The sequence below is a fragment of the Pygocentrus nattereri genome, chromosome 8 (genome assembly GCF_015220715.1).
Source record: "Pygocentrus nattereri isolate fPygNat1 chromosome 8, fPygNat1.pri, whole genome shotgun sequence".
NCBI lineage: Eukaryota > Metazoa > Chordata > Actinopteri > Characiformes > Serrasalmidae > Pygocentrus > Pygocentrus nattereri.
The window spans coordinates 27,599,245-27,730,883 of NC_051218.1; the positions used below are offsets into that span (position 1 = coordinate 27,599,245).

Below are 131,639 nucleotides of genomic sequence, written 5' to 3' on the forward strand. Positions count from 1 at the left end.
GCCTGTATGTTGGGGTTTTCCCCGGTGGACGAGAGGGTAGCTTCCCTACGCCTTCAGGTTGGGGAACGGGTCCTGACTGTTGTCTGTGCTTATGCACCGAACAGCAGTTCAGAATACCCAGCCTTCATAGAGTCCTTGGAAGGGGTGCTTGAAAGTACTCCTCCTGGAGACTCGATTGTCCTACTGGGGGACTTCAACGCTCACGTGGGCAATGACAGTAAGACCTGGAGGGGTATGATTGGGAGGAATGGCCTCTCTGATCTGAACCCGAGTGGTGTTCAGTTTTTGGACTTCTGTGCAAACCACAGTTTGTCCATAACGAACACCATGTTTGAACACAAGGATGTCCATAAGTGCACATGGCACCAGGACACCCTAGGCCGCAGTTCAATGATTGACTTTGTTGTTGTGTCAGCGGACTTGCGGCCATGTGTACTGGACACTCGGGTAAAGAGAGGAGCTGAGCTGTCAACTGATCACCACCTGGTGGTGAGTTGGATCAGGTGGTGGGGGAAGACGCCAGTCAGACAAGGCAAACCCAAACGTATAGTGAGGGTTTGCTGGGAACGTCTGGCAGAAGAACCTGTCAGATTGATCTTCAACTCACACCTCCGTCAGAACTTCGACCAGATATGGGGGGAGGTGGGGGACATTGACTCAGAATGGGCTATGTTCCGCTCCTCCATTGTTGAAGCGGCTGACTGTAGCTGTGGTCGCAAGGTAGTTGGTGCCTGTCGGGGCGGTAATCCTCGAACCCGATGGTGGACACCCCAGGTGAGAGATTCCGTCAAGCTGAAGAAGGAGTCCTACCGGACATGGTTGGCCTGTGGGACACCAGAGGCAGCTGGCAGGTATCGACAGGCCAAGCGATCTGCGGCTTCAGTCGTTGCCAAGGCAAAAACCCGGGTGTGGGAAGAGTTCGGTGAGGCCTTGGAAAGCGACTTTAAGTCGGCTCCGAAAAGATTCTGGCAAACCGTCAGGTGACTCAGAAGGGGAAAGCAGTGTGCCACTAGCACTGTATATAGTGGAGATGGTGTGCTGCTGACTTCGACTGAAGACGTCATTGGGAGGTGGAAGGAATACTTTGAGGACCTTCTCAATCCCACCAACACATTCTCCAGTGAGGAGGCAAAGTCTGGGGACACGGGAATAGGCTTGTCCATTACTGAGGCCGAAGTCGCTAAGGTAGTTAAAAAGCTCCTTGGCGGCAGGGCTGCAGGGGTGGATGAGATCTGTACCGAGTTCCTCAAGGCTCTGGATGTTGTGGGGCTGTCTTGGCTGACACGCCTTTTCAACATTGCGTGGACATCAGGGGTGGTGCCACTGGATTGGCAGACTGGGGTGGTGGTGCCTCTTTTTAAAAAGGGGGACCGGAGGGTGTGTTCCAACTACAGGGGAATCACACTCCTCAGCCTCCCTGGTAAGGTCTATGCAAGGGTACTGGAGAAGAGAGTCCGGCTTATAGTCGAACCTCGGATTCAGGAAGAGCAGTGCGCGTTCCGCCCTGGTCGTGGAACACTGGACCAACTCTTTACCCTCTCCAGGATTCTGGAGGGTTCATGGGAGTTTGCCCAACCAGTCCACATGTGCTTTGTGGATTTGGAGAAGGCATTCGACTGTGTTCCCCGGGGTATTCTGTGGGAGGTGCTTCGGGAGTACGGGGTACATTGCTCTTTGCTACGAGCCATTCAGGCCCTGTACAAACGAAGCAGGAGTTTGGTTCGCATGGCCGGCAGTAAGTCAGACTTTTTCCCAGTGAGAGTTGGACTCCGTCAGGGCTGCCCTTTGTCACCGATTCTATTCATAATTTTTATGGATAGAATTTCTAGGCGCAGTCAGGGGATGGAGGGTGTCCGGTTTGGTGACCTCAGGGTCACATCTCTGCTGTTTGCAGATGATGTGGTCCTATTGGGGACATCAGGCCGTGAACTTCAGCTTTCACTGGATCGGTTTGCAGCCGAGTGTGAAGCGGCCGGGATGAGGATCAGTACCTCCAAATCCGAGGCCATGGTTCTCACGCGGGAAAGGGTGGAGAGCCCTCTCTGGGTCGGGGATGAGCTCTTGCCTCAAGTGGAGGAGTTTAAGTATCTTGGGGTCTTGTTCACGAGTGATGGTACAAGGGAGCGGGAGATTGACAGGCGGATTGGTGCTGGGTCAGCAGTGATGCGGGCTCTTTACCAGTCTGTTGTGGTAAAGAAAGAGCTGAGCCATAAGGCAAGGCTCTCGATTTACTGGTCGATCTACGTTCCCACCCTCACCTATGGTCATGAGCTTTGGGTAATGACCGAAAGAACGAGATCGCGAATACAAGCGGCCGAAATGAGTTTCCTCTGCAGGGTGGCTGGACTCTCCCTTAGAGATAGGGTGAGAAGTTCGGTCATCCGGGAGGGACTCGGAGTAGTGCTGCTGCTTCTTCACGTCGAGAGGAGCCAGTTGAGGTGGTTCGGGCATCTTGTTAGGATGCCTCCTGGACGCCTCCCTTGGGAGGTGTCACAGGCAAGTCCACTGGGGAGGAGACCCCGGGGAAGACCCAGGACACGCTGGCAGGACTATATCGCCCAGCTGGCCTGGGAGCGCCTCGGAATCCCTCCCAGGGAGCTAGTGGAAGTGGCTGGGGAAAGGGAGGTCTGGGCTTCATTGCTCAGGATGCTGCCCCCGCGACCCGAACCCCGGAGAAGCGGAAGATGATGGATGGATGGACACTCACACACACGCCGCTTCTCCTTCTGGGTCGCGGTGGGTGCTGGAGCCTATCCCAGCTGTCATTGGGTGAAAGGCAGGGTACACCCTGGACAGGTCGCCAGTCCATCGCAGACAGACAGACATACACATTCACTCACACATTCACACCTAGGGGTAATTTAGCATGTCCAATTGGTCTGACTGCATGTCTTTCTGACTGTGGGAGGAAACCGGAGAACCTGGAGGAAACCCACGCAGACACGGGGAGAACCCTGGTCACCCGACTGGGAAATCGAACCCAGGCCCTCGTTGCTGTGAGGTGACAGCGCTATATATAGATCATATATTCTCATATTTTTACTAAACAAAAATATTATAAATTTGGAAACAAACCAAGTAATCTTCTAACATATCAGCTAAAAACAATGCAAAATTAAAGATCTATTAAGGTTATAAAAATGTCATCTGGAGGAATGACCTATGACACCCTCTTGATCAAGAATACACTTAGATACTTTTATGAAAAAGCTTACTGACATTTTTCAATAAATAAATAAAATTACTTACCACGCATGTCTTTACCATAGACATATACTCTCTCGAGTAACAGGGAAGTCCTTGTGCAGTGATATACACCGATCAGGCATAACAATATGACCACTTCCTTGTTTCTATGCTCATTGTCCATTTTATCAGCTCCACTAGTGCTACAATTGCAGACTGTCGTCCATCTGTTTCTCCGCATACTTTGTCAGTCCCCTTTTACCCTGTTCTTCAGTGGTCAGGACCCCTGTGGACCCTTACAGAGCAGGTACTATTTGGTGTGTTAGTGTGTTTTGCGTTTGTCTGAGTGGATCAGACACAGCAGCGCTGTTGGAGTTTTCAAACACTGTCCACTCTATTAGACACTCCTGCATTGTCAGTCCACCTTGTAGATGTTTAGTCAGAGACGATAGCTCATCTGCTGTTGCACAGTTTGTATTGGTCATCCTCTAGGCCTTCATCAGTGGCCATAGGATGCTGCCCACAGGACACTTTTGGATGGATATTTTTGGTTGATGGACAGTTCTCAGTCCAGCAGTGACAATGAGGTGTTTTAAAAATTGTGTCTGATCCACTCAGACCAGCACAACGCACACTAACACACTGCCACCACGTCAATGTTACTGCAGTGCTGAGAATGACCCACCACCCAAATAGTACCTGCTCTGTAAGGGTCCATGGGGCCTTGACCCCTGAAGAACAGGGTAAAAGGGGGCTAATAAAGTACACAGAGAAAAAGATGTACTACATTCTGTAATTGTAGAACTACAAAGTACAACTATACAGTAAGTAGAGCTGGTAAAATGGACATTGAATGTAAAAACAAAGAGGAGGTCATAATATTATGCCAACATCAGAATCACTATACCATGGCAAAGAATGTCAAAAGTGCTTTTAAAGTGTGTTAATACATTTCTATTTGTGCATTTAAAGACTTAAAGAACATTACCGCATACTTTTGAAGTAATGTCATTACTTGAGGGTCACTTTAGCTTTCTGCTTCAATTAATTCAAAATGTCAATGACATAGAAAAAGTAACTGCAGATTTGAGCAGAGGGACTAATGCATTACTTTAGTTCAACATGGCTTATGTTTGCTCAGTGTGTTCCTTTGTAGCTTTGAAAAATGTAATTTTGGAAAAACTTATCTGCTACAGTTAAGTTGGAATCACTTGTAAGTTTATTATTTTTCCACAACATTTTTATAGTGTACTAGACAATAACCTCTCAAACAGAGCATGTTTTCTTTGTGTAGGTGTTTTCCTGGATACTTTCAACAAACAATAACAATAATAAAATGCTTACACGTTCACTAACAAAGGATCTCATTTCAGTTATTATACATTTACAACATAAGAATTCATTTCAGTGATTGAAGCAAATTTATTTTCAACTTAAATTAATTATTATCAATCAATTATCAGTGAACATATCAAATCACTTACATGATTAGTTGAAAGACGCGTATACATTTACGGCACTTGGCTGACGCTCTTATCCAGAGCGACTTACAATTTGATCATTTTACACAGGTAGGCCAAGGTGGTGTTAGGAGTCTTGCCCAAGGACCCTTATTGGTATAGTGTAGGGTGCTTGCCCTGGGATTGAACCCCAGTCTACAGCGTAGAAGGCAAAGGTGTTAACCACTACACTAACCAACCACACGTATAGTCACTGCATTAAGCTTATCATTAGAAATAACTTTATTCTGCTCCTAAATTTACCTCAAAACAGTGCGGAGAGAAATATATACATCCTACAGTGATTAAATCCTACTTTAAACATGGCACTCACATGACAGATAACTGCAAAGTGTGATTTGCTGGGTGATTCAGGTTGTGACAATCTAATACTGTAAACAGTTAAGTTCTTATCTGGACATTTGTTTGTGTCTGGAAATGAAGTACAATCCTGTTTAAAGTTCTCTTTAAAGAGAAGCAGAACAAAATGGTTAGAACAATATTTTATTCTGTGATAAGTATTTATGGAGGCCCATGTTATTAATGCAAACTAGTACACACATCAATAACTCATACATGTTCACACATACATGTATGCAAACTCAACAGCTGTGATCTGAAGTTTGTCCATTTGCATTTTATAGAAAGCTAGATCAAGTCTTGAGAGCATGGATTTACATGCTATACTGGACGAAGTTCACACAAGGCTTTTTGTTGTCTGTATGCACATTGCTAGTGATGCAGGAGTGGAAGTGATGACAGTGTGGACGTGAACAACGAAGGAGATCAGGGCCTAGATGCCTCTCTGTAAAGAGATGGAGGAGTGGAGGACATTAAAATCTCTCTCTGAAGAGAAGCATCTCCATGTAGTGTTGAAGGAGGACTGCACAGTCTTTAAGGTTGTCCATGGAGAGACAGAGGTTCTTGAAATCTGATAAAGAAAGGCTGAAGCGTTCGTGTGTAATTGACGGGAGTCCATCCTCTCAGCTTGTTTGTGATCCCACAATCTTGACAGCATTTTGAAGTTCTCCTTTGCTTTGACTGAGCTCTGTCCATGTCATCATGAAGTTTATGGTCCAGTTGTTCCCGTATCTTATCCACTTCAATGAGATTTGAATGTGGTGGGTTCCTGTTACACCATGTCATGGAAGATTTTCAGATCACTTATGAAATCTTGAAACACTTGAACAACACAGTCTCACAGTACACTGTGCCTGAAATGCATCTTTTTTTCCATTGAAAGGTTGGACTCGCTGCTTACCCTATGTTTATTGACCATTCACACATCCCATTTGGTCAGATTTTCTAAACTCTGGTCCTGGAGGCCCACTGCCCTGCACTTTTGTCCCATTAACAGCTCATCATTGGGTTATGTGCAGAGCAGTACCAGGCGCAAGAAACACTGCTTTAAATAAAATTACACAGCAGTTAGTTCCAGCCACGCAAGCTGACTGAGTGCTGTTATTTCATGCTGCGAAATAACAGCACTTTTTTTTCTCCACAAAACACTTGTCACTCCGCTGAGGCACCTTTGACAGCTGTAGGAGACACTCAAGCTATTTGAATGTTTTCACTTGTTACTTTGCCACAAACAGAAAATTGATCATTTTAAGATCACATTTGAAGGACAGCTGACTTGGTCAGACTCTGAAGGTGAAACTACTCAATTCCCAAACTGTCATCACCACTGTGAGCAAGCTTTTCAGTTGACAGAAGAAAACCTGTAATTACAATATACACACACACACACTGGCATACAGATATGCAAATGTAGCTCAGTTGAATTTGGTAAACAAAGCAAAAAGCTGTACAGTGACTACTGAGAACTGAACAAAAATAGCCAGATTACAAACTTCTCAAACTGCCATTGTTGGAAATGAGCTTCTTTCCAGAGTGTAAGACCTGATTCGTCTTACATGTTATGGTTAGACAGGTTATTATTTCACTGAAGCTGTGATGGCTTTGATTTCACAATATTTAACCCTTAAATTACCCCACTATGCATTCCTTAAACTTATGCATCAATTGAACCTGCCAACATGACAGCAGCCCATCTCGAAGGCTGAACTCATCATACCATAAAAAAAAATAACCATCCACAGTCTATAAACATCACTTACTGTTACAGGTTATTACTAACCCTTACAACCCATACATTACTAACCCTTTTTATAGGCTTAACTCTTTGCAACACTTAGCCAGCCAAATCTGGCAAAGACAGCACCTTGTAATTTGTGTCCCACTCAGAGGGAAGTTCAAACCCAGGACTCCTTATGTTTTCCAGGATAGGTCTTGAGAGAGAAAGAGAGGCGAGAGAAAAACCCTCTTAGTGGATCTCCCCTGATTAGGAGCAGCAATGCACCGCCCTCTTGTGGCCGTGTTTCATTGTGTCCCATACAAGGCATGTGTCGAATATAAGACTAGCAAATCTGCCTTTTTCAGCAAATTCTTAAATCATTAAAAAATTCAAGTATAACCAATTGCACACCAAGACGAGGCTTAATCCCTGTCGGCCCACATACTTTCTTTGGCGAGCCATTCAAGTTAAGGGAACAATGTGCTGAGTACTGCTGCCACCTTTCGGCAGAATGTGGAACTACATCCAAACAGTCTCTATAGGAATTATTAAGTACAGTTTATTATACTGTTTAGTATAGTTATGAAGTATTCCATACTTCATAAAACTCACTCTGCTCTCTCAGCAACAGTTTTTTTTTTTATCTCACTGAATCAACCTAAACCAAAGCAAATGTTTCTGGGTAGTTGGCAGGATGTTCCTTACAGGACAAGGAAAATATTAACACTTTTAACCCTGGACAGCAAAGGAAAAAAACTGATTCTTGACCAAACCAAGCCTCAACTCTTACTTAAAGCCCAGATAATCAAATTGAAGCTCTTAGTTTGGACATTTTATGCAAAGAATCAATTCACTGAAATTTGGAACAGTTAAAAAGAGGAAGAGGATGACCTGCAGCAAGACAGATGGACACAGTCATAGATGTCATGAACAATGTCATTAAGAAGTTTAAAAACACAACATTTTGGAGAAACACCTTTAATATGATCAATACACTGCAAAAATCGTATCTTGGCAAGTGAAATTATCTTAAATCTAGTCAATCTAATTTTCCTCATTTTGAGACCTTTTTATAAGGTTATTTAACTTCTTTCTAGACATTTTACTTGATTTAAATGATTTTATATTAGCAGGTATAATGTTGCTTGCTGTAAGAAATATGGGATTTAGGGAAAATTCTCTGGCAAGTACAAATGTCTAGGAATGAGTTAATCTCATAATAAGCTTACAACAGTAAGAGCATGAGGCGTATTAGATATATTGACTACACGTAAGACAATTTCACTTGCCAAGATTCCTTTCTTTTCATTGTAGTATCCAGAAGAGACTACATGGCACATGATAGGGAACTGAAATGAATGAATTGCTGTAGCCTGATCATTAATTCACACTGTACTGTTCAGTGTACAGACCACTTGATGGCACCCAAGACTCCCTTTTGCACTTCGTCCTTGCTCTGATTGGAGATCGTAGGGTGAGATTGGGTGGGATGGAAGGGGTTATTTTATTGTATAATAGAGGGATAAATGTTTTTTTGATGTAGGACAAATAACTTGACTTGGTTTGCTTACCTATCCAGCATAGTAAATGTTGTGCTCACCTCCACCATCTCCAGGAGAAAATGAAACAGCTACATGGGGTCAGTGTAACTGTACCCCAATATCAATAACCAGCTAATCCTGCTGCGACTAAGTCCCCCCCCGAGCTGATTTTGTCACAGCATTCCACTGCCTGTTAAACTAACACAGCGCTGAGCACCAATACAAATACACAAACCTCATCAATTGTTTTGTATTCAGATACCAAAGCCAGGAGAGAAATAGAAAATCATTCATTTATTACAAAAATATTATCATAATAACACTTACATAAGTACCAAAAATAAAATTGCAGCAAGCATGCAGCAGTACTTGCATTTATAGCCTTTAAAGGGGTCTTGTGCAATTTTTAGAATATGGCATGATCTGGGCAGGGAGACTGGTCCTGCCCTGCTGCTCTAGTATAATGTATATTAATATTACAATATTTAAACAAAGTCATCTCACCACTAGATTTTTAAAGTCTTATAAAATGTCTCCAATGCAAAACACATGTTGCAAATATTGCAAGTAAACAAATTGCATGGCTGTAAGTTATTCTCTGCATATTCCAGACAGGATACACTGTAGTAATACTGCAATTACCAGGGAGATAAACCAAATACATACAGTAAAATAGATCTGAATAATAATACAAATTCCAATAAAAATAGAGCCCTTTTATTTCCCCTTCTGTTTCTTCACCCAGCCAGTTATTTCCCTGACATGACTGATCCATTCTGGGTAAATTCTTCACAAATCACATTAAAAAACAAAAAAAGTAAATTACAAAAAAAAAAAAAATCACCACAGTATGTGTTTATGATACACTCATGTAAAAAATAGGAAAATGTTGTAAACAGAGTTTATCCCATTTGCATTATAATCACATATAATATTCAAATATTTAAAAATATCTGTACAGCACCTCTGTTATAATTGTTTTGTATGGAAATATGTGCAAAAGTCAAAGACTACCCTTCATTTAGTTATTATTTATTTTTCAGGTTCAGGGAAAAAGCAGACAGGCACGCATACACACACACACACACACACACACACATTACACAGATGCCTCAATGATTAAATATTATATATATTTATTTTCAGTGTTCAGTAAGTGACTCTCCACCTTTGTTCCCACTTCCATTCTTTTCAGGAGACTCACTTTCAGTTTCTCAAAGAAATCTGCACTCACCTCCACAGTTCAGTCTTAGAAGTTGGCTGATCATTTTCTGAAGTAATCCAAACACATCTGTCTCCTTTTCTCAGTGAGGCTTCTCGACAGCTACACATCCGTTCCGACCCATAGCACTGAGTCATCTTCTCACAGTGGAAGGATGAATAAAAACACCTGTGGATTTTTTCAGATCTGAAGCAGCTTGATTTTCTCATCTCTTTCAAAGATGATTATGGAGACAATTTGATGTCTACCAGATGTTGCAATGTTGTTAAACGTCCTAGTTTCTCTGTAGCTTTTAACTATTTTTATTATTTCTTATTTGTTAATAAGTGGATGACTTTATATCTGATATCCTCAGAAATATTACCTGAAAAATTAACAACTTGTTCTTAAAGGCCAGAAGGTAAATGAAGGACGGTCTCTGACTTTTGCACACAGTCATATGCTGAAGTTTGGGTGCACCTGTTCATATTACATACTTTGTTGATTTACCACATGTGAATAAGGGAAGGAAATACATAAAACTGAAATTCTTAAATGTTACAATTTATGTTTATAAGTTTAACATAAAATGGGCCATAACTTTGTATAGGTCATTTTTGATTTGTAATCATTTACTTATTTTTCTAAAGTGTTAAATTTGGCAAATATAAAGTATATTAACACATGTGCTCTCCCTAGAGGATGTGTTCACTTATTTACACTTCAAAATCAACAAAACATGCAATTTGATCAGCCCCATCCAAATTTCTGCATATGACTACATATATTTATTCTTCCTTTTTCAGTTTGTTATAGATTATAGAGTTTTGTCCATTTTAACACAAAACACATTCAGCTTTTGGTCCATGACAAATACACACAAGACTCTTCCCACCCTGAGAGTTTTTTAAAGTGAATGTGTTTCACCAGAACAGGTACATCATCTGCTTGTGGGTAATGTGGTTCACACTCAGCTTCCTGACCTACAGTATGTTTGTGGTCCTAAACAGAGGGCCCATTGCCCACATGAGGCAGGGCAGCAGCATTGGCTTAGCAAGGAAGGCGAACAGGTCAGCACTGGTAGTGGAAATGCTGGTGCACTTTTCCATCCACGTGTGCATGCGAGTGAGTGTGGGTGTGTGTGTGCGTGTCCGTATACACTTTGGAATAAATCTTTGGAGGGCCACTGAGGGCCGGAGCACCAATCCCTATGAATCTCTGTACAGGGAAATCGGAGCTTCCATTGCTTGGGGAGCTGGGGTCCTTGTCCGGGGCATGGTGGTCTCGGTGGGGTACGGGACGAGGTGGTAGGGAGCCTTGCCTCAACCGGCTGTGGCACAACCACAACACTATGGTGCCCATCATGAGGAGAGCAGCTGCTGGGATACCGATGATCAAAGGCCAGGGGAGACCTGAACTCAGATGGGCAGGAGGCACCGGCATCTCCACCTGAGGATCTGCACAAACATATACACTCAGAATAGTTCATCAGTGACACTCAGAGTCTTGTAAGTAGTAACTTTCTATTTCTATCACATTTATGCTAAGCCAGGGCTTCTTGACCTGGGGGTCAGGACATGGTCCCAAGGGGGGATCATGAGGGTGGTGTTTGGCGTCACCTAGAGGCCACAGAAGACAGGCTAACGTTGATTAAGCCTATAAGTGGGGGGACGGTCTTGAGTGACCACCAAACCAGGCTAAAGATTTGTCGTTTGTGGCAAAACATTTTAGGATGTTGGGCTGGAAGAAGGATCTTAAGGTAAATCATTCATATTTTATCAATGTCCTCACCCCAAGCAAGAGGCAGTTGATGGAATTAGTAAATTAGTGAACATGCAGACCTTCTAGATTTTTTATATTTGTTTCTAACTTTTGATTCTTCATTGAATTGTGCAGACCTGCCCTGTTTTTTGTTTTAGAAATAAATCAGAGCTTCTTTGTGAATGTACCTTTAGGACTCCTTTTTCATCACTGGCTAAACAACAACATGCAACTCAAATTTTTTGGTTTTTACTCATCTACGTCATTTGAACATGGCAATTGTCCTTTACATTGTGTGAAAATGTAATGATGCCTTAACCAATAGAAATGCTCCAAAATCTTTCAGTGTAGAGTCTATTTACATTACATTACACTTAAAGTTAAGAACGTATTTGCCTTTTCCTTTTAGTAAGTTAGTATTTTCCTTTTCCTTTTAGTAACTTAGTATTTTCCTTTTCCTATTAGTAAGATAGTATTTCCGAGATGATTTTCTTTGGACGGTGATGAGGCGTGTGTAAGCTCTGTTCTATTTGACTGATCTGTATTGTGTGTCATAAAAAAATACTATCTGGGCTGAACCACTCCTTACAGCTTCATTGTGCATAAGCAGGGCTAAACTGCTGTAGGCTGAATAGCTAATATGATTTGGTGACATTACAAAAATAAGGAATCTAAAATATTAAAAAGAGATCATATGGACTGTATGGACTAGTAGTGAAAGCTGACATAGTATATCAAACTCTTTTTACTTCAGACAGTGGTGCTGATATGTTGTAGGTGCAGCCACCCACCTGGAAGTACAGTGAGGTAGGCACTGCGGAAACTGTAGCCCATGGTATTCGCCCCCAGGCAGATGTACATGCCTGCATCCTCATCACGAGCCTTCACGATGGCCAACTTGTTGAGGTAGGAGCCATCAGGCCTGGACCACACATCCCCTGTGGGCAGCACCATGAAGTGCTGACCTCCGACCTCAAGTGTGGAGTTATAGCGATTCTCTGTGCCTGGTTCAACCCGCTTCAGCCACTGAATCACAGGCTTCACGTCACTGTGGACCTTACACTGGAACGAGGCTGTGCCTCCAAACTCCACTGTGGTGTTGACCGGGTGTGTGCCTGTCAGGATGGGCTTGGAGTTTGTGCGCTCTGACAAAAACAAAGTGGACATCAGGAACAAAAGTGTATCTGAAAACATGAATCAAATTAATCACTATGATCAGTTTTCAGCTCATTAGGCTTTTAAAAAAGACAATATCAGAGATATAAATATCATTAAATTTTTGACACAATTCTTTTTAATATTCTCTTTTTAAAATTCTTTTTAATATTCTCTTAGTGACTTGCTACATTTCCACTCAGAAGAACATCCAGTGACGTTTTAAGGGGCATTACTATACTGAATTAGCTGGAGTGAAGCTCCTTAGATGACCTCTTGGAGTGTCAAGAACACAATTAATTTTGACAATCATTTACCATCATTTCACTATTACTTAGAATAACACAGACTGTTTTATTCTGAAATGATGTCATCTGTTTATGTATTTATCCCTTACATAATGTTTTTGTTACTGTTTTTTAAGCAGATTCCTAAAGCAGTTTGGGATGAAACATTACTTATAAATTCCAAATGAGTTGGTGTGGTGAAACTGCCTTAGGCAGAAAAGGCAGATATATGCAAATGCACTGTTTTTTCATTACATGACCAAAACATCAAAACAGGCTATTTTTGTAGCTTTGTTTCTATATATAGAGACGGATCGATTGGAACGATTCTGAATAGATTCACAGATGTCACAAATTGATTTTCTACATTTTAATTTATAATGTAATGTTGACGGAAATGAAAGGAAGGAACTTGGAAATGGGTAATTGCTGCGCCTGGACAGTCTGTGGCTGACCGGCTCCCTCTGCATTAAAAGCAAGGGTAGGTCAGGAGTCACAACACAAATGGTAAGAAGAGCCATTTTGTCCTTTCAACAAAAATCAGACAACCTTCGGAGACACATTTAAAGCCCAGTATGTCTAGCGTGTGTTGATGTCCTAGTATAGACTAAAATATTATGAACGAAAACACAGACTTTGCTCTGGTTTAAGCTCAGCTATAATCACTTTCCTCCCATCTCCGCCAGAAAACTTTTCCTCAGAAGTAGAACAGCTTATTGTAAAATGCCTCTCATCATTTGGCTGTTACGAGGCTGAAGTCGCTTCTTATTCTCCAGCTTGTTGTTCGAATTTTTCCGTTCCACCTCAAATTCTGACTTAGGCGCCAAATGTAAATGCGGCACCATTTAAGGGGGAATGGGAAAATTCGAAAGAGAAGCGACTTTTGCTTCACAACTTTTTAGTGCTTGACAGTCTCTCATAGCAGATTTAACATTCCAGGAAACCAACTATGGTGCATATAAATGTGAATAAGTCTCCAAATGTTCATCTTAGCTAAATCTTTCTCTGCCTTGTTGTTCGCTAGGAGAGACTATGTTCCTAAGTGACCTGCACTACTGCACTACTGAGCTTTCGAACTGTGTTGCTCACTGTGACCAGAAGGTCGCCGGCTGTAACGTGTTGTGTGGACACCAATTATCACTGGATCTTAATTCACCATAACAGTGCATTGTGCATCTCATGTGCTCCAGACAAAAGCAGTGAATAAGAGTCTTCACTAACCACATAACTTCCATTTGGTTTATTAATAAAATCTATTGGAAGTAAAATCGTTATAGACTATTACAAATACTTTGCTTTAAAAGTACCAAGTCATCACACAGTGAGAAAAAAAAGATTCATCAAGATGCATCAATAATCTTTTTATAATCGCATCTGGGCTCTATGAATCGTAATCAAATCGAATTGAATCGTGAGGTGCCAAGAGATTCCCAATTTAAATGTCTTGTTTGTTACCTACCTGAAAAAAGTAGCAGGAGGATATGAGGTCATGGGTCACACATTTAAGGGTTACTTCATGTAAACAGTCACTAACAGGCAGATAAACTCACCAATAACATCAACCTTGTAGGTGTAGTTGATGTATCCAGCAGCATTGGACACGCGGCAGGTGTAGCGTCCGCTGTCCTGCGGCTGCAGGTTTTTCAGAGTGAGGGTCCACTGATACTGATTGCCCCGTGCCGGACCGGGCAGCTGCACCTGGTCCTTCCACCATGTGATAACTGGGTCAGGGGTCCCACTGGCTAAACATTTTAGCCGTACAGAGCTGCCCACCGGTTGCTCCCGAAACCGCCTGCGCATCTTCTCTGGCTTACTGAAACGAGGCTTCGCTGTGGATGCAGTTTAGTTCAACTTAGTGCCATTCAGTTTATGCATGCTCCTTTCAATTCAGTTCTATTGTCAAAAATATAGTACAATTAATATAATTTGTCTTTTTCTTGGTTTTGGTCTTAACTGCAGGCCAACAACGCAGGTGTTCAATCAGTGGTAACTAGGCTTCCATCTATATTAAAACATATGGCGTCAGAAGTGTTTTTTTTCTAATATAATGTATAGAGTTTTATGCTCTTGCACAGAGCTGATGGAAATGTGAACTCTCATGTTTGGCAACATTTCAGGTATTCACTTGATTTGAATTTAACAGCATGATGGAAACCTGACTAAATGCAAAGAAGCACTATTTGTTACAAACTTCATGAACTTTCCAAAGTTCATGACTCAGGCATAAAGAAGATTAGAAGGTACTATTGGCTTGTCCATGATGTGTCTGTTGAAATCACAAAGCTGAAATAATGCCATTTGATGGTATGGTATTTACATTTTGATTGATTGCATAACAAAGCATATTTCACAAAGCTGAGACGTTTGCAACTACTGTAGCCACAAGTGGCAGGGAGCACTTTGTCTCCCTCAAAACTAAATTTGGAAGGGAAAGTGGTAGTGAACATAGAACAATCAGAAAAGAGTAGTGGAACTTCATTTAACAGGAAGAAAACAGTAACGAGGTGGTGGTGAGGGGGGTGGTATGGTATTGGTATGGCATACAGAAAACATGCATGTATCTGTTTGACACTCTGGTACACCTTATAAATTCATAGACAAATATGCTTTCAAGGCGGTAGTAAATTTAGGCTCCTAAAGATGGCATTGCACAAGGATGATTGGGTTATATGTACCCGTGGGCTGTGCGACAGGATTCATAGATTGAGAAGAGGTGGTACAGTGCAGTGAATGTTTCCTTCAGTCTGGAAAATGGGTCGCTAAGCAGATCTAAAGGATTGGCAAAAAGGAGCTGCCCAGTTACAGTAGGTGAAGAGACACAAAAATTGGGTTGTTCTTGACTGAGAAAAATCTTGTTTATGCCTATATGTGAATCATTCTGGGAATTGTGTTCATCATAGACCTCAAGAAGCATTACAAGGGAGAAGCGCATACAAGGTGCGGTTCGAGCTGAAGGAGGCTCTGTGATGTTATTGGGGTGTTTTAATTATGCGGAAAGGGGTTCTTTGGTTGAGGTGACAGTAAATTTGAAGCCCACATACAATTCAACAGCAAAGAGGCACTGTCACTATTTTCCTTATTAATGTAATAAGTTGTAGTAATTTTTCAGTAATTCTAATATATTCCCCTATGACTTTAACTCATACACAAATCAACAAAACATGTAACATGGGCAGGGGATACATTTGGGGACTAGGCACCAAACACCAGCTTTTGTCTGTCATTGGTGAATTTATGATATGTTTGAATAGGGACTTGAGAACATCCTTCCTACTTAACCACAGCTAAAAGAAAGCCAATGCAATTGAAAAGTAGAAGAGCACTGGAAGAGGGTGTGTATCTTGTAGTAAAAATCTAAAGTGACAGTGGAGAAGCGTGTGTATGGTATGTTACCCAATGGTTGCCCTGTTGGATCATGTTGGGTGGGTTCAATAGTAGGTTCCTCAAGTGAAGGAGGCTTGTTTTCAGGCACTGTAGCGTCATCTGGAACACACAGACCAGAAAGACATACTTTGATAAATCTCCTGTTGTCTGTTATTGTGTGTGGGATAGCTGTGGGCGATATGTTGTTTCAGTAGAATAACCTTCCTAATATATACGTTAATTTGATGTCTGGCTATACTAAATGTCTGAACAGATACTACAACTACACTTCAAAACAAATTTTATCTTCCTTGTGCTAATTTGATTTGAACTGTTTGATAGAATTTTAACATCAAAAATAGATCTAACAGTGAAAAAAACATGCCATGTCAGTAGGATGTCAGGGTACCTATATCAAAGTTAATTCCTCTGTAATGTGTTGGTATTCAACATAATAGATTTTATATACCAACATTTATACACCATCAGTCAGTGCACAAGATATCCAGAATGCTCATCGAGCAGAGAAAATGTGCCCTGAGCTTTCCAGTTACTCCTAGACAGTTAAATTATTTAGCCAGTTACATGCAGGAAAATTTGGCTTGGCAGCTATGGTGACCAGTTCCCTAAACCAAACTATTTGTTTGTTGTCCTGATGTTCATTATTATCTAATTTTGCTACTTTTTCACCTTTAAAACAAATGGTTCAGTTTTATGCAATAGTTAAGTGTTTAGCACTTTGACAAGCTCCTTGAACACTTGGCTCCTGTGTCTTTTTCTCTTTTTCATTTCTCTTTCTACTGGCGTAGGGGCCTTTTTGTAGTGCTGTCTTTCGTAGAAAAAAAAAAAAACCTGATGAAACATAGACATGATTGTCCAGCACAGCGCCGGGATCAACCATGTCAGACATTTGAACACACTGAGCACGCTTTAACATTTGTCAGGGCTTCACTCCTTTGCAGAGCTTTCCTAGTTAAGAAACTGCTGACTGTGTTTTAACAATGTTGATGCTGATCATCAAACTACTTTTAATATTAGACAGTGATAACCCAAGTAGAAACAAAATGCTGTTTTGAAACGTTGATTTCATTTTTTGAAGGAACAACACTGTTCAGCCCTTACTAATTACCTTAGCTACTAATTCAACCAGTTAACCAAATTTAATTGGCTATTGGGTTCAGTTTCACTGACCACACCCAGACTACCAGACCACTACCAAACCTGCTGAATCTAATCATCACTTAAATAGAATGTGTCTGGCAATATGAAGCAGCAAGAAGATCTCAAACAGCACCACACGATGCCACGTTCTAAAGAAATTCAGATGTAAAGCAAAGTCATCTGCCAGTCTGGAAACGGTTACAAAGCCATTGCTGAGACCGGAGAACCACAGTGAGAGCCATTATCCTCAAATCGAGGAAACTTGGAAGAGTGGTGAAATTTCACAGGAGTGGCCAGCCTACCAAAATTTCACCACAGGCGTAACAATGACTCATACAGGAGGTCGCAAAAAACCCAGACAAATGTCTAAACAGCTGCAGGACTCACTTGCCTCAGTTAAGGTCAGTGTATGTGATTCCACACTGGGCATAAACTGCTGACGAAAAAGAACAAAAAGTCTTGTCAAAGATGGAGCTTTTTGGTTGACATGGCTTATGTTACATCTGGTGTAAGTCTAACACCACATTCCACCATAAGAACATCAACCCACAGTCAAACATGGTGGTGGTAGTGTGATGGTCTGGGACTGCTTTGCTTTTGCAGAACCTGGATGACTTGTCATGAAATGGGCAGTTTATGCAAAACCTCTAAACTAGCTGAATTAAAACAGTTCTGCAAAAAAGAGTTGGCCAAAAATCCCCCCACACCAATGTAAAAGACTCATTGCTAGTTATCGCAAAGGCGGCGTAACCACTTATTAGGTTTGCAATTACTTTTTCACAGGTTTTGAATAAATCTTTGTCTTCAATAAATGGAATGATCATTTGAAAGCTGCATTTTGGGTTTACTCAAGATGTCTTTATTTTATATTAAAATTAGTTGTATGATCTGAAATGTTTAAATGTGAAGTAACAAAAATAAAACAGGTGAGGGAGCAAATAGTTTTTAACAGCACTGTATTTTCAGTACACTTAAGTAGTGTTGAGAGATTGCATATATAGTACTGCATATATTGCTAATGTGTATTAGATGTAAAATACTTGTATATTAGAAGTACTTGCTAGTAAAAGGTTGGACCCCCTTTTGACTTCAGAACTACCTTAATTCTTCATGGCATACTTTCAACAAGGTGTTGGAAACATTCCTCAGAGATTTTCATTGGTTATTTCAGTTACTGATGCCTTTCTATCATCTTGAACCAGTCTGCCCATTCTCCTCTGACCTCAACAAGGCATTTTCGTCCACACAACTGCTGCTCACTTGATATGTTCTCTTTTTCGGCCCATTCTCTGTAAAGCCTAGAGATGGTTCCAGTAGATCAGCAGTTTCTAAAAATACTCAGACCAGCCCGTCTGGCACCAACAACCATGCCACGTTCAAAGTCACTTAAATCACCTTTCTTCCCCATTCTGATGCTCGGTTTGAACTTCAGCAAGTTGTCTTGACCACCTCTACATGCCTAAACGCATTGAATTGCGGCCATGTGATTGGCTGATTAGCTATTTGTGTTAACAAGCAACTGAACCTAATAAAGTGGCTGGTGAGTGTATATGGCAAGGTGTGCTAAGCATGTATTTCTGTACATCTTAGTAAATACTTACAGTACATACTTTAGTAAACTGAACTGGTAAATTGTACTGTGTTTAGAGTTAAACTAGTGTTAAACAAACTAAAAAAACTTGTCACGTCAACTTTCACGTCAAGCTTCCCTCCGGTCCCACTGTTACTACTTCCCAGCCTCTGAACTCCATTTCCAAGATCAGAAAGTCCACCTGATCACATAACCCCAGATCTACTTCACATGACTCTCCACTGTTCCACTTCATCTGATTACTGTTTCTGCTCACCTGTTAAGCTCACTATATAAACCCCCTGAGATTATTTAGACTTTATGAAGTATTAATTTTATTCACAGGGCATTGCTGTTAGTTTGGGTCTCGGTATAGAACCATTGCTTTGTTTGTTTTTGACCTTTTGTCCAGCCCTCTTAGTATTGTTAGTATTTCTGGATTGATTATTTTCTGGATTTTTTTGTTTTTGGACTTCCCTCATGGTTACTGTGTTCTTGATTTGGCTATTAACCTTGGACTGCTTGACCTTAATTTTGGATGCTCCTTTTTCTAATAAACCTATTTAGGAAACTTAGGAAGAACTGTGTGCTATTGGAGAAATGCATGGCTTTAGCATAAGCAATGTATTGAAAAAAATAAGGAATTATTGTCAAGAGTCCATTCTAACAAAAAATCTGATCATCCCAGTGTTCTACTCAATGCAAGATTCTGTAGACAGTCAACATTAATAGCAATGGCCCAGAGAAGAACGGGCTACTCTGAATTATTTATGGACAATTGAGTAGCAGACATTCAAACTGTTTGCACACACTTTACAGGCGTTGAACCATTGTGGATTAAATGCTAAATGACATATTTCATGTTTATAGCATGAACTGCAAAAAATCTTCATGTTTTATGCCCTGATAACCTACATGACAATTGAAAATAAAAAATGAAAAATTCAATGTTATCTGCCATTCCACAAGGTATTGTTTTGCTATTGCTCTATAAATCAGCGGTCAGATATTGTTCTAGCAACGTGAATTCTTTCATCCTTGCAGCTACTTTTTTTTAACCACCATGGATGGTGTCATGTAAATCATGCAGGAGGAGTGGGTCGATGCAAAGGCCAAACGCTCACTGAGATTTATTTATAGAGCTCTGAGAGCCAGCAGAAGCCCTCAGTGTGTGAAAATGAGTGATGCTGTTCAGAGAAGGGTCATCTGGGAGGTGTGTGCCGGGCTTGCACTGTTTTGTTTCAGGGCCTGTGAGCCCCAGCAGCTCTATGGGAACGCTAACCAGGCTAAGCTGCTGTATTATTCTAATGGGACTGGTGAGCCAGGGGTGAGCAAACACTGCCATATTGTTTCTCCTCTTCAGTTTCCACAGTGTCGAAAGCACAAGGGCTGTGTTGATATAACTCTGAGCAGGAAGCCAATTAACTGAGTTTAACCCAAACTGTGCGAACAGGCCTGAGAAAGCTGCTTTGTATGGGATGGCCTGTTCTGGCTCACTCAAACATACACACACCACCCCTTCAGGTTCTGATGTAGAGCTCAGTGGTGCTGGAACAAATTTAACTAGCTATAATAATGTGCACTCTCAGAAATAAAGGTGGGGTGGGATGCTGAAGGGTACATCTCAGTACCTTTAGTCAGGGTTAGTAAGTGTACCATGATATATTCAAATTATATTGTTTTAAATGCTGTAAACATTTAAAACATTAGATCATGAAAGGGCACAAATATGTACATTTTTTAAACTGGGAAAAGTTACCTAAGGTAATATATATTTTTCTGTTATTTAAAAATGTGCAAGCCACATTTCTTGCTTGTAGAATGGCTACTGAGTGACCTACAGAAAGAGGTTAATCAACAGCAAACAATTCCTCAAAAACCACCATTTAATGTTGCAGGTTTGTTATGACAGTAGCCATTGCTGTTTCACACATTTTATACACAACTTTGGGATTCAGAACATTCCTTGCCTTTAGAATGTGTCCATAGTGTATTAATCCAGTACAGTACTGATTGTCTGTAAAGGCAGGTAGTTAATTTACATACAAGAGAGTTAGAGCCTTGACTAAACTGTGTTCACCAAGCACACTCATATTGCAATGACGATAAATTAATTATTATTAATTCATTAATTGTGCAGCCCTACCACATACACATACACATACCTTCCCACATATGCTAATGCCCAATCATCAAACATACAAAGACACACATTCACTCATACAACTACCCACTCAGAGCTGCACCCCTACACATACAAACACCTATCCACATTTACATATACATATATACATACCCACACACAGAAATATAAACCACACATACCCTAAATAAACACATTATAACAACTTTGCACATACCAATGGCCTTTTTCTGGACCACTTCGAGTCAACAAACCCTGGGTCAACACTGCGGTAACACGACACATAAATGATTCTCTCATGCACAGGTGAGGGAGCCACCATACTAAATCTTTCTCAGATTCTTTCCACGTCTCTATTTATCTGTTCCAATGTGTGTTTGGTCTAGCCATGCAGGCCTACGGTCAGGGAATAAAATGGCCAAGCAAAGGCTGCATTCATCACATAGCCACTATCATGAAATGCAGCTGCAAATGGAGCATAATTTTGACAATATCATGTGGTAGCAGTTCATCATTGTCTACATCACAGTATACAGGGTTAACTAGAAGAGTTGAGCAGTGTTGAATACGTGCTGATCTGCAGTGCGTGTTGTTCTGAGACCGTGTGTGTGTGTGTGTGTAGCTTTCTGGGAATAAGCTAATCCTCTTGTGTTGTTCTCAGGGCACACCCTGCCTCTCAACACACACCTACACATGCACACTCAACTAAAAGCAAAACTTCCACCAGCCCCAGGCCATTTCGTTATGGTGGGCCCATGGTTATAGTCCATGGTTCCTTGAGCAAGGCACCTAATTGTTCCCCAGGTGCCGTGGATAGGGCTGCCCACCGCTCCAGGCAAGTGTGCTCACTGCCCCCAAGTGTGTATGTATGTGGGCTGTTTCACTGCACGGATGGGTTAAATGCAGAGGTCTAATTCCACAGTGTGCAAACACAGTTGGCTGATGGTTCTGAATAATAATAATAACGATTCATCACACCATTTAAAAGATCAAATTGTCTTGACTATGACTTGCTTCAAAAATGGCTAAGTTTTGTTTACATTACTGTAGACTGTAGGAGGGAAATATTATATAGTCTCACTTAATTTGTTTACCCCCCATAGATCATCTAGAGTTATCAACAGTGTTAGGGTTAGGGTTAGAACCAGGGTTAGAACCAATGCAACAATATTTAATAAAGGCTTTGCATTATCTGTTGTACTAAAGTTAAATAGTAATTAAAGACTAATTTTGCTCCCTTTAAACATGTAGTTGGCCAGTGTTCTACAAGTATTGATGATATACACAATATATTCAGAAAAGTATATTATATTGTAATGTGACATAATTTATCGCAATAATGATATATATCATCATATTGCCCTGCCCTACCAATAATATTTACCAACAGCATCATCATCTTCCCTTCCAACTAATTCTCAAGAGAAACTATCAAAGACCATCTCTGATACTGAATTGACAGTGGTGATTTGTTCTCTGAAGGAGTCAATCCATCTCACTGTGCCTGGCAGTGAGAGAGTTCAATGATTCAGTGCTTTTCTGTAGTCATGAAACTGTTTAACTTTAATTGTAATTTAACTCCTTTTCACCTCCTTTTCTACCTGTTTTGAAAGTCCCTCAGTTTTTCTTTTTCTTCATTAAAATTGATGGAATGTATTTTTAGGAAAAATGTGTAATAATCAATCCAGTCAATATTTATAAATTCTGTCAACATTTACACATTTTTTGATATCATGAAAGCTGCTGTTGTGCTGTCCATTTATCTCAGCTTTGACATCTTTATGGAGAGTTATGAATCATCTTCACCCTTCCCCTTTCATTCCACATTGCTCACTAGCAGTTCAACAGAGGTTTCACAGATAGTCAACAGTATACTAGGAGTCTGATAACAGAGATTTATTATATTTAGTCACTTTCCATTTTACCAGTGGGAAGGTCAGTGAGAGGACTGCAAAAAGAAGTTACGAATGTCTTTAGAAATAAAACCCCATTTCCAAAAAAGTTGGGATGCTGTGCAGAATGTAAATAAAAATAGGAGGCAATGATATGCAAATCAAGTAAACTGTATTTATAAAGGAAAATACCACAACATTGAACAGTTGAAACTGAGACATTTTAATGTTTTTTGAAAAATATATGCCCATTTTGAATTTAATGCCAACAACATGTTCCAAAAAAAGTTGTTGGCTTTTGAATTGTGCACTAATAACAAGCTTTACTTCTGAAAGACCCAGCCTCTCTGAGATGCTCTTTTTATACCCAATCCTGTTACTGACCTGTTGCCAATTAACCACCAGGTGTTTTTAGCATTACATAACTTGACTAGCTTTGTGTTGCCCCGTCCCAAATTTTTTGGAATGTGGCATAAACTGGGCATATACTTTTCAAAAACAATAAAAGTTCTCAGTTTTAACATTTAATATGTTGTCTTCGTACTATTTTCAATTAAATATAGGGTTTAAATGATTTGCACATCATTGCATTTTGTTTTTATTTACATTTTGCACAGTGTCCCAACTTTTTTTGGAAATGGGGCTGTAATTAATAAGTTTAGCGAAGTGTTGGCACAGACAAAACAAGTTGCCTTAGTAATTTCAAACATGGAATAATAGATAGCACTTGGCATGTTGAACCTAGCATCATTCACATGGCAGTTTTTCAGGACTTTTTATGGCCAAATGTTTCAGTGGTTTACCAAGAATGATTGCATTATAAGGATTTGGTGCAAGCAACATGACTCTGAACATCTGAGCAGCATTATTTATCTAAAGTTCAAGCTTATCCCTTTGTGGTTATTTCTCTCCACTAAAACAGGATAAAGGTCATGGAAGCTGCAGCCTTCTGGTTGCTAGTTCACCTCTCCAACCACTAGTTCCCCACCACATGGGATCCAGCATGTTGTAGGATCAATGCCCAGGTGAGTTCATGCTGTCCTAAAGGCCAAAGGGTTATCTAATAAACTGGCAACTGGGGATGAATGACATGCCCAATGGACCAGGAGAAACCTGTGTGTTGGACCATATTTCAGCGTGACAGCCTCTACTCTTTTCATTGCTGTGAGAGATTGACAGCAGTTCCTTCCCTCCAGCACTCCTCTCAGCAGCCTGGCTGAGGCCTTGGCTTTGCTTGCAGCTGGCTGTGAAAGGTGGTGGCTGCAGCGATCAGGGACAAGGGACAGGGGCCCCCTTTTCCTCAACTCTGGACCTGCTGAAACTGAGAGAGGTGTGTGTTAGAGAGGAGGGGTCACTGGAGACGGAGGGTCTGGAGCAGAGGGCAGAAGGGAGCCCCAAATGCCCCTTGTGTTTAGAATGCCCTTGTATTATTTTTTCCTACTGGGAGGAACTTGAAAGCACCACTCTCAAAAAGCCTCTTTCTCAATTCATGGCAGTGCACAAACATATACGGCCGGGACTCCATCACCCAGACCCTTGAGGCTGGAGCAGGCCCCAGTCAGACGAAAGCAAACGCAACATGAAAAACTTGTTGCAATTCCAGCTGTGATGTTCAACACCAAGGGCACACCTGAACGAAATAAAATATCAGTCATGACTTTTCTCTTCAAAGGTGTGGTGTAACATAATTCTGTTGGCTGATAGCAATGCTATATTTTTTTCGAGGCAACAAGCTACCGCTAACTCAAACCATGTACAGCATATTTGAATAAATCAAAGGAAAAAGCTGTCAGGGCCGCTGTGCGCTTTAATGGTGAAGTGATGAAAAAGGAATAGCTGGTACAAGTTTGGCTGTAGCATTAGTGAATAAAAATGTGATGCCATATTTTTAATGTTCTTGACAACAACGTTTCATAGGTCACAGACTTGCATTGATTCAACAGCACTGCCAAATGCCTGGAAATGGTTGAAGGCAAAAACAGGGAAAGAAACATCAGTGTGATATATATAATGTATGTAATCTTAAAATTGTATGTTATATTGTCAGATAAAGAATGACCCAAAAAACATAATTAATTTATCTCTAGAAGACATATGCTGGCAAGAGTCAAACTCTTTCGTTAATTCCTCTTCAGTTCCCAAGTGGATTGAGGAAAAAGAGGCAAATTAGAGAGAGTTTTGTGAATGCTCAGTCAGACACAGGAGAAAGGTTAATTAGAAGCCTGCCTGTGTCTTTTATAGAGCCGTTAGCGGTTAGCAGCAGCGGGCATACGGTTGCCTGGGAGGAAATTGGGTTCTTTTCTTGTATCTGCAGTGGGACAAGCTGGGCTGGTGAGACCTGTGGAGGGCCTGGGCCAGCTTCAGCCTCCTCTAATGACCAGGATCAAAGCTGCTTTAATGTGGCTCTCTGATGAAGGTGGGTAATTTGCATCCCCCCACCCCTCCTCAGCATAATTAAAACCTTTGCTTCTTAGCTTCTGAAGATACAGCCTAGACCAAATATGATACTGTAACATCTGTACAGTACCATCAGCATACTCACTGAATTGGTGGGATTTTAAAAGATTGAAGTTGACAAATCTCTTCTTTACTGAATATGGCTACAGACTCAGTATACACTACATACTTCCATTACATACATACATTATTCTGCACTTAGTTGTGATTACACAACTTAGGTTTAAGTTCAGATATACATATGATGCAACAAATGTTTGTAGTTGATGATTTCCACCAAAAATAAAAATGTTTTATAGTAAACAAATATTTACTGTTTAAAATCACTCCAATTAAATGTTACAGTTGCATAATAAATGGCACTGTGTTTAACCACGCTCTTTTGGTAGTCTCTTGTTTTTTCAGTGCTCTGAAGCTCACTTCCTTGTGCACTCACGCTTCTTTGCAATTGCAAAAACTCCATCTTTGTAGCTCTCAGTTCAGCTTAATTTCATGTGAGGCCTGAATGGTTTCAATTCCATCACACAGCCTTTCATCTTTGCCTTTTTTTTTCCAACAGCACTCTTTCTTCTGCTCCTCACAAGCATGAATTCATTTGTGTCCATATGTGCGCATGCTTTGAACTTTCCTCGGCTTCTTTCTCCGCAATGAGAGAAAAAAACAAACATGTTCTCGAAGGCTTTTTGCTGCAAAGCTCTCTGTGTCTCACTACCAGTTATCAGAATTAAGAACTACATTAAGGTCGCAATGCTGGACGTGTGATCAAAGGGGTCCTCCGCTGTAAGCGTGAGTTTCTGTCTTCTTAGCAGTTAACATGATGAGTCAGACGTCAACCAAATATACAGCCTGTCGTTAACTGCCTTTCTCCACCTCTGTATGCTATTGGCTCTAAATTCCTGGCCATTGGACGGTACAAATGGGCACTCTGAGAAAAAAACAAATTGAAGTGCACAGATCAGACTAAACATAAATACTGGCCTTGCCACCTACAGACTGATGTCAGCCAGCCATAGCTTTTGATTACTGCATGTCTTTTGGATTAGAGGACTGGCCAAGGTTGGGAGCATGCAATCTTTTAATAATACCAGCATTGTGACTCCTGTCACTCAATTCAACAGTCTTGCTCCATTCCTTTGTAGGTGGTAAAGCTCATAAGCTGCTCTAAAAACCTTCCCTGTGGTCCCAAGATTCAACCGATACCCTTTTTCCCTCCCACAGCAGCCACGGATTGCCTGGCAAATGTAATTCCGATACAATCATCCATTTAGGTGAGGAGGACATGGGTTAAACTGCAACATATGTAGCCCACGGCCTGTGAACAAAGAACAAAAGATGGCCACTGAGAACTTTCCACCATTGCCTGTGTAAAAGCTGCAGCCCGAGCAGTGGTCTGACCAGAAGCCACAGTGTCTCCCACTGCATCCACACAGAGAACAGACTTCCGCGCAATAGATGAGCAGCACGAGCAGAAGCTAAGGGAACAGGGCAATAGTTCCTACATTTAGATCTAACATTTACATCTACCTCAACATGTAGTGGAGACCATGGTAAAGTGTTAGATGCACAGATATATGCATAAAATTATGCCCTTATGCTAGTGGAAACAAAAAGGTTTTCTCAGAGCAACCACTTTTGTTTCTTTGAAAAACCTTTTAATGTATGGTTCTACATAGCCATTTTAGTCAGTGTCACAAAGAACACATAAAGAACTCAAAACCATGTGGAACCAAACATCTTGCTGTCAATTCATTCTCATACAAAATTAATATTTTGTATGTATGTGGTTGACAGTAAACTGGATATTGTGCCACTGCCAACAGTGAAGGTGACATACCACAGCAGTCAGTTCCATCAGCAGTTCAATTTTTTTAACTGTTGGAGCCTGTTTTCTATCACAGTCTAAAAGATGCACTAGGCTTCCTTTATTACTGGATGCACTGTGAGGGAATCTCATTTCGGGAGCACAGTTCAGATTGTTATTGTTTTGTCTAAAGTATTGAGAGATGGCATCTTACTTTTGTGCATTTTCTTGTTTAAAAAAGCAGTTTGTGACAAAAACTAATAATTTAATAACAATTGGCTTTGAAATAAGTGCAACACCAGTGCTGAAAAATCACTTGATTTATAAATAATACATTTTGTCAAACATGTGGTTGTGTCTTCAAAAAACGTCATACTGTTCCAGAGCTCCTGTTGATATCACTTCTGTATTAAGAAATTATGCACCACTGAGATAATCTACTCAGGCTGAAAAACTGTGCTGCAAAAGATGGGACACAATCTGCAATTGCAGACCTCAAAAAAGCACCTATATAGTTTAATAAACTGGCAAATTAGTGTAAACATAAATAAAAAGTATCAATCATGAAATTTAACATCCCTCAAATCCCTCAAAACCTATGGCAGAATAAAAGTCTTTTTTTTCATGTGTGAATGCCAGATCCAGACTGCATTGTTGCAGACCAGGTGTGCAAGGCCTGGGCTGACCTTAAAGGCATTAAAATGCAGGAATTGTGAGATTATATTTTGACAGTAGATGAAGTGAAACTGCATATTTCATTGTTTTCAGTGAAACAATGACAGAAGGACCACCAGCATCAACAGCAGCAATCAGCAGAAAGCAACTTCAATCTTTAAATTTTCCCAACTGGTATTAGCCAGTTCTTAGCAATAACATTCTTAACAGCATGTAGCAGGCCTTTAAAATAGCAGGGGACTGCAGCTCTGGGGGCAGTAAGGGTCCAGCATCAGTAGAGGACAGTACAGGAAGCAGTATGAGGCCCGGGTGTTGTTAGACATAAACGATGTGGTGACTGATTCATCCCTGTGCTCCATAGGAAGTTCAGAATGGATAGAGAGAAGATCAGCATGGTCCTAGAGGTCAAGCATTCCATTTTGAGCTGCTACCAGCTTCCATAACTATATTTTGCTAAGTACCACTTTTTTTTCACTGCACTGAGGGTAGAAATGGCATGTTCACCTAGGATCAACATCTGGAAGTGAAACAACAATGGTACTTACATATGCAACATTATTGGGCAAGTTAATTGCGTCGTTATAAAATTGAGCATGCAGCTGCAAAGCTAATGCCTACTTAGGTTTACATTAAATACCGTATGGGTTTTTTCCTCTCATGTATAATCATGGTGGGTTTGAGGGAAAAAAAGAAGAAGAAAAAAAAAAACGTTTCTGTTTACAACTGTGCACAGCCAGCAAATCACAAAGAAGTGAGCAAAGGATTAAGTTGCGGCCGTTACCTCACCCCAGTTCAGTGCCAAGAGACTACACCAAGCCAAGCTTGATAGGGGTGAAATATCTTCTAGAAGGTAGAGTTACACTTTTATTACAGATACACATATTTCCTGCTGCAGCAATCATTAAAGAGGAGGTAAGCAAATAAGAGCTCTGCCCATGCTTGCAGAGAGGCGGGGCTCTCGCAGCAGATTAGAGCTTGCGCCGATGACAAGAAGTGATATTGAATGTCACCAAATTCCTCTGTCCTGATTTAATCAGGTCTGCTTGGAGTTTCCCCTTCTGTGTTTCAGGTGCGACATAAATCTACATATAGTGTCAGTTTCAGAGGAAGACCACAGAAAGACCACCTGTTCAAAGCAAACTGTGACTTACATCAACTGAGATAGTCAGCATTTAAAGCGATGGAGAAGAAAATGGACATAGGCTTGGATAAAATTCAAGATTGAAGTTGGCTGCTAATACTGTTACTATAAGACACACAATACAGTGTAAATTTAGACAACCCTTCAGGAGACTCACTTTCAGTTTCTTAAAGAAATCTGCAGACACACCCCCAAAGTTCAGTCTTAGAAGTTGGTTGATCATTTTTTGAAGTGAACACATTCAGTGATGTTGAAGTCTGGACTCTGAAGTGGTCAGTCTATTGTTCAGCTTCTTTGTTTTATGTGTCCGTCTCCTTTTCTCAGTGAGGCTTCTTGACAGCCACATCTCCTTTCAGACCCATAGCACTGAGTTTTCTTCTCACAGAGGAAGGATAGACACAAACACCTGTGGGTGTTTCCAGATCTGAAGCAGTTTGATTTTCTCCTCTTTCTCAAAGATGAAATCCTTAAGTGCCAATTATCTGATGGGGCAGTTTTACTCCAGGTCTTGCCAGTGAAGTCCCAGTTTCTCTGTAGCTTCCATCATTTTTGATTCCCTATTCTTGAAGCTCCTGTATGTGTCATGTGGATTATCTTTTATCTACTGTCCTCATAAAAGAATGTCCTTAAAATTTAATAACTTGTATTTAATGGTTATAATCACTGGAAATCAAATAAATGAAGAGTGGTCTCTGACTTTTTTTGGCACGTAACTGCATTTTGTCTATTATATATGGTTCGTTGGTGTAGCGTAGTGGGTAACTCCCTTTGCCTTCTACGCTGGGGTTCAATCCCCCGCCTGGGCAGGCACCCTACACTATATTCAATAAGAGTCCTTGGGCAAGACTCCTAACACTACCTTCACCTACCTATGTAAAAAAAAAAAATCAAATTGTAAGTCACTCTGGATAAGAGTGTCTGCCAAATGCCGTAAACGTAAATATATAAAGTTCCATTACATGTTAATTACATTAGTTAGTTTGTAGCTCCAGTGCAGAACTAAATAAGCTAATTTTGAAGACCAATAATTTAATTTTTTAACGACTAATTTTGGACTGTTCCAAAATTTAACAAGATTACACCACACAGTCTTGGTTTCAATCAGACACAGGAAAAAAACAGCCCAGGATTGAACTATGGGTCATTACAATAGCCCTCAATTCAGCATCCTAACCTCTGGTCTGCAACCATCTGTAATGAAACTGCTCGTCCCTATAGCTTTGACTGATCACACACTGCGACCTTATCCTCTAATGGGCCTTTTGTCCAGAGTCTGTCAACCACTGCAGTTAATGACTTCAGTAAACCTGGAAAGTGTAATCCAAAGGGAGCCATGCACCATAACTCTGAGTTCCACAGTCCTCTTGGGGAGGGAACAGGAAAGCAGTGGGCTGCCATAGCTCCCCATACAGGAGGCCCAGAGCAAACAGTATGGGGGTGAGGATGTAGACCCACCAGTCCCAGCTAATTAAACAACTCCATTACTCAGCAGAGTAATCACCTCACAGGGCGCCTGGTTGCCTCTACAGCAAAGCGAGCTATATAGGAACAGGCTTGTGGGGGAGGAGGGGCACTGTGTCTTTTACAACCCCACAGACGTGAATGTGTTAAGTGAACAGAAGCAGATTAGCTGCAAGAACATAAGAAATCAATCTGTGCATCCTTTCCCTGCAAGAAGAACCCTGAATGAAATTCATGCTCTCTCCAGACAGATCAGAACATATTCTTACCTCTGCAAAAGACACTGTTACATAAGAATAGACACCACTTTGCAAAAGACAGAGATCATGATTCATTTAATAAACTTCCAGCTAAATTTATTTATGTTTCAGCATGGGAAAAAAAGAAAGCAAATCTTAATTAAAACTTTATGCATAATCCTCAACATCCATCCATCCATCCATTTTCTAAGCCGCTTCTCCGTCAGGGTCGCGGATAATCCTCAACAAGTATTTAAAAAAATCTTTTTGTCCAGTTCCTTGAATGGAATAAACAACATACTTAATGGCTGTTCTGAATGGTAATTCAATCCAAGAACTTTAGCCTCTCTGACTTTTGCACAGTACTGTATATTTATATTTTGGAATATATATATATATACAACAAGTTCCCATCATATAAGCCTCAAACCTCCCACCAAACACACTGTGTAAAAAGTTCCAAGAAACATACACTCCAAATAACCTCCAACCAATCATAGTCCCAACAACCTCTTACCAAATGCCCTCTACCTAACCCATGTTCCACAGAAACTTCCTCCAAACCATTATTTTAATGAGTGTTGAGCATGACAATTAAACCTTTAGTTCAGACGACTAAATTTTGAAAATCAAATGAGGAAAAACACCTCTAATGATAATGATCATTTCTCTTGTTGATATTCTCTCAGTATGTCAGCACTAAAAAAATGCAGTTCACGTGAACAATTTTGGCCATTCTAGATTTACAGGTCTTTTATATGATTACTATGTTTGCTCTGTGCTGTTTCTTTCAAAAAAAGGTTGAAAATGAGTTTTATACATTAACATAGATTTATTAAATAATTTAAACATTTTTATAGTTTTAAAATCATAATAAGCAATTTGTAATAGAATACCTTTTTTTCTTTTTTTTAATAAACAAATCTAACAATGCCAATACCCCCTTACCAAATACACCCCCAACAAGCTGCTACCTGGCACTTCTACAGTTCACTTTTTTGTTCTATTCAGGGAGAAGTGCAGTAATTTCTCAGTCTGTCAGCGTTGGTGAAAAACAATCCCCCTTTTGCTGAAGTAAACGGAGGAACAGCATATTGGGTTACAGACTTCATAAACAACGACAGATAACATGAGACGGAAGGCATGAGGTAAAGAAGTCCTCCTTTGTTCTCCAGTGGTGATAATGAATGGTGGCATCAGAACTACACACATCTTCAGCAGGTAGGCTTATAAACACAGTGTGCTCTTGCCCTATATCATTTAATGTTGCATAAATGACGCCATACACATTTAATAGGGCACCCCCTACGATTCATGTCAAATATAATTTTCTCCTCATTAAACATGAGGCCAGCTTGCTTCCTGTCTCACAATCAACCTTTTGTTAGAGTGACTGAAAATGGCTCTGCTGCTTTGGAACTGAGAACTCCAACTACATCTGGCTGCTGTGGATGCTGCGACTGACACAGTGCTGAAGACCACCTCTTATTTGACACACTGAAGAACGAGGAAGGTTTTGATTAAGCCTGAATGACTGCTACAGACGATGAACGCTTGTGAAAAACAAGACAGTGAAGGACTATGAATCAAGGGCTCACACACAGTCTCATTCACACTTATGTTCAAATGTTTAGAATTACTCATCATATTCAGAACTTTTGTAGTTTTAAGGCTTTATTCAGTATTTCAAGCTTTTTGGGGGGAACATGAGCCAGTTACTGAAAACTAAAGAATTGTAATTATCAAGTTATATTAATATCTGCCTCTGATTTGATCGTGTGAAGCATTCTGGGTATTCATTTTTATCATAACTTCTTTTTTGATGTTGAACAATGCTATGCTTACATTATGATGACTTGTTTACACTGGAGCAGTAAATATTTAAATATTTCACTTAGAACATCAACATTTGATCAGGAGTATGCAAACTGTTGCACACAACTGTATAATGGTATAATTTATACACAGAACTTTCAAACTGTAGTGCACACATTGTGGCTGCACTTACCAATGACACTGAGAGTGAAGTTGAGGGTGACACTTCCAAAACCGTTGATGGCGCGGCACACATATACTCCTGCGTCCTCCGCTTCCACCTCCTTTATCTTCAGACTGTGTGTTCCTCTGAGGACACGGAAGCGGCTCCAGCCTGGGCTCACTGTACGTCCGTCCTTCATCCAGTGCCACAGCGGTGGAGGGTCACCTTCAACGGGACACGGAAGACGCACGGTACGTCCCAGCTGTGCCGTCTGCCTCTCCTCCACCCCACGGGTCACCCACGGAGGACCTACGGCCAAAACATACCTGCTGTCACATTCAACCACGACAACATTGCTGTCCCTGCTGAGTTTGGAAAGTCAGAAATCGATATTGTCAATATTACAAAGCTAAATGATGCTAATAATATGTCACAGAATATAAACATGTCAATATATGGTGATCAAATCTCAAAACAGATGACAAGAAATTCAGACAGAAGGATATCATTTATGACTTTTTGTTGCTCCCAAAAATTAAGCACTTAGAAAAGGCAGTTTAATCAATTATCAAAGTTTGTTAATGATTATTAGTGATTATCTAGATTTAAATATTTATGAGTGCTACCATTTTAATTGTTAACCACTGACCATACAAAAATATTATTTATATATGCATAAATTGTTAATAACCACCTATAATACAGCAGCTTAATTGTAAAGTCTGCTAATACATATTGATTCATTTCATATGAAATTATCCATCCATCCATCCATCCATCCATTTTCCAAGCCGCTTCTCCAATTGTAATTTTAAGTGTTTACAATCCTTCAAACAATTCAGAATTATTATCAATAACTACTTACTAATGGTTTGTTATACCTTCCAAACACTGTAAATGCATTTTTCTAGTTATTTATGTATTTATTATGAATCCACTGTACAAACATAAAATAGAGCAAAGTAGCAAGTCGATAAAAAACTCGTTATTGACGTTTTTTATTTATCACTAAATGAATGGTAGCATTTATTACTGTATATGTAGGACTTACTAACAATCATTTACAATCATTTACTAATAAAAGTATTAGATAAGGACTTAGGAGTTATTTGTTCGTCACCCCTCAAATAAATATTCAATAAAAATAGCCTCCAGTTAAACATTCATAAAAAAAAGAACAACAAAAAACCAAAAACAAATAGGCAGTAATTCTAAACATTTGAATGGTTTATTTTGACCAAAACAAAGAGTGGACACTTGCTAAATGCTGGCCATATTGTCCTGTTTGTATTTCTGGCTGAACGAGTCTTTTATCCACAAATGAACATCAGCCTAAATGCACCCTGACCTTAATAGGTTAAAAGCACTTTTTATTCCTTGCATGATTTGTGTCTGCCTCCACAAGGAATGTCTGTGTGAGCTCAGAAACACGTCCACAGTCAAAAGACCTGCGTCTGCCTACTGAATAATCCCATTGTACGCACATTAGCCAAAGGCTGGGTTTAAAGCATGTTTCATATCACGGTGTCAGCAGACAAGATTTCTCTTTATTTATTTAAGGTCAGTTATTCAGTGTATGGCAAAAACGTGGAGGACAGTGAGGTTAAAGACTTCGGTGAGAGAAAAATGTGGAAAATGAAACAGTTTGAGGTCATAATGAGTGAAAACCACTGTGCTACTCATAGACCCAAAAGTTTCCTATTTGGAATGTCCTGAAGTGACTACAGCAACAGAGTAAGCTGGACACAACCCAACTATCACCATTGACAACAAATGAATGGAGTTATTTGATTTCTGCATAATTGAACATTTAAGATATAAACAAAGACATTCAATGTGGTTTAATGTGAAATGATCCACACTTACTGAGTCAGAGTTGTTCACAGTGGTGGTGATAGGAACCAGACATCTGAGATTAATGCCACTCTTATGCTATGCATTATGTATGTATATATGTATGCTATATACTGCTGCTGTCGGATGAAAACCTTGTTTTTGACATAATCTTGTTTTATAATGTGTTAGGCCATATGTATATAACACATTGGCCTAATGTATTTTAAAACTAGCATAATCATAAGAGTGGTGTGACTTAGACATCTGGTTCCTTTGGAGCTCTTCCCCAAGCAAATGTATTTGATTATGTATGACAATGCATTTTTTACAGATTTACCACTTGATTTGATTGTCATAACCTTTCCATATAAAAATCAGAACAAACGTGTAAGTTCACTGGCCATTTTGAATAGTTAATAAAATGGCCATAATTGTGCGCCCCCTGGTTACCATCTGAGTCAGTAAATTTCTCTCCAACCAACAATTTCATATCCAACTACTTTAAATGACTTCATTTACATCTCAACCATTGAATGATGCTGAAATTTTGAGATATCATTGGAATTATTCATATAATTAAGTGCCGTCAAGTCATTTCCGACTCCTAGCAACCACTAGAATGTGTGTTCTAGCATGTTTCTCCAGAATATTGTGTCATCTGTTTGGGGCTTCTGAATGGCTGCGTCATAGTTCCTCTGACTGTTACCATCCATCTTGTTGCTGCTCTTCTTCTTTTACCTTCAACTCTGCCAAGTACCCTGGCCTACCCACATGGTTTTCTCTGTAGTTTATCATTGCCTTCTTCTGCACAGTTGAATCGATATCTTTGCTGTTAGTATAGGTGGTTGGTTTAGTCTGCCACCTCTGCTAAGACCTTTTTGCTGTGTAAAGAAAGATGAAAGAAGTTCAAATTTCAGGCAGCACAGCTCAGTTCAGTCCATATCTAAATATAATTTGTTACTGCATGTATTAATAGATATTTTATTATTACAATTTCATTTTTTCCCATATTAAAATATCTATCAGAGCTGCATGAGTTGTGTTGTAATAAGTACATTTGAATATCATAGGAAACCGAAAGTAAACTCCTGCATTCTAAAGTTTAAACATAACTTGAAATGAAAAAGGCCAAATTTAGAGTTGATTTCATAACTTTCACACCAGCCACCTAGCCCCTACCCACTCCACCCCCTCCTGCCCAAAACTTTTTCGAAACTTTTCGGGGAATGTTTCTCTCAGCTCTTTCATAGTGCTTGTGTGAACAAGGTCCTTTTCATCCGCCTCATACTGCTCAGGGAGACTCCCATGAGGACTAGCTTTCCATTTCCTTTGGCCCACTCTGACCACCTCAGCAGCATAAGAGTGAGTGTGAGTGTGCGTTGGACGGCATCTCTCATTCATGCCCAGTACTGTCACATCCTGTTGCCTGCACCAGCAACTGCTCCAAGAACCACCAAAGATTATGGAAATTGAAAAATGAAACTGCACCCAAATTATTATTATTATGTTTTTTTTTTTCTTCAACTCCCCCTCACAATCTCTCTCTCGGAGTGAAGCGTTTTCACCTGGAGCTACTGGTCGCCATCCAGGAAAATGCCACGAGAGCTGAGAGAGGGAAAAGTAAGGGTTGTTTTGGTGCTGGAATTAAATTACAGTGCATTCCTCAAGGTTCCACTAAGAAGTCCTCGCTGAAAATATTGCTCTGTGCTCCTATAATGGCATCAAAATTTAACCCCCCAAATGGAGCAGAGAAAGATGGCAACAAAAAATAAATACTACTGTTAAGCTATAAAGATGCACATAAAAAGAAAGAGCATCTATACTTGCTTATACAGTGAGACTTTAAATCAAATTGCACTTTCACAAATGCTGACCGCTCAAAAGAAAACTTCACAATTCGGTCCAAAATTAAGATTATAGTCTAATTGCTACTTATCTTTATGACAACAATGCATTTAATTCATAATGAAGGAGTGCATGCCATTTGAGAATTACTTAACCCTTTAAAATTTCAGGCTTATTAGATACTAAGGCTTATTATTCAGTAACTACAGGGACTATAATGCAAATGGGTTGAGCTATTCTTATGTTATAGAAGCGTGTAATAAAACTTTGGGCCTACCAGCAGGCCCAATGCCATATAAGGGGTTCAGTGTCAGATGAACTGACAATGGCTCAGGTTGTGGCACAGAGGTCTGTGCCAGAGTGTTCATTTATTTATTATTTAATTTGTTTATGCTTATATTGTATCTAATATCATTGACCATTTTATCAGATTCATTTACCACATAGGAGCACTTGGTAGTTGTCAAAGTCCATCTGTGTCTCTTCATTTTATGCTTTGTTCATTAATAGATAGGATGGTGTCACAAAACCACCACAGAGCAGGTATAATTTGGATGGTGGATCAGTTGCAGCACTGCAGGAGTTTTTTAAACACCTCAGTGTCACTGCTGGACTGAGAAAAGTCCACCAACCAAAAAGCTCCAGCCAGCAGTGTCCGTTGGTCAGAAACTGAACAATGATAAAGAACCAGTAGGTTAATAACACAAACTGTGGAGCAGCAGATACACTTTCATCCCTAAATTTACATTTACAAGGTAGACCAAAGAGATACAAGTGTATAGTAGAGAGAACAGTGAGTGGATGCAGTGTTTAAAAACTCCAGCAGCACTGCTGTGTCTGATCCGCTCACACCAGTGCAACACACACTAATGCACCACCACCACGTCAGTGTCACTGCAGCACTGCAAATGACCTATCACCCAAATAATAACAGCTCTGTGAGGTTCCTGTGGGGGTCCTGACCTATGATGAGCAGGGTAAGTATGCAGAGAGTATTAAGTATTACAGTCTGGAATTGTAGAACTACAAAGTGCTCCTTTGTTCAGTGATGCTGATAAAATGGATCATGAGTGAAGATACATGTAGCTGATTTTATTGTTCTGGCTGATCTGTGTAAATAGTTGGTGTTTCTGATGAAAATGACCAATAAGTGCAGGTACAAGGTTGGTGTACCTAATAAAGTGACAATTGTTGTATGTATTTAGGGAAACAGGTGGGCCGATGCCACTTTTTCCATCTAATACCAAAACCTGAACCTCAAGTACCTTCTGATACTGAGTACTGATACAAAACCAAAACGTATCTGAACATACTACTTGATAGGTGGATTAAAATCCTGACTTATACTATTCTAAGCCGCTTCTCCATCAGGGTCGCAGGGGGGGCTGGAGCCTATCCCAGCAGTCTGCGGGCGAAAGGCAGGATACACCCTGGACAGGTCGCAAGCCCATCGCAGGGAGGACAGACAGACACAGACAGTCACTCACACCTAGGGGCAATTTAGCATGTCCAATTGGACTGTGGGAGGAAACCGGAGAATACCCACGCAGACACGGGGAGAACATGCAAGCTCCACACAGAGAGGATCCTGGCCGCCCGGCCGGGGAATCGAACCCAGGCCCTCCTCGCTGTGAGGCGACAGCGCTACCCACCACGCCACCGTGCCCCTGATTTATACCATTTTAATTAATTAATTAAGAGACCCTTATTAGTCACACAATGGGGAAATTTCACCTCCGCATTTAACCCATCCGTGAAGTGAAACATGGCATACACTCTAGTGAGCACACACACACTAGGGGGCAGTGAGCACACTTGCCCGGAAGCGGTGGGCAGCCCAATCTGCAGTGCACAGGGAGCAGTTGGGGGTTAGGTGTCTTACTCTAGGACACCTCAGTCATGTGCTGTTGGCTCTGGGGATCGAACCAGCGACCTTCCGGTCACATGGCTGGTTCCCTAACCTCCAGCCCATGACTGCCCCAATTATATTTAATTTAAATATTTATTTTAGTGAAAACAAAATAAAACACACTAAACATGAATGAATGACTTTTACCTTAAGATTTTAATGGGTTCAGAGATACAAAAAGTCACTGTGCTCAGTGACATGGTTTATCTTTAAATGCTTAAATAAAGTTGATTAGGCTCCAGCACCCCCCGCGACCCTGACGGAGAAGCGGCTTAGAAAATGGATGGATGGATGGATGGATGGATGGATGGATTTTGAAATCATTGCTCCCCTTGAAATGCTAGCAGATTGTTTGTGTTTGTGTGCAAGCAAGAAAACACCTAAATTGTAATATATGTGACACATCAGACTATATTTTTTTTCTTATTTTGAAGAAGCAAATCAATAATTAGCATTCCATTGTGATCAGAACTTGCTTTTCAGTGTGAGCACATACTCAATCAGAAACTATCGCAGTACATACGCCAATAAAAGTAGCATGGAGCTTCTTTTGTACAGTGATAGGAAACATGGTAGCTCAATGTTGCTAGCAATATGTTGGAGAAGAAATTTAATTCGACATTGCATTTACATTACAGTGAAGTCTCCCATTCATTTTTATGAATATGGGCAGAAGTCTTGCACGGAGAGTTGTAACAGCAGCAAAGGAGTCAAGCAGGTGAAGAGAGCAAAATAAAGTGGAGTATTACTGAGCTTTATGCAAATGACAGGCAAATTGCATCAACGGCCAGTCAGAATAAAATATTAATATGTCAAAATGTGGCAACCACACAGTCAAGCTCCACCCTGAAATCAGTGTTGAGAAGATTCAGTACTTAAATGCACAACGGGCTTGAGAGTACAATGGTTGAAAAAAAAAAAGATTATGGTACGATAACACTTCATACATCACATATACTGGCATTACTGAAAATGTCTTAGAGTCCTGACTGATGAATACAGTGTCAGAGAAATCAAAGGAAGGCGGCATCTCCCTCCATCATACATATTTTGTGTTTGTCACGCAAAGGCCTGTTAGATGACAGCAGAGCTTTGAAGAAGCAAACGGGAACAGGCATCATTCACTCGCTGGGCTGAAAGACAAATCACACCCACGGTGGGGTGGCGGGGAGGGGGAGGCTGAACACATGCCCAGTGGACCACAAGCACACAGTGATCCCCCTCGACAAGTAATCACTTACTGACACATACAAACAAACCAGGACTGCCAGCACATGATGGTCAGATGAGACATCAGAAGAGCAACTCCGTCTGAGCATAGAAAGACTTGACTGGGTGCTGAGAGCACTCAGTGAGAGATGTGATTATACCTAGATTATAGACTGGGGATGGGCAGGAGATAGGGGGATGTGGCTAAAGCAAGTTTCTGACCACACTGTAAACCAAATCTCCTGAATGAAAGAGTGAATCCTTTTCTCTTTAATAAGTCTCTCTCACTTGGCCAAGGTTGATTGGCCAATGTGTCTGATCCTGACCTTTCCTTTTGAGAATGGATCCTTATGTACAATTATTCTTTTTACTGTAAAAATGTCACCATAAAATGATTCCTTTTAACATTAAAGGGACACTCTGGCCCAAATGACCACATTTAAACATAGCCACATTTGTTGTAAGCATGCCTACTCTTGGCCTACATATCTGCTGCATAAATCTCCACTGTGAGCTTTTCTGGTTTAAAGACTGGGAAAACCCCTTCTGATGATGTAATTTGAAGGTGGGAAGGACTTTTTTTCAAAACCTTTTTCAGGGAGGATATTTTGGGAGCAAGTTATTTTAAATGTTTTTTGTTATCTGGTAAACAGAAATGGAAGCCAGATAGCTAACATTACTGCTAAAAAGCTGAATGTCTAATGTAGTCAAATAACTGTAGTACCATTATTCGTTGCCATCATTGAAATGGGGAGATTGGTGGAGCTCAAATGATGGAAATTACTTGTGAGATGAGGTCAGCAAAAAAAAGTAGAGTTAGCAAACTAGTTTTTATAGTTAGCAAACTTCAGTTTAGATCAGTTTGTGTGGATCACAATCTTGGTTGGTGACCAAAGTAGGAGTTACACTAATGCTTGCATTTAATAGCCTGTAGATAAGATGCTAGGCTGTCAAAACTGGTTGACACCACTGGGATTCCCAATAGCTGTATGTGCAAAGCACACAGAGTATAGTAAAGATGAACAAAAGCATGAAAATGATGAATAAGGCTGAAGAATATATCGCTGTGCTACTGAACATTACATAACACAACAAACAATGTATTAAACTCTAGTTGTAGGACACAATACCCCTTTAATCATGCAATGCTCTGCATATTTTATGCTCAAAAAATTATTGTTGCAAACAATTCTGCCCTGTTCTCCTGACCTCAAATTACCCTTCCATTCTAGTCATTCTCCTCCAAACTCATCCCACAACTAACCACTGACCATCATGCAAGATAGCATCTTGGTTTGTTACTGACTCATTGAGCTGAAAATGGTGTCAAGCTGTCATTGGGCAGAATCATTTTCACATGGTTTGTATTTCTCAAAAGTGTCTTAAGAGAAGGCTTTTATCTCCGTGTGCTGCCACAGTACTGTACTAAGACAGACAGAGAGGGAGGGAGAGGGACTCTATGAGCCTGGTGGAAGTCCTCTATCAGACCTCCCAGTGTCACAGCCCGCAACACCCCACTGGGAACACAACATCAATAGAGTTACACTCCCGTCGCTTCTGACACACTCTTTTAGCGGCAGAGCTGTAGAGTAGATAAAAAGGAGACATGCACTAGACTGAATTACCATAATTTTAACCCTTTAATTCTGAGGCAAAAAAAGCAGCTATTCTTGTCTTTTAATCTGCTCTCCTCCTGTAATAATGTGATTTCTCACTGCCTTCATCATGTTTATTTTAATATGGGAAGAAAAAGACAAAAAAAAAAACAAAACCTGGAGATCACTATTTGTGATCTGTGCGTTTCTTTTAGACTTGTTTTGATTAAACAAATTAGCATTTCCATTGTAATCGGAGTGAATATGAGCACATGCTCATTCAGAAACCATCACAGTACATCCACCAATAAAAGCAGCATGGAGCTTATTTTATGCAGTGACAGCAAACATGAAAGGACAATGTTGTTGGCAATATGTTGGAGAAGGTGGTTCATTTGGCACTGCATTCACATTGCAGTAAAGTTTCCTATTAATTTTTTTTGGAGATGGGCAGAAATTCTGCATGGAGAGTTATGAGAGTGGCAGCGGAGTCAAGTAGGTAAGGAGAACAAAAGAATAAGGAGAATTTCTGAACTTTATGCAAATGACAGGCAAATATCACCAACGGCCTGTCAGATTAACATATTAATCCGTCAAAGTGTGGCAACCACAGAGTCAAGCTCCATACTGAAATCAGTGTTGAGACGATTCATTATCTGAATGCACATGTATTGAACCAGAAATAAAAATGGTTGAAGAAAAAAAATAAATTAAAAACCCTCGAAAAACAGATAAATAAAAGGAATTTTAAAGGAACATTATGGTAACATAATTCTTTAATTGAACCTGCTTTATAACACTGACATAACCAGGACATAAATGTGTCATAGCAGAAGTCACATACTTTCATAAGTTGTTTCTAGTAGAGACTATAGTGTACTAATAGTGTTATTAATAAAGGCAAATGCTTCTGTCTACTCTTTTTAGCTGCCAAGACATGAAACATTATGACATCTGGCACAGTAATTAATTATAACAGTAAGATGACAATGTTATAATCTGTCATGACAGTAGCCATGACAGTGGCATGTTAATAGCATGATTGTTCCAATGTTATGTAAAAACCATTACCAAGATAATCAGCCTGATTTAACTTTTTAAGGATTAAAAATACACTCTAAATATAAAATGTTTGGGGGCCGCTGAGTATGCAGGACTTCAGCACCGTGAGTTCATAATTTTTTGATATAGACTATATGGCAAAAGGTATCTGACCATCTGACCATTTATAAGCTTGTTGGATATCCTGTTCCAAAACAATGGGCATTATTACAGAGTCGACCCCCATTTGAGACTGGAACAGCCTCTACAGGATTTTAGAGTGTCTGTGGGAATTTATTACCATTCAGTCTAAAGAGCATTTGTGAGGTCAGACACTGACGCTGGATGAGAAAGTCTGGCTCACAATCGACGTTCCAGTTCATCCCAAAGCTGTCCATTAAGGTTGAGGTCAGGGCTCCATAAGGGCCACTTAAGCTCTTCCACTCTAACCTGTTCAAATCATGTCTTTATGGAGCTTGCGTTGTGCACAGAGGCTCAGTCTTCCCCTAACTGTTGATACAAAGCTGGGAAATTGTAATTGTGTAAATGTCTTTGAATGCTGTAGTATTGACATCACCCTTCACTGGACCTAAGGAGCCTGAAAAACTGTTAACTCTCTTAGGCATGAGATCTTAGGCTCTTGTGCAGCTACTTGGACATGGAAACCCATTACATGAAGCTCCTGATGCACAGTTCTTGTGATGTTGCTTCCAGAAGCAGTTTTGAACTCTGTAGTTGATGTAAAAGAGGACATAACAATAATAATGATTATAGTTGTCCATGGCAGACCTAGCAGAGAACATAAATTCATTGATCTTTTCAGTATGACCCATTCTACTGTCAGTGCATGCCTTTGGAGATTTAAAGCTATGTACTTGATTTCATACACCTGTTAGCAATGGGTGTGGCTAAAACTATGGCCTCAAAAAATCTGAACTTGGGCATTTACATATTTTTGACTATATAATGTAATTATGATCATTTTTGTTGTTATTGTTCATGGTTAGCATGTTTGCTGGCTTATTAACTGCTCTAATCCTCCAGACTGGCCACAAACTGCAAAAGTCTAATGTGACTTAAAGTGTAGACTGGGCACATGCTTACTTCTTCTTTTTTGTGAGTATGTGTAGAGAAAGACAGACTTCCATATGGGCATGGGCATATGGACTACCAGAGATCACTTAAAAGCACGCCTGTCCCCCTTTGGCCCGCTTTGTTGTAGACATCTTGATATGGGTCTGTGATTTCTGGGCAGGATTTATGGACAGGAGGCCTCCCAAACTACAGTGCTGAAAGGGCTTTGAAGCCCAGGCAGCTTCAGCAGCTTCAGAAGCTCCACACTGGTGTCACAGGGCGAGCTTCAAACGGCCTGACAGCACACAGCTTGGATAAATGGAAATGATGGAGGAAGTGGCATGGCCATCAAATGCAGGCCGAGAAAGAGGAAGAGGGAGTGTATCAGAGAAAGAGAGAGAGAGGGGTGAAGGAAAGAAAGAACAGGAAGATAGAGAGAATGAGGAGGAAAGAACACATGAGGAACTGATGTGGATGGCTTGAACAAGCTGTGCAGAAAAGTCAACCTGCTGCATAAGTGCTATCAGAAGTCCAGACCATCCAGATGCACATGTTTCTGGCTGCTGGATAATGGAGAAGCTCAGCAGTAAATCTATGAAGCACCCACAAAAATCTGTGCTAAATGTAAACTTTAAGGGTCCACTCTTTGGTGGACAACACAGTGACCCTTGCCATAAAACTGGAAGAAGGGCTTAGAGACAAGTACCTAAGTTATAAAGTAATTTCAAGACCAGGCAAACAAGGGCAGAGTTGTCAGACTGCTTCTAAAGTTTCCAGATAAGAAATATTCAAAACACACCAAAAAGCATAAAAAACACTCAAAAAGTCATTTTAGCGTGAAATAATAAAGCATGAAATCAACAATAAGCTTCTGGGTACATTATCTGCTGATGTCTTACCTTGGAATATTTGCAGATAAGTATTTAAGATGTCACTAGATGACACTGTTGCTCTTTTAAACTAACAATAAAATTTCTCAGTTTCAACATCTGATATGTTGTCTTTGTACTATTTTCCTTTACAAATATGGTTTGCATGATTTGCACAGTATCCCAACTTTTTGGAAATGGAGTTGTAATTTAAAAGAAAAACTAAATGTGTATAAATATGTGTATATTATTTCCATAATTTGGATGTGATAAGATCCATACTCCAAGCAATCAGAATGTCAAATGAATATCAATAATATTCCTCATTCAAATAAACTTTCAAATATTTAAAATCACTAGTCATTTCCATTTACTGCTATGACTATGTACTACGATGATATATGTCAATCAACATTTTGACAGCTGACTGGACATGGAGAGAAGCTATTCAAATTTCAGCTGCATAAGAAAGTAATGCCATTTCATGACTTTGTATACTTTATATACCTGCCCAATCTGGTAAAACTCTGAACTTCGGGTAGACAATATAGCAAATACATAATATTGATATATTTCATGACATATTCATGAGCAAAACAGTTTGTTATTAAAAGTAGCTACAAAAAATGTAAATGCACTGTTTTTTTGAACAACATTTCATGTGCTGCTCATGACCACATCTAATACTGCAAAGAATCAGGATTCTAACTTGTCATTTACAGGCGATTGTGTGACAGCTTCACAACTTGGGAGCCTTTTCTAAACCTCATTTTAATGGAAAAAAAAATTGGACTGTATTCTATAATTCAAGAGTAGAAAAAAGTAACAAGCAAGAAAGTAAGAAAAAAGAATGAACATTCTATCAAATGTGCTCACTACTGACAGATTTGCATTAAATATAGATAATTTGTCTAATAAATTGTCACAATATCAGGTTTGGTTCAGCTTTTTCAATATTTGCATCTGAATGTTTTGTTCCAGCTAATCTAGCAAGCATTTCACAGCTCATCTTGTTTGCTGAATTGTATTCTGTTTCTGGCTAATTCTGCTAATTTAGATGTTCTGCCATCACAACTACTGACCAAAAGCTTGCTTAGGATCAGGTTTGGGATTTCATGAAGACCTGCAATCACATTTTTCTTCACTCTTCTGACCAAACAGGCTGCAGGTCAAATATTATCATACCAATCTATCCACTGTTTTGGTATAAGACAAATTACCATTACCTGATGGCACAGAACCTCCAGGTGGATTTTTTAACTTTTCATTTTCCCAGGTCAATAAAAATGTCTTTTTGTGGTAATTGTTTTTTCCATTTAAATTTCTGCCATTTTAATATGCACTAGCCACACTTTTCACTACAGGTTGAATAAAGAAATCACTTGCTTTATAAGGCCATTTTCTCACTGCACATTCAAAAGCAACTTAGCATAAACATATATATATATATATATATATATATATATATATATATATATATATATATATATATATATATATATATAAAAACTTAGCTTGTTCTAGTTCTAGGCCATTTCACTGCTCAAGAGACGGCTGGAACCATTGTAATAATCCACTTTTGGTCATTTTATTTCACCCTAAAGCATCTAATTTGGATAATTAACTAACTTTCCTGTCTGTTAGCTTACCTTACTGGCTGACATGCTACTATATACAGCATATACTTTTCTGCTCACACACTCAATCAAATGTGTGCTTGTAGAATCAAACAAAGTTTCTATTTTTCACAATGTCAGCTTATATTGAACTCTCCACAAAGTATTACTTCAAAAATAGCAGCCAACACATCAGCATACCATGATAACATGACAGTACCGTCAGCCAATCAGAGGACTGAGTTCCCCAGGTCATCTAGAGTTTGATCTCATGCCATCATGTGATTTAGATAGTAGCTTTACCCCCCTCCTCCTCCACCTCCACCCCTTGTGTACAGTAGGATCACATTTGCTTTCAGTGATATATCAGTTAGACCAAACAGTGGTCATGGTTGTGGAATGTGACTTCTTTATCTAGGTAGTGATAATTCCAAGGACTGATGTCTCCAGTTGTTTGCACTGATGCTTTGGTAAGACACACAGTGTAGGGGTGGGGGGGTGGCGGTGGGGGGGGGGTCGGGGGTGAGGATCAGTGAATAGATACCCCTCATTTTCTCTCAAAAGAAAAGAAAAATAAACCCTTTCACACGTGATACTCTGGTTTTCTGACCTCTGCTTGTTGCTTTCTTTTGAATGAACTTAATCAAATCTGCTTTTGGAGACAAGCTAACTCAATTAGCCTCTGCTGTCCTGATGTGCACTTTGTGTTTGTCACTCCAGCTTCTTCTTGTCTCCATAGGAGGGGGTTGGATTCCAGTCCTGAAGTTTAGTAATGTCTCTGCCAGAACATAAAATATTGGCCTGAACTCAGCAGGCCTTGATTGCTCGATTAACTGATCGAGATCCCAGTATTTGAATACTGAATACTGAAACCACTAATCTAGTATTTATTACATTTTATCACAGGAAGACAGGACAGCAAAACGTGACAGTTTTGCCAGTAACTATATTATACTTTACTACAATGACACACAACTGTAAGGACATGACAAGGATTTAACTAATTATAGGTAGGTCCAGAAACGTTGACCAAACGTATTTCTCTGACAAAGTAATATGTTGGCATATCATCCACTGAGAAGAAAAGACCTTGTGTAGAAGATGAGGTCAGCAGCCAATGTTGTACCAACTATGTTTACATTTACAGCATTTGGCAGACACTCTTATCCAGAGTGAGTTACAATTTGATAATTTTACACAGGTAGGTGAATTTAATGTTAGGAGTCTTACCCAAGGACCCTTACTGGTATAGTACAGTGTGATTGTCCAGGTAGGGGATTGGTAGTTTACAGTGTAGAAGGCAGAGGTGTTACCCACTTCACTATACCAACCAGTCAGCATTTGCTTACCCTGAGGATTCGACTTCCATTACTAATTCTGATTTCTTTTGGCTATATTTGAGTAATAACACTTGTTTTAAATTTTATCCTCGTAGTAAGCCTATAGTCATAGGTCTATTTTTCCCTGCAGTTTCCTAGATAGCCATTCATTAAATTTTATGAATACTCAGACATCAAAATGCATTGGAAAGCACATCCTTGGACCCCACTCCTTACGTTTAGGTGATGATGGGCCAAGTCAGGTCTATTTTGCACAGAACTTTCTTGAGCTTGGTTCAGTTTTGGACTCAGCATATTGGACTCAGCATATCAGACTCAAAACATCAGACTCAGCTGTATTTAGGTGCAGACCAAAACTCTGTGTTAAACTCTTTAACTGTGTTAAAGATTCCAGTCGAGTAGAGACGGCTTAATACAGTGGGTATAAGGAAACCACTCAAACCAAGCCATTTTTCAAAAGCATCACAGATCACCTAAACCAGGGGTACCCAAGTTTGGTTTATGAGTGTTACAGTCCAGTATTGTTTAAAGCAAGGTCATTACCAGAATATCACCAGACTTTGGATCCCCAGGATCAGAGCCGAGTATCCCTAAAGTAAACTGCTACTAGTTGGGTAGTCACTACAAACCCATAATCCTTTACTAATGACTAATTACGGAGATCGTCATGCATCAAATTCATATTAGATACCTCAAGTTCATGGAATTCTTGCTGCACTAGGTCATCCTTCATGCCTTGTTCACCCCTCTTTCAGATTATAAAACCTCACAGTGTCAATCACACATTCTTCCAACAGTGGGTAACAAAATTGGGCTGCATTGTAGGTTTGATCCCTATCCAGGCAGCACTTGTCTACCAGGGTAAATTGCTCTGGATTGGAGTGTCTATGCATAAATGCATAAAACAAACCATAAATGCATAAAAATGTAAAGTCTTTTATATTTTAATAAATATAAAAAATTATTTGCTGTGCTTTCAACAATTAATCAATGCTGTAAAAACAGAGTAAACATTGTTTCAACATTAAATGAACATCTGTACTGGCATTAAATCAACAGCAACTCAACCATCAGCAAATGCTGTAGAATAAAACATTTGATCAGTGTTGCCAAACATCAAATTAACACTGTATCAATCAAAGTTTTCTTTCTGAGGTAAATATCTTTCAGGACTGGGGTTAGAAGGCCCTTCTTTAAAGACCCTGCTCCTCATCTGCCCAAGTGTCCATGTCTCTAGCTATAGTGCAGCAGCTGTCTCCCATCCACTACCCCATTAATCAGCATGACAGCCCTGGTTCCATGGCCCTTTCTCTCTTTGGTGAGGTGGAGGCCAAGATGGCCCCTTTCAGGTGAAACAGTGATCTGTGAGTAGCCTGCCAGCCGTTCATTCCCAGCGTCTCCAGCTTCATTAACCCCTTCTCTTCTCTTGATCTGCCTCCCTGTCCTATCTATTGCATTTTAAAACCTGCAAGGAAGACTGACACAGTTGATTAGGCCATGAGAACTTGACAAAGTGCCTGTGTCTGTCATGACACTGTACTGCTAGCCTGCTTAACGCTGCCATATAAACTATTTTCTTGCCTGAGCTAAAAGCCCCTCACACAGATACTTGGAGACATTTTTGAGCTTTTCAGCAGCTGACACAAATAGAAAGACTGAAGAGACTCTTTATTGATCACATGTTCCTACTTGACTACAGCTCTTGTCCTGAGTGACCTTTCATGTGTAATGAAGTAATAGGCAGTTCAGTCTCTGTTAAAATTCCAGTTTCCATTCTGAGAAATCCAAAGGCTAAAGGAACATGCTTTGAACTTGTACATATTTGAAGGTTATATCTTTGGACACTTCTGTGTCAGGGCAGATAAGAATGATTTCCCTGCTAAAGCTGTTAGACCCTCTGTACAATGAACTCTCCAACTTCGGAATTGTGATACGTCTCTGAAACTAGAATCTCTTCAGAGATTCTTTCAATGTTGGCTGCTTTTGTTAGTGACTCACAGAGAGTTGAAGTGAGGCAGAGAACACACTGGACTGAATCACAGTGGCTCAGATAGCCTCTGCTTTGTTATTGTTCAGAATTATGGCCTGCTGCTGTGGAAGTATGAGTCTACAATCTCAAAGTCACCCAGTGCAGGACAGCACCCCGATATTTTCTCCTCCAGTGGACCACCAGTGGTTGGACCACAGGGAAAGGCCTAGCAGTGCGCCAAACCTGGCCTCATAAACACACCCACAACTTGGCTTGGTTTCATGCTAATGCTGGCTAACTTGGGCTCCTGCAGGGTAACGAGCACCTGCTTATAATGAGTGCTCTTTGTGTCAAAAGCTCGGCTGACAGTTATCACACGCAAGCTTTCAAATCCTGTTTCGCCTCACTTTGTTTTTCTCTCTTCTTCTATCCTTCACTGACTTGCTCTCTCTGTCTCTGCAGTTTTGAGTTTTGGCCTGCTGTCTTAGGTTTCATGTTCTCGTCAACATGACTTCATACATGTAGCAATAACAGCAGTTTTTCTTGCCAAGGGTGTCAGGTAACTAACCAGAGCTAGCCAGAGGAGCTAGTTTACCATTACAATAACAATCAAGTTTTACTATCTATGGTAAAAGACAACACAATAAAAATTGAAAGTGCTCATAAACCTTTTATTTTATTCACCTGGTAACAGTGATGATCTTCTAAGAACTTGAAAAGTAAATAAAAAAAGGTGCTACCCACTGATAGATAAATCAGCAGTATATGTTACTTTATATGGGTCTTTATAAAGCAATTACAATCAGTAATTCAGCAATCCAGCTTTGTTTATCTTCTGGATTGTTATCATTGGGTATACCTAAACTAACTACACTATGTAGTGAAGTCCGCAATAAACTTCTTACACTTACACGGCACTTTCATCTATTCTTCTTTTAAGTTGCAAATGTGTATAACAACATTTACTAATTTCTAACCTCCTTTATGTTTTTCAACACTTCATTACTCCTGTGTTTACCCATCCATTAGTTTCATTATGTACCTCGTTCATTCCTTAATTTCCCTTCATTCTCCTGATCTGACTCTTGTTCGGTTATTTAAGCATTAATTTACATGTTTGATCTAAATATATATATTGAAACTTACAACATATGATATCTATCTTTTGATTTCTGAATTACATGAGACTGCACCATCAGTAAGAGTGACTTTTCTCACGCGAGTTGTAGCCTTTTATGAGTAGGTAACACAATACAACTTTAATTTGATCTAGCATTAAACCTGTAGTCTAAACTGAGCAGGTGCTACATAGAATGCTATATCTGGCACTGTCATGACTAGCATTGGGTTAGAATTTTGTATCTGTTATTTTCCCTCATAAACATTCATATATAATGTTTTCACATATAGTCTCAGATTTACATTATAGCCACATTACTGTGTCAGCAATATTAGATATGGCCATGGTGGTGAGGTTTGCACTCACTCAATGTGATGACCAAGGGCAGTGATTACCAGCTATCTACATGTCTTCCCAGTTCCAGAGTGCCTGCATCATATTATTAACTCTTTCTTGAGCCAAGGGCAAGAAAAACACTCAAATATGGGCAGAGGTACACCAGGAGCAGGATTAGGGACTATATTGCAAGGTCGTGATGACCTTAAGGGGCCCGAAGGGAACTCAAGTGTGAGGTGCAGAACAAGTGACCTCGGAGACCTATAGTGATGACCCAGGTGACCTTTTTGCGGTGACCCAGGGCACCTGTTGCAATGACCCAAGGAAATACACACCCAAGCCAACACTTAGAGAGATGAGAACATGAGAGTTAAAGCCATTAAAAAGAGAGGCCCTGAACTGAACTGTGGGATCCCTGGAATTTCAGAGCTTTGAGAAAACACATCCGTTAGACAAACGTACGGGAGGCATTGTGGCAGAAAAATGCATGTCTTTCAGAGCTAAGCGGTCAATGCTGGTTGGGTTGGACAGCTGTAATCCTCCCTGTGAATCTCTGAGTAATCCCACTTGTGAAGGGGAAACAAAGGGAGGGCAACAGTGCCTCCCAGCAGCAGCGCTTCAGGACTCCCACACCCAGCTGAGCGTTTCAGGAGGCTTGCTCATGCACGAGCACACACTGCTCCAACAGGCTTGCACCATCAGAATGAGCAGAAAATGGATAGCGACGGTGAAGGCTCTTTCTTTCAGAAAACACTATCCTACTCCCACCTGTGCAAACACTCCACCCGGCCAGTCACGCAGGTAATGCGCACACACAGAGGATCACATGCAACAAACTCCTGGAGCCACACAACCTCTGAACGGTTTTGCTGAGCGCTGATAAAAACCAAGAGAAGTTCAAAGACTTGGCACTTGCCTTTGTGTTTTAATGCCTCCTCCATAAATACCAATACTTCTCGAATAGCTGCGTCGGAGGGATGGCGCACAAGAGCTCATTAAGCACCTTGTTTACATAAACCCGCTTTTTCACCCGAGATACTGTAGGTACAGCGCTGGCGGAGTGAGCACGTTTCAAGCAGATCAGAACTACAAAGGCAAGGGGCTGGGTCCATCAAAACAGAAACGGCAAGGAAGTGGGTGCTGGTTTTCATCTGCGATTTAAAATATGGGGTGAAATAGAATGTTAGGCTTGCCAGATCGAACTCTTGTAGACTTTTAAGGACTTGGTATTAACATACTTCATGCACACATGTGAGGACATATGTATGTGAACGCAAGCTTTGCCATCATGAACATCGTGTTCAAATTTAATAACAGCACTACTTCCCATTGAAACATGTTGGATAACTAGCTCAGCATTTATAGTGCCAAGGAACACACACACAGTCAGTTAGATCCTGCCAAACAATCCTTCCCTTTGCTAGAAATGTGAACTCTGTATGTAAACTTTTTCTTCTTGTTGCTGTTCACTTTTGGATGCAAGACTTTTTCTGTAACAGTGATCGTGCCTCAAGCAACATTTTAATTACTGCTCAAGCATGCGGCGCGCACACACACACACAAGCAGACGCACACAGATCTAAGACTTAGGCTGACAAGTTGACAAGAACAACATGATGTTCCTAATGAAATAGGACATCATTTGGGAGCCCCACTTACAATGCTTACCTTCTAACTATACTTACAAACAGTGGAAAATACCTGAGGGACACAAACATTCTCACACGCAGAGAGACAGAGTGACAGAGAGAACCATGGACAGGAGAAGCTCAAGTTTCACTTCCTGTTTGTGCCTTTAGGCCCTGGGACATCTGGACCAGGTAAACAACACTGCTCAGCGCAAGTTACGTAATGGGTAGATTCTACTATACTATCATAAAAAGGTGCATTCTGTCCCACACACACACAAAAAAAAAATATATATATATACAGGAAATATACCTTATTCCTTATACCTTAAGGAATAACATGGGCCTTGAGGTCTAATTTATTGTATCTATGAGGTGTAAAGTCACCCTATGTAAAGTTTCTGACCACAGGATCACTGCTGATCAGATGTTATTTGGGTGGTGGACAGCAGGGACCCTGATGGTCATGGTATCTGGCTCCACCTTGCCGGTGTACAGCTAGAGACTATTGATACTTAGCCATCCAGTAGCCATTTATTGGTGGTCAATATGTGACCTCTGAGCTGTTCTTGACTGGATGACACTCTAAACTTAGCAGTGACACTGATGTGTGTAAAAACTCCAGTAACAAAGCAGGGTCTGTATCAGTGTCCCTGCTGTGCTGAGTGGCCCATCATCCATATTATATCTGGTCAAAAGTGGTTCTATGGTGGTCTCTTCCCACTGTCGGATCTACCCACTGTGCACAGTGTGTGGTCAGCAATAAGGAATGCATGGAAAGTTGTTTGTTTAGATTAGTTAATACATGTCATGAATGTATGGCAAAATGGTCTGAAGTGAGAAGCTAGAGGAGGAGTTACAAAGTACTGATAAACACAACTTTGATGCAATAAATGTCTACAGTCCATGTGCATCATTCTGCCCAAAGTATCACTGAAGTACAAGGTCGTTCAACAAACTACATATAATGCTGAACACATGCATCAATGAAAGCAAGTATTCCTGCATTTTAAAATAACATAAAATTGAGTCTACTAGCAAATTCCATTTATATAACAGCACAGAACTGTCAAAGAAACTTAACTACCACATTTGACAAAGCTTTCTGGTTTGTGTGCAGTATTGCAGTGACGTCACACATCATTAATGTGGGAAGCATTGTTAGCTTGCATGCATAGCAATATTTTGTATTCAACAACTGGAGATCTAGTGATATTTGGAGAACAATATTAATATCCATATACCCACCTAGTCAGCCTTCTGCAGTTAAGCTCCGCCCTTTCATGCTGAAGTTATAAGGAGTCTTTCAGCCTGGACTGCTTTTTGAATGAGGCAGCCAGTCAGAACAAGCTTGTTTTTATGTATTAATCTAAAACAGTATAGTAACAAAAATACATGTTAATTCTAAGGAATAACAAGACTAAGCAGCAAAAACAGCTTGTTCTGAATGTAATGTTTCTGAGATGTCACGAAAACCAGCGAGTTTCAGCCTTGACTGTACAAACGTAGACATGCATTACTGATACATAGAACCACAAAAAAACAACATGAGAGGACTTCAGAAAGAAAAAGGAAGAAAGATTGACAATATGGGCCCTTTAATACACCCTTCCAGTCTCAGCTCACATACATTAAGGTTATCTAGTACAGCCTGGAGCTGGAGCTGGACCCTGGTGTTATTCCTCTACTGCAGTAGCAGATCACAAAGCCTGCACGGCTCCAGTGGAGCAGCTCCATTATCATGCCTTTGATAAGCACAGCTGCCTGCAGAGCCCCATTATCTGCCTAATGAACCGGAGGAGGCTGGCACCTGCAGAGAACAGAGACAGGCCAACAGAGGGGAGCACTCCAGGACCCCAGGCCTGTAAGCCCTGGCCCACATCCTTCTGATTCCCCACATTAAGATTCAAATATGAGGAGATTTTAAAGATAAGCTTAAATCACATGGAAATGGACTGGCATTAGCTTAGTCAATTATCATTCAAGCAAGCCTTTTTATATCTGAAGGCTAAAGCTATTTAGCTCCAATAAACCTGTTTATACCTTTAAAGGGTATCTGAAAGAAATGATCTGCAGGGGCAGATTTAGCCTTGTTTACAAGTCTTCAGAGTCTGGACCTGATTTAGGTCGGTAGAACGAAAAAAGTCAGACCTGCTGCTGCTGCAGCCTTCACTGATAAATCTGTCTGTAATATTTTGCCATCTCTAATTTACCTCAAAATTCTTTAAAGACCACGACACGTCTTTGATGCGTGCGCCTCTCCAAACATTTGGAAACGAGTGTGACTGTGTAAGGAAACACATTGTTTTTGTTAGAGCTCTGTAGCTGGTGGAGTATGTAAATCGGAGAGTGGCATTCATTAGCTTGGGCACGGCCGACGTTCGGCAGGATCTGAGCACGTTGCGTGGATGGCAGACTGCTGGACCTGGAGGCCAGGCTCAGGGCCATGAGGAGCTGTCACGTGTTCCTGGGCAAATAAAAAAAAACAAAGGCTTCATAGGTAGAAGCAGAAATCAGCGCGAAACAGGAAATAGCTGACCGCATGCGGGCAGGCGAGGAGTGAAAACATTCCCCAGAACTGCCTGTACAGGGACTTTATCTGAGCTGGCTGGCATGTGTGAGCACGTGTTTGTGTATGAAGGAGATAGATGGAGGGTGTCTGGAGCTGAGATTCATCCAATTCACTGGCGTTAGGACTGAGTCAGGATGAATAAGGATTACTGAGAACTGTACCGTGATTACTGGCATTTCAGAGCAAACAGAGCTCTTTTATAAAATTGCAGAAAAGTGACAAACAAGCATTGTGTCACATTAACATGCTCTCCAAGCAATTTGGTAAAACATCACTGGGGGCACTTGTAGCTTCCAGTGACTGTCCTGCCTCAAAATTCATTCATTTAATTTCCAATACAAGTTAATATTTTTTCAGCATCAAGATAAAAAACAGAAAGTATGTATTTAACAAAAAATGCACATACATCTCAACAATTAAACACACCATCCTTCAGTATTTGGTGTTCACCAGCTTATGTTTTTTTCTAGAGACTCACTTACACTTTTACAAAGAAATTCCAGAACATTTTTCATTACCTCCAAAGTTCAGTGTTAGACATTGTTTGTATTGTCTGATTGTCATGATGCTATGAATTATAAAACTTTTCTCCCATTTTACATTTTTTTTCTATTTTGCACATTAACATACATATTGTCGTTCTCCAAAGAAAAACACATAGCTTCAAAATTGGCTACCTTACAGAAGACAGCAAAGACATTCTTTACTTTCAATGTAAGATTTTACTTGAAGAAATGTTATCGTTTGATTCATCATTAAATTTTAACACAATATAAACACCACCTGATTTTCTCAAATTATTATTATATTAAGAAATGAGAAACAACTTGCTTTTTTTTTTTGGACAGTGAGGATATCCTTTCTGACCTGTAGTACTGAGTTGTCCTCTCACACTGGAAGGATGGACACAAATACCTATGAATTGTTTTAGATGTGAAGCAGCTTGATTTTCTCTTTTCCATTAAAGAGGAAAAATAATGTTTATTTGCTGGGGGTAGTTTTGAGGGTCTACCAGATCTCGTACTGTGAAATTCCCATTATCACTGCATCATTTTTAAACGCCAATTTTGGAAACTCCGACATTTCTTTTCTTTTAATTTCCTTTGACTTTCTGCTTCCTTAATCTCCTCAGAACTAACTCCTGAAAAATGATCTACTCAATGTTATTTAATGGCCATTTTCACCAGAATTGAAATAAATGAAAGATTGTCTTTGACTTTTCCACAGTCCTGTATAACTAGTGAGACATTTAGCCTCATAATAAATCCAGAACTTAAGTAAATGAGGCCACTTGTGATGACCCCACACAGCTCTTTCTTTCCAGACAAAACATCTACTCTTTCAGGTCAATAGAAAGCACTGTATATAAACATATAGCCTGCCGTTAAACAGTGTGTCCTGTATTCAGCACTAACCTTCATTCATGCTCACTTCATTGACCTTTGGTCCTAGTTCATCCCAACTCACTATTTACCAACAAACATGCTTATCCAGACCAAATGGCCCCTCATTAAACTCTCCAGCTAAACACCACCAAAACGATGGCCTCCCAGCATTCCAGTCAGGACTACAAGCAGGAAAACGGAAAAGAACAATCCAAGGACAACAAAGATTGTGTATGCTTCCCTCCTCCTACCAAGCGCGTCCCATGGACGCTTTTAGACACATGTGGGAGAGGCTCAGTCAGCAGATGGAGGGATAAATACAGAGGACAATACAATGTTTACTTCTGCCGAGGTAAATTTCAGACTGCATTCTTATCAGCTCATTGACCATCATGACGCCTACCTGTGCAAACGCTATTTAAGTTAACCATTCCAGGGTCATTGTGTAGGACCTAATGATGCTGAGGGATCTCAATGAAGCAAACAAACATTCAGTCCAGTGCTCTTGCAAGAGTGCATCAGGTCAGCCTCTCTTGTATGTTAGTTCTACACTCTTAAAAGTGTTGAAAACTCTTAAAAAAGATTACTAAATGGTTTATTTTTTGGACAAATGGATCTAGAAAAAGAGGATTCATATTTAAGCACAATCATATCATATTTAGAAGATCTTCAAAATCAAAACGTAATCAAAAACAATGATATAATTTCCACTACCCTGCCTATAATTGAGCAAGAATGCTCAGCTGGATCAGAGTTCCCCTGTAAAACCATATGTCACTCAAAAACACTTTACAGTCCTGAAGGAAAATCCTTTTTGATTCCCAATTCACGCTAACACCAAAAGCCTCTGTTAGCTACTGTAGGGAACCAAAGTAGCTCCTCTACAGCAGTGGTCAATAGCCCTCCTCCTGGTGATCTACTTTCTTGCAGAGTTTAATTCCAATCTTCTTCAACTGACCTTACCACTAACACATCTGATCAGCCAATAAGGTGCTTCTTAAGATGTTAGAATGTGATGAGAACTATACTCTACAGGAAGGTAGATTTCCAAGACCACGTCTGATCGCAATTATGCTTAAGAGAACATATGATGAATAGCATCCCTAACAAAATCTGACTATGGTTTCTATGTGTGTACATTTTGAGAACCCGAATCAAATATGCGCTATACCTAGTACTGCTACATCTAACCCAGCCAATGCAAGACTTCTGAAAAAGTTAATTAGCTGGAACATGTATGTCAGAATATTGACTGAACAGGAGGACAGATCTCCAGGGCCAGGGTTGGTGACCACTGCTCTGTGGCATTGCTCTAAAAACACTATGCCTCTTTGTGTTCTTGTATGTTTTTACTCAAATAGAAACCATGAGCAGAACTAGTTGAGGATGTTATTGTTGATGAATATGTTCTCTGAAAAACACCATAAATTGGACCAGACTGACAACATTTGTAAGGATAAATTGACCTTGACTTGGACTGACTGCACTTTTATCTGTTAAAGTCTTATTTAACTGATAAACAAATAAAAAGTCTTTATTTCCTGTAGGAGCCTTTAAAAGTGGCTCACAGGTTCTCTGCAGGGTGATGGTGAAGAAAGAGGAAGCAGAACTGTTCCCATGCACATTAAGTCCATGCTCTGCCCTCATATATGTAGGTTCCCACCAGCAGGTGTCATCATCCCCACTCTGATTTATCTTATGGGCTTTGCAGAAGCCACAAAGTTATGTACCTCCAAAAGTCCAGCCACAGTTCCAGGAACAGGGAGAAACTGATCCATTTCAGCCAGCCAAGACCGCCCAGCACAGATACACTTGCTTCAGTAGGGTCATTTCAGTGTCCGGCCCCTGTCCGTCTCTAAACTCTCTTGGGCACTTCCTGACGCTCTGAGACTCAGTCAACAAACAAATTGAGACCTTAAAGGGGCTTTTGTGGAGCCTGACCTCAGCGCAAACGTAACGACTGGCTCAGCGGCCAAGAGCAGTCTGTGGAATCGCTAGAAGACATTCCTCCAAATAAACTTCTGATTGAGGAGGGAGTTTCTAGGTGATGGTTCAAAAACAGCACTATAATTACATTAGTAAGTAAGAAACAGTGACACTAAATACCAAACCAAGATTTTAATACCCTGAAATAAACTTTCCTATTAGAGGATGGTAGATTTTTTTGAGCATGTGCATCATAGCTCCCACATGTGTGTAAACATTCCAGAGTTTCAACAGCTTTCCAAAATCAACCATTTATTTATTTTACATTTCTTCTCCACTGAGTGTCTATTTATGCTGTGAACGTCCATTAAAAACAGTCTTCTACACTGGAATGAAGACACTAGTCTCTGACCTCAGCCACTTACAAATCTTTTATTATTTTAAATCTACACCGACCAGTCCACCACCTTGTATCTACATTCATTGTCCATTTTATCAGATCCACTGACCATATAGGTGCACTTTGTAGTTCTACAGTTGCAGACTGTAGTCCATTTGTTTCTCTGCATACTTTGTTATCCCGTTCTACAACGGCCTGGAACCCCACACAGCAGGTATTATATGGGTGGTGGGTCCTTCTCAGCACTGCAGTAACACTGATGTGGTGGTGGTGTGTTAGTGTGTGTTGGGCTTGTGCAAGTGGATCAGGCACAGGCAGTGCTGCTGGAGGTTTTAAACACCTTAGTGTCCCTGTTGGACTGAGAACCAAAAACATGCAGCCAACAGCGTCCTGTGGGCAGCGTCCTCCGACCACCGATGAAGGACTAAGGGATGACCAACGCGAACAGTGCAGCAGCAGAAGAGCTATAATCTCTGACTTTACATCTACAAGGTGAACCAACAAAGTAGGAGTGTCTAATAGAGTGGGCAGTGAGCGGACACAACAGTATGTAACAGCAGAATTACAAAGGGCTCCTGTAAGGTTAGTGGAGTTGATAAAATGCACCATGAGTAAAGATGCAAGGAGGTGGACTTTGGGGGTTAGTGTAACTGAAAGTAAGCACTCAGCAGCATTAATGACACTGGCTTGGTCCATGACTGAAATCTTGACTTATTCCATTACAAATGATCAAGAGTATCACGATTTTAGTCAATACGTATCATTAATAAAGTCTGTTTATGTATATAAGTCTTGTTTATGTAGCTAAAACTTTCGACTCACATCTATTATTACTCCAAGAAATAATGAATAACAGCAAAGTAATCAGATGAAAACTTACCTCTAGCTTCACAAGATAACGCCATCATCAGTATCCCGGCGAGAATAAAGACCTTTTCTCTGTCAGGAATCATTCTAATGCAGCTGTGTGGAGGGACAGAAACACAGCACAGAGGAGAGAGATGACCAGCTGCTGCACATCTGCAGGAGTTTCACTCGAGCGGAGTTACAGCTACTTTTCTGTGGAGCGAGACACTGGCCGGACCGAGCGGCTCAACAAGCCGCAAGCCAATCAGAAGAGACCAGAGACTACGAGAGAGCTCCACCTGTTGGTGGAACCTGGAGCTGCAGCTCTTTACTCCACTGAGACGCTGTGTTACTTTCATTTGATGGTGACTGAGACTCCTACATGTGCTCAGATATTACTAATTAAAGAAACAGCCTTATTAAACAACTAATTAAACCATAGTTAGTTAATCACACAAGCTATCGAACCTTTGTTGTTGTTATTACTACTATTAAAGTTATTTGAATCATCACAATTATCTTCATTATCTTCATCGTCATGACTGCCATCATTATTATGTGTATCTTCATCACCACCATCAAAATATATCTTCATCATCATCGTAAGTTATTATAATATATTTTTAGAACTAAATTGTACCATGATCTTCATCATGGTCATCACCATCATCAATGTTATAGATATTTTTAGAGACAAAGACCACCATCATCATCAGTATCATCATCGTCGTCATCATCATCATCACTACCACCACGATCAGTATCTTCATTATCATCATCATCATCAAGCTGATTTATATATTTAAAAATTAAATATAATTTCTATTTTCATCATTAATCATTGTTGGCATCATCTTCATCAACCTCACCAACGTCATCATTGTCAGACTCTATTAGACCTAAATGCACAATCATTATCATCCTCCTCCTCTTTCTCCTCCTCCACCTCCTCATCATTATCTTACTCCTCTTCATCATCATCATCATCATCATCAATATCCTCCTCATCATCATCATCCACATCATCATTGTCATCATTATCTTTTTCCTCTTCTTCCTCCTCCTCCTCATTATCAATATCATCTTCATCATCATCACCTTCATCATCTTCATCATTATCATTGTCTTCATCATGAAGCTTTTAAAATTATTTAGAGATCAATTATATGTGGTTACAATAAATGAGTCACATTCAACCAACAACAATAAAGTACTGAAAAAAGTTATTTTTCAATCTTTGTGGGAAAAAAAAGATTAAACCAATCTTTTAAATATTTTATCTTTAAAAAGGGAGCTTTTAAAAGTTGTGCCACAGCACTCTAAGTTTAATGAATGTGGACTGTCAATAAATCACTGCCCCCTACTGGGCTAAATGACCATACAGCATGGAGAAAAAATCTAATAACTGTTAGATAAGAAAAATAAACATAACACAACTTGAGAGGTATTTTAAAATGAACAAATATCAATGAAAGAATAAAGTCTGTTAAAAAAAAAAACTAAAAAAAAGACCAAATGAATCTGGTGAATGATTTTTAGTTGAAATGGATGCACCTGAAACTCACCTAAACATTCAGTACTGAATTGAATCACTGGATCATTTATTTGTTGGGAAACTCTATTTGCCATTACAGTCACATTTGGAAGTTGAGTCAAGTGAGTAATAATCTCATATAAAATGACTGATGTGTTTTGTCTGGCAGTGAACCTATGAGAGCGCCATCTAAAAGATCTGAAAGCAGCTTTGAAGGCATCAAATGTAGTCTAAAAGAGAAGGTCATGTTCCTCTCTGCCTCAAGATGGAGCTGTAAGTCTGTGAATGGAGGCAGTTCTGTGAAGCCTATGGAGCTGAAAGTACAAAACACATCATTTAGAGCAACTTGTCATGCTGCATTACTGAGCACAGCATTCACAGGGGTTTGCCAATTTTTATATATATATATATATATATATATATATATATATATATATATATATATATATATATATATATATATATATAAAACATTACCACTTTTGGGGGCTCTGCACATTAACTAATGTCTTCACGAATCATAAAAAGAGAACAGAATTAGAGGAGACTAACACCCACTCACATTAATTAAACCAGACGTGAATTCTTCCCAACTGGCTCAGTTTGCATTATTTATACTCTGGATATTTCTGTCATCTCTCATCTGGACTGTCACCGCATGTGGCAGAGAAATCTGGTGTAGCCGCGCCTGCTAATAATGAGGTCTGTGAATGTAACGCTTTCACTGTGCTGTTGTTGTTGCTGTTACAGCTGCTATATTTTTACAGCTCTATCTCTCCACCCTTCCATCACCTCTGAATTTAGCCACACTCTCGATTCCCCCCATCCAAACTCCTCGCTAATCTGCCTGAGTTATGATCGTCTCCGCTTCCCTTTTCTTGGAGCCGCTGCAATGCTAAGTGACTGTGACTCCTCCAGGGAGGCAGAATGAAATTTCTCTTCATGGCGAGGCTCCCGCGGGGGCCAGGGTCTCATCTCTCTCCCTCCCACTCTATCGCCCCCCCCCCCCCTCCCTGTGGGCTCCCAAAGCCATTTGGCGAGGGATGAGAACCCTGTTTGCCCCCGCCTCCGCCCACACGGCCCCCCTCAGGGCACGCCGCTTTGGCCCGGTTCACGTACAGAAGGATGGAGATGTCCTCAGAGCACGCCTACTCTGCCGCTTGATGGTGGGAGGTGATTTAGGAGCATCTCACAGGCGAATGAGCAGCTCCCTCATTCCTTCTGAGCTCCTCTCTTGTTTTTTGCTGTAGCCATTACCCAAAATGTTGCCCTTGAGTTCAAAAGTTGTGAAAGTAAGGATTGCGAGTGTTGCCTTGAAGTTAATTGGGGGGCAGTGCTATCACTTGCTCACCCTTGAACATATGGCTAACGTAACATTGAATTGGCACATAAACAAAGAAGGTTAACATGCTAGCATCCACACTGCTAATTCTACATAGCCAGCATTACATGGCTAATGTTACCTGTTGCTCGCAGCAGTAATACTACATGGTTAGCATTGTTCTCAAGTCTCACGCTTTGAGCGTGTGACACACGCACCTCAGTGAGTTTACACGCTCACACGCCACACATGCTATTTCTCACTCTTGATGAATTCGCCCTGTCTACAAATGAGTCACATCCACTGGTCACAGTGCTTCTGTGCTCAGAGAAGTTACCCAGTTACCACACCCTTTTCAGCCAATCCATCGGTTGCATATTATAAAGTACTCTCGTTGAGTCAATCAGAATATAGATCGCTCTGTTGTTTGGCAGATCTAGTCAAAGAGGGTGGAGTTTCAGCCAGAGTGTCAGGCGCGAAGAACTGTCCGATTCGATACTGACTAACACACGTCGGTGAACAACTGAAGGAGAAATTTGATCAAATCAAACTTGTTCTCTTTTAAGTTGAACACACTTGGAGGGTCAATGGGCCGTTGGCTCGATGGGTGAACTACCCCGCCCCCCCCAAAAAAATCTCACTCCCACCAAACTTAAAAACTTGAGAGCCCTGATGGTTAGGGTTACTTAACTATGAAACTATGAAACTACAAACCACGAAAGTTCACTAGCTAGAGACACTAGCTGGTTATGGCTTGCCAGATTTCAGTCATGTCAAATCCACACAGCCCTTGTTGGCGGGTATGTGTTTTATCACGTTATTTCTGTCTTTTTTATTTTTGCCTGTTTCAAAACAGATTATTATATTATTTATTTAATTTGTTTAGTTTATCTTGGTACGGTAGAAAGGGAGAGTGTGTGAGAGAAAAAGAGACAGATTTGTGTAATGACAACACGAGAATGACACTCTATTGATTTCATTCAATGGAATACATCTAGATTGATACATTTTAACATCTTGTCACTGGACAATGGAGCTCTAAACCAGACTGTCCAGTCCAAAATCATGCTTAGCTTGTGTTTCTAATGTTACTCATTAGAACTGCACAAACAAAGAAGGTTCACCAGCTAGCTTTCACACTGGTAATGCTACATGGGCTAACAATACATAGCTAGCAACACCTACTTTTGTATTATGGAAACAACAACAAAAAAAAGACTAACTACACAAACCAAGAAAGAACCCACATTGGTAACATATCTTTGCTGTCCAGAAAGAAAAAAAAAAAACCCAAAAAAACATGCATCTCCATTTCTAAATCATTTGAACACTATCCTTTACATTGCGTGAAAAACTAACGATGAATGGACCGATATATCTTTTGAAGAATCAAAATGATTCTTTTTTGTTAACTCATATTAAAAGTTAAGAATGTTTTTGTCTCCTGTAAAGTTACTATTTCAGAGATACAGGTTTTTATTTGCACAGCAACAATATTTTGTGTTTTGGTGCTGCTGAGCTCTTCACACAAACAAAAGACGTTCACTATAGCTATAAGCCACACTGGTAACCCTACGAGCATTACATGGCCAACAGAGCATCCTTGACACACACACACACAAGCCGGAATATTCCCCTGCTGATAGTTTCTCTAAAGTTGTATAGGATTAAGCTGACAGCAATAGATAAGTAGATCGATCCCATGCAGTACACAAGGTTGCAAAGATACTCTCCTTCAAAAGAATAATCTTTTTTGGCTGACAACATCTACAACTGAAACTTTATTGCGGTGCAGCGTGCCACGAAGAGCTGAAAAAACACAGGGGTCAGAAAAAGTTCTTTACGTCGGCCATAACAAAATCATATCCGCTAGTCAGAAGGAACCATAAGACCTCAGCGTGGGATTATAGACCTTTCCAAACTGTCACAGCCTCAGCGGATCTAAACCAGGTTGGCGGCATGATCACCTAGCTATATCTTTTCTAAAGCAGCACTGTGTTCAGAGCAGATAAACACAGAGCAGCAGGGCTCTAGAGGAGGGCCTGGATAGGGCCAGTTTTCACTGACATGGAAAGAGAAATAGAAGAGCAGGGAGAGAGGGGAGAGGAGATGGTAGAAAGACCACGAGCATGATAGAGCAGGAAGAGTTTTTCAGAGACAGGGGCCTTTTAGGAAACCGCCAGGCCAGTGACTTCCCCAGTAAACCATTTTTAGACCCATACCTCAAAAGAAGTGACCTGTCCATGCTGCAACCCCAAATGATGTATTCACTATCACTAAGTTAGAGCACTGATAAATACAATGTATTTGTTAATATTCCCACATGTAGAGTGTGGTATTCATTTTGCATATATGTCAGTGTTCACACTACTAAGAAAAAGTTTTTTACGGTAACTTTACAAGAACCATTTTGTCTGCTCTTGTACGGTAAGTCTTATAAACTTTTTGGGGTGCCACGTCTAGGCTGGGGATTGCTGGTTCATGCTCGTCTGGTGCTGGCTTAGCTGGTCTCCCACCATGGTCATACTGGCTGACCAGCACACCAGTATGCAAAACACAACATATTGCTGCTGTCAGAAGCAAAACTTGTATCTCCAAAATGATACTTTTACAGGAGAAGGAAAAAAGTCAGTGGAAGGCAATGGAATTAGACTTCTTTTCAAATCATCTTGACCATTTCATTTGGTCCATTCATTAGAAAAATATGCACAATGTAAAGAGCAACAGGCCAAACACTGAAAAACACCAAAAATGGAGATGGAGGCAGCAGTTCTGGCAGCAGTGATATGCTAGTATTACTGGTGACCAGATGCACTGATACATGCTTCTTTTTCCTTTTTATTGGCTGTTTTTAGCCCAAGGTATAATGAAGTGGTGACTTGGCATACATTAGCTTTTTAATGCACTGGATCTGAAAACTTTAAAGTGTTAAAAATAACTTTAAGAAAAAATGTGAAAAGCCAACCGTGACCAGTGATATTTGTTTATATTGTCATGAATAACATGAATCACTCTATTATTGTGAGTGACAGTACATATGATGGCAGAAATGGTATACTTAGCTGATGTAGTAAAATAGTTACATTATCCTATGTTAATTATAACTGAGGCAGTATTAACATACTGATTGAAATTCTGAGTTGGCAGCTCTTGTGGTTGTTAGCATTAGGCTAATTTGTCTGGCTAATGTACTAGCAAAACATTAACAGCACAAATAAATCAAGCTTGTTTTAAACCAGAAGCACCCAGCACAACTGACAAAGTGGAAAAGTTCCATGAAGTAATATGAGTTAAAATACAATAAATACTCATAAACTTGTTTGAACATGAAATTAAATTCGAGTAGGTATCACAACATAACAGGCAGACACCTGACAGCTAAAGATTGGAGGTAGGCGAAGACTCAGTAGTCTTTATGAGTTTGAATCCAATTGCAAGTGAGCTTAGCTGCTAGCCACCCAAGCTAAAACATCAGCTGACTCTCTGCCCTTCTGCTCGTCCAGCTTGAGCATCTCTAGTCCCCAAAAATAGCCCAAAACCTTGATGTGCATAACTAAATTAGCCTGCATTTTCCAGGTTTCACACTTGGTGAGGTGAATGGAGGGATGTGTTCCAGTCTGCGACACAAACTTCAGCCTTTCTGGGTTTGGTTTGGTTTCCAATAGCTGTTCATGTAGAACTATAAACCAGTCTAATGTTTCAACCAAGAAGTGGATCTAAAATGTTTTATTGAAATCTAAGTTGTGCAGTAAGTAAGAAAGTGTTATCTTATGTTTAAACTGGCTGCTAACTGAATGCTGGCAGAATTTGGTGTCAGCCTGGACTTGTTTGTAGTTAAAATACCAACCTTATGTGTCAATGGTTGTGATTGAGTATGCCTAAAAACCTAAGCCAAACCTAAGTTTTGTTTTGGGTTGTGTTGTGGCTATAGATCAGTGTGGTTTCCTTTGTAGAATCTTATAGTATTCATTCAGTGCAGGTAATCTAAACAAAGCTGGGGTTTATATAAATTGGTGAGGCAATTTCAGTGCATGGTCATTATTAACAGTCGCAGTGCTGTCCCGAGGTTGCCTTGTGTTCATGACTTGTGTGATTTTTTAAAAGAATAGTGCAGATTGACTCTGTGCTGTTGAAACAACGTAATATAAAACTCCAATCACAGTAATTTGATCACTATAAATATATCTGGGCAACCCACAGTGGGTGAAAAGCTTGTCCGATAGAGATTTGTCCAATATAACAACAACATTCTGCATTCAAAGCACTGCATGTGCATCATGTGACACTTCATTTTCAGGTGTACATCCATTTATGTGACCTTTCAAAACTGATCTTTCACAGTTATGGTTCGTCACTGAAGCAAAGTCATTGAGACAGAGCTCACTATGGCCTTATCTCCTCTCATGCTGTCCTCACTAATTCTGTGCAAAGAGGGAGAAAAATCAGAGTAAATGTGTGGTCTTTGAGAAAGTTCTGGGCTCTATGATCATAATTCGTGTGTGAGAGCATGAGCAGAAGGCTGGCTTGCAGGGCTGTGAGTGTGAATCTGCCGGTGATGACATGCCAGAATGAGTGCTAATTGAGAAGAGGTGCTAAAAATGGCCAACCATCACATCTTTAGCCTGTGGTAAATTCTAAAGAAGAGGAGTTGGGGCCAGTTGAACATGGCCGCAGTGCAGAGGCCAGGCATTAAGGACAGAAACATACACCACGCAAGGATGCAAAAGCACAATCATTTTCAAGTCGTTATGTACTAAAATGTACCTCCTGAAAATTTGTAACCAACATGGACATTAATGCACACTAATTACTCAGAGGCAGATTTTAATGAGATAAAGGCAACCCAGGTACGACAACCCACAGTGATGAAGTTCCTAAGATTCATGATTATGATGAGAATTCTCAAGAGTGGAGGGCAAGATAATGCACCATCTCACCTGCATCCACGCTTGAAGTCCGCATCACCAGGATAGCTAGTTACTGATGTCTATGTCGTACCACGGCTACCGATGCAGATAAACTGGTGATTACTGGACACACAAATCCGATCTGATCACTTGCAGATAATAGAGCAGACAGTTGCCTCAAAAGACCTGATTTTAGAAACCTTTTACCAGTATTGTGGATGTGCTGTGTTGGCCTAAACAGCATGCAGAGCCCATGTCATTGCTTTAAGTGACATGGTTCCACTCGCTGGATTCTGTTGAAGTAAAGCAAAAGTGTGTCAAAAATAGATGACAGCCCTCAGTGAGTCAGCGGCCTTGTGGTTAACTCGTCTGGCCTGTGTTGAAGGTGTTCAGGTGTTCCTCAGGAGAGCGGTTGCTGTTGGTTTTCTGCCAACATCAAAACACAGTAGGACGCAGAGGAGAAGAAAAGGAATTACACACTTATAATCTACAGCAATCCACACACAACAAAGCTGGTGCCAGAGCGAGCGATAGGACACTGACTGTCCATCAGCGTGTGTGTAACACACTCCTTTCAGATGTTCTGAGCTCTGTTCAGTTTCACAGGTGAAGCTCTGTGTCTCGCTCAGAAAGAAAAAGCTCGGTGTGAAAAAGTGATAGTGCACCTTTAGAGAGCTACGCAGGGTTCCTCTCCAAGTACTTTGGTGTGTGTATTTTGGGCCGGCCCCCTTTAGCTGCTCTGCCTCTGTCCCGGCTGGCTGCCGTTTCTTCTGCTGATGCTGAAAGCCGCTACCTGCCAAGAGCCCCACTTCAGCCTTTCAACTTCTGAGCAATTTAGTTCCCTCAGATTTTCTGTCAAATGTGAGATCAGACAGCAACATTCAAACACTGTCCTTGACCCTGCTTTCTCTTCGTTCTGTACTTATCTGCTTCTCTCTATCTCTCTCTTTCTCTTATTTATTTCTACTTGTCTCTCTATCTTGTCTCTCTGTCTTTCTGTTTCTGTCTATTTATCTCTCACTTTAATTATTTCTTTTTCTTTTTTGGTCTTCTTTTCTCTGTTTTCTTTCTTCTGGTTGTCATGTATCAAGTTCAGTGCAGTAATAAGTTTAAAAGAGAGTATTTATTTATTTAATTTATGATGGTCTCTCTCAAAAATGTATGCATCTCTTCTGAAAGTTTCTCATTTATGTTCCTCCAAACAGAGTAAACTGGTTGCAGGAGGGGGTTGGGGTGTGCCTGGACCTTGGCCGAAATTCCGTATAATTTTGTGGAGTTGTGAATTTTTGGTGGCTATTTTGTTAGAGGACTGGCAGCCAAACCAGTCTGAGCCAAATCAATCGGTGTAGCTTATTTAATATATTTTAAACAGATAAAACAGTATATGAAAATGCATCTTGATCTCACAATTGACAATCATATCAAACCTGACAACATGTGTATTCAGATATATAGACATACACCATATTGACAAAAGTATTCGGGTGTCTCCCTTCACACGTAGATGAACTTGAGTGACATCCCATTAGTAATCCATAGGATTTAATATGATGTTGGCCCACTCTTTACAGCTATAACAGCTTCAAATCTTCTGGTAAAGCTTTCCACAAGGTTTAAGAGTGTGTTTTTGGGACTTTTTGACCATTCTTCCAGAAGTGCATTTGTGAGGTCAGTCACTGATGTTGGACGAGAAGGCCTGGCTCACAGTGTCCACTTCATCCCAAAGGTATTCTATTGGGTTGAGGTCAGGACTCAGCCAAGTTCTTCCACACCAAACTCATTCATCCATGTCTTTATGGACCTTTCTTTATGCACTGGCACACAGTCATGTTGGAACAGGAAGGGGCCATCCCCAAACTGTTCTCACAAAGTTGGGAGCATGAAATTGTCCAAAATCTCTTGGTCTGCTTAAGCATTAAGAGTTCCTTTCACTGGAACTAAGGGGCCGAGGCCACCTCCTGATAAACAACCCCATACCATAATCACCCCTCCACCAAATTTTACACAATGCAGTCAGACAAGTACCGTTCTCCTGGCAATCGCCAAACCCAGACTCACCTATTGGATTGCCAGATGGAGAAGTATGATTTGTCACTCCAGATGACATGTCTAAACTGCTCTAGAGTCCAGTGGCGGCTTTACACCACTGTATTCGACATTTGCATTGTGCTTGGTGATGTAAGGATTGGATGCAGCTGTTCGGCCATGGAAACCCATTCAATGCAACAGCTCGGCCATGGAAACCCTATCCATGAAGCTCTCTACACACTGCCCTTGGGCTATTCTGAAAGCCTCTGCGCACTATGCATCTCAGCATCCGCTGACTCCGCTTTGTCAATTTACGCGGCCGACCACTTAATGGCTGAGTTGCTGTCGTTTCCAATTGCTTCCACTTTGTTATAATACCACTGAGAGTTGACTGTGGAATATTTAGTAGTGAGGAAATTTCACGACTGTACAGATGGCATCCTATCATGATACATGGCGCTTGGTTTTGTACACCTGTGGTCATGGAAGTGATTGGAACACCTAAATTCAATGATTTGGATGGGTGACTGAACACTTTTATAGTGCAATATAGTGTAAGTATCCAGACACCCCTTACAATTAGTTAATCACTTTGTCCAATTTAGTCACATTAATGTGCCCCACTGTCCAGTTGTTCACACTGTCATGATTGGCCCCTCCCAGTCCTGTCCATGTGTTTTCTCTAGTCTCTTGCTGGTCTTTCTTTGTGTTGTTTGAAGTGTTTGAATTGTTGATTTGTTTGGTCTTTGTATGGTATTGTATTGTTTGGTGTAATATCTTCTAGCCTTATTTGTCCTAGTCTCTGTTTTTTGTGTTTAGCCTGTTTTCTTTGTTGCCATGTCTGTCCCTCCATCTATCTTTGTTGGCTCTCTGACCCTGGACCGTTCTGACCCTGACTATGGATTTGCCCTTAATAAATCTCGCTTCTCTCAGCGTGTGCATCTACCTCATCTTCGCTCCCCAATGTTACACACACAGAGTTTGTATAATCTTCATAGAAAAGCAGTGATCATTGGCAGCAGGATCTGGAGCAGCTGGACATTATCCTAAGATTTCCATGCCCAGAGCCAAGCATGAGCTAGAAGGGCATGAAGCCCCCGTAGCAATGGGCTGTGGAGCAGTGGAACTGCACTCTCTTGAGTGTTGGAGCTTCATCCAGTACCTTTGGGCTGAATTTTGGAGTGATCTAGAACTGACCATCCAACATCAGTACTTGACCTCACTAATGCTCAATCAAATCCTCATAGCAATGTTCCAACTTCTAGTGTAAAGCCTTCCAGAGTAGTGGACTTTAATGCAGCACAAACTCACTATTAACACCTTTATCTCGGAAGAAAGGTTGGAAGAGCAAGTGCTCAGAAACTTTAGACCATATGTTGTTTACTACCTGCCCTTTCACTTTATCAGATGAAGTCAATGTCCATGTGGTGGTATTTGGATATTTGTGCATTCGTTTTAATTAGACTATCAGCTTGTTGACAGTAGCTCCTGCTGAATCTGTATGAGGCTCTAACCTTGTCCAGCTCTGCTAGACCTGTAAGCATGCGTATGATATTGCTGACACGGCAGAAAAGCAGGCCTCATTTCCAGGCTTTGGCCATGAGCAAGAGATACTGGTGATCAGTTAAAACTTCCACACAGCAGAACCTCTACCAGCATATACACTCACCATGCTCCAGTAAAGTCAATTGCTGCAAGCTAACAAGGTCACAACAGTGTGCTGTTCACATATGTCTAACTCAGCCACCTGAGTTGTGGCTCAAAGGGTGAGTTATTGTTTTCTCTGCTGCTGAGGTGGGGGCCTGTGCTGGTGGGTGACCATGTTAACACTAAGATTTAACAATTCTGTGTTTGTTAATGTGGTCAGTATCTTTTAATTAGAAAACACTTCTTAAATAATATATATTAAAATGTCTAAGTCAGTTGGGTTTTTAGGTTTGACAAATTCAAAAGGTTAAATAAATTAGAATTCACGAGTTGCACAAACATGCATTTCTATTAATCTAACACAGAAATGTGGGTTATTCTAACATGCAGAGTTTAGTATCTTGAGTGCATTGAACTTAAACTTGTTGGTTTGTTCACCAATGCTTAATATATGTTTTAAGGGTAACTGGTTACCTAATTTTTTTTAAGCTATGTGAACTTATTTCAGCTTACAGTGCAAACTTTATGCCCAAGATTAGTTGTGCTTCACTTATTAGCATCAGATCCAAAAACAGGCCAATTAACACAACTTTCATGCTAGATGAAGATATTATGACAGACTGTTTATGCAGAAAGAAGCACTCTGATTTAATTGGTCTGCTTGGATCATTAGATTTCGGGCATAATAATGCTGTTTGTGATGTAAATTAAAAATAATAATCTTTGGCTGTGAAGGATAGGACCGTTAGAGAAAAAGAAAAAAATTTAAAAGAGGGAGAGGGTGTCTCGTGAGTATGCATGTGCTCTAGTGTATTCAATCAGTCAGCGCTGGACAATGTTACGAGAGAGAGAGAGAGAGAGAGAGAGAGAGAGAGAGAGAGATAGAGAGAGACTAGCTGGAGATTCTGCGTATAGTAAGCTAATTGTGTAGCAAACAAACCAAACAGAACTGACCGAAGAGCTGCAGCTGATAAGATTAGAATTAAAGTGGCCGGTTGGTGGCACTGTTGCTCTTTATTCAGGCGGAGGATGTAGAAAACAGGCCAATTCTCTCTCATGCACACACAGACACACACACATGGTGGCATGCACCCAAATGTGTATTCATGCCTTCACACACACACATCAGTGGACATTTCACTGCAGATTTTCAGGTAAAACATCAGCTTCAACACAGCCGCACAAATAGCCGCACCTCACAGAGCTCTGAATGGAAGTGCAACTCCTACACTTCTCCGTTTCTCTATCCGTCTTTCTTATTCATCTCTTTCTCTCTCTTGTTCTCTTTCTCTTTCTTTTTTATTTTCTCTCTGTTATTTTTTCTCTCTCTCTTTCTTATTCTCTCTTTCCAATTCTGTCTCTATCTATCTATCTATCTATCTATCTATCTATCTATCTATCTATCTATCTATCTATCTATATGTCAGCCTGTCTATTTATCATGTGAGAAAGAAATAAGAAACAAAAGGAACAAAAGGCTGACTGTGTAAACAGTCAATATGTCAGTGTTTGTAATTGGTTGAATATTTATTGGGTCTCTGAGCTCTGCACATCTACAGATGTAGTGTGTTAAAATCAATTAGAAGGGACACAAAAAGGTGAGGAACTGACAGCCCTGACACAGAAAAGGGGAGAATTAAACGTTAAGAAAGAACTGTAATTAGGTTAGAATCCTTTACTCTCCCAGAGTCAACTTCACAGCAGGATTCAGCTTAAGTCTATAGCACTCATACAGTCTCTCTCTCTCTCTCTCTCTCTCTCTCTCTCTCTCTCTCTGAGCTGTGTTCTGTTAAACAGTCCCCTGGCCGTGTAATGCTGTGTTTTGTTTACCAGCGTGTGTGTGTGTGTGTGTGTATATGTGTGTGTGTGTGTGTGTGATTGTGTGGTGTATGAAACAGCCAACAGGAAAGGAATCAGTGAAGTGTTTGTGTGCGTGTGTGTGTGTGTGATTGTGTGGTGTATGAAACAGCCAACAGGAAAGGAATCAATGAAGTGTTTGTGTGTGTGTGTGTGTGTGTGTGTGTGTGTGTGTGTGTGTGTGTGTGTGTGTGTGTGTGTGTGTGTGTGTGTGTGTGTGTAGGTACAGCGGTACCATGCATCAGTGCGTGTGTGAAACCCCAGGGAGTAAATTATCAGCAATGACACTGTCTCCCATCTCTCTCTCTCTTTCTTGCTGTCTCTGTTTCTCACTCACTTCACTGCAGAGGCCTTACACAATGCTATGCTCTCTGATTCTCTCACTTTAGCCCCCAAACAAAGTTGTCATAACTATGCAATAAGAAGGTAATAGTATTGTTACTGGATATCTATTATGACATGGACACTGTCCAGCCAAGGTTTGGGAACACCTTATTAGTAAAAGGAGCAGCACAACAGAGCTATGTCTGCAGATGTAGCAAAAAAGTTGGTGTGTGTTTTACAGTCTTACAGTCCAGTGTCTTCTCTACAAAACCCTTAAATTGTGGTACTAATTCAAGCTTTTTCTGTTCCACCATAAATGGTGCAGGAATTACATTGTGGCACCTCATTTAAAGTAGAAAAGGAAATTTTAGGTGGCTAGCTACTGATACATTAGCATACTACTAGTGATTTTAATGTTTGTTATAAAAAGCACCATATTTTTCATATTCATATTTTGAAGTGACATTAAAGTAACACAATGCAAAGTTTTTTGTATTTTTTAACTGAGAAATTCTCACATTTGTGGGTTTCTTTGGAGGGCTATGTAGCCCTAACACTTCACCCTCTATCTCAACAAGAATCCGGGCACCCTACCCTACGAGAAGACAAAAATCAGAGAGGTAGGGCTGAGTGGTAGGGGCGAGGGGTAAATGGGATTGGGCCTTGGTGTTTGAGGGCCAGTAACTCCAGATCCCCAGGGACTTTAGTGGAATTGGAAAGAGTTTTGAGCACTACACACTGTGCTCGCCTAAAGTTTGACATCACACATTCTGTCACGGATTAACTTACCTCCCAGTAAGTTGGCAAAGGAAAATCAAAGAAAACACCCCATCAACTGGAATTTCTACTCAGAGAGTCAGGAAGGTGTTTTCATCTCAGTTCAGCATTATGCATATAAACATGGCTGCTCTCACATCAACAGTGCTGGAGTCCTAACTGCTGTACTGGTAAATGAAATTTTATTAGCTGTTGCTTTAAACTAAATACACAGTAGTTTTATAGTGCAATCTGTAGCACTGACATAAAGTTTACTGTTTTGAGAAAGTATTCACTGAACGTTAAAGTTATCACTCATGTCATGAACATTAAATGGGTACCTTTTTGCTAACAATACTTGCTTTCATTATGTTTTTCCCCAGTTGGTAACTTGAACATGCAGATGTTTGTTTTAAGGGTTTAAGGTTTTGTTTTCAGTCCATCATCCAGTTCCAGGAGGATTGAGTTTTTCTCCCCTACGATCAGCCAAAAATGACTTTTGATGTTACTTATTACTTTTCTATCTTGTGTCAAAAATTTCACTTACAGCAGTAATATTGGCTTTGTGTATTTTCAGTAGATATGTGGTTTCTTAAAAAAGGGGTTCTTTGAAGTGTGGGCGTGAGCTGTGCTACTCCGCTTATAAGCCCATCTATGCCCAGACTATGCCACCCTCAATTAAGGGATGAGAGCAACCTACAAGTTAAAAATCATATAAAGATGGACTGTTATACACTAATACCAATTACTATTTTCCCCATGAGGTCTGTTTAAATAAATGTACATCAGATGGCAGATATACAATAAAACAACACTTTATTAAACAATTTAATAAAAAAAGAAACTAATAAAAACTGCAATCAGGTTCCATCATTGAAGCCTTAAACATACTTATATGGCTAATACAACCTTCAATAATTCCCAAGCAAGGATTAAAGGGTTTAAAGCAAAGCACTCCTCCTCAAGTGGCATAAACACATACACACACACACACACATACACACACACACAAACAAAATAAACAAGCAATAAATAAACCACAACAAAATAAACAATCAAATCCTCAATCCCTCAAGACTCACTCGATATACCAAAGGGTTCTAATTGTATCAACAAGAGAAAGGGTAGGTTTCAGTGTGGAAGACTTTATAATTTTATAATTTTAATTAAAAAAACAAAGTTAACAAATTACAAAGCTATTATTCAAATCCCAACAGTATTAGCAGGCCCAAAATAAACAAAACAAAAGAAATTACAATACAACATGAAAATACAAATTCCAAAACTATAAAGCAATTGGTCAAGTAGAATAAAGCAAAGCAAAAAAATGAACGCAAACAGTGGCTAGTGATTAGCTACATACACGCTACTGTGTAGTTTAACTGCCCCTGTAACAGCAGCAGCTATTTACCATCTGGATACCCCCCCAGCATTCCGGGAGCACAATGAACCATCATAGAGATTTTATTAAATTCTGGTTGGGGTCATCTGAGAACAGGTTTCAGGTATTTACACTGGAAACAGCACTGGTCATCCGAGGCCTTTAGTGGCCTCCCCCTCACTCAAACCCAAGCTTCAACCACCTTGACAGCAGAAGGCAACTTTAACCTTTGAGACAGAATATTATTTCCTTTTACCTGCAGGCACACCAGTCTCACAGGACAGTGGAACACGGTTTTCCCATGCACGCACACGCCACAAGCTACAAACTCAAGTGAGCCACAGGTGAGCTTAATAAAGAAGCAGTGAAAGGTTGTTAGTTTGTAAGAGCTACAATGCCGCTGGCTCCTACTGTCCTTCAGTTGGCTGCAGTGCTGCTGGGTCTCTCTCTCACACACACACACACACACACACACACACATTTTCTAAGCCGCTCCTCCCTCGGGGGGGATGCTGGAGCCTATCCCAGCGGTCATTGGGTGGAAGGCAGGATACACCCTGGACAGGCCGCCAGTCCATCGCAGGGCTGCCGGGTCTTACTGCCATTGTATTAGCTATGACTGCTGGGTCCTAGTGCTCCAATTTATGGTCTCCCAGTCCACTTAGCTCCAAGAACCAAGGACCATTTGAATTAATCCAATGAGACCACCCTTTCATATATTTAACTTCTTGACAAAATGGTCAAAATATGTAAACAGAATTTACATTTGTCAAGAAAAAAAGCAATTAAATATAATCTTTTTTCAGCACTGGGTATCTCCAAGCTTTGCTTCTATTACAGCTTTCACTCTTTTCAGGAGACTCACTTTCAGTTTCTCAAAGAAATCTGCAGACACACCTCCAAAGTCAAACACATTTTGTGAGGCTGAGGTCTGGACTCTGGGGTGGTCAGCTTCTTTGTTTGATGTGTCTGTCTTTTCTCAGTGAGGCTTCTTGACAGCTACATATCCTTTCAGACCCATAGCGCTGAGTTGTCATAGATTTTGGGTACCTCTTGAGATGCCATGGGTATTTGAGCTGAAAAATTACCTGCTACTGTATCTTTCTATCTGTTGCACATGATAAAGTCTTGCTGTGCTCACATCAGTGAAGGGTGGGATCCAAAATGCAGCAGCACAGCTTGTGTTCAGTCTTGTGAAATACCTTGTCACTCCTATGTGGTGCTCCATTCCACTGGTTTCCTAAAGCTGCCCCATTAGATTTAAAACGCTGATGCTTATATATTAGGCTAGAAATGGACCAACCTCCTACATGATGGTCAAATTTCCAGCTGTACCTCAAGAGATAATGTTATTCCTCCTAATAAACAGATACACATTCAGCTCTGTCTTCTCATCACTCACCACCATCACTGCAATGCTTCATCATCAACATTAACACACGAGGGTAATAAGAGGGATGATGGAGATTGAGAAAATCTCTGCATTGTCTGAGATTTTTAAAACGTAGAGTTAAAGAAAGAAAAACATCTCACAGTGAAAGCAGCATTTTACAGTATCAATCAATGTAGCATCATTATGCTAGTAGTGAACTATGCTGCCTGACACAGCTGCCTAAAAAGAAGTTAGAACACTGTTGGGGTTTATCCTAAAGTTAGGACAGTAAAGTTTAGGAGATTTAATCTAGATAGGATATTTGTACTGTTTTCTTATAATATATGCCATTACCTATTATAATAATAAGTAATGGCAAGATTATGAAGTTAGGAAGTCATTCTGTAATAGCTACTGCAAGTGTCCATACTGAAGTCATCATGGATACTGATCCATGATGGAAAAGATCAGATTTCAGAGTTAAGAAGTTTCAGATCATTAAGTGCATGTAAACGGAATCAGTGATATTGTGTTAAATCAGATTTGACTGTGTACAATTTTGATGAATAAAGGGCCATTGGGGATTTTATAATGGCTTTAAATAATTTTGGAAATTAAATTATAATTAAATTATAAATTAAATAAATATAAATTATAATTAAAAATGGAATTATCCTGTTAAAATGCAGAAGAGCTAATGATAGAAATTTACTTCAACAAAAGTTCATTTAGAGGGAACTAAATGTGAAAACACCTTTACTGTGACAACTTGAGAAGTTCAATGAAACTTTACTGTGAGAACTGTGAGCTGTTCAATGAAACAATAGGATTTGCGTATGGTTTCAAACTGTTTGCGTCTACAGAGGGCAGTTATGAATTTTGAATTGATTCTACAATCATGATCTATACTGTGATTGTGCCCATCTGTAATTCTGCTATTTTCATTCATTTGTCTGCCTGGTCTGTAATCAGTAGATCATACACTGATGGCCATATGCTGTGCTGAGTGCACTTACTGCCTAATTCCCACCCTGGAGTACAACGACGCTGATGATGAATCAACTTACTTGGGAGCGATAACAAATTTGTCTGCATTATTCTCTTTATAGAGTGCTTAATAAACGACTCTCACTGTGTTTAGAAAAACCACAATAAATCTACAGCACTTCGCTTTATTTCAGTGTTCAGTATTTGATAGCATGGAATGTACTACAGTGATACAAGGTGCCTTTTTGGAAGTTGTGATTTTGCGTTAAGTGTCATAAGCTGCAGGTGAAAATAAAACATTCAATAAAGCAACATATTCGTTGACTTTAATATCGCACAAAGACCTTTTGCATAAGGTTAGTGATTCTTAATATCTCTTATGGAAACAGCTTTAGTGGATGAACTGTTCTGGTGTTGAAATGTGTTTACCAAAGTCTGAGGATCACAAAAGAAGTGTACTGTATGAATGAAATAGTAGATAAATGTTCTCCTCATCACTCCTGTCCAAAACTGCTGCAAAGGGTTTCCAGCATGATGGCTCAGTTCTTAATGATTTCCTGAGTGTCTATTGATCAGTTTCACATAGAATGTAGACGGTCACACAAATCCACCAGTTCCACATGGTGAGAAGCAGATGACGTGTATCTCAGCCCATCTTCATAGCCTCATAACTCCGGATGTGAGTCACATAGGATCTCGTAATAGAATAGAAACGGGGACTCTACCGATTTAGACCATGTTTGAACCAGATTTCTGTGCTGGATTATTACAAAGATACAGAATCTGAAGTGTGACTTCAGAGGGTTAACTTGATGTAATATGTGAATATACTATCCTTTATTCATATAAAAGAGCACGATTTGACCGATTTGACCACCTTTAGTGAACACCGTTTGAACTCCTCCCCTCCCAGTCCAGTCCATGTGCATTTGTTTGGGTATAGTCCACGGGTCTAGCCCCGTGTTTGCCCTTTGTATTTGCTGGTCTTTGTTGTTTGGATGTTTGTTGGTTGTATGCTCATGCTGTTTGATTTGTTTGGTCTGTTTCTCTGTTGTAGAATTCAGTCTGTGTTTATTGCGTCATATCTGTACTCAAATCTATCCGTGTAGGCTACATGAACCTGGACTGTCTTGACCATGACCCTGGATTTGCCCATAATAAATCTCGCTTATCTCCGCATATGTGTCCGCCTCCCCGCTCCCCAGCATTACAATTTAAGTGTGTTCTCTGTAGAGGATGTGTTATTTATTTTCACTTACACATATAAATCTGTTTCTGTACGACTGTACACAGCTCTAAGCTGGTTGTGCACTTTAATATTTTTCTAGATTAAACTCTGACATGGACATCTTTCACTGTTGTCCACTGTCTCTCTCTTTCGCTCTCTCTTATCCACACACACATGCACCTCCTCATTTCTCATTTGTATCATCAGTGTAATGACTCGATTGGGCAGTTTGCCTGAATCACTCACTCGTGCCCGAGAGCCACTGTCTTTATTAAGTTGGTCAGTTTCCAGGCTGCCCATTACCCAACCCTCCAGTCCTCAGTTGTCCATTCCCTGCTGCCTCTCCACACCATTTCACACCCATCACACAGCTCCACACTCTACAGATCCCACCCCCCCAATATCACCAAACATTCTATATTTCCGAGCTTTGCACACAGTCACTACAGAAGAGTATATGTGTTATGGGTATGTTCGCTGTGGTGGTGGCAGTTTCTGAGTGTTGTGGATACATTTGTGTCTGTTCTACTACTTTTTATGACAAATTAAAAGAAAGAAAGAAAAAAAACAGAAAAGAAGATGCTCTAACCTACAGGACATACAGGACACTCCTTTGTAAAGTGCTTTAACAAAAACTGTTTAATGTGTTTAAACCTGAAATGACAAAACCATTCCTCTTTGGTTTAGGTTTAAGGTTAAGTTTATGGTAAGGGTAGGGGTTGCAAACCAAATATTAAGAAAAGCCATTTTGTCCATTAAAAAAAAACACATATTGGGAGCCACAACATTTTACCATCTTGGCTGTAAATATGTCTCAGTATGTGCTAATGTGCTACTTCAGGCTAGAAAATATAATGTAAATGGAAATACAGACTTACTATGACCTGCTTTATGCTTTAGCTTAGCATTAGCTGCTTCTCTTTCATCTCTGGCAGAAAACTTTTCCAAAAGTAGAAAAGTTTCTTGTAAAATGTCTCTCAACGTTTAACTTTTCACAAAGCTGAAGTCAGCTTCTCATTCACTAACATCTTGTTAGAATTTTTCCGTTCCACCTTAAATGGCAGCAGAATGTAACTGTTCCATGTAAGGTGGAATGGGGAAATTTGAATAAGCAGCTGACTTCAGCTTTGTGGCTTTTTAGAGTTTGGCAGCTTCTCGTTACACATGAAATGTATCAGTAAAGCAGGTGAGTGCTTCTAAATGAAAAATAAGTCAGTTCGGCTTCTAGTTATTAGACTAGTTATTAGACTCTTTCTTTTTGCCTTTTTGTTAGTTACTAGCTAGGCAAGATTCTTGTCTGCATTGCTGCAGTCTGCACACCAATCTTTAGGGTTAAATTTCAGTGAATTAGCAACTATAGCCTACATTAACCACTATAGGCTACCATTTATTGTTAAAACGGTTTGAATGATAAGCAGATCTTTATTTTACTGCAAAGGAGGATTATTTTATTTTTACATAAAATCTAATTCTGCTGTTGAGCCTCAAAAGGGCAGTAAAACAGCCTCATGCAGCTCTGGAGCTGCATGTTGCTGACCCCTGGGGTAGGGTTAGAAAGTTTTTATTTGATACATCATTATGACATGTCCTTGCATGTTGTCCTAAAAATCAGAAACACTCTGAATCTTTGGTGAAAGATGATATACAAGAAAAATGGAGGGTTTGTTACAAAAGCAATGAAATATAAATAATACCCTGGTCATATTAATATAACACAAATACTGGCATCTAATGCATTTGGGACATATTATATATAAATATTTACATATACAGTACTGAGCAAAAGTTTTATGAATCTGAGAAATAAAGCTCATTTAATTGAGCAGTAAGCATTTATTTGCTGTAATATAATATCTTATTGTAATATCTTTATTATAATATAATATATGAATATTACAATAAACACACATTTTTAGTAGAAATCTGTGTGATGGCAGGAGCATCAAGGAGAAATCTGGACCAAACCTTGTTTAAAAAACAAAATTTATAAGTTATAAGAAACAGTTTAATTTGACCCTAAAGAAAGTTTTTATAAATAAGCTAATTTTTTCAGAATCAAATGTGAAGCGGTCATTATGTCTCCTCTTCTCAGTCCACTCCATTCGCTGCTGCAAAGTTTGGTGTTTTCTACGCTCGAACACACATGATTGACCTCATCACGGATTTGACTGAGTTGGAGCATTTGTGCCGGAGCAGGAGGGAGCATGAAGTCTTTATTGCTGTGGTCATCCAGGATTGCAGTGGGCACAGCTGATGGATGCTGTTATTAAAAGTCCAAAACTCATTGTTTGAACCATTTAATTCTAATGGCAAGTTGGAGCTGGGAAAGCTCTGGGCTTTGGGCCGTGGTTCAATACAGGAGCCCATCTAAAGCCTCTCAGTCACTCAGATTCCCAAATTCTTCACACTGTCAGGCCGCATCTGTGAGATGTCAGGTTTAAATGTAAGATGTCAGGTTTAAATGGCTGTGGTGCTGCTCAGTGCTTAATGCCTGTAGTTGAATTTCTGCTTTTATTGCCAAAACACACACGGTTGTGGTCAGTTTCTTTAAAAGAGCCTGGATTGTTTTGTGGTGTTGTTTGCTGGACTGAAATGACCTGTTTGGTTCTAATATGTTGACTGTATTGTTGGGAGATCATGAGTTTGATTCCAGCCATGTGGAGCTGCGAGTTAGATAAATGTACACAATTTTACAAAATTGTCGTTGGAGCTCATTTAGTCAGACCTCATTTTGATGGCTGAGCATCTCATTCAGAGCTGAGAGATTCCTGATTCAGCAGAGCTCAATGGCCTGGCACTTAATGTGGCTTTCAGTTTAAATGTTTTACTTCTATTTTCAGACAAATTGTAGCCATGTAGCAGAGAGAGAGAGAGAGAGAGAGAGAGAGAGAGGTGCCAGTGGTATGAATGATGTTCTTTACTCAAGCGAAAAAGTTGATTAGCTGATGAAAGAAAAAAAAGATCTAAAAAGCCTGAACATAACCCACCCACCACATTTCTGTTTGATACTGTGTGTGTGTGTGTGTGTGTGTGTGTGTGTGTGTGTGTGTGTGTGTGTGTTGATAAGGAGAGGAGGTCACACTGTCCAATCTAACTGCCATTAGCTTAATATTGTGTGAGATATAATTAAAAAGCCATCCTACTGACTGTCCATCACCTGAGAGAGGGAGAGAGAGAAAGAGGGAGTGAGAGAGGGAGATGACAAAATAGAAAGAGCAGCGGGAGGGGGAGAGTGATAGAGAGAAAGAGAGAGAAAGAGACAGGAGAGTAGGGAGAAAGAAAGAAAGAAAGAAAGAAAGAAAGAAAGAAAGAAAGAAAGAAAGAAAGAAAGAAAGAAAACAGAGAGAGAGAGAGAGAGACAGACAGACAGAGAGAGAGACTCTTATTGCTTCATGTTTTCCAGCAGTTTGTCATGTGATATCAAGTGATGATCTACCAATAAATCATATTGTTATTAATTTCCCATCATTCACTGAGTTATATTTTCATGCAAAGTATTTTGATAACATGCAGGTAAATTGTGAGATGCACAGATAATGTTAATATTTGACACTGTGATTAATAACACACCTGTCAGGGTGATGACTAGTTTCTTTGAGCTGCTGCAGTGACACCATGGTCATGTTATTCCTTCAGCAGGACTGTCTGTGTGAGTCTGTGTGGCCTGAACATAGTGTGATGAGTGTATGATTTTGGGTGGGGGGGCTTAGCCGCATCGTAAAGGTCAGTGTTGACAGCTTTGATTAGCTGACTTCAGAACAGACGCTCCACTCAACTCCCCATAGAGAGAAAACAGAATGTTTGCTTGTGTGTGTGTGTGTGTGTGTGTGTGTGTGTGTGTGTGTGTCTTTTTGCACTGTGTCATTAATACCTCATCAGTCCTTCCAAACTAAAATGTGATTATTACATGATTGTAAACTCAATAAATATACTACCCTCTTAAAATGATGGTTCTTCCAGGTTCTTTGGTCAAGACAATGGTTCACTATAAAACCATGGACACTAAAAGAACCATTTGCACACTTACAGGGTTCTTTACATGGTGAAATAGTTCTTCAGACCGATGATCTATAAGAATTTGTTGTATATGCTTCTATATGGAACGTTATAGAGCACCAAAAAGGGTTCTGCTATTATTATGATGTTAAGATTGTTATAATAGCATAACCCTTTTAGGTGCTATGTAGAATCCTTTTTTATAAATATATATATATATATATATATATATATATATATATATATATAATGACATCACAAATAAATGAAAAACACTAAATATGTGACTTATTTGTAAGACCATTCATTGCTTTATACCAGGGGTATTTAATTAAAATTCAATAAGGTCCATTTACAGAAGATTTCCTCAAGCAACGGTCCTGAACATCATAATGTTTAACCTGCATCATGATTTAGTACCATATACTGTTTACTACATTTGCCTAGTAGTAATATCAACATTTTATAAAGTCAACAACTGAATGTCAAATCAAACAAAGGAATATTTCAACAACATTATTATTGTCAGTTTTCTCTTTTTAAAGCATGGCATGTGAAATAATTTCCCTCTGACTAACTGCCTGTCTCACCTCATCCCTCCGCTGTGTGTGTGTCACTTACTCGACTCTCAGTGCTCATCATAATGCACAGATGTAATTGGCTGAGTAGCATCACATGTGATATTTACAATGCATATGATTGGTCTGTGAGTTTCCCGGGCCACTAAAGTGGCACTGTAAAGGCTAGAAAATTTATGGCGATTAAAATAGGACCACCCCATCGAAATTAAACAATTCTCTATAGTTTATCGGTCCAGGTCTGCATAGGAAAGCGTCTGGGTCCAGACTCGGACCGCAGTCCACCTATGAGTGACCTCTGTTTTATATTATATTTTCATATTGCCTGTTGTTAATTAGCGGAGAGTTGAATTGTGTTATAGCAGACATTCTAGCTATGACTCTCAAACTGTCGAGTATTTATGAAAGTCTTTAAAATTTAACTTGTAGACAGTCAATCAAACAATTTCTTGTGTCATTTCATATACAATAATGTTTCCAACTCATTCAGATTGGTAATTTCTTAAACATAAGTCTGCACTGAATATGTTGCAAATCCATTTTTTAATGAAAAATACGTCAGACGTCCCCCTCTGTGTGCTTATAAACTTTCTGCTATAAACTTGTCCTGCTGAACATTTCAGTCTGCTATGGATGCTATAAGTTTGGCTTCACAGTTTAGCAACACTAACTAAAGGAGCACAGGACTTTTGTTAATGGTTAATTCAAGTTTCTTTCTAGAGCTGTCCCTGTCACTTTTGGTAATTATTTCCCAAATTCTATATTTTTGAATAGGAGCACAAATACAGACCTGGAGAATGTTTTAATGGGAAGATCGCTTGAGCTTATCTATGGCGGCATTATTTCAATGTACTCTCACAAGACCAGTGTAGTTAGTAGCTGACCCTACATGCAATTTGTATGATTAGTTACAGCCTAAGAAACTCAACACACTCACTGCAGCTGTTTCATTTCATTTTGCACTGCATGTTTTTACATATTTACATTTGTTCCTGACAGAGAGAGAGAAAGATACAAGGAAATAGAAAAAAAGAGAGAGAGAAAGGGACAAAATACCGATTTACACTTCTGCATCTAACAGACACATCCAACGTGATATGATTAAGCACTCACACTCTCTCTCTCTCACATACACACACACACACACACACACACACACACACACACACGATGCAGGCAAGTCTCAAAATGATTAAGGGCTCACCAGCGTGAAATAAGTGATTAATTTGATTTTGAGATGAAAATCATTGTTGCCTTAATTATGGCATGATGAATAATGGCCGATGTAGTGATTGGGGATTTGCACCGCAGCAGCTGCCACGGCGCCCACTCGCGTATCATCAACCAAATCACTCCCATCGCATCATTATTCCTTTATTGAAAACTTTTTATACACTACAACTTGAGAGATGCTACAAAAGATAATTAGAAGACTTGCCAAGCATGTCTATAGACTTGTAGCAAATGGATCAACAATTCTGCATATCAGTCTAAATTTATGAACTAATATGAGTCACTTTTAACAGGTTTAATTATGTAGCTTGTAGCTGAAATACATTCAACGCCGTTACAAGATTTATCAAGAGAAAGTAAAGTAATAGATCAGTTTCAGAGAGTTTCAGAGATGCAACGGCACATTTGATGTAATTGCACTAATTGTTTCAATCTGTTCACACCTTACTAAAACCAGATGCATGATTAAGATCAAAATTGCATTAATCTACAATGAACAGAGCACTAAACAATGCAAATGTGTGCATGATAGAAATGAGACTGATCTAAAGATGAAAAATAGATTACAGAAGTCATATATGAGGTACCTTAGGTGCCTTGTATTTACAGTGACTGGACAATTTATGAGGCACACCTAAATTACAGCTGCACTTTGTACAAACTTGGGACAGTTTGTGAAAGGCTAATTATGCCATGTGCCTGTCCCCCAAGCCCTGATCATGGCCATGAGAGCCATCAGAAAGGTGAGTCCCCAAGCGAGGACGAAACCTTTTGAGGATGGCAAAGAGAGAGAGAGAGAGAACCATTATGGAGTAGAGGACAACATGAGAGTCCTGAGGCCCACCTCCTGGGCACTATCTCCAGTCCAAAGAAAAAGTCAACATTACTATGCTTTATGTTTGATCCTGGTGGTTGAGCTGGGGAGCGGGGGCAGTGATCGAGAAGTAGAACAACAAGCTCTCTTTCCCTGTTGGTTCAGTGCCTTTAAAAAGAGTTTTGGAGAAAATGACTAAAATATCTAGCTTGTAAACTTTGAAAAGTGGCCAGCTTTAACTTTGGCTGTGTTTTGTTTGGTTACTGAATGAAAATAAAGAAATGGCTGCTGCAGACTCTTGCCTTCAGTGTCCTTTCTGTGCCTGGTGTAGCACAGTGATGCTAAGACCTGACAATTGGGCATGTATACACTGAGGGAGTCTCCACGGTAGAAGAGAAGGCAACCAAGACCCTCATCCACCTGTACTTGGCCAGCTGGCAGGAGCTACAAGATGCTTTTCTTTATGCTGAAAAATGAAGGAAGCAGCTTGAGGAGCAGCACATGGTGAACCATCAGATGCCAGGAGCCTACCGACAAAGTGGTGTCCAACCCTTGGTGTCCATTCCCCTCACACCTTGAGTCCCTGAACGACAGCACATTTGTACTGTGCATGATTCCACTGTACAGGAAGCTTGAGCCCAGAGAAATCGGTGGAGTTTCTGGTTGTTTTTTGACATATGGCTTTCACTATGCATAGCACAGTTTCACTTTGTTGATGCAGTAATAAACCCATGTGGTCATATCCATCACAGAAGCAAGATATCTATTACAGAAGCCATTTTTAATGTGGTGCCATTTAAGGGACCAAATGTCACAGGCATTCAGTTGAGGCTTTCAGCCTTGCACAGAGAATTTTATAGATTCCCTTGCAATTGCTCACTGAGCTGCTCTTAAACATCTGGATTATTAGTTGACACAATTTTTAGCAAAGCCTCAATCCATCCTTGCTTATAAAGAATTAGGCTTTTCCTGGATGCTCCTCCTTTAATATCCAAGCATGATCACATTTGCCCCATCCTAACTTTTTTCAAACATGCTGTACTCATTCATTTCAGAATGAGCTAGTATTTACAAAAAACAATGAAGTTAACAAAGGTAAGACATTGAAAATCTTCTCTGTTTTCATTTACATATTGACCTATATGTCTATGTCTGCACTGGCCTATCCATTTCCACCCACATATGCACTCTTTCATAGCTATTATAAGGTTGGACAAAAAAGTTCCATTTACTGAACATTAGTTTTCATTGGCCTGGCATCATCATTTGGGGCTACAGCATTATTTGAACTCCTACTGCATTTTCCTAAAAGTCAAAGATAAGAAATTAATTACAGTGTGAATTATTTGTTGCTGCATCACTGTATGACAAACTGCTAGCAAACATGAAACAACAAATAAGAGGCTCTCTTTCTCTTTCTCTCCTGTTTTGGCTGTGATTGTAAGTTGAATTGTTGGTGAATATACCAAAAAGTGTTAGACTTTTGCTTAATGTGCCCAAACAAAAGTACAACCTTCAGATTACTACAGAGTGCAGATACATTCTATAACTACCACGCCAGAGGGAGAGTTGTGATATTTTGGTCTATAGATGTCATTATTTTTATTCATTGCTTTTTCCCAAGTGGGCATGGAAGAAATCTGGAGAATGGCAGTCTGTTCGATTTAAAGGGACTCAAAAAAGATGTACAGGTGGTGAACTACTTCTGTGAAAGAAAACTGTATTGACATTTAATGGTTCATTGTGGTGCTGCCTCTTAAAGCTTTGCCTGCACTAGAGTTCCTCAATCTTAACTTGAGTCTTAAGGGTTATTTACAATATATATAATGGTTCTTTGAAAGAACCATCCTTTAAAAGGACCTTTAGGACAAAGGTTCTCAAACCAGTCCTGAGGGACCGAGACAGGGACCCAGAAAGTCCTTTTTACTCCAAAGATATAGGGATAAAGCTCAAATGTGGACCATCTGGTAGGTCTTGTGGAGCACTTTAAGAACTATAGTTTAGGGAAGTGGTTCTTCTATGGCAGTGATCACCAGTCCTTGTCCTGGAGGCTGCCTGATCTACATCCCCTTCTTCTTCTGATCTGGATGTGTTAGACCATAAAAACACTAAAATGTGCACAGCGGAGGGTACACCTGAACAAGTATTGAAAACAGTTCTTCATGGAATCCCTTTCTCTTTATTTTCAACAGTGCATAGACTTCAACATAGGCAAACTGCAGAGACATTCAGAGAGCTGAAATAGTGCTATTATTTAAAGCCTTCGCTTCTTTTATCTGCTGTTGCTGTTCAAAATCATCTTCTAATGACAGCTTTTGAGAAATTACTGCTAATTTACATTTCATTTTAAGAAGTGGGGACCATTCACCCAAAACCTGCCAACTGAAATTCAAATCATTATTAAATCAAATCTTAGATCAACCAAATTTTTAGATCAAACAGAGTATCTACTGCAGGGGTGCCCAGTCCTGATTCTGCAGATCTACCACCCAAGACACCTGGCTGTGTTATCCAACCAGCCTTCATTACCTGGGTCAGGTGTGATAGACTATGGTTGGAGCTAAATTCTATGGGCTGGGAGGACCAGGATTAGCCACCCTGATCTATAGTATCTCCTCCATTTTTTGCATAATTCTTTCTGCATGCTCATTCTACCAAAATTATTTAGACAGCATGGGATTTTAAGGTCACTGTGCTCAAAATCAAGCATTGGTTAGCAGTGGAACTGTGTTCTCTGGAGTGATATAGCTCCATCCAATACATTTGGCATGAGTTGGAGTGATCCAGAACTGACTATCCAACATCAGAACCTGACCTCACTAATGCTCAATCAAATCCTCACAGTAATGTAGTGTAAAGCCTTCCCAGTAGAGTAGAGGCTGTTACTGCAGCACAAACCTACTATTAATAACTTAATCTCAGAAGAAACTCTGGATGACTCTCTGCAAGCATTTGGAAATGTGATGGAGTGTATTAGGGAGTATATTAGGGACACAGGCTTGTTTCTCTTATATGCCAGTTTTGTACTTAATTTTATGTGAATTTATATAGTTGACTTTTGGTATTGCACACTTTCTTTTACTTCAAGAAACCAGCAAACACATTCATGCACTCTGGACTTGTTTCTCACTTCCCAATAAGTGTCTCTATTCATCTGTATCCATGGCAAACTATTTGTATGATTTGCATGTGAGCGTGTTTGCCTGAAGAGATGCACGTGTTGCAGTTCTTAAGAATGAAATTTTTTTTCTCAGTAATAGAACGCTAGCTAAAAATACCAATACCAATTGTCTGCAAGAAAGTCATGTTCATTATTTTCTACCTTTTAAATGTCTGTCGTTCTGAAAGTGTATGGAGGGTTTTTTGGTGTGACAGTCTTTGTTGTGTAGAATATATTTGTTTGCCTTTGTTTTGCCACTGCGTGAATGTGAGTCTTTGTACCAGTGTCTGTCATTGACTGTTGGATTATGTGGACTGCTGGAAAAATGCAGAGGCATTGTGATAAATGAGAGGGTTTGATCCTGTGTTGATGTTCAGCTTGCCTCTCTAGGGGCCGGAGTAATGATTACCCCTGTGCATAATCAGAAACAAAATGATTATGTTTCAGATTTTAAAAGAATTTTGCTCAGAAAGTGTGAAAAAAGAAAGGAACGGGAAAAAAACTGCAGATAAAAAAAAGCCCATCATCAGCCTTCCATGTCCCTTGATAGTTAACACGTTACATTTTCACGGCTTGGGCTTCTTAAACATCTTATTATTCATGACTGGCAGAAACAACAACAATAACAACAACAACTAATTAGACCATAAATGTTCTCCTGGGATGAGATACCCTCCATGGAACCTTCAGAGACTGCTTACGGTTTATTAAAATCAAAGAATGCTTAGTCTTTTATCCAAACTTTAGCTGTACAGTCAGCAAGGAGCTTATTTGTGTTCGCGTGGGATGCAGTTTTCGGGGTGGAGGTCAAATGCTAATGGTAAGAATAATGTTAGACAATGCTAACATGCTTCAACAGGCTTGCTACATTTTGCAAAGTTAGGGGAGGGCAGACACATCGTAATGCTGGGTACAATGAAAACTGAATGTTTATGTAGTTGAACAGAACCAAGCAGAATGTGCTTTTGGTCATGTTCTCGTATTCCTATAGTAACATCTCACTGGAATCACACAGATTTTCTTTAGTGTGAGAATTTTGTTGTGTCTTAATAATGTTTTTTTTATGTTATTTTTCATCATAGTGATTTTTGCTTTGATTAATGATTTGTGTGATAAAGCCACAGGACCTATAATATTTTTATCACCGTCTTGGGGCTGTAACCACAGTAGGCAACCAGTATTAATGTGTGGGGGTTGAGGGTTGGGTTGTTTGTACTGCAAGGATGCTACAAGAGATGTCATAAGAGAGGGGATGGTCACAGATTGGAAAATGTATGGGAAAGCTTGTAACACTCAACATAGTATCTGTTTACAGAGAAAGTCCCACCCAATCAGTTTTCTGGTTATGGCATGAGCAGGGAATGCCCATTCAGGTGTAGATATCTGTACAGTAGTAGCCAGAACCACCTGAAAAAAGCAAGAATTTATGAGCATTATTATGCTCTTACTTTTGAGGTTTTTATCAGGTTTTAACAGTGATTTCTGACATTTAAAAAAAAAAAAGTAAATTTGGCTTTTAGTTTTGTGTTTTAGGTATCTCCTATTTAGAGAGAGAAGAGTCTCGTCTTGTATGAGTGAAAATAACTGCCCACTAATGTTGCCAATGTGGCCGCCAGGTTAACAGACTTTCCTATAAAGAATTTAATTCTACTGCAACCAGAAAAACATTCACATAGCCAGAGTCTGGCATGTTGGTCTTTTATGGTCCCTTATATTTAAATACATAAAGACACTATCATTTAAATAGATTTAGAACTCAATTTTTACAGACACAGAGCTGATTTATTCATATTTCCCATTTTTCCTGCAGCAGCATTATCCAACTTTGTGCTTTTGAAATACGTCACCTTCACAAAGTTTGCAAAGAGAATCCAATCAGGGCATCTTTCTCTGCTCCAGTCCATCAACATTTGTACATGCAGATCTGCATGATTTATGAGTTCTGAAGTTAAATCTGACGACCTGTTACCAAGTACTCTTACACAAATACTGAAATCAATAGCACAGCATAAAAACTAATTTAGTGGACCACATAGGTCAGATATTGACATACCCCTCATTTCACCCATCATACATTTATCAGTTTGCCCTTTTCTATTTCCCTTACTGTCTGGCAATGCTCTTTAACCACATTCTGTGGTCATATGTGGACAGCTGCAAAATTCACGCAGGTAGTTTTAAGGTGTTTAAATGCTATACAGGTTATCCTGTGTATGGTGTATGTTCTACACTATACCTCCTGATTTTGTCAAGAACTGTGATGAAGCCCTCAGGCCAACAAAACTCATCAGCCAATCTCTTAGCATCTGTGACTTCATCAGTGTACGACTGTCAAAAGGTGATATCAACTGCATCATAGAGTGACTAAATGAAATGTACATTTTGTGATCATTGATATGTACCCCCCAAAAAAAATTTTACGCAACCAAAAAAATCTAAACTCTGATTGGCTGAGCCATGTTTAAAGCCTTATAAAACATACACTATATGAACAAAAGTCTAATCAGGACACCTACACCCACAGGAGCTTTTATGAATTCCATTCTAAATCAATAGGCACTAATATGGAGTTGGTCCCCTGTGACATAACAGCTTCAGTGTTATTGTAAAATGTGGCAATAGTGAATAGAAAAGGTCCAAAACTTTTGATTAGTGCTGAATTTTCAACATGTTTTTTGCTTTCTTTAGTGTTGGCCAGGACCCATCCACAGCATCCTACTAGCTATTCCCTCACTTGATGAGGACTACAGCATCTTGTTCTTTTATTTATGTTCTGTAATGTGCATCACAGACAAATGCAAACATTATAAGTTAATCTCAGAGCCATGAGAGAATCAGCAGAGACAGGCTCTGATTTTCTTTGCTAGTGACTAACAGTACTGATCGATGTTAACCATGATCACTTAACCGCAGCCTTCCTTTGTACACCTGACTGCTAAAAACATTAACTTGAACGACTGTCAGACTGTTGGTAGTCTACAGCAGAACCAGCCTGTCTGTCTGTCTCTAGGATTTTAAGGCAAGAATATAGAGGCTGAGTCAAAAGTCACAGAACATAATTTTATTTTATTTTATCTTTTATGCTGTCACAATTCTCCACAATGCGGTGCTGAAGGCAGTGTTGGTTGTGGATTTTCTCAGCATACACAATTTGTTTGAGATGACCCCAGAGATAAAAGTTGATAAAATAATAAAATAAAATAAAATAAAACCTGTCCTGTGACTTTTGACTCACCCTGTACCTTACATATCTATAGAGATGATTATTTTAGACTTCATTATAATGGGTGTTATGGTTAAAAAAAAATTAGTTTGTTAGTTATTTTTTATTTCAATGTTTTTATTTTATTAAAATGTCAGTAAAAGTGGCAGCCAAGCTTGCTAATGTAAAAAAAACAAATAAATAAAAATAAAGCAAATGTAATTAAAACTGAAAAAATGAACAGCACTACTAACTCTGCAGACATGAGACAACATAGCTTTTCCAAAGACTCCAAGGAACAACTGGACAAACCAGCATTAAATCACAACAACAAAGAACCTTCCAGGTACAACTGGGGCAAGATATGGGAAATATTGGAAAAATATGGGAAACATTGAACATCTTTTAAACGAATATATCCAAGTCAATTACTTCATAACTTTATGTCTTCATTTTTGTTATCATTAATATATGCACTAACCATGCATTTTATTGATTGTTATTCATTTTATTATTCGATCAACACATAGGTAACAGCACTAGGACAGCTTTTGTACATCTTCGCAACATTGCCAAGATAAGAAATGCCTTATCCCTGCATGATGCAGAAACATTAGTACATGCCTTTATTACTTCAAGGCTAGACTGCTGTAACACACTACTGTCAGGACGTACAATCAGGAATTTAAGCAAACTCCAACTAGTTCAAAATGCTGCAGCCAGGGTCCTCACTAAAACTAGAAAAATTGATCATATCAGTTCAGTGCTATCATCACTTCACTGGCTGCCTGTTAAAGTTCATATTGATTACAAAATGATTTTGTTGATATATAAAGCCCTACATGGGCTCGCTCCTGAGTACCTGCAAGACCTTATTTCCTATTATGAGTCACCACGACTACTCAGATCCCAGAGTGCTGGCTTATTAATAGTTCCTAGAATTCAGGCTGCCAGGTGGGGGAAGAACCTTTTCTTATAAAGCCCCCAAACTCTTGAATGATCTTCCATAAAATGTTTGGGACTCGGTCACAATCTTCAAATCTAGGCTGAAAACTCACTTGTTCAGTTTAGATTTTGGTAGGTAATGTTCCCCCTTAGATGAAGGCAGCAGATCCAGGGGTCCATGGACACAGGGAATTATAGTAAACTGAGACGCTGGTGCTGTCGTCCCGCTGCTCACGTGCAGTCACTCAGGTTTGTGGATGGTGGAGTGGAGGGATGCCGAACTGTCTCAAATTCAACAGAATTTACACAGAATCATGTGTAGAATAAAAGTTTTAACTTTTCTCTGTTGTGTTAACATATAAGTGAAGACACTCTTCTGTTGCCACAAACATAAATGTGAATAGTGTTTAAGAATAGCTTCTTATATCTTATAACAACCGACGTTGATCTCTTTACAAAGTCTATGATTTTTTAAATAGAAATAAACAAATTAACATATTGTGGTAATTTACATTTTAGTGTTCATTAATGGTGTAACAGTAGCAACTTCACTTTAGCTGCAAATCTTACTACAGATAGATAATCCTTCACTGGGATTAAAGCTCTACCTGCTTTTGAAAGCTGAAAAAACAGGAAAAAAAAGCTAAAGTAAAATCCCTTACATACTTAAGTAGTTTTGATATCAAACACAAGATTTTACTGTTATTGTCAAAATTTTGTGTTTTTTTTTTTTTTTTTGCATTTTGTATTCATTGTAAATTATGCTGTAAATAGAGCTGCTTACACACTGACTACGTGCAAGGTTCCAAAATTTATTTGATTTATGAAGCTGCATTTAGAGGGTTGCTGTGGTATCCCATGCAAGCAAGCAAACGAGCAAAGTTTATTAGTGCTTTTTTACAACAGGTGTTGTCACCAAACAGCTTTACAGAAAAAAAGCTGCTTTTTATGCAATTGCTAAATTACTGCTTGGCAGTTGCTATGGAATATGGGATGTGTCTTTAGTCTTTCGTAGGGAGTTACCAAGTGTCAGCTATGTGTTGTTGAAAACTAATGGGAGGAATAAAGACACAGAATAGTGTGGGTCATTATGGCTGTGGATTAAAGCTTGAAGACCTGCCTAAGTGACGACATCTAGTTTGGTGGCGATAGAGTTTGTGTAGTGGCGAAAATAAATGGGACTCCAAATGAGAAACAAATAATGAAAAAAAGACAAAGAGATGAGTGTGGGTTAAATTTGTGCTTGGGGGCCTGCCCTGAGATATGTATGTGAAATATTGTCGTTCAGTCAAACAGAAGTACAGTAGATTGTCATGGGAATTTTTCACCCCATTCATTCCAAAGTGAATAAAATTCAGCAAAATTCTATTGCTACACAGAAACTGTGCATCCTTTCAAAAAGCTGTATATAAGCCCAAATCATGCAATCTGACTGGACAATCTCGAGGTGGAACAATGTTGATATCTTGGAAACTGCTGGGTGAGTTACATTAATAATTAACAACAATAAAATAATTAAGAATAAATAAAAACAAACAAGCAATAAAATGGTACAGCAGGCCCACTCTGCACACCAGGACCATGGTTGGTTGCTCATACAGCCTAATGGATGGGTCAGCCAGTCTAATCATGCTGGCATAAATGTGGCTGGTTTCAGGGTTGTGAACATGATAACGGTTCACAGCAGCTCATTTACATACAATGACCACTTTGATCCCTGATGCAGATATCTGAGTCATGATGTGGTGCAACGTGGCCTGAGGTTAACACTTGGCAGGGGTAAATACAAAGATTGCAGTGTGAGGGGTGAACTCTGTGGATCTATAACAGAACAAGAGCTGAAAATAAACCAACAATTGAACAACTGGTTACTGGCAACGAGTGAAATTCAGGACAGAAACATAGATAAATGTCAGGTCGCATTAGCAAAAATGAAAAATCTCATCTCAAAAAGTCCTTATTTGATCCTAAAAGTACAGCAATGACAGAGCAGATGTGTCTGTGTGGGCCGAATCCTATACAGGTACAGCAGACGAGACTGAAAATCTGAGTTTGAAAGTAGGCCGTAAGCTGAAAAAAAGCCTGAGAAATGTCATCTTTGTTGAAATGGCATTTGGACATTAAGCACCTTCATCTTTGTAATTGAACGCTGTCACATTTGGAAGCTATTTTCCTTTAGATACCTCTAAATCTAATTTGACTTTTTACCCACTGTCCCCATAAAGTGAAGTTAATGCTCCAACATTCTTACATGAGAGAACATGGGGGCAGCTGCAGGAGGGAAAAATGTGCAGTAAACCTGTAGCAGTATATATGGGAAAAATATACAGTGAGGAAAATAAGTATTTGAACACCCTGCGACTTTGCAAGTTCTCCCTCTTAGAAATCATGGAGGGGTCTGAAATTTTCATCTTAGGTGCATGTCCACTGTGAGAGACATAATCTAAAAAAATCTGGAAATCACAATGTATGATTTTTTAAATAATTTATTTGTGTGTTACTGCTGCAAATAAGTATTTGAACACCTGTCAATCAGTAAAAATTCTGGCCCTCAAAGACCTGTTAGTCTACCTCTAAAAAGTCCACCTCCACTCCACTTATTATTCTAAATTAGAAGCAACTGTTTGAGGACGTTAGCTGCATAAAGACACCTGTCCACCCCACACAATCAGTAGGACTCCAACTACTAACATGGCTAAGACCAAAGAGCTGTCCAAAGACACCAGACACAAAATCGTAGACCTCCACAAGGCTGGAAAGGGCTACGGGGCAATTGCCAAGCAGCTTAGTGAAAAAAGATCAACTGTTGGAGCAATTATTAGAAAATGGAAGAAGCTAAACATGACTGTCAGTCTCCCTCAGACTGGGGCTCCATGCAAGATCTCACCTCATGGCATATCAATGATCCTAAGAAAGGTGAGGAATCAGCCCAGAACTACACGGGAGGAGCTGTTCAATGACCTGAAGAGAGCTGGCACCACTGTTTACAAGGTTACTGTGGGTAATACACTAAGACATCATAGTTTAAAGTCATGCATGGCACGGAAGGTTCCCTTGCTTAAATCAGCACACGTCCAGGCCCATCTTAAGTTTGCCCATGACTATTTGGATGATCCAGAGGAGTCATGGGAGAATGTTCTGTGGTCAGATGAGACCAAAATAGAACTTTTTGGTCTTAATTCCACTCGCCGTGTTTGGAGGACAAAGAATGATGAGTACCAGCCCAAAAACACCATCCCTACTGTGAGGCATGGGGGTGGAAGCATCATGCTTTGGGGGTGTTTTTCTGCACTGTATTAAGGAGAGGATGACCGGGGCCATATATTGTGAGATTTTGGGGAACAACCTCTTCCCTCAGTTAGAGCATTGAAGATGGGTCGTGGCTGGGTCTTCCAACATGACAATGACCCAAAGCACACAGCCAGGATAACCAAGGAGTGGCTCCGTAAGAAGCATGTCAAGGTTCTGGAGTGGCCTAGCCAGTCTCCAGACCTAAACCCTATAGAAAATATTTGGAAGGAGCTCAAACTTCGTGTTTCTCAGTGACAGCCCAGAAACCTGGCTGATCTGTAGAAGATCTGTGTAGAGGAATGGGCCAAAATCCCTGCTGCAGAGTGTGCAAACCTGGTGAAAAACTACAGGAAACATTTGACCTCTGTAATTGCAAACAAAGGCTACTGTACCAAATATTAACATTGATTTTCACAGGTGTTCAAATATTTATTTGCAGCAGTAACACACAAATAAATTATGAAAAAATCATACATTGTGATTTCCGGATTTTTTTTTTAGATTATGTCTCTCACAGTGGACATGCACCTAAGATGAAAATTTCAGACCCCTCCATGATTTCTAAGTGGGAGAACTTGCAAAGTCGCAGGGTCTTCAAATATTTATTTTCCTCACTGTAAATTCCAAATATATTTATCACATACATGTTTTCAATTGATGAAAATGTCAAAAAATGTATTTGTTAAACAATGTAAAATGCATTTTCTTGTATTTGTTATTTTATTCTTCAGTTGTATGCAGTTGTAATCTTCTTATTCTTTCGGTTGCTCCCTTTAGGGGTCGCCACAGCGATCTCAGCATCTTCATCTCCACCACCTCCAGCTCAACCTCTTGTCTTTTAGACAGAGCCAGTCTCCAAACCATACATTATAGCAGGACGCACTACTGTCTTGTAAACCTTCCTTTCACTCTTGCTGCTATCCTTCTGTCACACATCAGCCCTGACACCTGTCTCCACCCACTCCATCCTGCCTGCACCCTCTTCTTCACCTCTTTTCTACACTGTCCATAGCTCTGGATGGTTGACCCAAGATATTTGAAGTCATCCACCTTTACGACCTCTACTCCTTGCATCTTCACCTTTCCACCTGCCTCCCTCTCATTCACACACATGTATTCCGTCTTGTGTCTACTGACCTTCATTCCTCTCCGCTCCAGTGCAAACCTCCACCTCTCCAGATTCTCTTCCACCTGCTCTCTACTCTCACCACAGATTACAATGTCATCTGCAAACATCATGGTCCATGGAGCCTCCTGCCTGACCTCATCTGTCAACCTTTCCATCACCATTGCAAACAAGAAGGGACTCAAAGCTGATCCCTGATGTAACCCTACCGTCACCTTGAAACGGTATGTCACTCCAACTGCACACCTCACCACTGTCTCACTATCCTCATACATGTCCTGCACCACCCTAACATACTTTTCAGCTACACCTGACTTCCTCATACAGTACCACAGTTCCTCTCTTGGCACCCTATCATATGCCTTCTCTAGATCCACAAAGACACAATGTAGCTCCTTCTGACCTTCTCTGTACTTCTCTACCACCACTCTCAGCGCAAAAATTGCTTCTGTGGTACTCTTTCTGGGCATGAAACCAAACTGCTGCTCACTGATCTGAACCTCTCGCCTTAGCCTTGCTTCAACAACTCTCTCCCATACCTTCATGGTGTGGCTCATCAACTTTATACCTCTGTAGTTACTGCAACTCTGCACATCACCTTTGTTCTTAAAAATGGAGACCAATACACTGCTTCTCCCCTCATCAGGCATCCTCTCACTCTCCAGGATTTTGTTAAACAACCTGGTTAAAAAGTCCACTGCCTTCTCTCCTAAACATCTCCATACCTCCACAGGTATGTCATCTGGACCAACTGCCTTTCCATTCTTCATCCTTTTTAAAGCTGCCCTCACTTCCACCTTACTAATTCCCTGCACTTCCTGATCCACTATCTCTCCCCCCATTGTCCTCCTCTCTCTCTCATTTTTCTCATTCATTAGTTCTTCAAAGTACTCCTTCCATCTACTCAACACTCTCTGTTCGCTCACTAGTACATTTCCCTCTCTATCCTTTATCAGCCTAACCTGCTGTACATCCTTTCCAGCTCTATCTCTCTGTTTAGCCAGACAATACAAGTCCTTTACTCCTTCTTTACTGTCCAGCCTCTCATACAGCTCATCATAGGCCTGATCCTTTGCCTTTGCCACCATTCTTTTCGCTATGCGACTAGCCTCACAGTACTCCTGCCTACTTCACTCATCTCTCCGGTTATCTCACTTCTTCTTAGCTGCCTTCTTCTTCTGAATACTCTCCTGGACTTCCTTATTCCACCACCAACTTTCCTTGTCTTCTTTCCTCTGACCATACGAAACACCCAACACATTTTTGCCAGTTTCTCTCAGCACCTTAGCTGTAGTTTTCCAGTCCTCAGGTAGCTCCCCACTGCCCCCAAGGGCCTGTTGCAATTTTTCCCTGAACTGCCTGCAACCATCCTCCTCCTTCGGCTTCCTTATATGTCACCCTGTGTTGTTCCCTCTTCTTAAAATACGTGTTCACCACAGCCATTTCCATTCTCTTTGCAAAATTTACAACCATCTGACCTTCCGCATTTCTGTCTTTCACACCATACATACCCAGCACCTCTTCATCCCCTCTGTTCCCTTCACCAACATGTCCATTGAAGTCTGCACCAATCACTAATCTCTCCTCTCTAGGGACACCATCTACCACTTCATCCATCTTACTCCAAAATTCCTCTTTCTCCTCTAACTGACAACCAACCTGTGGTGCATATGAACTGACCACATTCAAAATTACACCATCAACCTCCAACTTCAGGCTCATGATCCTGTCTGACACTCTCTTTACCTCCAGAACACTTTTCCCAAGCTGTTCCTTTAGGATTATACCTACTCCATTTCTCTTCCTCTCTACACCATGATAGAACAGTTTGAATCCACCTCCAATGTTCATGGCCTTGCTTCCTTTCCATTGTATGCAGTTGTAATAAAGGTTACAAATGTAACCAAACAGTACTGACTTCTGTGACCTGCATTGTACTTTACATTAACCATGTAGATCTGTAGTAAGACATTCACACACAATGCATTTCAAATAAACAAGATAACTGTATTTTCACAGAGCATCAATACTGCCCTGCGATGGACTGGTGACCTGTCCAGGGTGTATCCTGCCTTCCGCCCGAAGACTGCTGGGATAGGCTCCAGCATCCCCCCGCAACCATGACGGAGAAGCGACTTAGAAAATGGATGGATGGATGGATCAATACCTACAATGCTCGCTGTTGTCATGTCAGAATAAAGTGCATAAGACAGGATTTTGGATATTTTCATATATTTTCAAGTGTATTTTTATAAATATATTTGCATACATTTATTTTTGCATGGTACATTTCAATTTATATTCTAAAATATTTTCCCAGTCTTGCTACAATTTTCAAATAAGCAAGATTAACAATTTTGGTACCACTATATTTTGGATGGGCCTTTTTCTAGATGCTTATTTTGAATTTAATTCTTATTCAACCAAATATCGATTAAATTCACCTTCATTTTCCCTAATTCTAAACCTCAACCAAACCCTGACTATAATCCCAACCTGAACCTCAACCCAAAACCTAACCCTTATATTAATGACAATCAACAGTTTTCTACAATAGATGATATTATTAGTGTGAAACTACTGAAGATCTACAACCAAATCTATGCAAACAGCCTACTATCTGTGCTGCAAAAGAAAATTTAAATGCCTACCTTTTTGGTACAGTTCAACTGCAAGTAGCATGAGTGCAATTTCTCTTCCATGGATTTACATCATGAGATACATAAATATTATTATTTTTGAAAAGAGACTTTACATTGTACTTTTTACAATAAAGCAGAGAATCTGATACTAGACGATAAAACAAACTATATGTAACGCCGGGGAGCGAGGAGATGGACACATGCGGAGATAAGCGACTTATTATGGGTAAATCCAAAATCAGGGTCAAGACAGTCCAGGTTCAGGTAACCAACACGAAGAGCAGGAGGGACAGACATGACAAGGAACACAGAAGTCCAAACACTTAACAAAAACTGCAAATAATACATTGTGCATGTGTGTATATGTGGAGGAAGAATAGCTCTCTACCTCTGTGTGAGCATGTGCATTCCTATGGCATGCATCCATGTTAGGTAAATCAGATCAGAAATGTGGGCCACGGTAAGGTAAATCTTATTTGACACAGTACAAAGACCAACAAATACAATGGGCAAACACGAGACTTATAAAACAGGGATAACGAGGGACAGGCAGAAAACAGGTAGCGACAATCAGGGGTGGAGTCACAAAACAAGGGGCCGGACTAGGAAACCAAAACAAAGAGCACGTGGACTAGACCAAAACAAAACACGAACATATGGACAGGACTGGGAGGGGCCAATCATGACACTATATGTATTTTATTTACTTATATATAATGTTTTTGATAAATCTGTGAATCAAAGTAAAAAGGAAACGGTTTTGAGTTTATATGAGTGAAAATGGATGTATCTCACTGTGTACTTTTGGAGGCTATGTTTAACTTCATGCTAAAAACTGACCCCACTAGCCTGGCTAGCTCTCGCTGTCAGTTTGTTCCTAAACTTAACATAATAAAAAATACACAATGGAAATTGTGGCATAAAGTTTGAACATGCCCCATTTATTCCAAATATTTTAAATCTATCTACAGTGAACAGTAATGAAAATGTACAGATGTGTGTGCCTGTTTTTGCTCAGAAAATCAACAAACCATGGAATTCAAGCATGGGCCACCCAAACTTTTGCCTACTTTAACCTTTAATTATACTTTATTTGTTTATTTAAATATGACAGAACACATTGTTCAACATCATTTCATAATTTAAATTTGCCAGATTTAGCCAGATGGCTAATTTTTATCTGCAACTGTTTACAAACAGCTCAATAATCAAAATACACTTTAAAAAAATTGTGCTTGTAGAGAGACATTGTGGCAAGGGTATTTAACTGCCTTCTGCCCCATGAATGCTGGGATAGACTGCACCTCCCCCTGCGACCCAGAAGGATAAGTGGCTTAGAAAGTGTGTGTGTGTGTGTGTGTGTGTGTGTGTGTGTCTGTTACAAACTTCAGATCTTTGTGTACAGTCAAAAACAACCAATATGCATGAGCATTGGTTTAGCAGTAACATACTAAAAGAATCACATAGAGGTTGCAGCAGAAACATTATATATATGTGTGTATATATATATATATATATATATATATATATATATATATATATATATATAATGTTTCTGTTTATATATATATATATATATATATATATATATATGTTATATATATATTATGTACAGTATATAATAAATACTGAATTTGTGTTGCTACATATACATCCTTTATATACTGCACTCTGTGTTTAAGTACAATAGCAGTGTCTCCAGTAGAGTTCTCCATGTTAATCACTGTCAGCTTCTGGCAGCCAGAGGATCAGCAGATTGATCCAGTACACCCTGAGGAGCTGAAGAGTCCAGCATCCATGTCACACACACACACACACACACACACACACACACACACACACACACACACACACACACACACACTCACACACACACACACACACACCTCAAGACACCCCACTGGGAGTGAGAGAGGTTCTGCCGTGAGTGAGGATAACTATTGTACTTTTGAATTTCTCTTTAAGACTTCATTTATTCAGAAGCAGAAAATGTCAGAACAGAGTGATAAATACACACTCACACAGACGCAGACCCACTCACACACTCCCCATGGGTCATGGCCCATCTTCGCCACCTCAAAAAATCGAAATGACTCCTTCAAAATAGAGGACATGGATCGTATTTTGAGTCATTCAACCACTAGTTCCTTTTTCTTGGATATAGCTTTCCACAAACAAACACTCAGCAAGAGAAACACAGTCCATCTAAAGAGAAAATCAAAATTCAAAGTGCTCTGAAACGCACTGGCCGAGACTCGTTTGAGATCAGGGAGATGTATGGGCATGCAAAGGTGCCATTCCATCTCCCTTAGGTTGCAAAGCGAAATAGCTGGAGGTCTATTTGAGCTGAGCTCTAGGAGACAACAGTAACAGAGGCTGCATCCTCATCTGCATAACTTTGAAGATTCTTTTGAAGATACTGGAAAGACTCCAAAAGGAGCTCATGCCTGCATAATCATAGCGATTCACCAAGACAACTTTTTATGAAAGGTTAGGGGCACGTAGGGTCACAAGCAGGGGCAGCTTTAGCTGCCACTATCTCACTTATGACTTCATTTGGATGAAATTCAGCCAAGTTGCTCTCATTCATAATAATCCTTATGAATTTTACGTGAGAATCATATTTAGAAGATTCATATTTTAACCAGAGCATACTGACTCAGTGTTCTCCATCAAACACCAACCACCCCAAATGTTAGGCTGGTGTGCTATGTATGGGTGTGCATGTGTGTGATTGTAGAATGTTTCCAGAATATTCTCCTTCATTCTCAGTCTTCTAGAATATTCTCTTTCTTTACAGATTGTTGTAGAATGTCTGTAGAACCATCATTTACATTTTTCTAGACTATTCTTCTCCCATTTACACTCTCTTGGAACATTCTCCCTCATGCACAGTGTTCTAGAAATATTCTCTTCCCATTCAGGCTGTTGTAGAACATTTATGGAACCTTCATTCACATTTTCCTGGAATGTTCACCTCCTATTTACACTCTCTTAGAACATTCATTCTCATGCGGTGTTCTAAAATGCACCCATTCACACTGTCCAGAAGGTTCTTCCCATTCACAGTTCTAGAATGTTTTCTCCAAATTGAACTAATTTATCTCTTCTTATAGTCATTGTTTGCCAGTTATGTGAAAAAGAAGAAAGGGCAAAATAAGGTCATAAGCAGTGACCCATACAGACATGGACCTCAGTTTTGGCCCTACTCTCTGTATTCTTTCACTGTACACTTTGTACATCATATTTCAGAGGCTAGGTTTTGTAGGCTGGTGTTGTCTCAACACGGCTGCATTTTTGCGGTTGCTACATCATACCAAAGCAAAAGGCCCTTTGCACACTGCCTAGAAATGTAGCCTATGTTCAGAAAGATTTCAAGTACTTATTATGTATGCTTCCAGGCCTTTGGTTACAGTTCTCTACGCACAAACATCACAGAGAAAAAGAAAAAAAAAAAACACCAAAAAACAAAAAAAATTGGAGCATTTGTTCATGTTCTTGAATTAGTCTGTTACCTTATAAAGTGTAAAATGACTAATTAATAAAAGCCTTTGTCCATAAATTGGATTTTATGTAGAAACATTTGCATATATGCAGTTACTTGTACTACATAGAAGCATTTCTGTTAAGAAATGAAAAAGCAACAAACACAGTGCAGTGGGCTCTATTTTGTCTCAATAGTTCCCTCTCAAGTTTTCCGCTGCTCTGGGTCACCATGCAGCCTCATTAGAACTGTTCCACTTGGCTATTAAGGAGGTGTCTTCATAGGACATTCCTACTGAGGACCCACACTAACTCAGCTGCAGTCTAGGCTTTGGAACGCAGCTAATGTCTCCTTTTACTAAGTAGCACCTGAATCACTATTTAAAACAGGCACTGGTTGTAAAATCAGAACTAGTTTCATATCAGTTTGCTCTAAATGCTGTGCTCCTAATGTGTCAGCAGTTACTTCCTCTGATGTTATTAATGGAAGCCTGAATTGTGGCCACTGAATCTGGACAGTGCACTGTACCACATGTATATTCTCAGAAGATTTAGTTCATCCCTCATTCCAATTAGTTGTGAGAATACTACTTGTATTAAAAGGGGCTACTAGTTGTACCAAATGGTCTTATCTAAGGGAATCATAACTTCTAAACAGGGCATATTTATAGAGATTTATAGTGTGAATGTTATGATTCCGTTATGATTTCCTCAACTAAAGTTATGCCTCAGTGCAGTGATGACTGGCCTTAATGGTTCATTTCAATACAAAAACATTCTTAAGAACATCACTCAGCAAACTGTGTTGCTAATCAATATAGTTGTTTCACATCTTATTTACTATTTACTACCGACTAACTTGCTAACTCATAGTATTGGATAATGGCAAATTAAGAGACAGTGTAATAACAAAAAAGTCAAACATGGAAAGAAATATCAATTAATCTATGGATCCTGAAGAAGCTTGCTGCAAGGAAAAATAAAAAAGACATGTTGATCAAGTCTTGGAAGGCTGTATTAGCGCACAAAACCTAATGGGGTCCCACTCTAAATACTAGAAAATGATGTGGCGGTTGACTTTATGCCTTCACTCTGCTAGGCGTAAACTTAGAAGCATGGAAATTCAGTTTATGACTAGTTACTGCAGCAGTCTCTGAGAGATACTTACGATCACGCATAAGTCCTCTTGGTGCCACTGGCCCAGATGCTTTGCATGCTTAGAATGTTTATACACACTTGTTGAACATTTGAGTCCAAATACACCCAGGACTGACTCTGGGCTCGTTTCGAGGAGGGACTGATAATTGCCGGTTTGCTAAACAATCAAGAACCTCTATAATCTTCAGTTTCAGAGTCTTTTGTTCTCTTTTCAATCAGTCTCATTAGCTGTTGATAATCAGCAGAGTTAGAAGCACAGAGGAACGGGACTGAAGTGAAAAAGTATGAAAACATTATGAGCATCATGGTGTCTATTAATACTTTGAGGGTCTGAAAGACATTTCACTTGGAAATGCCAAATAGTAAACAGTGCAATATTCATATTTCAGTCATTCTTAAGTAATGTCCATCTTCCCAAATGAATGTAGTATTTTTTAAGTATTTTCCAACCGTGATAAAGCAGTTGACAGTACATGCTTACGTTGTACTATCGTCGCCTGTCCTGACTTCTGGAGCCCCCTTTGAGAAGTGGCTGGTTATGTAATTGAGGAGCCATGTCTCCACATAATTAAAGCCTCTCCTGTGGCTCCTGACTCAGCAGAGCTCTGAAAGTTATCACTCAGGCTTTTCTCACACTGACACATCTCTGCAGATCTGTCTCTTTCGATGTCTGAATTGGGCCCAGACAAAATTAGCCTCACGTGGATGGAGTTGCGGGCAGCTAAACTCTCTCTCCTGTGGGACCGATGCTCTGATGGCCTCTTTCTCTCTCTCTCTCTCTCTCTCTCTCTCTCTCTCTCTCTCTCTCTCTCTCCCCTTTTCTCTCTCCCTTGCTCTGTCATGCAAACAGAGACAGTTGGAGCAGTAATGGAGCTGCGGCTGATGAGGCGTTTGTGGCAGGGAGGACGATTACGGAAACAGAAGAGCTTCATCTCAGAGCTGGGTGGAGGAGGGTGTGAGGGGGTTGGAGGGAGATAGGAAAATGCCCCCTGGGGTGCGTATGTGGGGGGGTGGGGATATGATTTGATTTGGGAGATGATGTACAGCTTTAAACGATAATATCACTCTATAAAGCCTGCAAGCCTCAACCAGACTGAACAGCTTTACTATCACCCCCCCCCCCACCCCCACCCCCCACAGCCACCACCACCACCATTATCTCAGAGTGTCAGGGGAGAACCACACACACACATACACACACACACAAATACACACATATAAACACACACACACTCACTCACACACAGAGCAATTTGTTTCTCTGACACTGAGATCTAATCATGATACGAGTGCCTTCATATGCAGACTATTGGAGGAGATGTTTGGGTCCTCTTTATTTTTCCTCTTTCTCTCTCTTCCTCTCTCTCTGCTTTTCTCTCTTTTTCTTCCACTTTTTTTTAAATCTTTCACTATACTCTTGCTCTTTCCCTCATGCTGTATCTTTTCTCTATCTTTTTATTACTTTCACTAGCTCTCTCCTTTTCTATCTTTCCTTTCTTTCTCGTTCCTTTCTATTTCTCTTCTCCCTTTCTTTCTCTTCTCCCTTTCCTTGTCTCTCATTTCTCTCTCTCCTCTCTGTTCTGTTTCCTTATCCATATGTATACGTTCCATCCTCTTACTTTCTCTGCTCCATTCTCTTTTTTCTCCATTGTCTATGCACTCTCTCTCCCCTGTCTTCTATTTTCTGTTTTCTTTCTCTTTCTCTCCCTTCACTCTCTATTTTCTTTCCTCTCTGACTCTCTTCCTCTCTCACCTGCTTTCCTCTCTCTTCCTTCTCTCTCTGTCTACCTACCTTTTTTATTTTCTATGTTTCTCTTTTTCTCTCGCTTTCTCTCTTTATTTCTTTCTTCCTTTCTTTTATCACGCTTTGGATTCTCTGTATTTCTACACTCTCTTATTTCTCTCTGTATCCCATCCATCGCTCTCTATATATCTCTCTCTATCTCTCTGCTCTCTTTCACACTCACCCTCTCTCTGTCTCACTCAACTCATCCCGCGTTCACAGAGCAGCTCCGACAGTGATTTAAAGCCATTGTTCATTCTGCTCTGTGTCTCAGCTCGACACCATTATTCGTCTGCCTTCACAGCACCACGCAAAGTGTGTGTGTGTGTGTGTGTGTGTGTGCGTGTGTGTGTACGTGTGTGTGTGTGTGTGTGTGTGTTTTCCACACACATATTTATAGTCTGACAGCACTGAAGGTACTGAGTGCTACAATAGATCATGTGATACACTACTAATGCAGTCTGCTGAGAGTTGGGCTACATGTAATAGTGCAAATTGTGTGCATATGTCTGTGTGTGAGTGAGAGAGAGAGAGAGAGAGAGAGAATGAGAGAAAGAGAGAGTTGTTACAGTTGTTAAAAAACTGTGGACTAACAAAATTACTCTGGAAGTAAAGCTTAGAGACTAAACCATCAGTCTCTCTGAAAAATGTGCTGCTTTCTATAAAATACTCTACAGAGCTGCAGTAATTAAGCTCTTAATGCAGCTCTATGTATTCAATGTGCACACTCATATTTTCCATGTGGTCAATGCATTTGAGACTTTCATTAAGAATGGAACAGGAATGGAGACTGGTTGAAATCAAACATGATCAGATCTTCATCTATGCCATAGCAAAAACAAAATAAGCCAATAAAAACAAATAACACCACTAATTATGACCACTCATTTATCAAACGACCTGACCCAACATTAAATGTCTTTAATGGCAAAATGGCAAATTTTGAAAACCTGTTTCAGTAATTGATGTGAACCCTATGAGCAAGACTGACTTCAACCTGTTGTTTCCTGTAACTGAAGCTCAGTGTCAAATATTAATTTGAAATGGATTTTGGCTTATTCCTCATTAGAGAACTGTTTTCGATGAACGTCCTGCCACAGTTCTATTGGCTTTAGATTTGGACCATTCCATTCCATATCACAGTTTTTTTTCTGGATCAACCATTATTTGACAGATTCACTGTGTCATTGTCTTGCAGCAAGAGCCACATGATGTTAAGCCTTAGTCCATGTATGGACGCCCTAACATTCTCCTGTAGAATTAGTTAATATGATCTAGAAATCATGGTACCAAAAGTTGATATCCAGTGGCAGCAAATCTGCGCCAAAATGTTATACTGTCACCACCATGTCTCACAGTCGGGATGAGGTTCTTTTTCTAGAATGCAGTGCTCATTTTTTAAATGATTTTTCATTAAAGTCACAAAGTTCTATTTTTTTCTAATCAGTCCCTGTAATGATAAAGTTCTTGTAGTCTTCCAGCTCATCTAGGTGGTCTTTAGGAAGCTTTAAACCAGCAGATATGTTTTTCCAGGGCAGCAATGGCTTCCTCAATTCTATCATTCCATACTCTCTATTCCTGTTCATTGTTTAACTGATGGTGGACTCATGATGAACACAGACATTAGGCATGCAAGATGCTTAGATGTTAGTCTGAATTTCATTGTGATCTCCTGGAATATTATACACCTTGGTTTTGGAATGATTTTTGTTGGACAATCATACTGGGTAACAGTGATGCTGGATTTTCTTCACCACCTAACAGCGGACCGTAATAACTCTTTAAAACATGTTTTGTAACATCGTCTGGTTTGGTGAGCATTAACTAGTCCTAATAAAACTCCTTTGACCAGGTCATGGCTTGCACTCACAAATGTATGTGGTGAAGACGAGATTTTGGTAGTGAGAGAGAAGTTTGATAGAGTCTGATGTTTTATAAACAGGGTCACTTAAACACACACACTTGATTATTATTCCAGTTGATTGAACTTTGTGACCCAAATTTAATCATGGAAAGTAACATATTTCTTTAATTGAAAACAGGACTAAACAACCCCAACATATACTTAGTGAAATGTATAACTCAATGTTTACACAGTTCAAATTTATAAATTTCAATTAGTATTTGGAATGTATGGTAATAAAAACATTGTAATCTTCTTCTTCTTTCGGCTGCTCCCTTTAGGGGTTGCCACAGCGGATCATCTGCCTCCATCTTGCCCCATCCACTGCCTCCTCTACTTTTACACCAACCATCTCCATGTCCACCTTCACTACATCCATAAACCTTCTCTGAGGTCTACCTCTTCTCCTTCTGCCCGGCAGCTCCATCTCCAACATTCTTTGACCAATATATCCACTATTCCTCCTCAACACATGTCCAAACCATCTCAACCTGGCCTCTCTGGCTTTATCTCCAAACTGCTCCACCTTCACTGTCCCTCTGATCTGCTCATTTCTAATCTTATCCATCCTTGTCACTCCCAATGAAAATCTCAGCATCTTCATCTCCACCACCTCCACCTCAGCCTCTTGTCTTTTAGACAGAGCCATAGTCTCCAAACCATACATCATAGCAGGACGCACTACTGTCTTGTAAACTTTCCCTTTCACTCTTGCTGCTATCCTTCTGTCACACATCAGCCCTGACACCTGTCTCCACCCACTCCATCCTGCCTGCACCCTCTTCTTCACCTCTTTTCTACACTGTCCATAGCTCTGGATGGTTGACCCAAGATATTTGAAGTCATCCACCTTTACGACCTCTACTCCTTGCATCTTCACCTTTCCACCTGCCTCCCTCTCATTCACACACATGTATTCCGTCTTGTGTCTACTGACCTTCATTCCTCTCCGCTCCAGTGCAAACCTCCACCTCTCCAGATTCTCTTCCACCTGCTCTCTACTCTCACCACAGATTACAATGTCATCTGCAAACATCATGGTCCATGGAGCCTCCTGCCTGACCTCATCTGTCAACCTTTCCATCACCATTGCAAACAAGAAGGGGCTCAAAGCTGATCCCTGATGTAACCCTACCTTCACCTTGAAACCATTTGTCACTCCAACTGCACACCTCACCATTGTGTCACTATCCTCATACATGTCCTGCACCACCCTAACATACTTTTCAGCTACACCTGACTTCCTCATACAGTACCACAGTTCCTGTCATCTGGACCAACTGCCTTTCCATTCTTCATCCTTTTTAAAGCTGCTCTCACTTCCACTAATTCTCTGCACTTCCTGATCCACTATCTCTCCCCCCGTTGTCCTCCTCTCTCTTGTTTTCCTCATTCATTAGATTCATTAGATTCCTCATTCCACCACCAACTTTCCTTGTCTTCTTTCCTCTGACCAGACGAAACACCCAACACATTTTTTGCCAGTTTCTCTCACCATCTTAGCTGTAGTTTCCCAGTCCTCAGGTAGCTCCTCATTGCCCCCAAGGGCCTGTTGCAATTTTTCTCTGAACTGCCTGCAACCATCCTCCTCCTTCAGCTTCCACCATCTAATCTTTGGCTCTGTCTTCACTCTCTTCCTCTTCTTTGTTTCTAATCTCATTCTACAGACAACCACCCTATGCTGTCTTGCTACACTTTCCCCTGCTACCACTTTACAATCTCCAATCTCCTTTAGGTGGCATCTCCTGCTAAGGATATAATCCACCTGTGTGCACCTCCCTTCACTCTTGTATGTCGCTCCCAGGCCAACTTGGAGACATAATCCCTCCAGCGGGTCTTAGGGCGACCCCGGGGTCCTGTCCCGGTAGGCCATGCCTGGAACACCCCCACTGGGAGGCGTCCAGGGGGCATCCGGATCAGATGCCCGAACCACCTCAGCTGGCTCCTCTCTACTCTGAGCTCCTTCCGGGTGACCGAGCTCCTCACTCTATCGCAGAGCGTGTAGCCCGCCACCCGATGAAGAAAGCTCATTTCCGCCGCTTGTATTCGCGATCTCGTTCTTTCGGTCATTACCCACAGGTCATGACCATAGGTGAGGGTTGGGATGTAGATCGACCGGTAAACAGAGAGCTTCGCCTTTTGGCTCAACTCCCTCTTCACCACTACAGTCTGGTGCAGTGACCGCATTACTGCTGCCACCTGTCCCAGCCTACAGCCGATCTCACGATTCATTGTTCCACGGCCGGGACGGAATCCACATTGTTCCTCCTCAATCTGAGGTTCAAATATTGGTCGGAGTCTCCTTTCCAGCACCTTTGCATAGACTTTCCCAGGGAGGCTGAGCAGTGTGATACCCCGATAATTGGCACACACCCTCCGGTCCCCCCTTTTTAAAAATAGGGACCACCACCCCAGTCTGCCAGTCCAAGGGTACTGTTCCCAAGGTCCATGCAATATTGCAAAGGCGTGTTAGCCATGACAGCCCCACAATATCCAGAGCCTTAAACATTTCTGGACGAATCTCATCCACCCCCGGTGCCTTACCACTGAGGAGCTTACCAACTACCTCAGTGACCTCCACCAGGGAAATGGAACTTGACACCCCAGAAGCCTCTGGCCCTGACTCCCGTGAAGGAGGCACGTCTCCCAGATTAAGAAGTTCCTCAAAGTGCTCCTTCCACCGACCGACAATATCCTCATTCGAAGTCAGTTTCTCCACCCTTGCCGAATACAGCTTGGGCACAGCCACCCCGACCCCTCCTGAGTCGCCGGACAGTTGTCCAGAACCTCTTTGAGGCCGAACGAAAGTCTTTTTCCAAGGCCTCTCCAAACTCCTCCCATGCCCTGGATTTTGCTTCTGCCACCGTTGCAGCTGCCACCTTTTTTGCCTGTCGGTACCTATCTGCTGAATCGGGAGTCCTTCGGGCCAACCAGTCCCTAAAGGTCTCTTTCTTCAGCTTGACGGCCTCCCTCACCACCGGTGTCCACCAGGAGGTTCTTGGGTTACCGCCCCGACAGGCACCCACAAGCTTTTGGCCACAGCTACACCTAGCAGCTTCCACAATGGAGGTTTTGAACAGGGTCCATTCAGACTCCATGTCCCCTACCTCCTCCGGGATGTGAGAAAAGCTCTCCCAGAGGTGGGAGTTGAAATCATTCCGAACAGGGGCCTCTGAAAGTCGTTCCCAGCACACCCTCACTATTCACTAATCAGTCTTCCCTGCCATCTGATCCAACTCACCACCAGATGGTGATCAGTTGACAGCTCAGCACCTCTCTTCACCCTAGTGTCCAGAACATATGGTCCCAAGTCAGGTGAAACGACAACAAAGTCGATCATTGACCTTTGACCCAAGGAGCTCTGGTACCATGTACACGTATGAACATCCTTGTGTTCGAACTTGGTGTTCGTTATGGACAATCCATGCCTGGCACAGAAGTCCAATAACAACTCACCATTCGGGTGAACGGGCAGGCAGTTCTTCCCAATCACGCCTCTCCAGGTCTCCCAGTCATTGCCAACTTGAGCATTGAAGTCTCCCAGTAGGACTATGGAGTCTGTAGGCGGGTCCCTTTCCAGAACCCCGCCCACTCGCTCTAGGAAGGCCAAATACTCTGACCTGTTGTTTGATGCATACGCACAGACAACAGTCAAAGTTTTCCTCTCTGCGATTTTAATTCGCATTGAGACGACCCTCTCGTCCACCGGGACAAACTCCAACTGCCTGGTCACCAGCCGGGGACTTGTGAGTATCCCCACACCCGCCCGGCGCCTCTCACCCTGTGCAACCCCTGAGTAGGAGAGAGACCAACCCCTGTCCAGGAGTTTGGTTCCAGAACTGACACTGTGGGTGGAGGTGAGCCCAACTATATCTAGTTGGTACCTCTCAACCTCCTGCACAAGTTCCGGCTCCTTCCCCCCAAGTGAGGTTACATTCCATGTACCAAGAGCTAGTTTCTGCTGCAGGGGCCTAGGCCAACTAGGGCCTCCCCGCCATCTCCAACTGGCAATATGGTATCTACCACTTCATCCATCTTACTCCAAAATTCCTCTTTCTCCTCTAACTGACAACCAACCTGTGGTACATATCCACCTCCAATGTTCCTAGCCTTGCTTCCTTTCCATCTGGTCTCCTGGACACACAGAATATCTACCTTCCTTCTTTCCATCATGTCTGCAAGCTCTCTCCCTTTACCAGTCATTGTCCCTATGTTCAGAGTCCCTACTCTAACCTCCACACTCCTGCCTTTCCTTCTCTCTCGCTGCCTTCTAACCCGCCTTCCTCCTCTTTAATGGTCTTCGACCTATAGTAGTCCAATTTCCACCGGCACCCTGCTGGTCAACCCTGGAGGCGGTCGTTGTTAACCCGGGCCTCGACCGATCCGGTATGGCAATCATATTTGTGATCCGCATGATAGTTTTGGCACAAGTTTTACACCGGATGCCCTTCCTGACACAACCCTCACCATTTATCCGGGCTTGGGACCTGCACCAGAAGTACACAAAGTACACTCCTAATGGCTGGTTTAATAATAACATTGTAATAAGATACATAATTATATGCACACTTTAATAAGACATGAGGACATAATTTCCTTGATCATAAATTAACAACATTATCATTCAACAACATTCATTTTATTTAGTGATAATCAACATGTTTTTATGTACTAGAAATGTACACAAAAATGGACCACCACATCACTTAGGTGGGATAATAAAATTTCTTCTGTTTATGAATTCTATGATTTCCAGTGGAGTAATTTATAACTAAACTGCAAAAGGCCTGAAATTACAAAATGTAAATAAGCATGATTTTTTTACTCTTTTAAATGTAATCAAATGTTTTAAACAAGTGAACTACAGTCCAGTTGATTGAATGCACACAGACCACTTTCATATTCACATATTGTTGCCACATTAATTTTACGATTTTCCTAATAACATCACATTGTGTCTGTGTGTGTGTGTGTGTGTGTGTGTGTGTGTGTATTGAACTATGAGTCAACATAGGAAGCCCTCAGGTCATGACCTTTTCAGTGTCAAGTGTCCATAGAAAGGTGTCCAAACAAGCTTTACTAGTCATGTGATCATTTGCTTTCAAAGCAAAAGACTATTTTCCCAACATTTTCCACAGTAAAACTTGAAATTTATGTCACTGCCTTTTAGTAAAAATTAGACAGCCAATAAAGGTTCAGTTAGCTGCCTGAGGCCATTGAGTTTCAGAGAATGTGTTACAGTCTGGAACTGGCATCACTGACCATTCCTAATGACAATTCTTCATCTGTGTAATTGGTCCTAATGAGAAAATAAAGAATTAACGTTCTGAGACTTTACAGCTGGAAAAGTGTCCAAACATTTGCATGTGTCACAATGATTTTTTTTTTATCAAATATAAACTAATTGTACTTCAGGGGTGCCCAAACATGGCCAAAAGACATGTGAATGTTCAAAGGTGTGTTTTTGATTTGATGCACATAATCTCACTTATGTGATATTTTTTAAAAAATGAGGCCTTATTACTAAAGAATGTAGTGTCATTTATTTATATGTCATTTATTTATATGCTTGTTTGTTATTTTAATGTATTATGAGTGTACACACGTGTGATCTGGGTGCCAGTGGAGTAAACAGTCTGTCTCCAGACCAGGAGCAGCTGGAGAAAAAAAGCCTATTTTGTGTTTTCTTTGTTATATCAATAAAAGCTTGTCATGAACTGTTTACAGGACGTTCAGAGGTTGTCTGGTTGTCTTGTTTCATGCCAGAAAAGAGCTCCTGTGTAAAACTGAGCTAGATCAGTAGAGACTGAGGGGAGTCGAGCAAAACTTTTGCTACACGAATGTTTGCCAAATTCTCCATTGGATACCACAGCAGAAATGGGCCCTTTTGGTAAAAACTCAAACCACAGTTTCCGTTTTCAAAGCGCATGACATCTAAGAGGCACAGAATGCTGATTTTAATGCTGAATGCATTACTTTAAATGGACACTTGGGACTTCACAGAGAATGCCTTCTATTTATTTATTCATTTATTTATTTATTTAAATCAACAATGCACTCCCCACCAGGAAGCTATCAAATGTCCACCTAGCAGGTTGGAAGATTGTTTGTTGAAACTGAAACAATAGGATTTCTCTGCCAGTAGATTCTCTTTTTAATCCTTTCGGAAAGTTTTTACAGCCAGTATGGGCTCTGCTAAGGAATCAAGGTGTGTCGGAGAGAGAGAGAGAGAGAGAGAGAGAGAGAGAGAGAGAGAGAGAGAGAGACAGAGATGGAGAGAGATGGAAAGATGAAGATAGAAAGAGAGTGGCCGTGTGGACGGCAGTGGGGGAAATGACCTGTCATCAAAACGAACTGATAGACAATAGAGGAACAGAAGAAAACTGAAGGGCTGTCAGTATTTCCATTTGTGAAATGATCTCGCTCTCTCTCTCGCTCTCTCTCTCTCCTGGATTATATTATACATTCTTGATATTCTAAAACTCAATTCATCCTAGATTTCACTCGCTGAATAAAATGCAGCCCAAGTGCCGCTGACATGTTCTGTTGTTTGTGCTGCAGTTCTCTCACTGGACTGGATTAGGAATGAAACTATGACTGTGAGGTTAAAGAGAATAAAATAAAATATATAACCTGTATCTTCTATAAACCCACTGCTCTCATCCTACTGAGGCTTCACAACTGTCTCCAAAGCAAGGTTTAGAGACTACACTTAAATGGATCAAATGTTTAAAGACTAGGCTAAATATTTAAAGACTAGACTAAATGTTTTAAGGCTGTAAGGTTTAAAGGTTAGAATAAACGTTTAAAGGCTGGGATGAAGGTTTAAAGACTAAACTAAGGGTTTCAAGACTTGATTAAAGGTCTAAAGACTTGACTAAAGGTTTAAAGGTTGTACTAAAAGTTTAAAGGCTAGACTAAGACCCAATACCATTTCTTCTTTTTACCACTACTCCTTATTTTCAAGCCTCCTTATTTTCACCCTAACCCTTTGGAACGGAGTTAAGAGGGGTAGTAGTTGATATCTTGACCTATGAAATGTGACCGTCCTGAAATAATAATAGTAATAATAATAATAATAATAATAATAATAATAGGTATATATTAATAGCCTACTAGTGGTGCTCTGTAGGTGACCTGGCCCGTCTTCAGCCATAGCAGAGAGGGGAAAAGTTCAGCAATGTCACTGCTGGGTTTTAGTTACATTTAGCACATCAAATGCTTTCAAATAGCAGGTTTCAGATAATTATTTATTATCTCCCACTTCTAATTCTTTGGTGGTACAAATGTAACGCAGGAGTATATTTACAGCCCTTGAAATCTGGAATATAGCTTGGTTAAACAAGAGAAAATGTTAACTAACGGTGTATTTTAAGGCGCCTTGCCCTTTAAGAAAGAGCTTTCCGTCTGGTGCGCGTGAGCGAAAACACGAGGGAGAGAGAGGCAGAAGAGAGAGAACTGTTCTGAACCTAGACAGTGCTGAAAATAGAGAAAACAGTTAGGAAATAGGCTTTATTTTCAACTGAAACCTGGAAACCCTGATACTACCTGGACACTACCAGACAGAATATCTTGAAAACTGACAATATTAGTTTTGGTGAGTTAATTACTAAATAAACGTGTATATACATTAACCTAGCTCCCTAGACCGACGGTTCTGGAGTAAGTTGTAAAGAATTTTTTTTTAAAGTATGTTAATGCTGTTATGGTAAAATTATGATTGAGTTTATAACTGTGAGAGTGATGGTAAAATGTTCAAGAAGTAGCACGCTAGCTGGGCAAATTATTAGCCGTGCTGTTAACCGGCGCCATTTTGTGCAGGACATAGCCAAATGGTGTTGCACAATGTTATGGTGTGTGAAATGAAACCAGGTTATTAATAAGAGTGTTATTCTTTGGTCTGTTATGCAGGCCACGTTTTTTTGAGTGATTATTCAGTTCTACATGGCCTCTGAGTGTACAGTTAGCGGGCTGGAGCTGCACCGTGTGGACCGTGGATGGCGAGCCAACCCAAGAGTGATCATTGAATGCACCATTCTCACATTTCCATTCCTCCAACACGGTAGGAGAGGAGATTCTTGTTTTTGACGTTGGGACACTAATTGAAAGATTTCTGGTTAATACCAATCTGATTGAACCCTGAGTTGCCAACCTGTGAGAAAAGAGCTCAAAACCTAGCAAAAGAAAAAAAGGGGGAAAGAAAGAAGACAGTACTTATCTTGAATTTTGTTTGAAACAAGGGTTGTTATGTACTACTTCTCCAGAATATTTTGTGCGTATTTCTTTACAAGGAAAACTGAAATACTTTGGTTAAAAGTACTTAGAATACAGTTACCCTAAAGAAAACCAAGATACCAATAACCGATACTTCCCTGGAAGTAGCCAAGTAATACTTACCTGTATACACTAAACCTGTAAAGAAGAGCCACAATAAGAAACTGCTTAATTCATTCAGTTAACTTAAGCAACCGTAAGCAAAGGCACTTGTTCAACTAACACAAGGAGAATACTTACCTTAAAATTATTAGAGGTGACATTAACAAGAACCAATCAAACTGACACTGGAAATAAGAGCAGGTAACAAAGCTGATAGAAATTAGATAGAAATCTAAACTCAAATAGGCATTTAAAAGGAAAAGGGTCTTACTCTACAGAAACAAAGGCTAGGTTATTCTGTTTTATTTTATTTCACTTTTGTTGTTCTTTTTTGTTTTTTCTTTTTTTCATAACGCTCTGTTTGGAGTGTGACTCTGAATAACTTCTGCTTGGAGGGCCATGTAGCCCTAACACTTCGCCCCACCCCTCTATCTAAAATTGGGACACACTAACCCTAGACGAGAATGCACAAAATAGAGGGCTAAGGGCTAACTGGTAGGGGCAAGGCGGAAATAGGATTGGGCCTAAATGTTTAAAGATTTAACTAAATGTTTAAAGGCTGGACTAAAGTCTTAACGTCTAGACTAAAGGTTTAAAGGCTAGACTAAACATTGAAAGGCTGGACTAAAGGTTTAAAGACTACAAATTCAAAGACTAGACTAAAGGTTTAAATGCTGCCCTAAAGGTTTAAAGGCTGGACAAAAGGTTTATAGGCTAGATTAAAGGTTTATAGGCTGGACTAAAGTTTTAAAGACTTGTACACGCAATTTTTTCCCAATGTCAGTGGATCTTCTGAATTATGAATTTGTTAAGAAGTCAAAATTTGACCCCACAATATATTAGAAAACTGCTAACACTGCTGTGGTGAAATGACGTGAGACTGATAACCTCACCTTAACACCCCAAGCAAACCATCAAGCTTTGTCTAATGTGCCACTTAACACAAACACTTCACTGCTATGTGGTAGTATTAGATATTTGCTGTGAATTGTACTAAGAGAATGCTGAAGGACAAAAACAGCTAAATCAGTTTTACAATGTGCTACAAAATGTATCACGCCAACAGTAAATACTATCTGTAGTCTGGAATGTTGCTTTAAAGTCTGGAATGCTTGTTTTAGCACACTGCTTGAAGGAAATCAAACTGTGCTCCCCCTCCCCAAACCCACACATTCATTTCAAGAACTGGTCAAATAAAAAATGTAACTATCATGCTCAGTAAAGGTTTCAAATCCTTTGCAGTTGAGAGATGAAGTCTATAACCCAGACTACATACTTTGCTTTACTTTGTCTTTTTTATGCCATAAATTCCAGGCATAAACATTTACATTCAACAGACACACTACACCACAGCAAAACCTACACCCTTCAATAGCCCTTCATTTGTCCTTCACTAAGTCTGAGGCAGGAAAAGATAAAGCTTGTTCAGAAGTCATTTTGCTTTCTGACCTCCTGCAAACCCTTCTCAACTCAGTGAGTCAAAACCTTTCGTCTCTCTGACCCTGAAGAACAGCATGGCTGTTTGGCTGCATGTTCAGGGTCTCCGCTCTGCTGTAATGTCAGTGAGCTTTGAGGTGTATTTTGAATCGGAGCAGTGAAGATGCCTCTGTTCACTCCAGGTTGCTGCCATTGACAATCCGATCAATAAAGACGAACAAGTCAATTCCTCTATCAGCCAAACAGGCTCCATGTTTGTTTTGCATCACAAGCAGCTCCTCTTTCTGTGACCTGGTCTTTGTTGTTCCTGAGGCCCACTGGAGAGCTGAATCTTGCGCTCATGTTGGTGTATTTGTATGTCAGCCTTTGACATACAAGAGTCTGCATCATAAAGAACATCCTTGAACTGCTGGAAATGATTTTTTTTTTCTTTATGATTGAAAGTTTTCTTTGATTATTTACTACTGGGGTCTTCTGAGGTCTGGCAGATTGCATGCTATTGCTAAGCTCACCCGTGTGTTCTCACTTCTCAACACCAAACAATCTATTTTGACACAACTGATGTTTTGGCTTCTCTCTGACTAATTTGTTCTGATTTTGTAGCCTCATGATGATCTGCTTTACCAGCAACCACTTTTCAGTAACAGTAATGTGCTGTTCATAAGAGTACATGACACCTACATAAACTTGTCATGAAAACTGACATGACCCTACATAAATGTTTATTCCAATAGGTATCATGTTTCATAAAGGCAACTTTATGACATTATAACATTGATCAAAGTTGTTAACCTTTACAATGAATTATGCCTGTTGTAATAAGCATTTATAAGAAATTATGTAGGATTATGTGAGTTATAATGACATGTTTATGTATGTGTGATGTAATCTTATGGGCAGAATCAGTTGTGAGTGTGAGCACTTTTTCCTGGTGCTTTGTTGAGATCAAACATTAGCATATATAAAAAACAAACAAACAAACAATTTCAATTTAAAAAATTAACAATTATGTACTAAACTGTCATTGGGGAAGTTGTCCTGATGTTTATTGGGGTGGTTCCCTCAAGGGTATCTTCAGTACCTTTAGATAGGGAACAAAAATGTATTATGTTCTGTTGCAGTTTCATTGTTTTAAGTTACATTAGGTCAATAGATGCTGAATTGTCTCCAGGCTTTTTTGTATTGTATTTTGATATTTTTAAATATTAAGCTATGAAAACATGTAGCAGTTATCATGTTATCAGTCACATCAAAACACAATATTGGTGATCTAAGCTACAAGTAAATGAAAGCACTTTACTCAACCAAATTGATGTTTGTTAAGAGAAAAATACATTTAGATCAATGTCTAAGAAATACATTTTTGTTTATGTTGATGTTAATACCGTTAGAATGAGGGGTGTCCTCCTAGTATCAGCCACCATCAGCCACTTCCGGTACTTTGTAACTCACCGTTCTGGTATTAAAATAAACTGCAGACATATAGAATAATGGATCAGATAACCCAAATTAATTTATATTAATCATAAAATAAAACTTTCTCATGAATTCTTGCACGAGATGTCTTGTTACAGCTCATAAAGTGGCATTGTAGGAAAACGCTAAGCACTTCAGCACTTCTTATCATGTTTACATGTTGATAATAGGCAAGCCATTAATTTCACACTGCGGAGAGGGAGCTCCAATATGGCGGCCAAGTGTATATGATGACATCATCAGCAATATAGGCCTCTCTACAGTAGTAAGGTTTTGGCACCCCAGTCAAATTAGTTGATTTAGTGAAAGTAAATGAGTATTTTCACTACAAAGACACTTCTGTACATTTTATACACAATCAAAATGTATTTACTGAATTTAACATACTGAAAAAAATCAAACAAACTGTAGCTTCTGTAAAAGTTAGGGCACATTTTATATTTTATGTTTGTCTGTTATATAAACAGAAATGATGTGCTGAAACAATTTCATTTTCAAAAAAAGTTTGCATCCTGTAGAGGATGTCATCTTTTCACTCAGAACATTAACAAAACATGTCGTTTAGCCAGGGGCGTGCAAACGTTCGCATATGACTGCGTATATCTATGAGCTTTCTCCACTGTACCCTGAGTGCTGAGACAGATGAGACAGACAGGTCAAGGACACTCTTTAGCAAACTTTCATGGACCTTTTATCACTGTCAGGACCAACACCTTTAATCTTTATGTCTGCTATTTTATATTTTTTTTTACATAACTTGAAAACACCAGCTGCCCTTTGTGAGCATTTCACAACAAATAGATCAATAGAAATGGTCAAAAATTGCTTGGAATAAAATCGTATGACATTAATTTTCATTAAAAGTTAAGGGTGTTCTCGCTTATCCTGTACAGTTATTATTTTGGAGATGTTTTGTTCCACAAAAAAATGTATGCATTAATGAACAATGCTGGCCAGGAAGCAATGGAGCAGCTCTTAATCACTGTTCACTGGAGTGCACAGTAAAAAAAGGAAAACAGCACCTTCATACTTGGGCCCTTGGACAAATCTACCATTGTCCATTTACTTATGGGTTTAAATGTATTACCGATTTAAGACAATAAAGTAAATTAATAGCAGAAAGTTGTAATTTTAGTGTTAAATATTAGATCAAGTACAACAAGAATTTTTTTGCTTCTCTTTTCTCATATGCAGATATGGAGTCTCTCTCCCTCTATCCATCTATCTCTCTCTTTTTCTGTCCCATTTAAAGGCTTAACAGATGCTGGTTTTGTTCATCTCCTTCTTGTCCTATAGCTCACCTCTTATAACTCCTTTTTTAGGGTACTAAAGACAGGTATGTGGTGTTACCCCCAACCTCCCCCAACCCCCTTAAATCTCTCTCCAATTTTTGGCGCTGGTGAGTCAGAGGTGTCCTATTATCTGCAGTGGGTGTGTGGGATGGAAAAAGGGGGAAAACAGGGGTTCATTTAGGGAAGGAGAGAGGACATCATGTCCTTAGCACACCCAAACCCCCATCTCTCTCTCTCTCTCTGGTTTAACTTAATCGAGTCTTCTGGATAGACTGGCAGGGAAATAAGGTCGGAGGTGCTTGTATGCAGCTCCAAACAGAATGAGGTCTTTTCAGCAGCAGCCTCCCTCTGCGAGCCTCAGTGCTGCACTCGCTTTCTCGCCGTCTCTCCTTTTAAAGTGAAGACGAGGGATCATTACCTCTGAAATGAGCTGACAGCAAAAGAGCAAAGGAAATAAGCCCAGGTGCTTCTTTCAGCCTTCAGTTTTAAGGAATAATAAAAGGAGGAAAGCATAGAAAGAAGGTAAGAAAGGACTGGAAGAAAAGAAGAAAAGGAAGGAAGGAAGGAGGAATAAAAAGGAAGAAAAAAACGAGGAAGGAAAAAGACGTGAAGGAAGGAATTAAATTTAGAAAAGAAAGAAGACATAAGGAAAGAAGAAAAGAAGGAAAGAAAGGATTTAAAATAGGATGGAAAAAGGAATAAAGGGGAAAGAAAGCACAGAGAGGAATGAAGAAAGGAAGGAAGGAATAGATGGAAAGAAGGAAAGTAAATGAGGAAGGGAAAAAAATGAAAGAATGAAAGAAAGCATGAGATAAATGCAGAAAGGAAGGAAGGGACAGATGGAAAAGCCAGATGAAATAAGAGTAGAAGTAAGAAAGAAGGAAAAGTGCAAGGAAACAAGGAAGATGTCAGGAAGAAGGAATAATCAAAGAAAAGAATGTAAGAAATAAAAGAAGAAAAGATAAAAAGTGAGGAAAAATGACATTCAACATTCACTCACTCACTCACACTCTTACTCTTACCTTAGTCCCACCCTGCTGCTGTCCAGTTAGAGAGTGAAGCATCCACGCATTCAGGAATGACAGAAATATAGAATGAGAGGAAATGAAATCAGGACAATGCTGGTGTTCAGTTGTAGAGCCTGTAGCCTGTCATACTTTCCTGAAATTAGAGCTCCTGAAGCAGCTAATCATCATGAAGAGATGATCTCGTTTCACTCAAGTGGATGTGCTTGATATTACTTGGAGCTAAACTCTGAAGCAAGAAGTACAGTGACCCCAGCAGAAGAACTGACTCCAACCAAACAGCAGCCCTGTAAGCCAGACACTGGCAACACTGAATGGAGTAAAATGGATCATCAAATGTGCAGCAACAGATGGACTGCAATGAGTAATTATGCACATCTGTAGTGGATGTATCAGGAAAACTGACCTTACAGAGTGGCATATGAGTGTAAATACAGCAATTGCAGTGGCCAGCAATCCCGTTGCCGCAAAATAGAATACTCTAACCAAGGTCTTCTTTAAGTGCATTTCTGTTTTTTCTTATCTTCTCTGGAATGTGTGCAGAAAGAATTTCTGAAAGAAAAGTCCAACATATAAACATGTGGTCCCATTCTGACTCTTAACAGCATGAAGAATAAATGCTTAGAAACGCAGAAGGAATGCCATAACTGACATGCAGAGCAGTCGATTAATCACTCTTTGACCCAACTTCCTGACCCTTTAGCTGGGGGGTAAGGGGTAGGAGTGCTGTTGCTATGGCGATGTGATGCTCCATGCCTCCCTCTGTGAGCTGAGTGGAGGGTAATGAAGGGGGAAAGAGGAAGAGCCGTGATGTGTCATAAATAGATTAGTGAGATAAACAACCATAATGGCCCGGCCTGGAGCTTACAGCACAGCATGGTTCACAGAGAGAGAGAGAGTGAGAGAGACAGAGAGAGAGTGTAGAGAACATGAGCTGGACATTTGAAGGTTATTGAGGGTGAACACACACAAACACATACATGCACACAAATTTTTTTTTTCAGCAATGTCAAAAAAGCCCTTTAACCTTGTAATAAAGAACAGACAGTGAGCAGAGAAAGCAGTTTTGTGGTGATATTTCTCTGCTCACATTTTCTCCATCAATATGGTATTAATCATCAATGGCCATTAGATCTCAAGCAGACTAGCAGTTCTGAGATGTGACCTTTTAAGGTCAGTGCTACTTTTCATAAGTTGACTCCACTTTTTATCTTTAATAACTCTCAGATGACACCAACTGGTCAACACAGCAGTTTTCTACTAGCTCCTGTTTAATGTAAGTACCACTCACCGCAGGTCAGGCTGAAGTCCAGCTGAAGTGAGCTATGTGTTACTGTGGAAGGATCCACATGCCTTTGCAGACTAAGCTGGATAGTGCTTATGGGAGACCTATGAGTACAGTTAATTCCATTATCATTGGAACCTTTGATGAAAAGGGGCAAGAATGTCATCAGAATGTTTTTGTGGTTAATTAGCTAAGTCATGCATTGATGATATGACAAAAATCGAACCTTTTATTGAAGGAAAATGTAGTCACTGTTATTAGCAATGATAGAACAATATTAACTGAACTGTGTTTTCAGTTATATTTCAAATCCCACAGACTTGGACTCGAGTCAGACTCAAATCACAAATTTGATGACTTGAGACTCAACTCGACAAAACTGAGAAAGAATTGCTTTGATTTTGACCCAAATCTCGGGGGCAGAGAGCAAGGTGGCCCTCTCACCCCCACCAGAGAGAAACGACTGAAGCTGGTGAAGCAAGCAGTAAAACCTCCTGAAGCTTAAGCTTATTCTCCTCAATGTGCTTCTTTTATACTTTGAACAAGCTTGCTAAATCCATGTTGAAAGGTCTGGCTTATTTGTCACTTTGTCTGATGTAGTGGTTCTTTCCCTGTCTTGTGTTTCATTTGTGCTTCTTGGTTTAAGCCTTGTAGTTAGTTTCTTTGCACTTTGCCAGTTTGTTTTTGTTATTAAAGTCTGCTCGCACTTATGTCCAGCCTCCCTGCTCATTCCATACATGACAATTGAGAGAGCTGAGATTGTTGTGAACATCTTCAATTCAATTAAACTTTATTGTCATTGTACAATACAGGGTAGTACAGTATAACGAAACACTATCTTTCCAGTGCAGTAATAAAAGATGCAAAGTAAACAGTGCAAAGACAAGTCAGTAAAAGACAGACAAAATGTGCATAGTCAGTAGGTACAGGTGTCAAACATAGACAAGATGTGCATAGGCAAGTGTTATAGGTGTATTAGACATATAGACAGTTAGTGTGTAGTCAGATATTCAAGTGTATCAGGTATATAGACAGAAATGTTCATGGTGAATTGCAGTACAGTACAGTAAGAGTAGTATTTTGATACATAATATGTTAGCATCATGTTGTATGCAAGAGTTTTCATAAAAGAATTTAAGAATATATGAAAAACTCATGAAAATGTACTCAGACCCCTGAAGGTTAATAACATCACCCTGGGTAATCCTTCCTTCTGCACTTTTCTAAGTTGACTTGGTCAGCTGAGGGTGCCTGTATAACTGGCTGCAGATTTAGGGCAAGCACAGCTGTATCAGTCTGTCCTAAAGCACTGATGGTCCTCCATGCCAGGATTCCACCAAAAAGCTAGTCATCAGTGGTGGATTGACATGAAATGGTACAATTAATCGGCTATTAGTGTTCATGCCTGGTATGTAATTAAGCTCGCTGAACTCATACTGTGTTTAGCCAAACTGCCTGTCAGCCCGAGCCTGAGACGAATGCTAGTTATGCATGTCTGGGCAGCACAATTCATGATCAGCAAGCCAAATCATGAAGACACCATATTATCCTTCTCCTTTGCATCTCTTTTAAACTCACCATCTACTTTGTTAGAAACTCCTACTTTACACTTCCACTATTTGGTCACTCTATAAGCTCCACCTTACAGGCCCACTATATACACTATATTTCCAAAAGTATTTAATCTTCTGTCTTCACATGCTTTTGTACTTGAGTGACATCCCATTCCTAATCCATAGACTTGAATATGGTGTTGACCCATGCTTTCAACTCTTCTAGGAAGGCTTTCCACAAGGGTTAGGACTGTGTTTTTGTGAATTTTTGACCAGAAGTGCATTTGTGAGGTCAGACAATGACGTTGTATGAGAAGGCCTGGCTTGCATTCTCCACTCCAATTTATCCCAAAGATGTTCTGCTGCGTTGAGGTCAGGACTGCTCCCATGAAGTTGGGAGCATGAAATTGCCCAAAATCTCTTGGTCTGCTGAAGCATTAAGAGTTCCTTTCATTGGAACTAAGGGGCCGAGCCCAACTCCTGAAAAAACAACCCCACCCCATAATCTACCAAACTTTACACTTGGCACAATGCAGTCAGACAAGTATCATTCTCCTGGCAACTGCCAAACCCAGACTCATCCATTGGATTGCCAGATGGAGAAGCACGATTCTTCACTCCAGAGAACATGTCTCATTTACATTTATGGCATTTGGCTGACGCTCTTATCCAGAGCGACTTACAATTTGATCATTTTACACAGGTAGGCCAAGGTGGTGTTAGGAGTCTTGCCCAAGGACCCTTATTGGTATAGTGTAGGGTGCTTGCCCTGGTCGGGGATTAAACCCCAGTCTACAGCATAGAAGGCAAAGGTGTTAACCACTACACTACACCAACCACGACCACTGCTCTTGAGTGTAGTGGTGGTGCTTTAAACCACTTCATTTGACGCTTTGCATTGCGCTTGGTGATGTAACGCTTGGATGCATCTATTTGCCCATGGAAACCCATTCCATGAAGCTCTCTTCGCACTGTTCTCAAGCTAATCTGAAGGCCACATGAAGTTTGGAGGTCTGTAGCGATTGACCCTGCAGAAAGTTAGCGACCTCTGCACACTATGCATCTAAGCATCCGCTGACATTTTACGTGGCCTACCACTTTGTGGCTGAGTTGCTGTCATTTCCAATCACTTCCACTTTGTTATGATACCACTGACAGTTGACTGGAATATTTAGTATTTAGTATTTAGGAAATTTCACAACTGGACTTGTTACACAGGTGGCATCCTATCATGGTACCACACTGGAATTCATCTCTGGAGAGCAACCCATTCTTTCACAAATGTTTGTAGAAGCAGTCTGCATGCCTCAGTGCTTATACACATGTAGCCATGGGAGTGATTGGAACACCTGAATTCAATAATTTGGATGGGTAACAATACTTTTGGCAATATAGTGTTGGTGTGCAATTACAGACTGAAGGTAATTTGCTATCATGCACAGCTTTCTGATGAAGTGGCCTGTCAACACAGACTGTATATCTTCATCTATCATACTGTAAGTAAACCTTTTTAATATTTCTCAATTGGTAACTTTATAAAGAAACTATTAATACAGAATTTTTATCAGCTAAAGGCCCTGCATGGCAAAAAAGTAAAACCCCACTAAAACTTGTCAACTAATCGAGCTGAAGTTGTAGTAAATTTTAAATGAGTATGATCTGTAATTTACCAAAACTTTGATTAAATTTGCTTACTGCACTAGATAGTGTACTTGCTATCCAAACTACATTTAGTACCCAAACTACAAGCTAAGCACCAAACCACTCCCAAGCATATTTTGTCACCATCAAATTTAAGCTTACAGTGACCAATTAATAAATAATTAAAATAAAATAAAATATCCAATGTACAAATAAAATGTCCTTAGTCATTCCAGAACATGATGAAGACCATAGAATACACAAATTAAAATGACACAACGGTGCCTTTCCATAAAATGAAAATCCTGAGTGGTAAATGGTTAAAACAACCAGAGCTGGACTGAACCTGTGGGGAAGAGAAAGGAGGACTGTCAGAAAGTCAAAAGATTTTTGGTTAAAATTTGCAGAAGATCACCAATTCTCCAAAACCAGTCACCACTTATTTAATAGGCATGCCAGTGGAAAGTCTTTTCCTTTACCTAGTGACAAACCTGCACACCTAAAGTTTGGTAGATGCTACTGGAACTTTTAAAAGGAACCAGGTTCTCTCTCTCTCAAAAAAAAATTAAAACAATAAGACTCTACTACTAAACTCACAAGTAAGAGTGAGGAGGATTGTTAGAGAAGCAAAAAATCATGGGTGGTATGGTGGAGAGTAATGAAATGAAAGGCCTGTTATTTGAAGCTGTATCAAGCTATGGGAGAATGGCAGTGCTGTAATGACTGCTCAGGACTGCAGTAACATTGCCAAAGTGAGATACCTAAGGCTGGAAAATTATTTCATCTCATTACTTTCTCTTACTTATGGATTACTTGTCTTTTTTTAAAGGTATTTACTGAAGTAAAGACAATACAGAAATTTAACAAGAATTTAACTTAAGCAAAACAGTAAAGCAGATCTTCTGAAACAAATTGTTAGATAACACATGACTTAAATGGCCAAATCTAAGTGGACATATAGAAATATTTCAAACATAAAGGCGACATAGGGAATCAATAGCAAACCAGTTCACTGAGCTCAACATCTCAACATCCATCCATCCATCCATCCATTTTCTAAGCTGCTTCTCCGTCAGTGTCGCGGGGGGGTGCTGGAGCCTATTTCAGCAGTCTTCGGGCGGAAGGCAGGATACACCATGGACAGGTTGCCAGTCCATCGCAGACATCTCAACATGCGAATGCAAAATAGTTACAAAACTACTTTTTAAAATACTTTGTTAAAAGTCTGTAGCTTATCATACCAAAGTCACTCTTATCCATCTTATCCTCTCTTATCCTCTCTTATCCACAGTGACTTACAAAAAGTGATTTGTCTGATAGAAAGTATCTTTGCTAGTTACCAATAGGTTAGAGAGAAAGCTAGTCCTGAGGGTCAAGCCAAGCTATACTCGAAGCTCGGATTTCAAGTTTTGACCATGGCCATAAAGTAGGTAGGGACTTGTCCATTTTTGGCTTTGTAGACAAGCATCAGCGTTTTAAATCTTCACTGGCTACAGGAAGCCAAGGAGTTTGAAGACGAACCGTGCTGCTGCGTTCACAGCCAAGAGCGAGATGCAATAGTCAAGCCTTGAGATGACTAGAGACTGACTAGCACCTGGGTGGCCTCTCAAATAAGAAAGGTGTCGGATCCTCCGGATGTTGTACAGGAGAAACCTGCATGACACAGTTAGGTTATGAGCCCAGAACAATAACTGGCCATCCAGAATCACATCAAGAATTTTTGCCTCTACAAACGGAACAATCAGAGAGTTCTCAAATGAGATGGTAAGATCAGGATGAGGACCAGTAGTTGCAGGGATGAATAGCAGCTTAGTCTGGTTAGGTTTGAGCTTCAGGTGGCGAACTGCCATCCATGAAGAAATGCCAGTTATGCCGAGATGCGACTGGAAACGTGTGTCAGAAGGTGAGAAAGAAAGCATTAGTTGAGTGTCATCAGCATAGCAGTGATAAGAGAAGCCATGAGAGGATATTACATCACCAAGAGTGCTAATGTAAAGAGAAGAGGACCCAACACCGTGCCTTGTGGGAAACCAGTGGAGAGCCTGCATGAAGAAGATGTGGGCCCTCTCCATGTTTCCAGATAAGAGCGACCCTACAGACAGGACATGAACCATTTACCCACAGAACCAGTGATTTGGTGAAAGGTTGGTGAGGACATCTAGAAGGATTGTGTGGTTGACCATGTCAGATGCTGCTGAGAGGTCAAGAAGAATCAAGACAGGTGACAATTTGGCTGATCTTGCTGACTGGAGCTTCTCAGTCACTGCTATAAGAGCAGTTTCATATATATATATATATATCTATATCTATATCTATCTATCTGTATATATATATATATATATATATATATATATATATATATATATATATATATATATATATATATATATGAATAACCATACATCTATAAGTCTGAGTTAACATACACTATTAAAACTATTATATACAGAATATAACAATATGAATATTAATGTAACATCTGTACAGCTGTGTGAATAATTATTCTGTTTCAGAACCTATACTGTAATACTGTAAGGTGATTTGATGGTCAGTTTAAGTTTAAAGTGTGAAGTGTTCTCTGTTTAATGAGCTGCAGCCCTGGGCAAATAGCTGTAAGCATGTATGGCTGTGCTGGTTTTGTCCTGAATCTTCTACCAGCAGTGAATGTCTGGAAGAGGAGATGTCTAAGATGAGAGGGGTCAGCTGTAATTTTGTCAGCACTCTGCCAGTGTAGATGTCCTGAAGTCTTGACAGTTACATCCAATGATCCTGTTCGCTGTCCTGATTCTGTGCTGGAGTTTGGCTAATTCTTGTGAGGTGGCAGAACCAAACTAAAGTAAAGTTGAATTTCTTCAGCTTTCTCAGTAAAAACAGTCTCTGCTGTGCTTTCTTGGTGATGGAGACTGTGTTCCTCTCCCACTTCTGGTTACTGGATAAGACGGTGCCCAGGAACTTGAGTAAATAAAATTTACTGACAGATCAGATCATTTTACTGCTGTAGAATCAGTTTGTTGTTTGTTCTTTATAGTGCGAAGAGTTAGTCCATTAAGAGCATGTCCATGTGGAATTGTGAGTTAGTCAATATGCAACTTAAGTACAAGTTGCTATCTGGAGTCCTCATCTCTGCAGCAAGTACCAAACAAACAGGAAAAAATAAAAATCGGTGTAATTTTAATGCTGTGGTTACTCCAACATCCAACTTTTGGTGATCATTTTACTAAAGTCTGTTCAAATCTGTTCTGATGTCCCCATGCATCTCTAGTGAGGTTATGATGAGGATAAGAGTTGGTTTCCTGGACAGAGATTAAGCCTTGTCCTGGAGTATATTCCTTTCAATAGAGAATCTCCATTCTGAATACTGTGTGGTCAAGGACTAGGCTTAATCCTGTCCAGGAAACCCAGTGTTAATAATATGAAACACTGCTGTTGTGAAACATCAAACACTATTTGATTGCTAACTGCACACCCTTGTGGAGACATTTTAGCCTGCTAAACATGAGTGAGTGGGTTACAAGCCAATTTCATGTGATGCAATGCATCTAAAAGAAACAACAATAATTAAAAATTTCTGTTGGTCCATTTGTTATGAAATCTCCACACAATGTCAATAAATGTGCACACATGCTAGCATTTTCAACTGATGTAAAGTAATAACCAAATAAAAAAAGTTACAAGGTTTTCTTTTGACAGCAGTGACACACATATTATGTTTGGATGTTGAATAAAAAAATGAATTCACCCTTAAAATATGAGCTGTTCATGATGGCATGTATGTAAATTTGACCTTTTACAGGCAAATCCAGAAATAGAAATTAGACAATAATTGTGAAACATGTTTAAGTGACAATCAAGCTGACATTCCTGCTCCACTCAAGGGATATGTATTGTATTATATATTTTTAAGCTTTGCATGTGTGTTTTGTGTGAGGATGACATTTGATAGAAAGCATGCACTCTTTTAATATGTATCAAGAGAATACAGTGACACAAATGTGTGGATGCGAGTATTTGAGCTAGAACAGCTGAAAGCCTCTGCAGAGCTGCCACAGTGAATGTGAACCTGTAGTTCTTTTTTTCCTTAAGAAGTCTCACCGGCAAACGGGGGAGAAGAAAAAAGGACTGGTTAGATAAGGGTGACGAATGCAGCGTGTGCCACCCTTCCTGTGTGTGTGTTTGTGTGTGTGAGTCTGTGTTATTCTCTTGGGATCAGTGTTTATCCGGCTCTACCCACATTGAAAGGCTGCTGAATGACAGCATTGATATCAAAAGATTGCAGTGACCTTAAAGGCAACCTGAGCGATGAATACTCGAACAACACGAGTTCTCTCTGAGGTATTCTCCATATTCCGGCACAGTGAATGGAAAAATTCCAGCTTTGAGTGTGGCTGAGGTTCCTCTGATCCAAAACCACTGTCGCCTTCACACAGGATGATGTTCGGTCACAGCACTGCGAGGCCCTGACTGCAAACCTTGGGAAAACACACTTTACTTCATCTTCACATATCTTGCAGTGTGCTATGTGACGCATTAGGAAGCCAAAACATTTGTCATTTTAATTCAGGGCTCCCAAAAACAGTCCTTGGAAGACCAGAGTACTGTCCAGTTCAATGCTTTCCTTGCTTTAGACATGCCTGATTCAACTCAGCAGAAGCGATCCAGATCTTCAGAAGCTGAATGAACATTGTGCTGTGTTGCCTGAGCCTCCACAACTGTTCAGTATTTATTGTGCCCCATTTTCCGTAATGACAACTTCCATTGTTTTGGGGAGATTTGCTTTCAATTTTGTCAAAATCTGCAAGGATGTTTTTCCACACTCCAAAGCTCAGAAGTTGGTTGCATTTCTACTTCTCACCAGCCAATTAATCCCAAATATATTTAGTGTCCTTGTGTAACAGAATTAAACAGAAAATAATTAATAGTAATAGTAACCCATTTTGTGTGAATTCTCCCCCAGAATATTGTTCATATGGACGGTTTCATATGCTGTTTCATGTTCACTGTTTTTAGGAGCTACATTGTTGTTTTACATTTCTTCTGCTTAAAAACATTCATAACACTAATAAAAACACGAAACACTAGTGCTATAGTCATTTAAAAAGTGGTCCAAGTGGAAACACTCCACTTCAGTGTGAATGGGCAGGAATATAATCATATAGGACCAGGCATGTATATATAAATATTTTTTTTCATGCTGTCACAAAAGCAAAGTATTCAAAACAGTTTAATTTCCATATAGAGAGTTTAAGGACTGGTGAGTGAATGAACCATTTTGATATGTTGATGATACCATGCTACACTGTATTTCGAAAATACAAGTCACCCATCCAAGTCATTGAATTCCGATGTTCCAATCACTTCCATGTGCGTATAATGCCACCACTGGACTCTAGTGTACTGGAGACGTGTTCTCTGGAGTGACGATTCATGCTTCTCCCTCTGGCAATCTGATGGATGACTCTGGGTTTCCAATGGAGTCAGTACTAGTCTGACGACATTGTACCAAGTGTAAAGTTTGGTAGAGGGGGGATTATGGTGTGGGGTTGTTTTTCACGAGTTGGGCTCAGCCCCTTAGTTCCAGTGAAAGGAACTCTTAATGCTTCAGCAGACCAAGAGATTTATGACAATTTCATGCTCTCAACTTTGTGAGAACAGTTCGGGGATGGCCCCTTCCTGTTCCAACATGACTGCGCACCAGTGCAAAAAAGCAAGGTTCATAAAGACATGGATGTGTGACTGGCCTGTACAGTCCTGACCTCAACCTGATAGAACACCTTTGAGATGAATTAGAGTGGAG

At 40.1% G+C, this 131,639-nt stretch overlaps 1 protein-coding gene across 1 annotated transcript; it reads right to left on the reverse strand.

The window, feature by feature from the left end:
- Positions 1–10,294: 10,294 nt before the first annotated feature.
- On the reverse strand, positions 10,295–59,287 carry fgfrl1b (fibroblast growth factor receptor like 1b). The gene is made up of 6 exons (XM_017703709.2): positions 59,139–59,287; positions 32,619–32,897; positions 16,101–16,190; positions 14,258–14,536; positions 12,057–12,410; positions 10,295–10,961 (listed from the first exon to the last, which is right to left on the reverse strand). Exons 1-6 carry the CDS (start codon positions 59,209–59,211, stop codon positions 10,576–10,578), a joined length of 1,461 nt encoding a protein of 486 aa, XP_017559198.1. The 5' UTR covers positions 59,212–59,287; the 3' UTR covers positions 10,295–10,575.
- Between the last annotated feature and the right edge of the window lie 72,352 nt (positions 59,288–131,639).

Excerpts from the sequence above, each read along its gene's own strand:
- fgfrl1b (XM_017703709.2), bottom strand. The coding sequence starts at position 59,211 with ATGATTCCTGACAGAGAAAAGGTCTTTATTCTCGCCGGGATACTGATG. Across the intron at positions 14,537-16,100 it reads TCCAACAGGGCAACCATTGG|CGAAGCCTCGTTTCAGTAAG; the intron begins GTAACATACCAT and ends CTGCATCCACAG. Across the intron at positions 12,411-14,257 it reads CTACAAGGTTGATGTTATTG|AGCGCACAAACTCCAAGCCC; the intron begins GTGAGTTTATCT and ends TGTTTTTGTCAG.